At 32.8% G+C, this 144,179-nt stretch overlaps 1 protein-coding gene across 1 annotated transcript; it reads left to right on the forward strand.

Annotated features, from left to right (window-relative positions):
* Window positions 1–4,317: 4,317 nt before the first annotated feature.
* LOC135124895 (homeobox protein B-H1-like) lies at window positions 4,318–73,562 on the forward strand. The gene is made up of 3 exons (XM_064050112.1): window positions 4,318–4,680; window positions 36,707–36,926; window positions 72,862–73,562. The coding sequence occupies exons 1-3, from the start codon at window positions 4,458–4,460 to the stop codon at window positions 73,301–73,303; spliced, it is 885 nt and encodes a 294-aa protein (XP_063906182.1). The 5' UTR covers window positions 4,318–4,457; the 3' UTR covers window positions 73,304–73,562.
* Window positions 73,563–144,179: the final 70,617 nt, after the last annotated feature.

The raw sequence follows: 144,179 nt of genomic DNA on the forward strand, positions 1-144,179 counted from the left end.
ACAAAACTCGAAAATGGTGCAAACTGTGAACGTTTAAACCCTAGAAAATCAAAAAATTTTAGAAAAGTCTGAAGGCTTTAATCGCAAGAAACTGTAGAAAGACTGGAATCTGGGAAAACTTAGCCTGGAAAGTTCTAAAATCTGAAGGATTTCTAAAATCTTTGTGAAAACTCTCTAGAACTAAATATTAGAAAATTAAAAATTTTGCAAAGTTTTTTAATTTTGGATTGTCTGGAAACTGATTGTCCTTCGAACTTTAAAAATTCGAGAAGGTCGGGACATTTAAAATAGTCCAAAATCCCTGGAAGTTCTGAATATTTTACTAACAATAGCAATTCTAGGAGGTTGGGAAATTCTAGAAATTTTGTAAACTGTAAAAATAAAAAATGTTAGAAATTTTCCAATAAAAAATACGTAGTAGTAGTATTTTTGATAATTCCTTGTATCTCCGAAAACTTTGAAAAATTGCGAACTCTAAAAACGTTAAAACTCTCGAAACTCTGCAAATTCTGAAAATTTTGGGAGTTTCTGAAAGTCTAGAAAGTGAAAGAATTCCGAAATCTCTGAGAAATTAAGGAACTGAGGAAGCTCTAAAATCTTAAAAAAAAATCATAATTCTAGAAACTCAAAAAACTAGAACAGTGGAAATTTTTAAGATCGTGTCAGTTCTGGAAGTTAGGAAAACTCAGTTATTAGAAACTTTATAAAGTGTGAAAACTCTAGAAGTCTTAAATTGTGGAAACTGTAGAATGTCTAATATTTTGTAAACTTTTTTCATTTCTAGAATCTCTGGAAACTGTGTATCTTCTTAGAACTTTAAAAATTCTAATTAATTTAAAAATTGAAATTTTGTAATCTCTTGAAACGAAAAACTCTAGAATCTCTCCAAAAAAAGTATCAGGTTATAGTTGCTTACGTCTAAACAAAATTCTAGATGCTCCAAAAACTCTAGCAGCTCTAGTAAATCTAGAGACACTAATATAATAAGCTTAGAGTCTATAGAAACTCTAGAAAAGGTAAAAATTCTAGATAATCTGGATTCTACAGAAATTCTAAAAGATATGAAAACACGACAAATTAAAAAACTTTGGAAACTTTGAATATACTAGAGTTTCACTACTACTTCAGAAATTTTAAACTCAGGAAACTGTAGGAATAATTATAATCTCTCTGGACCCGGGATAACGCGAGAACTTTGAAAGCTTAGCATGGAAAATCTAAAACTGAAAGAATTGTGAACTTTAGGCACTTTGGAACCCTTAGAATCTTTAAAAATTTTTAGAACTCTAGAGACTCTCAAAAAGCTGGTAAACTGTATGAACTGTAAAAATTCTAGAACTTTTAAGTTCTGGAAACTTTAGAAAATCTAAAATTTTGTAATCTTTTTAAATTATAGAATCTTTAAAAACTGCGCAGTTTGTTTGAATTTTACACATTCTCTAATGTCGGGAAAGTCTAGAAATTCTTAATCCTCTAAAATAGTCAGAAAACAATTTTGTAAACTATAAGATAAAATACTCTAGAAACGCTCTAATAAAAAATATAGGGTCTGGTTTCATATAACAAACAAATCGAGAATTCCCGAAAATTTTGAAAAATTGTTAAAACTCGCGAACTTTGGAAACTTTCAAATTCTGCAATAACAAATTCTTGAAACGTTGGCCACTATGGAAACTTTGAAAACTTTGCAGTTTTTGAAAGTCTAGAACTTGTAGAAACTTCAGAAACTTGAAATTCGATGTACCTAGATCCTTCAGCAGCTGTTGTAAATCTAGAAACACTAAAAAGTTTAGACACCATAGAAACTGTAGAGGAGGTAGAAATTCTGGATATTCTAGATTCTATAGAAATTCTGAAGGTAGACAGATTTAAAAACTTTGGAAACTTCTAAAGTTTTTGATGATCTGGAGACTCTAAAAATCACTAGTACCTAGGTACTTTGCGACTATTAAATTTTGGAAACTCTTTATACCCTGGAGAACTTTAGGAACTTTGAAAACTGTAGAACTTTAAACATATTTAGACCTCTAGAGGCTCTGAAAAAACTAGAATTTTTGTGTCAGTTTTGGAAACTCTATACCTAAACTGTGAAAACTTTATCTACAACACTTAAATTCTGGAAACTTTAGCAAATCTGATATTTTTTAAACTTTTTAAATTATAGAGTCTCTATAAACTGCACTTTCTTCGAACTTTAAAATTTCTAGAAAGTCGGAAAAGTCTAGAAACTCTTAATGCTTTAAAACAGTCCAAAAATTCTGGAAGATACACTGCGAACACTAAAAATTCTAGGAAGTTGGGAAATTTGTAAACTCTAGAAATAAAAAGGTGTGGAAACTCCCTAATCAAAATTATTCCTATAGGTTTACAGTTCCTTACAAGTTTATAGAAAAATCTAGAATTTCTGGAGATTTCAGAAAATTTGCGAAATTTAAAAATATTAATGCTTTCAAAACTCTGGAAAGTTTCAAAATTATCAAGTGAGAAGTTGTAAAAGCTTCAAAATCCTTGAAATTCAGTAGGTACACAGATAGATACCTACTCTATAAACTTTAGCGGCTTTAGAAAATCTAGAGACACCAAAAAGTTTAGAAACTCCACAGAAATTCTAAAAGCTGGAAAACTCGAGAAAAAACTTTAAAAATTCTAGGACCCGATTTATAGAACGCGAAGTTAAAGTTAATTCGCGATTAACTTTTAACTGAGGTCCGTTGCTAGGAAACGTCCATGTTTCAACCAATCACGGTCTCATATTCCACATTTTAATTCTCTGTTAAACTAATCGAGGATTAAATATTTAACTCGCTGTTCTATAAACCGGCCCTAAAAGTTTTGAAAAGTCCAAAGGCTGTAAACTCAATTTTTGAAACTTCACTCAAGAAAAATTGGAAACCAGGAGAATTCTAACAACTAAATTAACTCGAAATTGTGTAGATAAATTATGGAATGAAGCTCTGGAAACTCAATTTTGGAAAATTTTAAAACTGAAAGAATCCTTCACTCTCTAAGATCTCTAGAAAATTTGGAAATTCTGGAAATCTTGCAAAACTAGTAAACTGCATACTCATTGTCATTTTTCTCGACTTAGACACTATTTGTCCAGTTTTTTCAAAAATTTCCAGATTTTTTTCAAAACATGACTTACAACAATAATTTCGAGAATTAAAATTACCTAAGTACTTATTACCTAAAACATATTTCGTTCTTAAACTGAGTTTTAGAAATTTTACCTATAGATACTTTTTTTAGATTCTTTTTCAGTTTTACAATAGTATAATTCCACTATTAAGATATTAATAATAAAATCAAAATTAGCCAATTCAGAAAAAAATTCGTAACTTTTTCCATTGTATGTGTTCTTCAAACGTTAAGGATTCTTTTGTTTTTAGTATACTCAGAATGAAGCGTCATTTAATAGGTAACATTTTGTAAGCAGAAATGATGCTGTGTTTAGCGTCACACTGTAAGTTGTATTTCTACCTATATTAAGATTAATATAAAAATTTGATGACATTTCAGAAACCTATAGCTTAATGAATTTTGTTGTTCGAGGAATTTTGCGTGGAATAAATAAAAATAAAAAATAAATCAATTTTGAAAAAAACTTTTGGCAGTTACTTTAAGTATTGGGTGATACGTGCTTCCGAGGTTTACGATGCGTAAGCATAGCAAGTATGATATAATTAATTAAAAGTATTTATGTCATTAATTATCTTGGTTTATTTCTAATTTGTATTAAATGTATTCTATGTTTTTAAGATTATCGTGACCGTAATGTTAATTGTTTGAAATAAATTCTCCCGTCACGCCAAAATCTGCACCGGTCTCCTCGAACTAACCCAGCAAAAGTCGCTTTATAAAAACTTTAGAGTCCATTCGCTTAAGTTTATTGACCAATCCATAAAGCAAGTCGAAAGCACTTCATTCCCCGGTCAATAAAACCCCCAACAATAGCAAAACAACGCCGTCATAATACCTGCAAAACTAATAGAACAGAACCGCACAATAAACACCGTCTATTTCATCCTATCCCATTATATAACCAATGAAAAGAGCTTAAAGCATAAAAGCATAAAACTGTTTTCCTAAATAGTCAATCTAATAAAATCTGTACCAAAGACCTGCCCATAAAATAAACACAAGACGACAACTCGCGCCCGCCTCGCGCTCCCCATTGGCCCGCCAATTATCGCCGCTCGCCCGCCATTGGTCCGCCCGACCTGGAGGGGATTCCTCCCGCGGTGGGGGGCGCAACATGGCTGATTTACTGCCGGCTGAGGCAGGATGTGCTTTGAGGTTAGTTTAGCAGCAAACGTCTTCGTGGAGGGTTAGCCCGAGTGCAGCGATTTTTCCGCGCCATCGACACAAAGGTGCAAAGTGGTTTGTGGCGAGTTCTCGGTGTTGGCCGGCTCAAGGTGTTGGGTGTAGGGGAAACAGTGTCGAGTACGGTGGCTGGCATGACCGTGCAAGACGAGGTTAGGACAATGCCTCAGACCGCAGCCACGCGATCGCGTTTTATGATCACGGACATACTGAGTGGGCCCGCCGACGGGGCGGCGATCATCAGGGGCCGCTCGCCCAGCCCGGGACCGAGGGACCTCTCACTACACTCCAACCCCATCCACGACAGTGATACGGACAGTTCGGGACACCCGGATAACTCCAGCGTATGCTCGAACGGTAAGTGGGGCAAGGGCGTGCTTACGGGAGGAGATAGCGATGGAGCACGTGACAACTTAAGCGACACAGTTTGAGCGGTATACAGGGTGTGCCAAAGGTCGTCCCGTGGAAACTACTAAATTACACACTTAATGGTTTCAAGGTGAACAATTCAAAAAGATATTTTCTGCAAGTACAACTGTAAAAAGTACCGGCGAAAATCCTGCTCGGGTTTTTGTAGCCGAGAATCTAAAAGCGGTTATTTGAAAAGTGAATGTTAATTTTCAAAAGAAACACCCTGTATAATGTAAAAAATTATATAAATTACACCCTGTATAGAGAGAAATAGCATTATATTAACTAAACTCATGGTAAAAGTAATTTTATTATTATTATTGTTATTATCAATTTAAATTAATTAAGCAATAAACTTTATGCGTCTCATAATTCTTAAAATGAATAAGATCTTAATCATCGATGCATAATAATACTGACAATGAAACTTTTTAATGTTAAATCCATGTTTTTGTTAGCATTTACACAATGACCAGAGACAAATAATGGTAATTAGAAGTTTTATGTTCTTTTATTTAAGACACTATGGATAATTAAATAATAAGTATTTTTTGACAAAAAAAAAAAATCAAGTGACGTTGTAATAGCCGACGCTGGTGCTGTTTTTGTTAATAAGAGCACGTGACTTGCAAAGCGACACACTTTATTGGTTATTCAAAGCTTTATTAGTTATATAGTGTGTCCCAAAAGTTGTTTCATGTATTACTAAAAAAATGTCGGACTTGATAGTTTTTCAAGGCGATCGTGTTTTTTTTAAATGTATCAAATTTTCAAAGGCTTGTCGCTTACATATTTTTTTCCTTTTTATTACAAAAATCTCAGTGTAAACAAATATTGGGTATTAATTCAAAAAACACCCTCTATAGTTTAAAATGTTTAAGAGTTGATATAAAGCAATGTATAATTTTATAGTGAAACTGTCATACCGCTTACATTCATACAGGGTATATAGGAAGTTACGATAGCTTATAAATGGATATTTAGTTTACAACAAATGGCCCATCCTTTATAGTAAATTTTTTGCTGGTGTTTATCCAATTTAGCTATAAGCAAATGCTTGAAAAATTTTAATTAATATAACTAATAATATTTAAGTAACAGATTTTATGCGTCTCATAATTTTGCAAATGATTAAAAACTTAATTATTGGTGGATAATAATAGTAATTAGAAGATTTAATTTCTCTTATTTATATTGTGACTAATTTAACCATTCTTTTTTTTTATATAAAATAAATTATGAAGCTGTGATTTAAATTTCTGTTTTCGTTTTATAAAGTGTGCCCTAAAATAACAGACAAATTCCGAGAACAAGATTTCTGTTGTAATAACTTATGTAATTACAAATTATAAAGCTTTATACAAATGAAGGTTATTAATTCAATGGAACAAAATAACAAATTAAATATACAGGATGATTAAAAAATTGCGCACTACTTCGATAACACGTTGTTAAGGACCGACTCTTTATTGAACAAAGAAAAAAATAATTATAAAAATCCTTGAATTGATGCGCCATTTTAGAATCACTCTGTATTTTGAAAACAGTTTGTATGGTGCTTTTCTCATTCTGTTTTTATTTTCATGGAAATCTTTTACCCAGAACTGTACTAAATATTCAATTTAATTAACTGATTATTTAGTAGTTTCAGATTATAAAAAGCAGATGTTTTATATAAATCATGTAAAACAAGTGTTTTAAAATTTTATAAAATTTCGTAAATTATTTTTCATCGAAACTACGATAATTGTATTTCTGCGGTTAAAACAATGAAGTTATATATATAATTTTGAGAGAATATACTTATAAAATAAAATTGAAAAATACTAAGTAAATTTAAACTCAGACAAAAACATAAAAAAGACTAAGTATAATACTTTTTTTTCTGAAATGATTTAACACAGATTGTTCGTTATCTATACTTAGGTTTTAACATCATTTGCATCATTAGGTACTTTTTTTGAGTTCTTTTGTTGTTAAGAGATTTTTACATTTTTGTTGTACTTTCATAGTTCTTTTTTTATTATTAGAACAAATTTAAAACATGAAAAGTTACAGAAAATTTTTAGTCATGTCGGTATTATGATTAAAGGTTTTTTTCAAAATATTAGAAGTAAACAAAGAAACTGAGTTCACTACGTTTCCGATTCTCTGAGCTCCGGAATGTTTCTCGTAATTTAAAAAATTTCAGATATACAGGGTGATTAAAGAATATTCACCCTATATATAATTTATTTAAAAAAATAGTTAAAAGAATTCCTGCACCAAACGTCATTTTTTACTGTCGACAGACGTAATTTTTCACAATTTTTGTGGAAATTTTAGACTGTTCATTAAATCTATATTGGAACATATCAAAAGTACGAAGCTAATTCTTCAACTTTTCATACAGTTTCAAACATTTTGTTCAGGGATTTTTCAAAATTTTTTTCTCGTTCTTCAGATCCTTCTTAACAACGTATCATCGAGCGTATCCGTCATTTTTTGATCACCCTGTATAGTGGTAACTAAGCAGGTGTTCATATTTCATTAATACGTACTTACTATTAGAGATGAAAAAAGTTTGAGAATAAATTTGTGCGGTATTCTTTGAACAAGACGATACTCACAAAGATGTTTTTAATGTCATGTAAAGAAATATGTATTTTCCATTTAAGCCCCGCCTCCTTGGGTTTACAGCGAATAAAAAAAAAATCCTCACAATTGAGACAGGGCGGGTGGGCGGGCTTACATTTTTCCTTTTTGTTTCAATATGTGTAGACTTCTTTTCATAACATGAAACTTAAAACATGTTTAAAATGGAAAATTTGTGTAAGGATATATCGATTTGGCAATTAGGCTCCGCCCCATAATTGCAAATCCATCATATTTCCTTGCAAAAATTTACCATTTTAACCATGTTCTAAGTTTCTTGTGGTGAAAAGATGGCTATGTATATTAAGAAAAAAAAGCAAAATATAAGCCGCGCGGAGCTTAATTGTAAAATATTTATTTTTCTACTTCCACACTTTTCGACAATCGTGTGTATTTTATCTTCTATCAAAGCTTATTTTATTCCATTGAATTAATAAACCTTGTTCTCGGAATTTGTTTGTTATTTTAGGACACACTTTATAAAAAGGAAACAGAAATCTAAATCACAGTCTCATAATTTATTTTTATATCAACATTATTTTCCACTATAGAGTGTTTTTTTAATAGAATATCCTGTATATTTTTACATATTATTATTAGTCTCCGTCTAGGCTTTATAATTATAGTCCATTTTCAAAATTCCGTTGCGACGTTGCCGCGTTATTCCAGTCACTACTCTGAGTGATTTTTCAATTGAACACCCGTTATATCAACTTTAAATACAGAGAAAAGACTTAACAAAAAAGAAAAAGAACAAAAGCACCAAGTGAGATGCAGCATTTAATAAAATACAGGTGTTCTATGTGACAAAAATAAAATATGGGTAACTGAAAATTGTTATAGGTACATAATTAATTTTTTAAAAACACTACGCAACCTTAACCTTACGCAATTTTTGTGAACCCTTTGTAATAGTAGAAAATAATTTCAGTAAATGGTCTCCAAATTACAATATTACTTTAATCTTACACTTTTTTCTGTCTACATCCTATATATATTCAGTTAGTTCCATATCTTTTAGCGACTATGTACCTATACCTACAGGATGGCAGAAGTGCGACATTTTTTTTTGGTATATAAAAAATGTGAAAAATGCTAAATTTAAGCTGCTTAAAAAATTATCTGGATTCTAGATTCGTAGAAATTTTCTCGTAAAAATAAAAAAAAATCAATTATTTTTTTTTTAATTATTTAACACAAATGGTTCACTACACAAAATTAACTTTTTTACTCATGAATAGAAAGTCGTCCAGTTCGCATCGATTGGCGTGTGAAAAGGAGCATTATATGGCACTAGTGTGAAAAGTAAAAAATACAAATGTACACAAAATTCTTACGATAGCATTCGTCCCTCAGTTAGAATAATTCTAAAACTCGAGAAAAAAACTTAGGCAATTTATATAAATTCATCTAGATATTATGGTTTAAACTTGAGATCTGACATTTATGTTTCTAAAAATATGTATATGTATTTTATTATTTAATTTTATTTAAAGAGTAGTTTGTTAATTGTTCCTAATGTGTTTGAATTTTTCAAACACGTTAATCAAGCAAGAATGTTGTAAGATAATATCATTAACATAATTTTAATTAATACATTGAATTAATTGCTACTGTGTTATTTAATTTAATTTCTTAATCTTATTGTAGTTTCTGTTGTGAATTTAACTCTCGTATTTTAAAAACATTTTATTATAAAAAATATTCGTCCTCGGGAAATTATTTCCATCTGTCTTTCATTTGTCTTGATTCCGTGTTACTGTGTTCTTGGTTTCTCTTAAAAATTTCCCAACACCAATCTCTACACACCTTTATTTATACTACAACCATTACCTCACTTTCGTCATTCAAAATCATCTAGTTTAATTCATTTTTAATTAACTCACTCAACGATGTTGAAACAGTAGATAGCCACTAACAATATCGAAAACTGAATCCATTATAATTATCCAGGAAACAAATCCATTACCACGTTACCTTGCAGCATTCCTGCCACCCAAAACCCACTTTTCCAAAATTCCTAGCCTCATCCTAAACCGGATACGCCTTACGTAAACCTCCACTTTACATATCTTAAAGATGTCACTCATGTCGCGTTTTTAATGTATCCGATAAGCAACACTTCTCTCGTGTTAACACGCCGTTATTACCAACTAAAGAAAATTTAAATTTGTTTCTTACACTCTTTTAATTAATAATCAATTTGTGTCGAAGGTCGCCTGTTCGAAAACCCATCAATGTCACATCTACACCGTTAAAAAAACTAATAACGTATGATTTTTCCACCCGACCGAAGTAATGACAGCAATCGTAGTAATAGTAAGTTCCATTCAAAGCTTTCCATTGATACGAAAACCCCATTCATGCCCACCGTGGTTTTGAAAAACGCAGCTTTCCCGCCGGTTAATTCGAATTAATCGGAATTAGTCGAACGAGACGGTTTTTGTGGAAATCGCATTCGTTTTCATAAATAAACGATTTCTGCTCGAAAATGTAATAAATAAAAGCGGCTTCCTACGTTTACGTAATCGTTACGTGTTTACGTGTGCGAGCGCACAATGCACAGGAAGTCGGAATCATGCGAGTTTCTGAATGTAATACAATCGGTGCAATTATTTTTTTATGGTGTTTGTGCGGGGGGGGAGATTAGGCAGATTGGGGTCTGGGGTATTGTTTGAGATAAGTGCCATGGGTTTACAGTTAGTTTACACAATTTTGTTGAACGTTTCGCAGCTTGTAGTACACAAAAATGTAGATTTCTGGCGAATAGTTGTAACACCCTGTAAAATCAGCTGCGCCTTAAGTAACATTTAATCTAAAACAACTTTCTTCTATTTAGCATTGTCTCGCCCATTCCCTGTCATCTGAAATCGTTCCTCCGCAATAAATTCCGCTTTTTACACCGTTGCTAGTTCAACCTTTTCATTGACGTTGTCTTCGCAACGCTCACACAAAAAGTATAGCCAGAGGCGTCCGGCCCGCACACGTACTAAATTAAAATTCGTTTTATTCAAATACGCGCAAAAATGAGTACTTGGAAATAATGGTTCCACATCATCTGGCACTTGCGGTAAAAAGCTGCTCGACTCAACCCCCTGTATATTCCTATTCATTGTTTTCTACGGGTCGGGTTGAAGATAAATCATTTTCTGCTTTATGAATCCTGCTGAATAATTTATAAATTGTATTCTGTTCCCGTTCATTATCTTCTTTATTGGTTGACATTTCGTTAGATGATTGTGTTAAATCTCTTTATAAGTCGCTTTGTACAAATATTGGTCATGCGAGTGGCGGCGACGGGAATAGGAAAACAACCACAAATCAAACGTTCATCACTTATTCAGGTTTCGATTAAGGCTGTTCACGATGATTTAGATCAACACGAGCAAAAGACTACTATTAGAAGGATAAATATTTGATTTGGTTATAATGGGATGTCATATCACGCGAAACTGACCTTAAACGCAACCCCACAATAAAGTTTTCATTTGTGATACTCGGAAATTATTGGAAATGTTTACGCAATCGACGATATTTCATTCACTCGACGATATATTGAAAATTAATCGGGGAAAGTGTGCACGCTTTATTTATTATTAGAGAGGGCTGGATTTTATGATTTATCGTAATAGGCATCGACGAAAACCAAAAATGGCATTTTTGCAACTTTTTTTTAAATTCGATTCATATTATTTTTTATTCCTATGTGGAACGGTTTTTTCAATTGGAACACTCTGTGTATTTTTTCATAAAATTAAACACTGTCCTGCAACATAAGTTATTTTAAGCGAGTGAAGTGAGTTCTGTGATTCTATTTCTAAATCTAAAACAGTAGTATGTTTTCGAAATTCCCTTATTTAATTGCTACTTCTAAAAACGACAGATATTTTGATACTAAATGATTTTTGAGTAAGCGAAATTAGCTGCTTTATATTGCTACTTCTAAAAACGAAATACATTTTGGTTTTCCACAGTTTTTCATTAAATTCAATCGAGAAATACGAGTTCCTAAGGTTCATACGTAGAGTAAATAGAGATCATCTTACTTCTAAAAATGAAACACTATTCGTCTCCAGAAAGAATTTATTATATTTCTGCTAAAACTAAACACTGTTGCCCCATATAAGGATCTTTAAGCGAGTGAAGCGAGTTCTGTGATTCTATTTCTAACTGTAAAACACTAGAATGTTTTCAAAATACCTTCATTATACATCTACTTCTAAAAACGAATTACAGTTTGATCCTAATTGATCATTGAGTAGCGAAATTATATTGTTACTTCTAAAAACGAAATACATTTTGATCTTTCTGTTCCAAATTCTTCCAGTTTTTTTTAGATGCTTCTAAATTTTCACAAGTTTCCTCAGATTCCTTCCAATTCTTTCCGGATCTCCCAATTTCTCTCGGATTCTCTCAAATTCCTCGAGATTCTTTCGTTTTCTTTCTGATTCTCTCTTTCAGATTCTTTTTATTTATTTTTTTTCTTTCGTATTATTCCGGGTGCTTTTCGATGCCTCCGCATTGTTTTAGATTTTTTCGAATTTTTGCAGATGCTTTCAAAGACAACCTCATAAATCGTCAAGATTTTTTTCAAATTTTTCAGTTCTATTCAGATCATTTCAGATCCTTAGGTACAGATCCTTTCAGATCCCTGCAAAGTCTTTAAAATCCTTCCAATTTTTTTAGATTTTCTTAGATTTCTCGAAATTCTTCGAAATTCCTTAAAATTCGCTCAGATTCTCACAAGTTCCCTCAGATGCTTTCAGATTCCTTCAGATTCATTTCGAATCTTCCAATTTCTCTCAGATTCTCCCAGATTCTCTCAGGCTTCCTCAAAATTTTTCAGATCCTATCAAATTTTTCCATTTACATCCTTTCAGATCCATGCAGACTGTTCCAGATTCTTCCATTTTTTTTTAGATTCTTCTAGTTTATCAAAAGTTTATCAGATTCCTTCCAATTATTTCCAGATCTCCCAATTTCTCTCAGATTCCCTCAGATTCTCTCAAATTCCTTTATATTCTTTCCGAATCTTCCAATTTTTCTCAAATTTTCTCAGATTCCCTCGAATTCCTCCAGATTCTTTCTATTTTTTTTTATTCTTTCGGATTATTCCGGGTGCTTTTCGATGTCTCCGGCTTGTTCCAGATTTTTTCGAATTTTTTCAGATGGTTTCAAAGACACCGTCAGGAATCCTCAAGATTTTTTCAAATTTTACAGTCCTATTCAGATCATTTCAGATCCTTTCAGATTCCTGCAAATTCTTCAAAATTCTTCCAAATTCTTCCAGTTTTTTTAGATTTTCTTAGATTTATCTAAATTCTTCGAAATTCCTTAAAAGTCGCTCAGATTGTCACAAGTTCCCTCAGATGCTTTCAGATTCCTTTAGATTCTTTTCGAATCTTCCAATTTCTCTCAGATTCTCCCAGATTCTCTCAGGCTTCCTCAAAATTTGTCAGATCCTATCAAATTTTTCCATTTACATCCTCTCAGATTCATGTAGACTGTTCCAGATTCTTCCAATTTTTTTTAGATTTTTCTAGTTTTTCACAAGTTCCTCAGATTCCTTCCAATTATTTCCGGATCTCCCAATTTCTCTCAGATTCCCTCAGATTCTCCCAGATTCTCTCAAATTCCTTCATATTCTTTCCGAATCTACCAATTTTTCTCAAATTTTCTCAGATTCCCTCAAATTCCTCCAGATTCTTTTTATTTTTTTTATTCTTTCGGATTATTCCGGGTGCTTTTCGATGTCTCCGGATTGTTCCAGACTGTTTCGAATTTTTTCAAATTTTACAGTTCTATTCAGATCATTTCAGATCCTTTCAGATTCCTGCAAATTCTTTCAGTTTTTTTAGATTCTCTTAGATTTATCTAAATTCTTCGAAATTCGTTAAAATTCGCTCAGATTCTCACAAATTCCCTCAGATGCTTCCAGATTCCTTCAGATTCTTTTCGAATCTTCCAATTTCTCTCAGATTCTCCCAGATTTCGTCAGACTTCTTCAAAATTTTTCAGATCCAATAAAATTTTTCAATTTACATTCTCTCAAATTCCTACAGACTGTTCCGGATTCTTCCAGTTTTTTTTAGATTCTTCTAGATTTTCATAAGTTCCTTCAGATTACTTCCAATTCTTTCTAGATCTCCCAATTTCTATCAGATTCACTCAAATTCCTTTATATTCTTTCCGATTCTCCCAATTTTCCTCAAATTCTCTCAGATTCCCTGAAATTCCTCCAGATTCTTTCATTTTTTTCTGATTCCCTCTTTCAGACTCTTTCTATTTTTTTATTCTTTCGGATTATTCCGGATGCTTTCGATACCTCTGGATTGTTCCAGATTTTTTCAGATGCTTTCAAGACACCGTCAGGAATCCTCAATATTTTTTCAAACTTTTTAGTTCTATTCAGATCAATTCAGATCCTTACAGATAGATCCTTTCAGATCCCTGCAGATTCTTCAAAGTTCTTCCAGCTTTTTTTTATTCTCTTAGATTTTTCTAAATTCTTCTAAATCCCTCAAAATTCGCTCAGATTGTCACAAGTTCTCTCAGATTCTCCCAGATTCCCTCAAATTTCTTTAGATTTTCTTAGATTCCCTCACATTCTCTCGATTTTCTCACATTCTCTCAGATTCTCAAGAATGTTTCACCTTTCAAATCGTTTCAGATGCTTCGAGATCCTTTCAAATTTTTCCACATCGCGTCAGATTCTTCCAAACTGGTTCAGATTCTTCCAGATTCCCTCGAATTCTTCCAGATACTTTCAAATTCTTTCATTTTCTCTAAGACACTTTAAAAATTTTTCAGTTCTGTTCAGATTGTTTGAGATCCTTACAAATCCTTTCAGATCCCTGCAGACTCTTCCAAATTCTTCCAAATTTTTCTAGATTCTTTTAGATTCTGCTAGATTCTTCGAGATTCTCTCAGATTCATTCAAATTTTTCCAGATCATTTCAGACCCCTGCAGACTCTTTCAGTTGCCGTCCCTGCCCAAGATTCTTTTCAAGTAGGTACTTTAAAAAATGATAGATCATGAGTCCTCAAGATTCTTTCAAATTCTTTAAAAAAACAGACACCAGGTGGCCCCGAGATTCTTTAAGATACTTTCAACGAAAAGACCACGAGAACTCCCGGAGATTCTTTCAAACTCTTTTAAAAAACAAGACACCAGTGGCTTTCGAAATTCTTTTAAATTCTTTCAAAATTAAGACACTAGAGGTCCCCCGAGATTCTTTCACATTTTTAACATTAAGGATTCCCGAGATTCTTCTAAATAATTTTACTAACAAAAAACAAGAATCTCCAAGGAAGGATTCCGAGATTCTTTCATATCGTTTCAAAATATGACATTGGGGATCCCCGAGATTCTTTCACACAATTTCACAAACAAAACATAAGTATGAACTAATGTAACTAAAATAAATATACTTCTTTATTAAGTATTTCAAACTTAATTTCCTCGAAATTCGTATTTAGAGGTAGTGTTATTATCAGCAAACAAAAAATATTATTTAGACACACTCTTTTTCAGAATTAACTGTTAAATTACTGGATGTGCCGCACACCTGCCACACGCTCTTGCTACGAAAGCAATAATTTTGCCTCTTCGTCGCAACAGTGTTCTTAACTGCTCGTGCAGTTTTGGCAACATTTAAATTTTGAACCACTTTGTGAATAAATTTGCAACAAAACCCTCCTGTATAAGCAGTTAAAGTCTCCAGTTAACGACGCGAAAAACCGTATTACGCTAATAACAAGATTTTTCGAGAAAATTGCGCTGAAAATTATAGGATGGGCGATTGTTCGTCAAGATAAACACGACAAAATTCCTACTTCTTCGAAATAAAATGGCAATTTAAATGTCATTAATGGGATAATATTCCGTGGAGGTTGTCTCCGGTAATATATTTTTAATTAAAGAGTAGCCATCGTTCGAAAAGAGAATTTCACCTTCGCGATGGCAAAAAATCCACTCGTCTAATCCATAAATTCATCGCGTTTAATCAGGGCCGTAAACGTCTTTTTGTCTCCGCTTAACAGTGTGGTAATTGGTAAACACTTAACCGTATAAATTTCTTGAGGTGAGCTAACGGCAACTCCGAACATGTCCGGCAACTTTTTAATAGGCAATTATCGATAAAGTATCTAAAATAAGTCATAATACATTAATAACTTTAAACATTATTAAAGCTAAACTGACAGGCACTTAAAGCTAATATTTATTCAGGATTCGATAAATTTGCATTAAGGCTCGGCGCGCTGAAAAACTCGACCGTAAGGATGCAATTAGCGATTTGCTATGTGAGGATTCCATTTGTTTTAATGTGAGAAGAGCGATAAAAATGAGCGAATATGACAGGGAATTTTCTTATCATCGTCTGATGAACGGATTAATTGCTCGAACCGTTTCTGGAAGAGTGCGATGGCAAATGTATGCTAAATCGGGACAAGCAAGCGTAACGTTCATGTGTAAAATAATTGTTCGGTTTATGAAACACTAATTTACATTAAATTCCGCTGGTATTGTTTAGCGGCGATGGTACGAAAATGGTAATTTTGGGATAATGGGGAATTTGTGGGGCGGAAGTGGAATGACTGGAATGGGAAATTTAGCTACGAAAGCGTGCAACCAGACCCTGAAACGCTTACGAAATCTAATATAAAAAATACTTCCCCTTCCGAAATTTGATGTCGAAACCTCAAACAATTAGTATTCATAATATTAATTTTAGAAGTATAGAAGCTCTGGAACCGCTAGAAATACTGGAAATTTTGAAAAATTCCAAAATCCTGGACATTCGGCAAACAGTGAAAACTCTGGATGTTTGGGAAGTTTAAAAATCTGGAAACTTAAATTTTTTTGGAAACTTTGAAAATTCTGTATTCTGGAAACAAAAGACTCGATCAGCTCGAAAAAATAGCTAGTCTTGAAATTTTTATTACAAGTAGAAAACTCTGGTAACTCTAAAAATTATACAAACCCTGAAAGCTCTGAATGTTTTCTATAATTTTCGAATGTTTAGAAACTTTGGAAACTTCCGAAACTTTAGAAATATGGAAGTTCTAGGGCATCTAGCAATTTTGAAATCTTTTTAAACTTTAGAAACTTTGGAAATTCTGTGTTCTGTAGAATAAGAATTTCTGTAAGACCAGGAAAGATTAGCACGTCTGGAAAGTTTGTAAATATTAGAAGTTGAAGCTCTGGTAACTCTGAAAACTCCACAAATCCGGAAAGCTCTGAAAGTTCTATATAATCCGAAAACTGACAATTTTGAAAACTGTCAACTTTGAAAAGTACGGAAATTTGGAAAATTTCGAATCTGGAAGCTTTGCAAACTTCCGAAACTTTCGAAATATGGAAATTCTAAGGCGTTTAGCAACTTTGAAACCTTTTAAAAACGTTAGAAACTTTGAAAACTCTGTATTCTGGAAAACAATACTATTTATAAGATCTGGAAAGATTAGCACATCTGGAAATTTTGTAAATACTTATTAAAAGCTTAAATACAAACTCTGAAAGCTCTGATGTTCTGTATAAATCGAAAACTGGCAATTTTAAAAACGGTCACCTTGGAAAAGATTGAAAATTTGGAAAATTCCGAATGTCTGGAAACTCTAAGATCGAGAAAGAGTAACATCTCTGGAAATTCTGGAATCATTAGAATTGAAAGCTCTGATAACTCTTAAAATTCTATAAACCCTGAAAGCTCTGAGTACTCTATAACGTCCGAAAACTATCAACTTCCCAAAAATTTGGAAAATAGTGAAATTCTGAATGTCTGGAAATTTGTGTAAAGTTCCGAAATATTCGAGAAATAAAAACCCTAGGGAGTCTAGGACCTTTTGACATATATTTAAACTTTAGAAACTTTGAAAATTCTATAAACGCTGAAAGCTCTGAATGCTCTATAAAATCCAAAAACTAGCAGTTTTGAAAACTGTCAAACTCGCAAAGTATAGAAAGTTGGAAAATTCCGAATGTCTGGAAACAGTGAAAACTTCCGAAACTTCTAAAACATGGTTTAGCAAGGTTTCAACCATTTTAAAAACTCTAGAAACTCTGAAAATTCTGTATTCTGGAAAACAAAAATCTCAGTATGATCTGGAAAGATTAGCACATCTGGAAATTTTGTAAATACCTATTAAAAGCTTAAAACTCTGGTAACTCTAAAAACTCTACAAACTTTGAAAGCTTTGAATGTTTTACATGAATTGAAAACTGGCAATTTTGAAAAGTGTCAGTTTGGAAAGGATTAGAAAGTTGGAAATTTCCGAGTGTCTGGAAACTTTACAAACTTCCGAAACTTTCGAAATATGGAATCTCTAGGGCGTCTAGCAATTTTGATATCTTTCTAAACTTTGGAAACTTCGAAAATTATATATTCCAGAAACAAAAAGCTCTATAAAATCGAGAAAGAGTAACATCTCTGGAAATTTTGGAAACATTGGAAATTAAAAACTCTAATAACTCTTCTATAAGTTCTATAAGAATAAAAGTTCTATAAATCCTTAAAGGTTAAAGTAATTTATAAAGTCCGAAGACTGTCAATTTCGAAAATTTGGAAAATAGTGAAATTCTGAATGTCTGGAAATTTTTGCAAAGGTTCGAAATATTCGAGATGTAGAAACCCTGGGGAGTCTAGGACCTTTGACATATAGTTAAACTTTAGAAAATTTGAAAATTCTGTCTTCTGCAAACAATAAACTCTATAAGATCGGGAAAGTGTAGCAAGTCTGGCAATTTTGAAAATATTAAAATTTGAAACTTTAGTAACTCCGAAAATTCTATAAACGCTGAAAGCTCTGAATGCTCTATAAAATCCAAAAACTAGCAGTTTTGAAAACTGTCAAACTCGCAAAGTATGGAAAGATGGAAAGTTCCGAATGTCTGGAAACAGTGAAAACTTCCGAAATTTCTAAAACATGGTTTAGCAAGGTTTCAACCATTTTAAAAACTCTAGAAACTCTGAAAACTCTGTATTCTGGAAAACAAAAATCTCTGTAAGATCTGGAAAGATTAGCACATCTGGAAATTTTGTAAATACCTATTAAAAGCTTAAAACTCTGGTAACTCTAAAAACTCTACAAACCTTGAAAGCTTTGAATGTTTTACATGAATTGAAAACTGGCAATTTTGAAAAGTGTCAGTTTGGAAAGGATTAGAAAGTTGGAAATTTCCGAGTGTCTGGAAACTTTACAAACTTCCGAAACTTTCGAAATATGGAATCTCTAGGGCGTCTAGCAATTTTGATATCTTTCTAAAAGTTCGAAACTTTGAAAATTATGTATTCAGAAAACAAAAAACTCTGTAAGATAGGGAAAGAGTGGAATCTCTGGAAATTTTGGAAACATTGGAAGTTAAAAACTCTTATAACTCTTAAAATTCTATAAATCCTCAAAGGTCTGAGTACTCTATAAAGTCCGAAAACTGTCAACTTCGAAAATTAGGAAAATAGTAAAGTTCTGAGTGTCTGGAAATTTTTGCAAAGTTTCGAAATATTCGAAATATAGAAACCATAGGAAGTCTAGGACCTTTGACATAAATTTAAACTTTAGAAACTTTGAAAATTATGTATTCTGGAAACAATAAACTCTATAAGATCGGGAAAATGTAGCAAGTCTGGCAATTTTGAAAATATTAGAATTTGAAACTTTGGTAACTCTGAAAACTCGATAAACGCTGAAAGCTCTGAATGCTCTATAAAATCCAAAAACTAGCATTTTGAAAACTGTCAACTCCGAAAACAATGAAAAGCTGGAAAATTCCGAATGTCTGGAAACTTTGCAAACACCTAAAACTTTCGGAATATGGAAGTTCTAGGGCATCTAGCAATTTTGAAACCTTTTTAAAAATCTTAGAAACTTTAAAAACTCCGTATTCTGGAAAATAAAAATCTCTATAAGATCTGGAAAGATTGGCACATCTGGAAATTTTGTAAATATTTATTAAAAGTTGAAAACTGTGGTAACTCTAAAACCTCTACAAACTCTGAAAGCTCTGAATGTTCTATATAAATCGAGAATTTACAATTTTGAAAACTATCAGCTTGGATAGATTGGAAAGTTGGAAAATTCTGGAAACTTTACAAACTTCCGAAACTTTCGAAATATGGAATCTCTAGGGTGTCTAGCAACTTTGATATCTTTCTAAAGTTTAGAAACTTTAAAAATTTTGTATTCAGAAAACAAAAAACTCTATAAGATCGGGAAAGAGCAGCATCTCTGGAAATTTTGGAAATATTAGAAGTTAAAAACTCTGATAACTCTTAAAATTCTACAAACCCTTAAAGCTCTGAGTACTTCATAAAGTCCGAAAACTGTCAACTTCGAAAATTTTGGAAAATAGTGAAACTCTGAATGTCTGGAAATTTTTGCAAAATTCCGAAACTTACGAGATATAAAAGCCCTAGGAAGTCTAGGAACTTTGATATATATATTTAAACTTTAGAAACTTTGAAAATTCTGTATTCTGGAAACAATAAACTCTACAAGATCGGCAAAGTGTACCAAATCTGGCAATTTTGAAAATATTAGAAGTTCAAACTTTGGTAACTCTGAAAACTCTATAAACGCTGAAAGCTCTGAATGCTCTATAAAATCCAAAAACTAGTATTTTGAAAAATCTCAACTTCGAAAATTATGGAAAGTTGGAAAATTCCGAATGTCTGGAAACTTTGCAAACTCCCAAAACTTTCGGAATATGGAAATTCTAGGGCATCTAGCAAGTTTGAAACCTTTTTAAAAATTTTAGAAACTTTAAAAACTCCGTATTCTGGAAAACAAAAATCTCTATAAGATCTAGAAAGATTAGCACATCTGGAAATTTTGTAAATATTCATTAAAAGTTGAAAACTCTGGTAATTCTAAAAACTATCAGCTTGGAAAGATTGGAAAGTTGGAAAATTCTGGAAACTTTACTAACTTCCGAAACTTTCCAAATATGGAATCTCTAGGCCGTCTAGCAACTTTGATATCTTTCTAAAGTTTGGAAAGTTTGAAAATTATGTATTCGGAAAACAAAAAACTCTATAAGATCGGGAAAGAGCAGCATCTCTGGAAATTTCGGAAATATTAGAAGTTAAAAACTCTAGTAACTCTTAAAATTCTACAAACCGTTAAAGCTCTGAGTAGGTACTTCATAAAGTCCGAAAACTGTCAACTTCGAAAAGTTTAGAAAATAGTGAAATTCTGAATGTCTGGAAATGTTTGCAAAGTTCTGAAACTGTCGAGATATAAAAGCCCTAGAAAGTCTAGGAACTTTGACATATATATTTAAACTTTAGAAACTTTGAAAATTCTGTATTCTGGAAAGAAAAACTCTATAAGGTCGGGAAAACTCGGGTAATTGTGAAAAAATGTGATATTTTGAATGTCTGGAAACGTTTCAAACTCCCAAGACATTGAAGATATGCAAGTTCTAGGGAGTCTAGGAACTTTGAAATCATTTAAACTTAAGACACTTTGAAAATTGTGTATTTTGGAAACAAAAGTCTGTAAGGAAAAAGTAGCCCCTCCTAAAATGCGGAAAATATCAAAAATTGAAAACTCTTGTAACTGTGAAAACTGTACAAACCCTGAATGCCCTGGATATTTTGTAAACTCTGGAAACTAGCAGTTCTGGAAACTCTTACTCCTACTTTTCTCCAAAGTTATCCAGGAAATTACAATTACATTTTGCTTTTTTAAAAATTTTGTAAAACATTAAATTAGCGATTACAAAATTGTATTTATTGATTTCCTACAAAAGTTAAAACGTCATTCCAAAATTGTCTTCAGTGTACATTCGTGCAGCAAATTTTTCTTCATTTAATGACAATAATAAATCACCTCGTGCTAGTTTTTTCCTCCTAAGTACCATCCAAGTACCCGCACGCTTTTTCCACCACATTTATTGCGGTCACGTGTTCTAATTGACTCTTGCAGATAACGGGTAGGTGGAAGAAACGTCTTGATTAGCGTCATCATTATCGTGTGTAAAAACCCAAAATGAACCGTTTCTAGTGGACGAAAGGTATTAACCGAGATTTATGTTCCCGAAGACACGAGTATAATTAACGAAAAATTGCGACACGGTATGACGCGATTAAGAAGAATTTGGAACTTGTACTTAAATCGATGGTTGGTTATGTAATCGTTGTCGAACAATGGTACCGAGTCCTAATGGTCACAACAATAAAAACAAACCATTAAACAATAATTTCCGGGAATTAGTTCACACTGGATTTTGAATCGGGTTTAATTAGATATGAACAATTTGATAATAACTTTAACAAGCTATGAAGCAATTAAGGAAGAATCCAATTCTTCACATAGCTCATATAATAAAAAATAATTGCTTGGCCGTTTTATAAAGGCTCGCATTTTTTCTTTCCTTTTATTGTTGCGGGTTTTGTTTTAATTAACTTAATTTCAGTTTGTTCACACACACTTGTTAAGTCTATTTGTTACAGCTTTTTACATTTTAACGATATATTGTTCGGGAATAATGAGACCGACAGAACTTAATTTGTCAGTTTAGGCGTTACAAGAACGTGGAAGCGATTTCTAAAAATAACGGGTCTATTAGTAGCAGAATAATTTTTGGTGAAATTGTTTGATAAAAAAAGTGTAGAAATGGGCGAAATTTAAATAGAAAAACAAAGCTAATGGAAGATTCTCTACAATTGCGAATTGCTGTATCTACCAGAAGGACTTGGAAATTTTCAAAAAGTGCCAAAATAGGTTTTATTTGAAAAGAAAAAGCTCTAGCCTATAAAAAATCTTTCGTGATAGTTAATTCAATTAAAAATAGGACATTGTGAATTAGAATACCAGAAAAAATATGTTGTGTGAAAGTTGAAGAATTCGGTTATTGAAGGAACACAGTGCAATCTAAACGTCACTTATCAGTTCCTTTCAGCGCCAACTTGCCCGTGCGAATCGATCCATCCGCTGATAAAAGCCCATTTCCCTCCATTGAAGCAACTCCGTGGCAGTCAACAAATAAAAGAAAACCCTTTGAAAGCTTTCCTATTTACACATATTAATTTAAAGGGTAAACGCAGGGGTGTTCGCACTTTGTAAAGACGCGCCTTTAATAGAATTTGTATTGAAAGTCAAACTCGCCGTCACTTGCCTACAAAAGACTTAAGCTCGACCATTCACACCAAATTGATTTCCACATTTATTGTCGATCTCCAAAATAAAATTCCGGATCGATAGAGGCACAAATTTAACTGTCAAAATGCAGACGACATCGTTGTTATCGTATTAAAACATCAAGAGCCGGCATTCTTCGGCCACAATAAGCGAGAAATCTGTTTTTCAAAACCGGTAGTGCTTGTCGATTGTCACAAAGGGCGCTACATTTAAACGTCAATTCTGATCGGATTAAAAGCTCGTTTTCGGAGCGGATTTAATCTTCTTAGCGCTTTTATTCGGTGATGACTTTAAAGGCGATTTCACACACTGGAAGCGGCAATTAAAATATTCACGACGGTTGGGGCTGGGGCAGGAAGGAAGAGGGAAGATGGCGCGGAGCCAAGCTTCCGCTTGAAACAAGTGCCGACGTGTCAACGCAACTCCGGAGTTTGAAATCCGCGCCGCGACTCTCGCGTGCGATTGGCCGTGACGTCAGCCCCATTGTCCACCTACAAATCACGTTTCCACAAAATTCAATATTCACGGCTCGCTAATCCCGTTTTAATGCGTGAAAAAGCCAAAATCCGTGCTAACGCGCTGCGAACACTCCATATTTACACGAAGCCGTTCTTAAAAAACAAAAACCCCCACCGATACGATCTTAATTCGGAGACTTTATTAATAAAAGCGTTCTTTGAAAATCGGGCGATCTTTCGTCGATTCGATGCAACAAAACGCTCGTTCTATTTATGTTTGATTCGCTTGATATTCAAATGATGGCGGCCAACACGCGAACAAACTGTTAACGACTCTTGTACGATTTGAATAGCGGAATTTATTAAATGCGCTTTTCAAACGGACCCAAGAATGGCCGCGCCTCGGGCGAAATGGGCTTTTACGTCGATTTTTATGTTTTCGTGTTTTTATCGAGCTCATTTGTCTGATTATAGAGCACGTGTTGGTTTTTTGCTGGGGTTTTGTGGGACATGGGCGACAAATAATGCGCGCTTTTGGCGAATTCGTTTAATTCTGGATTAGATCTCGCTGTTTTACTAATTAGTCGAAAATTTGTTTCTGGGAAAAAATCACGGTTTTATTTATTAAATTTATCTGATTGAAAGAAATTACCGGATTGCTTGTTGTTCTGGCTAAAATGTGCAAAATACTATGGGTCTACATATTTTCGAAATAATTGTTTTACTCGCAAATTGATGACGTGAAAATTTTGCTAGGTAAATCCTGTTCAAGTGGTTTATTACCGACTGTTGTACGAGTCTAGATTTTTGGAAAAAATTCAAAATTTTACAAAAAAGAGGTGACAATTTTCTTAGAAAATACAAAATCGGGAAAATTGTATCAGAAAATTTTTCAGTAATAACTGATAACTGGCGGAAAAGATTGTGGGTTCCTAGTATTTTCTTTAAAAATAAGTTGAAAGAATCTTGATATAGTTTAACAAATTCTAGAATTCCTGGCATTTTTTTTTATAATTTGCCAGAGTCCTGAAAGTCCTTGATGCTTCGTTTTAAAACAAATTTTGAAGCCTTTGCTATTCTTAAAAAAAAAAAATTGAATCCTAAGATTTTGCTAGGTAAATCCTATTTAAATGGTTTAGGTATTACTTACCTACTCTTGTAGAAGTCTAGATTTTTGGAAAAATTCAAAATTTTACAAAAAAAAGGAGAACATTTTCTTAGAAAATACAAAGTTGATAAAATTGTACCACAAAATTTTTCAGTTTATCTTAGAAACTGCTAACAGGATGTAGAATGGTAGTGACAGTGATATTTCATGCCATAGTGAATCTAGTAGAATAAATAAAATACTCTGTAATAACTAATAACTGATAATTGGCTGAAAAGATGGTGGGTCCTTGGTATTTTTTTAATAAGTTGAAAGAATCTTGTACCCCTTGGTATTCGTTTATCAAAACAATTAGAAAATCTTGGGCTCTCTAGTTTTTGGGTTTGGAAAAAATTAAAAGAAAATTAAGGCTCCTGCTGTTTTCATTAAAAATTTCCTGAAGGTCCTTGATGTTTGTTTGATTCGAAAATAATTAAAACAAAAATTAGGGACCCTTTGTGTTTCGTTTTTGAAAAAATTTAAAAGAATTTTGGGATCCTTGCTTTTTCATTAAAAAAATTGAAAAATTCTTAATGTCCTTGGTACCATTTTCTAAGAATTTAAAAGAATCTTGTGACTTTTGATGGTTAAATTTTGAAAAAAACAGAATCCCTCGACAGAAAAATATAATTAATCCGATCTGAATGAACAGCCAGAACAATCTCATACTGAACAGAAATAAAATTAGTCGTTGGAATGAGAAGCGGGCGGGTGGGCGGGGCTAGTACTTGCTAAGATAAGAATAATTTTGGCAAATGACATACCTTCCAAGTAAACAGAGGGTGGGTGGGCGGGGCTAGTATTTGATAAGATAAGACTGATTTTAGCACTTTTGACATTTTCAACCATATCCAAAAATTAGTTGAAGACATTTTCTTGTAGATTTCGATATCCAGAAGTCATTTTCGGTTTCGTTTCTTCGGAAATTTCTACAGTTTTTCTAAAATCGCTAATTGAAATTCAGCAATTTTTAGATTTTCGTCAAAATAGCTCCCTACAAAAATTTTATAGATAAAAAAGGAACTTGCATCCTCCCGACAAACTGAGGACGACATTCGAAAATTTTGCTGGGTAAATCCTATTTAAATGCTTTATAAGTTAGTCTTGTAGAAGTCTAGATTTTTGGAAAAAATTTAAAATTCTATTAAAAAAAAGGTGAACATTTTCTTAGAAAATACAAAATCGATAAAATTGTACCACAACTGATAACTGGCTGAAAAGATTGTGGGTTCCTAGTATTTTTTTTTTAATAAGCTGAAACAGTTTTACACCCCTTGGTATTCGTTTATCAAAACATTTTGCAGAAAATCTTGGGGTCTCTAGTTTTTGGTTTTTGAAAAAAAATAAAAAAATTGAGGGCCCCTGCTGTTTCCATTAACAAAAAATTGAAAAAATGTTATATTACTTACTGCTTTTTTTTTAAATTTAGGTAACAATTTGTGCAATTCCTGGCATTTTTTCGATAATTTGACAGATAATTTGTTTGTTTGTTTCGGAAACAATTAAAAAAAAACCTTAGAGACCCTTGGTGTTTCGTTTTTGAAAAAATTTTGGAATCTGCTATTTTTATTTTTAAACTGAAAAATTCTCAGTCCTTGGTGTCTTTTTCTAAGAATTTAAAAGAATCTTGCCACTTTTGGTGTCGAAAAAAATAGAATCTCTCGACAGAAGAACATAGTTAGTCCCGCCCACCCACCCTGTCTCCTTTTCAGTGATTGATTTTATCCGATCTTATACTGAACAGGAATAAAATTAGTCGTTAGATAAGAATGGTTTTGGCAAATGACACACCTTCCAAGAAAACAGAGGGTGGGTGGGTGGGGCTAGTATTTGATAAGAAAAGACTGATTTTAGCACTTTTGACATTTTCAACCATTTCCAAAAATTAGTTGAAGACATTTTCTTGTAGATTTCGATATCCAGAAGTCATTTTCGGCTTCGTTTTTTCGGAAATTTCTACAGTTATTCTAAAATAGCTAATTGAAATACAGCAATTTTTAGAGTTTCCGCAAAATAGTTCTCTATAAAAATTTTGTAGATAGAAAAGGAAATTATTATTAATTTTTGTTCCATTATTCCACTAAGTATTAGTTTGCACTCCGTTTCAACAGATGAACATAATGAGCCCCGCCCACCCACCCTGTCTCCTTTTCAAATAGAGGGCGGGTGGGCGGGCCTAGTACTTGCTAAGATAAGACTGATTTTCACAAATTACTTACCTTCCAAGAAAACAGAGGGTGGGTGAGCGGGGCTTGTTATTGACAAGATAACACTGATTTTGGCACTTTTGGCATTTTCGACCATTTTTCAACCATATCCAAAAATTAGTTGAGACATTTTCTTGTAGATTTCGATATCCAAAAGTCATTTTCGGCTTCGTTTCTTCGGAAATTTCTACAGTTTTTCTAAAATCGCTAATTGAATTACAGCAATTTTTAGATTTTCGTCAAAATAGATCCCTACAAAAATTTTGTAGATAAAAAAGGAACTTGCATTCTCCCGACAAATTGATGACGACATCCGAAAATTTTGCTGGGTATATCTGTTTAAATGCTTTATTAGTTACTCTTGTAGAAGTCCAGATTTTTGGAAAAAAATTAAAATTGTATAAAAAAAAGGTGAAAATTTTCTTAAAATTGTACCACAACTGATAACTAGCTGAAAAAATTGTGGGTTCCTAGTGTTTTTTTTTAATAAGCTGAACAGTTTTACATCCCTTGGTATTCGTTTATCAAAACATTTTGTAGAAAATCTTGGGCTCTCTAGTTTTTGGTTTTTTGAAAAAATAAAAAAATGAGGGCCCCTGCTGTGTCCATTAACAAAAAATTGAAAAAATGTTACATTACTTACTGCTTTTTTTTTAAATTTAACAATTTGTGGAATTCCTGGCATTTTTTCGATAATTTGACAGAGTCCTGAAGGTCTTTGATGTTGGTTTGATTCGAAAATAATAAAAAAAAAGTTAGGGACCTTCGGTGTTTCGTTTTTGAAAAAATTTAAAAGAATTTTGGGATTTTGCTATTTTTATAAAAAAAATTGAAACATTCTTAATGTCCTTGGTGTCTTTTTCTAAGAATTTAAAAGCATCTTGTGACTTTTGATGGTTAAATTTTGAAAAAAATAGAATCCCTCGACAGAAGAATATAATTAATCCGATCTGAATGAAATGATCACATTTTAGCCAGAACAATCTGAACAGAAAAAAAAATAGTCGTTAGAATGAGAAGAAGGCGAATCACATACTTTCCAAGAAAATAGAGGGTGGGTGGGCGGGGCTAGTACTTGCCAAGATGAGAATGAATTTGGCAAATGACATACCTTCCAAGAAAACGGAGGGTGGGTGGGCGGGGCTAGTATTTGATAAGAAAAGACTGATCTTAGCACTTTTGACATTTTCAACCATATCCAAAAATTAGTTGAAGACATTTTCATGTGCATTTCGACATCCAGAAGTCATTTTCGGCTTTGTTTCTTCGGAAATTTCTGCCGTTTTTCTAAAATCGCTTTTCGAAATACAGCAATTTTTAGAGTTTCGTCAAAATAGCTCTGTATAAAAATTTTCTAGACATAAAAGGAAATTATTTTTAATTTTTGTTCTATTATTCCATTAAGTATTAGTTTGCACTCCGTTTTGACAGATGAACATAACGAGCCCCGCCCTCCCACCCTGTCTCCTTTTCAAACAGAGGGCGGGTGGGCGGGCCTAGTACTTGCTAAGATAAGACTGATTTTGGCAGATGACATACCTTCCAAGAAAACAGAGGGTGGGTGGGTGGGGCTAGTTATTGACAAGATAAGACTGATTTGGCACTTTTGGCATTTTCGACAATTTTTCGACCATATCCAAAAATTAGTTGAGACATTTTCTTGTAGATTTCGATATCCAGAAGTCACTTTCGGCTTCGTTTCTTCGGAAATTCCTACCGTTTTTCCAAAATCGCTAGCAGTTTCCACAGTTTCGTCAAACTAACTCGGTATAAAAAAAGGAAATTATTATTAATTCTTGTTTCCCAAGATACAATTATTTTAAGAATGTACTTTGTGGTTTATATCGGAATATATAAGTATTTTCTCTCGTCCATAGAACCCGAACCGCCAGAACCGAATTTCGCCTTTCCCTCGTAAACCATCCGGTCCATAAAAACGCTAAATGCCAATTGTCTGTAACATTTATTTTATTACAAGCGACACCAACCCAACGGCTCCGTGGGCGTAAAGACATCGCAAAATACTTAATTGAAATAAACACTCCGATAAGACAACATTAAGATACGTAAAGTATACACAATTGTACACTCCTTATCTCAACACGGGTTTAATTTTAAATCGATTTGAGTGGAAACACGGACGACGGTTAGATAAGGGCAAGCAGTGAAGGTGTGGACATGGCTTTACGAAGAAGACCACCGGTTCGAAGAGTGTTCGCGCCTACGGTCCACATCATTTATTTATCCGTGGAGTGGAAACCATGATGCATCTGACAAAAATTCGTTTTGTCTCATTTATTTTCTCGTTGCTTTTCCGTGCGCGCTTTCACTTTAAATTATTTAGTGTGGTCGGGGATTTTGGGCTGAAAAATAGAAAAATAGACGCTTTAGGCAAGTTTTTGTAAAGTGTTTTGCAGTTTTTAAATGCCAGACTGACTTAAAGTAAGCCCAATTGTCTCTAGTCTAGTTACATGTGCTTGTTTTTAAGATGGTAAAATGGGTTTTTATATAAACCAAAAAGATATTAAAACAAAAAGGCAAAATGTAAGCCCGCCCACCCGCCCTGTCTTTAGTGTGATGATTTTTTTTATTCGCACATTATGTTCTTCTGTCGAAACGGAGTGCAAACTAATACTTAATGGAATAGTGAAACAAAAATTATGAATTATTCTTTTTATGTCTACAAAATTTTTATAGAGAGCTATTTTGACGAGAAACTAAAAATTTCTGTATTTCAATTAGCGATTTTAAAAAAACGGCAAAAATTTCCTAAGAAAAGAAGCCGAAAATGACGTCTGGATATCGAAATGTACATGAAAATGTCTTCAACTAATTTTTGGATATGGTTGAAAATGTCAAAAATGCTAAAATCAGTCTTATCTTATCAAATAATAACCCCGCCCACCCACCCTCTACTTTCTTGGAAAGTATGTCATTTGCCAAAATCATTCTCATCTTAGCAAGTACTAGCCCCGCCCACCCGCCCTCTTCTCATTCTAACGACTAATTTTATTTCTGTTCAGTATGAGATTGTTCTAGCTAAAATGTGATCATTTCATTCAGATCGGATAAAATAAATCACTGAAAAGGAGACAGGGTGGGTGGGCGGTACTAATTATATTCTTCTGTCGAGGGATTCTATTTTTTTCAAAATTTAACCATCAAAAGGGGGTGGAGCTTAACTGCAAAATACTTAGTTTTTTACAAGATATTAAAAACGGGTTTTAGAGTATCGTGTTGTTCAAAGAATACTAGGTATATTACGAAAAAAGGCAAAATATAAAACTCGCCCACCCACCCTATCTCAATTATTGTGATCATTTTTTTATTTTTAGAAACTTAAAACACGCTTAAAATGGTAAATTTTTGTAAGTAAATATGGATTTTGCAATTAGGCTCCGCCTCTAGATCTGCCAACGAATGAAAATTTTATTACTGTGTAGATTAGGGCAGGTATGGGTGGGGCTTAATCTTCGGCTTTCATTTTTTCTATAATATACATAGTATTTTTTAATAACACGATACTCAAAAACATTTCTTGTAGAGAAATAATACGTATTTTGCAGTTAAGCTCCGCCCGCTTGGTTCACGGCGAATAAAAAAAAATCATCACAATTGAGATCGGGCGGGTGGGCGGGGCTTATATTTTGCCTTTTTTCTTAACATACGTAGTCGTCTTTTCAGAACCTTTAAATATGATTTAAATGGTAAATTCTTGTAGACAAATATAGATCTTGCAATTAAGCCCCACCCCTCGATCTGACAACGAATGAAAAATTCATCACAATTGAGAATTGAGATTGGGGCGGTTATGGGTTGGGCCTAATCTTTGTCTTTATTTTTTTTTAATGAACATAGTATTCTTTGAATAACACGATACTCAAAACAATGTTTTTAATTTCTCGTAGAGAAATAGGGATTTTGCAGTTAAGCTCCGCCCTCTTGGCTCACGACGAATAAAAAAAATCATCACAATAGAGATAGGGTGGGTGGGTGGGGCTACATTTTGTCATTTTTTATTAATATATGTAGACTTATTTTGACAAAACTTTGTAACAAAGCAACGTCAAATTTGTACATCATTTGTGACTAATCTAATCGAAATCAGCGCCCCTTTCCCAGCCCACGCCGTTTAAACCTCGTAACAGAAGTACTAAAATCTGGCACAATTTATCAGCTAACACATCGCTCAATTGTAAAAGCCTTCGTAATGATCAAATGGCCACACTAGGTAGCAGCGCAGCACGCAAACACTCCATAATGTAATTGCCCCATTAAGATTCTAGCATGGGGGGGAAAAAGACGGATTGGACTCCTGTTATGCCACCACTTATTATTGCCGAAATGCTAATCCAACACTATTACGTACTCTCTCTGTTCTACATGCGAGAACACACCAATAAAATCACGACACGCAAACAAACAACCCAAATTCGAACAAATAAAATAGCATAAACGCGATTTTTATTAAGCCGTTGGATGGGCTATAAATCACGCTCGAAGCAGGGGTGGGTGGGTGGGGGCCGCTGTAATCCACGTCCGAAAGACAAATTAAAGAAATGTTAGGTGGTTGTGTCGTGGTCAGGGCCTGCGGTTTGGAGCGAGACAGGGGGCCAACTAGCGCCTGATCTATTTCGTAACTTTTACATTAAAGCGTGCGATTACGTGCTAGGCCTCGTTCGACACAGGTCGATTGTGTACGACAAAAGATATCAAACAGAGCCATAAATTAAACCAGCAATAGCTGCTAATGTTCTTCAAATATAACCACAGCCACCTACAGCATGGGCAGATTTATGGCTTTGAAGCACGAAAATTGGTATCGGTGGGTTCGGTTTTGGCTGGTTTATGATTTTGTTGTTGTGGCCATGAAGTGTTTTTGGTTATTAATTATTCATGTGATGGAGTAATTAGTGTGATGGTTGGTAATGGAGGAGTGGTGAGGACAAGAGCGAATGGTGTGGTGGTGATGGTTTTGGGTTGGTTTTGGTAATTTGTCGTGTTATTAGAGGGGGAGGTGGTTTTTTGATTAATTAAAGAGCTGTAGTTTGTGAATAGAAGTTAGTATGTCAAACAAGAACAAAATCAATTTACTAAAACAAAAAAAAATGGGTCTAAGGTTTTTTCGACAGAACTTCTGTCGGCCCTGAATGCAGTCCAATAAATGCCGCCGCTTTTTTGAAAAATTATAAACATTTTTCGTTTCGGTTATTTATATTCTTTATTATCTTCAATATTAGTTCGACTCGATTTTATGATTTTTTGCTTTTTCAATTTTTGGGTTTTGCAATTTTTCGATTGTTTAATTTTTCATTTCTTCAAATTATCGATTTGCATTTTTTTCGGTTATTTTTTCATTTTTACAACTTTTTGATTTTTCAGTGTTCCAATTTTATAATTTGTTGTTTTCTCAGTTTCAATTTTTTCAATTTTTAATTTTTTCATTTTTCATTTCTTCAATTTTTGATTTGCAATTTTTCTAGTTTTTATTGTAAATGCGTAATAATGATAATAATTTTAAATATTTGTGTCTATTTTTCAGTTATTCGATTTTAAAACTGTTTTAATTATACGACTTTTCAATTTTTCAGTTCTTCAATTTTGCATTTCTTTAAATTTTTCGCTTCCCTTTTTTATTTTAACAATTTTTCGATACAATATTTCAGGTTCTCAATTTTCCAGCTTTTAGTTTTTAGATTTTGCAATTTCTCGTTTCGGTTTTTTATTTTCCTAATTTTTTCAATTTTCCGATTTTTCAATGTTCTTATTAGGTATAATTTGTCTTTTTCAATGTCATATTTTTCAGTTTTTCAACTTTTAGATTTTTTAATTTTTTATTTTTTCAGTTTAGGATATTTCAGTTCCTCTATTTTTAAATTTGTCGTTGCTTCGATTTTTGATTTTCAGTTTTTCTAATTTTAATTTTAAATATATGTATAATAAAAACTTTAGTTTAAAAAAAATTACTTTTTCAATTTCACGATGTTAGAATTTTTCGATTTTTAATTGTTCTATTTTTCGACATTTAATTTTTTTTTAATTTTTCGGTTTTTCATTGTTATAGTTTTTGAGATTTCCAATTTTTTTAAGTCTTTTTAATCTGTCGAATCATTATTTTTTTTCGATTTTTAGTATTTCAATGTTTCGATTTTTCGTTTCTTCAGTTCTTCGGTTTGCATTTTCCGAATTTCCACTTTTTCGATTTTTCAGTTTTTCATTTATGTCCAGTTCTTTTGTTTTTCTATTCTTAATTTTTCGATTTTTCAATTTTTTAATTTTCGATGGGAAAATTGCAAAATTGTTAAACTGAAAAATTAAAAATGAGGAAATATAAAATCAAAAAACTGGAAATCGAGGATTTGAAAAAATGAAACATCGAAAGATTAAAAATTTAGAAACTTAAAAATCGAAAATGTGCAAAATCGAAAAAACGAACTATAGATTGCAAAATTGAAACATTTTAAAATTGGAAAATCGAAGAATTAAATAGAAAACAAACAAAAAATTATAAAAGAGAATTTTCAATTTCTCGATATTTAATTTTTCAATTTTTCGTTTTTTCAGTGTTACAGTTTCTTGATTTCAAAATTTTAACGATTCCATAATTTTTCCATTTTCCAAATTTTTGGGTTTTCCAATTTTTTTCGATTTTTCGTTGTTAATGTTTCAATTTTTGGTTTCTTCAGGTCTTTGATTTGGCATTTGTGATTTTCCATTTTTTGGTTTTGCAATTTTTCGATTTTTTAGTTTTTTCCTATTTTATTTGTTTTTCGGTTTTTAATTTCTCGATTTTTCAATTTTTCAACTTTTCGAATAAAAAATGGCACAATTGTAAAATTGAAAAACCGAAAATGAAAAAACAAAAAAGTATAAAATGAAAACTTTGGAAATCAAAAAACTGGAAATGAAGGACTTGAAAAATTGAAAAATCGAAAGATTACAAATTTAGAAACTTAAAAATCGAAAATGTGCAAAATCGAAAAAACGAAATATAGATTGTGAAATTAAAGATTAAAGAAATCGGAAAATCGGAAAAATTAAAAAATTCGAAAATCCAAGAAATGAAAAATCAAAGAGTGAAAATTTTGAAAAATTGAATGAACGAAAAATTAGAAAAGAAAATTTTTAATTTCTCGATATTTAATTTTTCAATTTTTTGATTTTTGACTTTACTATTTTGACGATGCTATAATTTTTCGATTTTTCAATTTTTGGGTTTTCCAGTTTTTCGATTCGATTCGTAATTTTTTCTTTTCAATTTTTCGATTTTTCGTTTTTCAATGCTTCATTTTTTCGTTTTTTCAGTTCTTCGATGATTTGCTAAATTGCGATTTTCCATTTTTTGGTTTTTCATTTTTCAATTTTTCAACTTTTCGAATCAAAAAAATGGAAAAACTGCTGTTTTGTAAAATTGAAAAATCAAAAAGACAAAACGAAAAAATATAAAATGAAAACTTTGGAAAATCAAAAAACTGGAAATCGAGAACTTGAAAAATTGGAGAAACGAAAAATTGAAAAATTCAAAAACCAAAAATTTAGAAACTTCGAAAATGTGCAAAATCGAAAAAACGAAATATAGAGTGTAAAATTGAAAATTAAAGAAATCGGAAAATCGGATCATTGAAAATCGAAAAATTTGCATAATTGAAAAATCAAAAATTGTATAAACGAAAACTTATGAAAGGAAATTTTCAATTTCTCGAAATTTAATTTTTCATTTTTCGATTTTTCAATGTTACAGTTTTTTGACTTTACAATTTTGACGACTCTATAATTTTTCAATTTAACGATTTTTGAGTTTCCAATCGTATTTTCTTTTTACAATTTTTAGTTTCATTCTCGATTTTTCGTTTTTCAATATTTCAGGTCTCCACTTCTTCAGTTCTTCGATTTGCCATTTTGTGATTTTCCATTTTTTGGTTTTGCAATTTTTCGATTTTTCAGTTTTTTCGTATTTTGTTCGTTTTTCAGTTTTTAATTTTTCGATTTTTGAATTTTTCAGTTTTTTAACTTTTCGAAAAACTGCAAAATTGTAAAACTGGAAAATCAAAATTAAAAACCGAAAAAATATAAAATGGAAACTTTGGAAAATCAAAAAACTGGAAATCAAGAACTTGAAAAATTGGAGAAATGAAAAATTGAAAAATCCAAAGATCAAAAATTTAGAAACTTCGAAAATGTGCAAAATCGACAAAACGAAATATGAGTGTAAAATTGAAAATTAAAGAAATCGGTAAATCGGATCATCGAAAATCGAAAAATTTGCATAATTGAAAAATCAAAAATTGAATGAACGAAAAATAATAAAAGAAAATTTTCAATTTCTCGATATTTAATTTTTCATTTTTTCGATTTTAAATGTTATAGTTTTCCGACTTTACAATTTTGACGACTCTATGATTTTTAAATTTTACGATTTTTGAGTTTTCCAATTTTTCGTTTCATTCTCGATTTTTCGTTTTTCAATGTTTCAGTTTTTCGCTTCTTGAGTTCTTCGATTTGCCATTTTGTGATTTTTCAATTTTTTCCTATTTTCAAGTTTTCGAATGGAAAAACTGCAAAATTATAAAATAAAAAATGAAAAAACGACATAGTATAAAATGAAAATTTTGGAAAATCTAAAAATTGGAATTTGAAAAATTGATGAAACGAAAAATTGAAAAATCGAAGTATTGTAAATTAGAGAAATCGGAAAATTCGCTAACAGGAAATCCGATTGAAAATTTTAAAACTGAGAAATCGAGGAAATGAAAAATCCAAAATGGGAAGTTTGAATATTTGAATAAACCAAAAATTATAAAATAGAAAGAAACATTGAAAAATTAAGGAAATGGAAATATATAAAATATGAATGTGATATAAAATCCAGAAAAATAGAACTCAAAAATCGGGAAATGAGAAATGAAAAAATTTTTATATCCGAAAAATTGCAAATTGAAAAATAGAAGAAGCGAAAAATTGAAAAAATTAAAGTTGAAAGGACAAAAAATTCACACGAAAAATGGAAAAATTGAAAAATTAATAAAAATGAGAAAATGAAAAAGTGTAATATTAAAATATTGTAAAATTGAAAAATTGTGGTATCAAAAATTGATCGAAGGTAAATAAGCTCAGATTTTTCGAAAAAGTATAAGATTTGATTTTGCGAATTTTATTTTTTATGATACTCCGTATAAGTTAAAAGAAACGAAATATTGAAAAACTTAGAAATAAAAAAAACGGAGTATTGTAAAACAGAGAAATCGGAAAATCCGATAATTGGAAATGCAATTGGAAATTTTAAAAATTGAGAAATTGAGGAAATGAAAAATCCAAAACGGAAAGTTTGAAAAATTGAATAAACCAAAAAAAATAAAATTTAAAGAAACATTGAAAAAATAAAAGAAATGAAAATAGATAAAATGTGAATGTGATATAAAATTGAGAAAATAAGAATTAAAAAACGGGAAATGAAAAATAAAAACCAGGAGCTTGAAAAATCGAGGAAACCAATCAAAAATTGATGAATCGAAAATTTTTATAATGATAATTTATAGAATTGAAAAACTGCAAATCGAAAAATGGAAAATTAGTGAAAATAAGAAAACGAAAAATTGGGAAATCAAAAAACCGACTAAAGGTAAATCAATCCAGATTTTTCAAAAAAGTATGATTTGGTTTTGCAAATTTTATTTTTTTATTATAACTCGTAGGTATAAGCTGAAATAAATTAAATGCAATAGAATAAACAAAAATCTGTATCTCTAGGGTGAAAAATCAACCCGGATTTATACATCACAAGTACCTACAGGAGTATCTTATTTTACAAGATTAAAAAAAAATATATTAGTTGACGCTCACGAAGTAAAAAACGCTTCAATCTCCCCAACGTCGACCGTCACATCTCACCCCCATCCACACCCCAGCCGTTAACCTTTCCCCGCCCCCGTTTTCCGTCCCATAAAGAAAAAAATCTGTAGAAACGCGAAATACATCTCGGGGTGAAATGTTTCATGCGACGGAAACGTGAGTCGCATTGAATTCCACAAAGTGGCTAAGTTTGTTGAGTTTGGGCGACCTTATGGCAGGGATCTCCTCGTTCCCGAGGACCTCACCTAAACATTCCCTCGCAGGCAGACGTTTCGCTCCTTTTAACACTCCAACGGCAATTCGGGCAAATTATCGTGGCGGGATTGGAAGCGGAGGCGTCGGATGCATCCGACGTCCCGACGCTTTTTCCTGATTGGTCGCCGCTTCCGGTGTCTCTTTTATCCCCCGCTTGGCTTGGCCCCCACTCCGGGCGGCGTCGCGACGCCTGAAACAATGGCCGGTGGCACATGCACGATTTGGGATCGATCTAGCTCTTAGAACCTAGCCGATTATTGAAAAAATCGCATTTTTTTCAGGCCAGGCCGGCGACGATTCGTTAAACTCCTCCAAGGGCTCGAACGGTGCAATAAACAAGAAACAGAGGAAAGCGCGGACGGCGTTCACGGACCTTCAACTGCAGACCTTGGAGAAGAGTTTCGAAAGACAGAAGTACCTCAGCGTCCAGGACAGGATGGAGCTGGCGGCGAAATTGAGCCTTACGGACACACAAGTCAAAACGTGGTACCAGAACAGGAGGTGAGTTTTCCGGCAAAAATGATTAATGAGCACGTGGGAAATATTCATTATCCGAAATTGCACACGGCGCAATGAAAAGCTGGCTATTAGTATAAATAATGCAATCTTTATAAGAAGCTGTCGTAGATTAATGGAATTGATGGTGGTTCTTTATGTAGTCATGCGAGAAATCTTGGATTTATACAGGAGTTGTTTTCGTTCGCTCGATCCGTACATTGTGCTCGGATGTTGGTGTGTAGTCATTATTTGTAATTAGATCGATCAATTTTAATTGCTAATGACGCCGAATTAATTAGGTTTATACGCAAATTGGCGAGTGGATGGCGGGCTTCTTATCGGCGCCCGGAGGCGGTGATCGGATTATAGATATGGATGTTAAATGCTGTTAAATGATCTGTCACAGCACTCACGGGATTAGGCCGTTTTTTACACTTTCTTTAATTTATTCCGTATTCTCTATTTTTGGCGTTGTTACACATTTTTACCTTGTGTTTCACATAATCCCTAGCGAAGTTTCTGTTTTATTTTTTGTTAACAAATACAATCAAATTTATAAATATAAAATAATAATAATAAATATTACATGCCTAACAGAACGATCTTATGTGTCAAATGTCAAAAATGTGGAAAACTATACGAGTGGTTTATTACTTTTCATTACATTTTTTTTATATAGACTGTGCGTTTTTAACAATCTCGGGATCCTTGGTGTTTTATTTTAAATAGAATTTAAAAAAAACTTTAAGAGTGTAGATTATTTTATTCGTAGACACTGCTACGAAATACGTGTAACAGTGTCTAATAAATAAAATAATAAGTATAATCTCGTTAAAGGGTTCTCCTTTACTGCTAAAGCTAAATCTTGGACACCTTTAATGTTTCGATTTTGAAAGATTTTGGAAAACTCAAAAACTAATGGTGTTTTTATTCTGAAAAATTAAAAAAAAATTATTTTGGGATCCTCTGGTGTTTTATTTTTGAAATAAGTTGAAAACACCTTCGGGTGAGAATGGCATTTTTTTTAAGAATTGAAAGGAATCTTGGGGGCCCCTGGTGTTCTCATCTTGACAAAATTTGCGAGAATCTAATGTCTGTTTTTGTTTGTAAAAAATTAAAAAAATTTGGGGCTCTATTATTTTTTTAACAATTTAAAAAGATATCAGAATGTCCGGTGCTTTAGAAAGAATTTGAAAAGATATTGGGGGCCGTTTCCCTTTTTCTTGAAAAAAAATTCTAAATGTTGGGATTCTTGGTGATTTTTTTTGAAATAATTTAACAAATGCTTTGTTTTTGAATGAAATTTTGGAAGTGTTTTGTTTTTGGAATGATTTGAAAAATCTTGAGGTCAGCGTTGCGTCTTTTTTTAAGAATTTAAAAGAATCTTGAGGACGCTGGTGAAAAAAATCGAAAGCATCGTCGAAACGTTAAATCCATCCGTTTCCTTTGTGAAAAAAACCTTGGAGTATGTTCTTAAGAATTTAAAACAATTTGGAAACCGTTGGTTTTTTAGAAAGAATTGAGAAGCCCTACAAAAAAATTCCAAAATCTTGGCATTCTTAGTAAGTTTTTTGTGAAAGAATTGAAAAGAATCTTAGAGTCCTAATAATTTTTTAAGAGTTAAAAAATGTATGGTCTCGTGATCTTTTATAAAAAATATTGAAAACATATTGGAGTTCTTTTTGACATTTTTTTGAAAGAATTTGAAAACCTTGGAGATCTCTGAGGTTTTGAAATGATTTGAAAAACCTTCGTAAAGTCCGGTGTTTTGTTTCTGAAGGCACTTGAAAAAATTTTGCGATCCTCTCGTGTTTTGTTCTTGAAAAAAGTTAAAAAAAAATATTTTTAAGAATTGAAAAGAATCTAGGAACCCTGGGTGTTTTAGGATTAGTAATTTTAGTAGCCCTTTGTTGTTTAAATTTGAAGGAATTTAAAACACTCTTCAAAATTCCCGATGGTTTGGTTTTGAGAAAATTTGAAAGAATCTTCGAATTCTTAGTGTTTGTTTATTTTTATGGAAGAAATTAAAAGAATCTTGTGATTCTAGTACTTTTTTTTAAGAATTTAAAAGAATCTGGGACCCTTGATCTTTTAGAAAGAATTTGAAAAAATATCGGAGTTTCTCTTCAACGTTTTTCAAAGAATTTCAAAAACCCCAGAAAAAAATTGGCAAAATCTTGCCCTTTTTGGTAAGTTTTCTTTAAAAGAATGTGAAAGAATCTTGGAGACCTTCGTTGTTTACATTTAACAGAATTTAAAACATTTTCCAAGATTTTGAAGACAATTTTGTGGGTTTTGGTTGTTCCATTTTGAGAAATTTTGAAACAATTTTCGGATTCCTACTGTCTGTTTATTTTTTATGAAAGACATTTTTTTCAAAAATTTGAAAAAATATTGGAATTCTTCTTGGCCTCTTTTAAACGAATTTGAAAAACCCTAGAAAAGCCCCGGTGTTTAGTTTCTGAATTTGTGTTTAGATGTGAAAGAGTTTAAAAAAAATTTCCGATGTTTTGGTTTTGAAGGAAATTTTGCAGGTTCCTGGTTTCATCTTGAAAAAATTTGAAAGATTTTTTGAGTCTCTAGTGCCAGTCTTTTTTTGTGAAAGAATTTAAAAGAAATTTAGAGTTCTAAGATGTTTTAAAAATTCAAAAAAATCTATGGACCGCCTTTTAGAAAAAAAAAAAAATGTCAAAAAATATTGAATTTCCTTGTGAACATTTTTGAAAGAATTTGAAAAAACTTTGAAGATATTTGAGGTTTTTAATTTTGAAATACTTTGAAAAGCCCTGGTGTTTTGTTTCTGAAAGCACTTGAAGAAATTTTGGGATTCCCTGGTGTTTTCATTTTGAAAAATTCAAACACATCTTCGGGTCCTAAAGTCCGTTTTTCTTTGTGAATGAAAGTGAAAAAAATTGGGGACTTATTATTTTTTTTAGAATTTAAAAAGTTCTCAGAAAAGCCGCTACATCGGTAAAAATTTTAGAAACACTTGTTGTTTTCCTTGAAAAACTAAAACACATAATCTTGGGATTCTTGATGAGTTTTTTTGAAATAATTTGAAAAAAAACATCGAAAAGCCTTTGTGTTTTCTTTCTGAAGGAATCTGAAAAAAAATGTGATCCTCTGGTGTTCTGTTTTTGAAAAAAATTGGAAAAATCTTGGGGTCAGTATTTTATTTAAGAGTTTAAAACAATTTTGAGGACCCGGTGTCTCTTCATCGGGTTCTTATGTCTGTTTTTCTTTTTTTGAGAAAACCTTGAAGACCTTCGCTGTTCAGATTTAAAAGAACTTAGAAAAAAAACTCTAGAAGACTGCCGATGTTTTTGTTTTGAAGGAAAATTCTGCGGACTCCTGGTAGTTTGAGTTTGAGAAAATTTGAAAGAATTGTCGGATCATTAGTTTCTTTTTTGTGAAAGAATCTTGAAGATTTTTGGATGTTTTGGTTTTGAAGAAAATTTTGCAAGACCCGACTTTTCGGGTTCTTAGTATCAGTGTTTTTTTTGTGAAAGATTTTAAAAGAATCTTAGAGTCCTAGACTTTTTTTGAGAATTAAAAAAAATGTAGTCTGTTAGAAAAAAATTGAAAATATATTGGAATTCCATTGACATTTTTTTTAAAGAATTTGAAAAAACTTTGTAGATTTCTGAGGTTACTATTTTGGAAAAATTTGAAAAGTACTGGTGTATTGTTTCTGAAGGCACTTGGGGTCAGGTCAGATCAGGTCAGGTCAGATCAGGTCAGGTCAGGTCAGGTCAGGTCAGGTCAGGTTTTTAAGAAGTTAAAAGAATCTTGGGACTCCTTGGTGTTTTCATTTTGAAATAATTCAAAAACATCTTTGGGTCTCTATGTTTGTTTTTCCTAGTGAAAGAATTGGAAAGAATTTTAGAGTCCTATTTTTTTTCGTGAGAGAATTGACAAAATTTTGGGACTCTTCTTCTTTTTAAGAATTTCAAAGCATCTTGGAGACCTTCGTTGTTTAGATTTGAAAGAATTTAAAACATTTTCCAAGATTTTGAAGGCAATTTTGTGGGTTTTGATTGTTCCATTTTGAGAAATTTTGAAACAATTTTCGGAATCCTAGTGTCTGTTTATTTTTTATGAAAGAAATTTTTTTCAAGAATTTGAAAAAATATTGGGGTTCTTGTTGGCCAATTTTAAAAGAATTTGAAAAACCCTAGATTCTCTTGAAAAAAGAAAAACAAAATCTTGGGATTCTTGGCGAGTTTTTCTTTTTTCATCTTAAAAAAAGAAATTGAGATATTTTTCGGGTCCCTAATTTCTCTGTTTTTTATTGTGAAAGAAATTAAAAGAATCTTGAAAAAAATTTGATAGAATCTGAAAAACCTTGCAGACCTCCGATTTTTTTTATTTTGAAAGAATTTGAAAAAGCCGTTGAAAAGCCCAGGAAGGCTGAAGCCTGAAGGAATCTGGAAAAAAAATCGGATTCCGTGATGTTTTATTTTTGAGAAATATTGAAAAATTTTGGGGTCAGTATGGTTTTTTTTAAGAATTAAAAAGAATCTTAAGGATCCCTTTTTTTGTAATCTTGAAAAAATTGTAAAACACCTTCGGGTCCTTATGCCTGTTTATCTTTGTGAAAGCATTTAAAAAATGTTGAGGTTCTTACTGGTTTTTTAGGAATTTACAAGGATCTCGGAACTCCGGGTGTTTTAGAAAGAATTTAAAAGCCACTGTTATTATTTCTCTCGAAAAAAGTCAATATTGAGATTCTTGGTGCGTTTTTTTGAAAGAATCTCGGAAATCTTCGCTGTTTAGATTTAAACGAATTAAAAAAATAACTCTCGATGTTTTGATTTTGAACCAAATTTTGCGGGCCCCTGGTGGTTTGAGTTTAAAAGAATCTATTGATCTTTTAGAAAGAATTTGAAAAAAATGGCCTTTTTTTAAAGAATTTGAAAAACCTTGGACACCTGCGATGTTTTTATTTTAGTATAATTTGAAATGCCCTTCTCAAGGAATTTGAAAAAGAATTATGATCCTCTGGAGTTTTGTTTTTGAAAAATGTTAAAAAATCCGGGATCCGTATTGTGTTTTTTCTTAAGAATTTAAAAGAATCTGGAGGACCTCTGCTGTATAGATTTGAAAGAAATTGAGGAACTTTCAGAATACTGTTTTTTTTTTTCGAAGCAAGATCAGTTTTGTGTCTTTTTTGTAGAAGAATTTAGTTTTTAACTTCCCCGATTCTCGATAAATGATTTTGAGACAAGTTTTCATTAAAAAAAAAAACTTATCTAATCTTGGGGTCCCTAGTGTCTGTTTTTATTTAAAATAACTAATAATATCATAACATAATATATCACGCGTTTCCATTTATGTTAAAAAAAATCAAAACTGTGCAATAAAAGTCTTCAATTTTTCTCAAAAACTGCCACACCAGTGGTTACTAGAGATTTACTACTTCAGATGCGACGGAAACGGAAATCTTGTCTAAATGTCACGTACATCAGAAATGTCAAATATCGTCATGTACAAAAATAAAACATTTGAAAAAAATACATCAGAAAATTCGTATTTTTTTTGAGCAAATTTTTCTGTTTTCAGTATTAAAACAATGAGCGACCAAAGAAAAAACATCTCTCGTTTCTTCTCGATGCGCAAATGTTTTCGAACGTATGGCGCAGCTGACGTCCCAGAATAATTTGAGGTTAGATCCACAAGTCGAATAATGGCAGATAATCTATAGAAGTGATAGAATGTCATTTATAAATAAAAAATCGTGTATTATACTTACGACACCAACACTAAGAAAACCGCACTTAACAGCTTGCAAGCTTTCAGTTGATTCCGTAAATAAATAACCCCCGTGCCTGTAAGTGCCACATTTTAAATAAAACCGTGTAAATACGGCTCTGCCGACGCGTGCTACCTCTTTCGTGCATAAATCAGCGCTCGCATGGTGTGGACGAACAGGTCCGAGGTTCTAGGAACAATTTGCCAGCACTTAAGGGTAGTTTAACATACATTATTTATCAGAGATAAGGCTGTTCTTAAACACTTCCGACGGCTGCTTTCAATTGCGCCACGCTGCGCCACAAAGCCGCTATAGCCCCCGAGCACGCCATCTCTCATTCCGTTTTTTATCCCTTAACCCTGGCGACATTAAATAATTAGTCATCGCTGTGCTTGCCGTAATTTTATCACTTCGAAAAACGCGAAAACGGCCGGGTCCGCGGACGGAGCCCTGCGGAAACTGAAATTCAGATTTTCGAATAGTGTGTGAGCCGGTCGTGCTTTCGTCGCCCGGAGAGTTCTTTCGGGTTTTTTCCTCTTACATTCTAATAGTGGCGATAAGTTCGTTTTTATGACTTTATTTTAATAACGGCACGTAATGGGTTAGGTTCAGTTCAAGCGAGTTTAATTTATGTGTTTCGTGGAAGTCTTCATCAACCGCAACTGTTTGAATCACGTTTAATAGCATCAATTTTTTTGGCTAATTGTAAGCGGAGGAAATGAAAAGCAGTTAATTTTGCGTAAAAAAAAAGCAGTAAAGTTTTGTTATCCTGTTAGAGATTGTTTTAATTAAAGCTGAAAGCGAATGCGTTTTTTGTAATTTAAATTGTTTTAATTAGAACTATAGTAGGTGATAATAGTGGTGATAGTACTAATGACAGCTTACATACAGTTGTTTTTTTCCTTTCATGGTCGTGTATTCATTAAAGTGTAAATTTAGTTTATTATATAATTATCTAGATTTATTAATTTTTGTAGTACAAACACAGTCGCACCCCTCCCCCAGCCACTTACCCTAAAAATTACAAAATCAATTCACCCTTCCCCCTCACGAAAAGTGCGTTAAAACACCCAGCAATTTATTACACACCAATGGCGCAAAACCCACACCCATCATTCTTTGTTATTCCCGTTGAGATATCCATCGAGAGATTAGCTAATTAAGGCTGTGGATTTGCATGAAGGCGTAATAATTCACAAACAAGTCCACCCCTCGAGACCGACACCTCTAATTCAAACAATAATTATCCCCGCAACGGCCATAATGTTTCGCAAATAATAGATTTTCGAGTCGCCGGCATAAATATCCAGAAAGTGGTGCGCGGTTTCATGTTGCATAAAGCTCCGCAAATTGGACGCCCGCTGATGTTTATATCGAGTTCGTTTCCGGCCGGATATTTCGACTGCAATGCGGCCCTTTTCAGAACGCGAGAGCAGTCGGCAAGAAAAAACAAAAGGAAAATTATTGGGATACTACGTACGCCCCCGAGTGAATATTTGTATATTTTGAATGCAGCGGGGGGCTTCGTGGCTTCGTGGCGTTATCCATAGAGGAAAAGGCGGAGATGTTAGGGGTATTACGTACACCCCCAAGTGAAATCTCGAATATTTCGAATGCAGGGGGCTTTTTCTTGTGCTATCGGGCCTTCTTTGAACGACATGAAGTAATTATGAAGGTAAAAACAAAAGGAGCGTACATGGATTGGAAATTATGACAAAGATTAGAACATTACGTACGCCCCCAAGTAACATTTTGAATATTTCGAATGCAGGAGACTTTTTCTTGTGGTACCAGGCCTTTTGGAAACGACGTGAAATAATTATGACGGAAAAAAACAAAATTAATGTACGTTGATTGGGAATTATGACAAAAATTGGAATATTGCGGACGCCCCCAAGTCTTGTTTCGTATATTTCAAGTGAAGTGCGAGGGTTTTTTTCGAGGTGAATCTTCGTCAGGAAAAAATGTCAAGAAAAGAATAAGAAAGTTGTCCGGAAATTTGAAAATGCGCCAATAACTGGGACATCACGGGCGCCCCCAAGTATGATTTCGAATATTTCAAATGTAGGGAGTTTTTTCTTGTAGTACTGGGCTTTCTTTGAATAACATGCAGTGATTATGAACGTATAAACTAAGCAGCTTTCATGTATTGAGAATTATGACAAAAATTGGAACATTACGAACGCCCCCAAGTCATGCCTCGTATATTTGGAGTACAGTGTACGGTTTTTGCATCAGTGGGTCTTCAAGGGGAAGAAAGGTCAAAAAAAAAATAAGAGGGTTGTCTGTAGATTGAAAATACGGTGATAACTGGAACATTACGTGCGCTTCCCACTGAAATATCGAATATTTCAAATGCAGGGGGCTTTTTCTTGTAGTTCCGGCCTTTGTTGGAACAACATGAAATAATTATGAAGTAAAAAAGAAAATGAACGTACGTTGTTGGGAATAATGACAAAAATTGGAATATTACGGACGCCACCAAGCCTTGTTTCGTACATTTTAAGTGAAGTGCGAGGGGTTTTTTTGTGGTGGATCTTCGTCAGGTCAAGAAAAGAATAAGAGCGTTGTTCGTAGATTGAAAATGCGCCAAGAACTGCGACATTACGGACACCCCCAAGTGTGATCTCGAATATTTCAAATGTAGGGAGCTTTTTCTTGTGATACTGGGCTTTGCTGGAATGACATGCAGTAATTATGAAGGTATAAACAAAGAAGCTTTCATTAATTGAGAATTAAGACAAAAATTCGAATATTACGGACGCCCCCAAGTCAAAATATCAAATATTTCGAATCCTGGAGGTTTTTTCTTGTAGTACGGGTCATTTTTGGAACGAGATGAAGTAATTATGAAGAAAAAACAAAAGGGGTGTATATGAATTGAGTATTATGAAAAATATGGATCACGTACACCCCCAAGATATTTTTCGTATGTTTCTGTGCAGTGCGGCCGTTTTTCCCTCTATGACTGTTCATCAAGGGGAAAAAAGATCAAGAAAAGAACAAGAGGTCTGTCCGGAGATTGAAAATGCGGCGATAATTGGAACATTACGTACACCCCCAAGTGACACTTGGAATATTTCGAACGTAGGGGCCTATTCTTGTGGTATGGGTCCTACTTGGAACGAGATAAAGTAATTATGAAGGAAAAAACAAAAGGGATGTACGTTGACTGAGAATTATGAGAAAAGTTAGAACATTACGTACGCCCCCAAGTAATGTATTGTTTATTTCGAACACAATGAGAGCTTTTTCGCAGCGGTGAGTCTTCATAGAGCAGTAAAGTCAAGAAAAGAACAAGACGACTGTGTGCAGACTGAAAATGAAGAGCTAATTGGGATATTACGTACACCCCCAAGTAAAATCTCGAGTATTTTGAATGCAGGGGGCTTTTTCTTGTGCTATCGAGCCTTCTTTGAACGACATGAAGTAATTATGAAGGTAAAAACAAAAGGAGCGTACATTGATTGGAAATTATAACAAAGATTAGAACATTAAGTACACCCCCAAGTAAAATTTTGAATATTTCGAATGCAGGGATATTTTTCTTGTGGTTCCGGGCCTTGTTGCAACGACATGAAGTAATTATGACGGAAAAAACAAAATGAATGTACGTTGATTGGGAATTATGACAAAAATTGGAATATTACGGACGCCCCCAAGTCTTGTTTCGTATATTTCAAGTGTAGTGCGAGGGTTTTTTTCGAGATGAATCTTCGTCAGGAAAAAATGTCAAGAAAAGAATAAGAACGTTGTCCGTAGATTGAAAATGCGCCAATAACTGCGACATTACGGACACCGCCAAGTGTGATTTCGAATATTTCAAATGTAGGGAGATTTTTCTTGTGGTACTGGGCTTTGTTGGAATGTCGTGCAGTAATTATGAAGATATAAACAAAGAAGCTTTCATTAATTGAGAATTAAGACAGAAATTGGAATATTACGGACGCCCCCAAGTCTTGTTTCGTATATTTTAAGAGAAGTACGAGGGTTTTTTCATGGTAGATCTTCGTCAGGAAAAAAGATCAAGAAAAAAATAACAGCATTGTCCGTAAATTGAAAATCCACCATTACAAGGGACATTACGTACACCCCCAAGTAACATTTTGAATATTTCGAATGCAGGAGACTTTTTCTTGTGGTACCAGGCCTTTTGGAACTACATGAAGTAATTATGAAGAAAAAACCAAAGGGGTGTATGTGAATTGAGAATTATGAGAAATATGTATCATGAACGCCCCCAAGACATTTTTCGTATATGTCTGTACAGTGCGGCTGTTTTGTTCATCTATGATTCTTCATCAAGGGGAAAAAACTTCAAGAAGAGAACAAGAGAGCTGTCTGAATATTGAAAATGCTGCGATAATCGGAACATTACGTACACCCCCGAGTGAAATTTTGAATATTTTGCGCATTCCTGGAACGAAGTGATGTAATTAAAAAGGAGAAAACAAAGGAAGTGTGTGTGAATTATGAGAAAAATTAGAACATTACGTACGCCCCCAAGTAATGTTTCGTTTCTTTCGAATACAATGCGGGTTTTTTGCCAGCGGTGAATATTCAGGGGGCGGAAATGTAGAAAAAAGAACAAGATGTCTGCGCGCATACTGAAACACGGAACTAATTGGAACATTACGTACGCCCCCAAGTTATATTTGGTTATTTCGAATGCAGTATGGACGTTTATTACACGGTGGATCTCCATATTGAAAAAATCTTAAGAAAATAAAAAGAGGGTTGTCCGTAAAGTGAAAATGCGGTGATAATTGGGACATTACGTACGCCCCTAACTGAAATATCGCATATTTCAAATACAGGGATATTTTTCTTGTGGTTCCGGGCCTTGTTGCAACGACATGAAATAATTATAAAGGAAAAAACAAAATGGACGTACGTTGATTGGGAATTATGACAAAAATTGGAATATTACGGACGCCCCCAAGTCTTGTTTCGTATATTTCAAGTGAAGTGCAAGGATTTTTTTCGAGGTGAATCTTCGTCAGGAAAAATGTCAAGGAAAGAATAAGAACGTTGTCCGTAGATTGAAAATGCGCCAATAACTGGGACTTCATGGGCGCCCACAAGTATGATTTCGAATATTTCAAATGTAGGGGGCTTTTTCTTGTAGTTCCGGCCTTTGTTGGAACAACATGAAATAATTATGAAGTAAAAAAGACAATGAATGTACGTTGTTGGTAATTATGACAAAAATCCGAATATTACGGACGCCCCCAAGCCTTGTTTCGTACATTTCAAGTGAAGTGCGAGGGTTTTTTTTTATGGTAGACCTTCGTCAGGTCAAGAAAAGAATAAGAGCGTTGTCCGTAGATTGAAAATGCGCCAAGAATTGGGACATTACGGACACCCCCAAGTGTGATTTCGAATATTTCAAATGTAGGGAGTTTTTTCTTGTGGTACTGGGTTTTGTTAGAATGACATGCAGTAATTATGAATGTATAAATAAAGAAGCTATCATTAGTTGAGAATTAAGACAAAAATTGGAATATTACGGACGCCCACAAGTCTTGTTTCGTATATTTTAAGTGAAGTACGAGGGTTTTTTCGTGGTACATCTTCGTCAGGAAAAAAGGTCAAGAAAAAATAACAGCGTTGTCTGTACATTGAAAATCCACCATTACTAGGGACATTACGGACACCCCCAAGTGAAATTTTAAATATATCGAATACTGAAGGTTTTTTCTTGTAGTACGGGGCATTCTTGGAACGACATGAAGTAATTATGAAGAAAAAACCAAAGGGGTGTATGTGAATTGAGAATTATCAAAAATATGTATCATGGACACCCCCAAGACATTTTTCGTATATGTCTGTACAGTGCGGCCGTTTTGTTCATCTATGATTCTTCATCGAGGGGGGAAAAGTTCAAGAAGGGAACAAGAGAGCTATCCGAATATTGAAAATGCTGCGATAATTGGAACATTACGTACACCCCCAAGTGAAATTTGGAATATTTCGGACATTCCTGGAAGTGATGTAATTAAAAAGGAGAAAACAAAGGGAGTGTGTGGATTGAGAACTATGAGAAAAATTAGAACATTACGTACGCCCCCAAGTAATGTTTCGTTTGTCTCGAATACAATGCGGGTTTTTTGTCAGCGGTGAATATTCAGGGGGCGGAAATATAAAAAAAAAACAAGATGTCTGCGCGCATACTGAAAACACTGAACTAATTGGGACATTACATACGCCCCCAAGTGAAATTTGAAAACTGGGATTTTTTTTTTAATTTTTTGCTGTTGTGTATATTTTGTTTCTGTAAACAAGTTAATTAATGGACTTAAGTGCGCCCGATATCGTAAACAGTGCGACTTTTCTATTTTATTTTGGTCATTAGTCCACAACCCGCCCGACTATAATTAATTAAGTTATTTACCTAACTGTGACTAATACTACATTACGCAAAATGAATAATGGAGAGTAATATGTCATTGTGTAAAGTATAATACCGCTATTATAAGCAGCGCATTGTCTCCAGTCAAAAGTGGTTCAAACGTAAACGTTAATGGCGAAATCCCAGCCGGATATGAGATTTTAGTTTTATAATAATTATCCAAAGCACTTCCGCTTTTCATTCTAAAACATACACCAATATAAAACGCAATTTAATGTAAAATCCACTAACTGGAACGATTATTTAACCAAGGGCGAACTGTTTTAACGAGTAAATTACGAAATTGATGTGTTTTATTAATTTGTTGCTAGACACTAATTAGGCAGATTTATAAATTACGGCTAATGGATATAGTTCACGCTTCAGTGCGGCTTTATTAAAATAAATATTTATTAGGGACGCGAATTGCACGCGCGATTGTTTTCATTTGTGTGGAAAATTCGGCGTCATTGTCGAGTCGCCGCCATCGAACGTCGGTTTCGCGTCTCGTTGCAACTTCTTGAATTGTATCGGTGTAGTTTTTCGGGGCGCCAATTCACCCTACGACACAGTTAATTACCATAACCCATAAATTGCCCTTTCGGTCGTTACCGCACTCGTAAAACTCGTACGAGCTCTCATTGTGGATTTCTCATAATAAATCTTAAACGCGTTGACAAATGACTATCGGCCGCCGCATATACCTGTACCGTTTAGGAAAGTAGTCGAGTGTAATAAATACGGGCCGACCCCACGACTACCAACAATACGCTAATATGCCGTAATGGGAGTCATTTCATACGATATTACCACATGCACATGTATTATAATCACATTAGAGCGGTGGTCTGGTTTTTCTTTTATTATTCGAGCGATCTTAATGTCGCCACGGAATGCCAAAAACGTTGTGTAAAGTTCAATGGTTCTGGATCGTTTAGTATCGCAATCATTCCACTATAACGGATGTAAATTTTTCTGAACATTAACGAAATAAAAACGGAATAGTGCTCGAAGAGCGATTTAACGCAACGCGGCAAAAACGAAATGCTATTCGATAATGCTAGAATAATTGGGAAGGGAATTTAGAATGTGGCGAGGTGCTGCAAGCACGAAACGTAATTACGCTGGATGGCGAAAAACTGGCACAGAATAATGTGGAGCGTTCTTTGCCCGATTTTGTTTACTTTTCCTAGCATCACTGTCATTTTTACTTCGTCGGGCGGCGGCGTTCTGTAAAATAACGTGCTCGTGTAGGTACTTGTGGTTTATTAATCCGTTTGACAATTTGAAAGAAAAATGACTAGAAAATTTACAATAGAATTAATGAATCATTATGAACATCACAGTTATTAGAAATACAATTAAATTAACCGCACATCAAAAATCGGAGATCTATCTAGAGGATATAAAATTAAATCTCTTCAAAAGACCTGAATGCTCTACACCATGTCGGGGTTAAACACCGACTTATAAGAAAGCAAAGAATTTTAAAAATTTTCTTTGTACAGCCTCAATCTCGTTGCAATGGATTGCGTAGATGGGGTAGCAAATAACTGCTCCGTACTCCAGTCTTGATCTCACCAAAGAACAAAATACTTAATATGATAAGAGTTCGCTGAGTTAAATTAAATATAATAACTACAAAGTGACTTCCATCAAAACCTATTGTGAAAGAATCCTAGGATTTTCTAAAATTTAACAGAACATCTTGCGGCATCCAGATCGTTGTTATAGATTTCTTCTTTAGGTAAGTTTTGCTGGTGCTCAAGTATACCAACTATCTGCACCTGAGCACGAAATATAAAAGAAATTTTAGAATAAAAACAGAAATACCCAAGATTTTTTAGATTCTTAAAAGACGATAGAAGTGACTCCAAGATGATTGATTGATTCGACTGTCTTTTTTTTTTAAGAATTTAAAAGAATCTCAACGGTTCCACTGTTTTATTTTTAACCAAATTGTTATGAACCACATCGGCTGTTGATGCTGTTTTGTTTTTGATAGAATACAAAAAAAATCTCAATTTTTTGGAGGATATGTCATTTGCCAAAATCAGTCTTACCTTATCAAATACTAGCCCCGCCCACCCACCCTGTGTTTTCTTGGATGGTATGTCATCTGCCAAAATCAGTCTTATCTTAGCCAGTACTAGGCCCGCCCACCAGACCTCCATTTCAAAAGGAGACAGGGTGGGTGGGCGGGGCTCATTATGTTCTTCTGTCGAAACGGAGTGCTAACTAATACTTAATGAAATAATGGAACAAAAATTAAAAATATTTTTTTATATCTACAAAATTTTTATAGAGAGTTATTTTGACGAAACTCCAAAAATTGCTGTATTGCAAAAAGCGATTTTAGAAAAACGCTAAAATTTCCGAAGAAACGAAGCCGAAAATGACTTCTGGATATCGAAATCTTAGAGAGTATGTCATTTACCAAAATCGGTCTTATCTTATCACATACTAGCCCCGCCCACCCGCCCTCTATTCCCTTAGAGGATGTCATTTGTCAAAATCAGTCTTATCTTATCAAATACTATCAAATTGGTGTGTTTGCTTTTGAAACAATCTGAAATAATCGCGGAAACCCCTGCTTTTTTTATTTTGGGAAAGTTTCAAGAAATTTTGGGGTCTCTAGTGACCTTTTACTTCATAAGTATAAGCTAAGGAAGTACTGTAATTGAGTCTATTGGACGACTGGTTACATTTCTGTTTTCTCGACGTTTCATGGCCTCCAGAGTACGATAAAATAGATCTTTCGCTTCTGTGTGTCCGGATTTTTATTAGACAGATCGTTGTTATAGGTTTCTTCTTTAGGTTAGTTCTGCTGGTGCCCAGGTATACCAACTATCTGCACCTGAGCACGAAACATAAATTAAATTTTAAAATAAAAACACCAGAAATACCCACGATTTTTTTTTTATTCTTAAAAGACGACAGTGACTCCAAGATTTTTTTTTGTTAAGAAAACACCAGGAGGTCACGCAGCTTTCAGAAATTCTGTCAAAACCAAAATATGAGTGTCCTCCAAGATTCTTTCACATTATTAAAAAAAAAAAAAATCGTATGACCACGATTTTTTTTAAATTCTCTTCAGTTCAGTCAAAATTCTTTTAAATTTTTTGAAAAAAAAAAAACAAAGGATTTCAAACTCTTTCAAACAAACACACCAATGGACACCGAGATTCTGGAAAATTCTTTCCAAAATCTTAAGGGGTTCTGCTGTTTTATTTTTGACCGAATTGAAAAGAATCTCAGAGTCTTCTAATGCTGTTTTGCTTGTGAAAGAATTTAAAAGAACTTCGGGAACCCCTTGTATTTGTTTTTGAAACAGTTTGAAGTAATCTTGGAAATAGTTACTGTTTTTATTTTGAAAATATGTACCTAGTTAAAAAAACCTTGTGATTTTTAAATTCTTAAAAATCCTCTTTTTTAAGGATTTAAAAGAATCTCAAGGCCAGTTTCTCGATTTTTCTATTAATCCAGTTCTTAATTTTTCGACTTTTTTATATTTCAACGTTTCGGTTTAACAAGTTTTTGATTATTAGTGTTCTGGTTTATCGATTTTTGAATTTATCTTTTTTCGATTTTGCAGGTTTTCAATGTTCCAATTTTTGAACATCCCGATTTTTCGATTTTTCAAATTTTCGATTTTTGTATTTTTCATCTTCGATTTTTAGATTTCAATCTTTCAATTATTCAAATAGTCATTTTCCAATTTTTAGATTTTTCACTTCTTCGATTCTCTAATTATTATTAGTTGTCTCGGTTTTTCCATTTCTCAGTTTTTTGATTACACAAATTTTCGATTTTTCAATTTTCATATCTTTCATTTTCCTGATTATTGAATTTTTTCGATTTATCTTTTTACTTCCCGAGCGTAAGCAAAGGAAGTATTGTAATCGAGTCCGTCGGCCGACTCTCTACTTTTACGTTTTCTCGATCTTTCATGACCCCTAGAAGACGAAGAAATAGGTCTCCCATTTCCGTTTGTCTGTCCGTCTGTCCGTCTGTCCGTCTGTCCGTCTGTCCGTCCGTCTGTCCGTCTGTTGTCCCGGATTTTTATTAGACAGATAATCTCCGAAAGTACTCGACCGATTGTTGTGAAATTTTGTACTTATATTAAGAATATCATGTAGATGGTAAAACGCTAACCAAAATTTGTCTAATCATCCCCACCACTAATGCGATGACGTCACTTCAAAATTGTACATAGTAAATGGGTTTTCAATTGTATAAAATAACATAGTCCTACACATGTAGTTTACAACTCTGAATCGACTTTTCACCAGAAACGTCCAGATTTTTGAAAAAAAAATCAAAATTATAAAACAACATTTTGAAATTTAATTTTTAATCTGCTAACCAGAATGCTTTGAAATGTTGCAGATGTTTTAAAGCTATAAAGAGCATCATAAATCTTTAGTCAAAAAATATTTGCTTATCCCCTCCAAAAACTTGATGACGTCAGCTCAAAAGTTTGTGGAATAAATCATATCTAAAATGTACAAAATATGATGAGTCTGTACTTGTGATCTATCACTCCATTCATATTTTTTGGATTTGCATATACAGGGTGACTCAAAAAAATTAATGAATGCGTAAATATATTTTATTGATTTAATCAGGAACTACAAAACCGAATGCTCTGAAATCTTGCAAATGTTTTAAGGTCATAAAGAGCATAATAAATGTTTAGTCAAAATATATTTGCTTATCCCCTCCAAAAACTTGATGACGTCAGCTCGAAAGTTTGCCGAATAAATCATATCTAAAATGTACAAAATATGATGAGCCTGTACTTGTCATTTATCACTCCATTCATATTTTTTGGATTTGCATATACAGAGTGACTCAAAAAAATTAATGAATGCGTAAATATATTTTATTGATTTAATCAGGAACTACAAAACGGAATGCTCTGACATCTTGCAGATGTTTTAAGGTTATAAAGAGCATAATAAATGTTTAGTCAAAATATATTTGCTTATCCCCTCCAAAAACTTGATGACGTCAGCTCGAAAATTTGCCGAATAAATCATATCTAAAATGTACAAAATATGATCAGTCTGTACTTGTGATCTATCACTCCATTCATATTTTTTGGATTTGCATATACAGGGTGATTCAAGAAAATAAATGGAAGCGTAAATTTATTTTACTGATTTACTCAGGAACTACAAAACCGAATGCTTCGAAATCTTGAAGATATTTTAAAATTATCATAAGCATGGTAAATTTTTGATCAAAACGCATTTGGTCGTCCCCCCTAAAAAATTTATGATGTCACCACAAAATTTTGCTGAAAAAATCCTATCTAAAATGTACAAAATATGGTGAGTCTCTTCTTGTGATTTATAATTCCATTCAAATTTTTTCGATTTGCATATACAGGGTGACTCAAAAAAATTAATGAATGCGTAAATTTATTTTATTGATTTAATCAGGAACTACAAAACCGAATGCTTTGAAATCTTGCAGATGTTTTAAGGTTATAAAGAGCATAATAAATTTTTAGTCAAAATATATTTGGTTATCTTCTACAAAAAACTGATGACGTCAGCTCAAAAGTTTGCCGAATAAATCGTATCTAAAATGTACAAAATATGATGAGTCTGTACTTGTGATTTATCATTCCATTCATATTTTTTAGATTTTCTTAAGAGGTGGTTCAAAAAAATTAATGAAGTCAATTTATTTTATTGATTAAATTAAAGGCAACACTTATTATTAGTATTACACCCCAACCAACCCAATTTGGTAGACACAAAATTTGTTAAAGGAAAAACTCGGTTGAAACATAAGGGTAGCACGCTTATTTACATCGACTTTAACATTACAGACCTGCATTTGTTCACTTGGTTCCGCGAATGTGAAATAGACATGTTTATAATCAACCAATTCTGAATTTCACCGTCAAGAATTAAAATAAAACCCGAATGTTTTATATAATAAGCGAAGCAATAAAACCGATGGTCGTTTTGTTTACAGTTTCTCTGTTTGGCTCTCACGTATGCTGTTACGCTTGTCATCTTAAATTAAGAATGTTTATACATAAACGATTTTCAGTTGCCGTATACGTGAGTAAATTGTTTCGTTATTTTATTGATTATAAAAAATCAATATTCAAAACGACCCAATTCATTTTCCCGAAAATTTGGGAATACAATAATTTTATTCTTAGTATTACACTACATCTATCCCAACTGATATCCGTGTCCTTGCAAAAATGTTGATGACGTCATCGCAATTTTAAATTCCCACTACAAAAGTGTAATGAAAAAAAACACAATAGCCATGCAGTCGTCAAGTTTCCGACAGCGAGGGAAGTACTGTCTAAACTCTTTAGACCAATTTTTTCAATTATTCAAATTTACGATTTCTCAATTTTTCGCTTTTTCGATTGTTCAATTTTTCCTTCGTTTTTTAATCTTTCCACTTCGAAAATTTACGATTTTACAAAATTTCGATTTTTCAATTTTCAAAACTTCCACTTTCTCCGATTTCTTAGTTTTCGGCAATTCAGTCTTCCAACTTTTCAGTTTTTCGATTTTTCAATTTCCAAATTTTCAGTTTCTTGATTTTGCGATTTCTCGATTTTTTCGATTTTTTCGATTTTTTGATTTCTGGTTCATTGATTTTTGAATTTTTTTTTCGATTTTTCAGTTTTTCGAATTTCCAGTTTTTGAGCTTTCCAATTTCTCCATTTTTGTCTTTTTCGTTTTCGATTTTTAGATTTCTCTATTTTTCAATTATTCAAATTGTCATTTTCCAATTTTTTCGATTCTTCAAGTGTTCGTTGTATAGGTTTTTTAATTTTTCCATTTTTCAGCTTTTCGATTATACAAATTTTTGATTTTTAAACTATCAAATCTTCGAATTTGCATTTTTTCACATCTTCGATTTTTCGACTTATCGATTTCTTAATTTTTCGACTTTTCGATCTTTCAAGTTTTCGATTTTTCGATTGCGTTTTCTTAATTTTTCGGAAACCCCTTGTATTTGTTTTTGAAACAATTTGAAGTAATCTTGGAAATCCTTACTGTTTTTATTTTGAAAATATGTAGGTAATTCAATAAATCTTGAGGTTCGACTTTCTTTTTTTTAAGAATTTAAAAGAATCTCAACGGTTTCGCTGGTTTATTTTTAACCAAATTGTTATGAACCACATGGGCTATTGATGCTGTTTTGTTTTTGATTGAATACAAAAAAATCTCAATTTTTTAGAGGATATGTCATTTGCCAAAATCAATTTTATCTTATCAAATACTTGCCCTGCCCACCCACCCTCTATTTTCTTAGAGGGTTTGTTATTTGCCAAAATCCGTTTTATCCTATCAAATACTAGCCCCGCCCACCCACCCTCTATTTTCTTAGAAAGTATTTCATTTGCCAAAATGAGTCTTATCTTGGCAAGTACTAGCACCGCCCATCTCCCCTATTTTCATTTTAACGACTAAGTTTATTTCCGTTTAGTATAAGATTATTCATTTCATTGAGATTGGATTAAATCAACCACTAAAAAGAGAAAAACTAAAAAAAGCACTAATCTCTAGAAATAGCTGTATTTTAATTCGCGATTTTGGAACAACGGTAGGAGTTTTCGAAGAAACGAAGCCGAAAATGACTTCTTGATATTGAAATCTACAGGAAAATGTGTTCAATTAATTTTCGGAAATAATTGAAAAATTGTCGAAAATGTCAAAAGTGCCAAAATCAGTCTTATCTTATCAAATACTAGCCCCGCCCACCCACCCTCTACTTTCTTAGAGAGTATTTCATTTGTCAAAGTCAGTCTTATCTTATCAAAGACTAGCCCCACCCACCCGCCGTCTGTTTTTTTTCGTGGATGTCATTTGCCAAAATCAGTCTTATCTTATCAAATACTATCAAATTGGTGTGTTTGCTTTTGAAAGAAACTGAAATAATGTAGGAAATCCTTGTTGTTTTTACTTTGGGAGAGTTTCAAGAATTTTTTTTACTTCCTGAGTACAAGGTAAGGAAGTATTGTAATTGAGTCCATTGAACGACTGGTTACTTTTCTTTTTCTCGACGTTTCATGGCCTCTAGAGTACGAAAAATTAGATCTTTCGCTATTAGACAGAAGATCTACGAAACTGCTGGACAGATTGTTGCTAAATTGTATATTTATGTTATTAACAACAAAATTGATGACGGCATCTCCAAAATTTATAATCGTAAATGTGATTTAAATTTTATAAAAAAACATACTGCTGCACTTGTGGTTTATGAATCCGTGTTAAGGGAAAACCCAATGGTTCGCGATGTCGTAAAAGTTTTAAGATTATCGTAAGCATGGTAAATAGTAATGAAACATAGGGTAAATGTGTACAAGAGTACGCACTTAGTGTAAAACTGTCAATAACTTTTTAATTTTTTTGGATAGACAAATTTTATGATATGGGTTCGTTATATACATGTTTGGAGATCAGATATATTTAATTGTACGTCTCAAGACCACTATATTTTAAAAGTAATTTCAATTTTTGTCAAGATGTGTAAATGCGCACTCTTAGACAGTTCATTGCACAAGAGTGCGCATTTGAATGCTTATGAGTGCGCATTACATTTTATAAAAAAATATTTCTTTATAAGGTGAAAATAAATGGGAATAAGTGACCACAGACTACACATAAAACGGGATACCTATTTCTACGTACTCTAGGGGTCTTAAAAAGTCGAGAAAACGTAAAAATAGAGAGTCGGTCGACAGACTCGATTACAACACGCTCAGGAAGTAAAAATTAAAAAAAATCACCATAACCACCACCACACAACTTCAGAAGCAGTACAAAGTAGTATAGTTAAATAATTCATTATCGTATGATATGTATCTCCAAGACTATTAGACTACGTAGTGCAAGCAGTGCGCACTCTTATACAATACCTCGCTGCGCACTCTTGTACATTTGTACATAACCTAATGTTTTCAAAGTTAAAAGCTTTTGATGGATAGAAAGTATAAAAGTGTTAGTGTATAACGAGACCTTAAAAGTTACAACTAATGAAAATTATTACTGTAAAATAAAAAAACTGGTACGTACTTTACAAAAAAACTAAAACTATGAGCGATAAAAATTACATCCACACAACGTGTGAACATAAAATCGTTAGTACGACCAAACTATAAACTATATTCAGGTCACTTTTGCACCTTTATCTCAGGTTTAGCATTAAATTCTGATTGGTATAACTTCATCTTACCCAGATGGCACTAATAAGCAGAAATCATGAGTGCGTACTCTTATACATATTCGCACTCTTGTACACATTTACCCTAATCTTCTCCGTTCCCCCAAATCGACAAAAAGTTCCGGGATATAGATTCCAACGTGCTGATTTGAAAAATATAGCGTTTTTATGGTCCCGGAGCAAAATGTTGGAAATATCCGGCTGGAACCTCCAACTTTTTAAAAAGTCCCATAATTTCCAACATTTCAATTGGCGATTCTGGAAAAGTGGTAGGATTTTTCTACGAAATGAAAAAAAAAAGAATTTAAAAGAATCTCGGGGACCTTTGGTGTGAAACGCAAGGCATCCCAAGATTTCTAGAAACATTTCCAAAATTTCAATTTTTTTTAGTGTAAACAGTCTGGATTTCCGAGATTATTTCTAATTTTTTCAAAAATGAACAGACCAAGGGACCTCGTTTCAATTCGGTAAAAAAAGACACAAAGGACCCAAAATACTTTTATATTTAACAAAAATCAAAGGATTTCCGATATTGTTTCAAATTATTTCAAAAACCAAACACCAGTCGGTTTTCGTTTTTAAGTTAAATCTACTTCTTTATGATAGTTTTTCTATGAAAGTTTTTAAATCCTTTTATCTTTTCGTAGATATAACATATTTTTATTTAGGTGTATATTCTGATTTCACTTTTAAGTGAAGACTATGAGATATAATTTTCATGGAAACTACTTGCCCATTTTTTTAATTTCAAAATAAAGAAGAGGTCCTTTTAAAATGTTCTCTGAAAATCTGTTCATATTATTTTAAAGTCCTCTTAATATTTTCAACTAATTCCTAAAAAGATGGGTTTGAAAAATACGTTTACACATTTTTTTAATGTTTTTGCTGATTCAGACAATAAGTTTCTAAAAAAATATGTACTTAGCTCGATATTCCGAAGTGGACAAGAAAGAGTGTCGGTCGAAGCTCTGTAAGAATTAGCGTTAAACGATGGCTCGTAGTGACTGGGTAAAAAGTTGATTGCTTTTTTATTTTAAATTGTTTCACAAACGACTTTAGCTACCTGGAGAAAAGAAGGATCAAACAACGTTTATCCAGCACGAATTTTTTCCCATGAATAAAATAATTTCGAAAATTAGTGTTAAATATACATCAATGTGGGACACTGCTTTAGACGTTTGTCGGCGGTCGAGTAACATACGTGTTTTGACCATGTCACCCAAAAATCGCGACCCTGCCACCACTCGACCATGCATCCTATGCTCTCCCACTAAAAACCTTCCTTTTACCCGGTCCATTGCCCATGATTCACCATCACCAATTCCGTGTAAGCCCCACAAAAAGGGCATCCTCGGAACGAATTTGCTTAGAGGTACATTGACATGGAAGAATGGAGTGCGGCGCTCAAAAACCCATCGCGTCCAATGGACGTTTACAAGCGTAGTGGTAGAAAATTGTTGTTTAAACAGTGCGCGCTTTTTCTCGACGTTCCGTGAGCGTTGATAAATTTTAATAGCATATCAATGAAAAGTGTAGCGTCACGAAAAAAGCCATATTTAAAATAAATAGATTTCTTGCTGCTGGCGTACGCTGTCCGCACTGACTGGCATTTTGTCCGGCCAACAAAAGCCGAATTCTCATGCCTGCTTAAAAGCTATTGGGTACATTAGTTATGCCGGTTCTTGCCCATCCACAAAGTAAATATTCGCCGAACTGTTTTACGCCGAAGAGGCTGAGGTTGTTGTTTTTAGGTGGAGCGGCTCGACTGTGTAAACATTTTAGGCCAAAACGCAAACATGACCACTGGAGGCCAAAAAAGGCCAAAATGGACGATAAAAACATAAATATAAAATTTGACAACAGTGGGTCCAGCTGCTTCGTAGACAATTTTGAATTTTTTCCCAACAATACGGATGTCTAGAGTAAAAACTCAACTCGGATTCATAACCCACATGTGTAGGAGTATCGTATTTTATAAAAATATATACAAAATCACTATAAAGTTCTTTAAGAATTTTTTTTCCTCCACCCTGAGATCTTCTCCCGCAACAGTTGTTTAAAACCATTTAGTCACCTAATTGTGGCCCAAAAGTGCTGACGTGGCATGCAGGCGCCGACAAACAATTACCAGCAGAAGACTGAGAGTCTCACAGCCGCCCGCGTCTGTTAATAACATTACATATTAGTGAGCCGCCGCCCGGATTACTCATTATCGGGCGATCGACAAGCCAAGTCATCCCACTTTCCGATAGCCGATAGGCGGCGGCAAATCTCGCCTAATCCGCCTCTGCGGCCATAATTGCCCTAATTGCGCTGTCCGCGGAGTCCTCGGTGCGCCATCGTGCACTCGCTGGAAATTAGGCCTAATTGCTTCGCGTTGCGTGGCATGCGATTACGGCCGGATTAGGCCGAAAGTGGCCCTTATCTCGGCGTGGATAAGGCCGAATTCGGTGGCGTAAATCGTGCATTTATGCAGACCAACGGAGCCTTGGTTTCAGCACGGATCACGAAACGTCGAGATGTTATCGACTGCTTCGTTTACTGAAATTTGTACTGTAGTCGAGTCGCATTAAGGGCGTCAAGTTATTAATGTGCCTTGACCGAAATCGCCGGCGACTGTTTTTCTTATCGAAAGCTGTAATTATTGCTTTGGTAAATGGACACGCGGGGTTGGTAGGGCTGGGGCGGATTATACTTTCAGATTTTCGCGGCGGGGGGATTAGGAGAAAGTGGTTTTGGGAGAGAGTGTGTTGACACCCGGGGGGCAGTTTGTTAACACGTCCTGAGCGTTAGCTAAACTACTGGACCTATTGTTGTCAAATTTTATAAGACCAATTTTTTCGTGATCATTGTGATGTCTTTGGACAGAAACGTTTCGTTCGAAAAGTGTGAGACCGAAAACACATATAAAAGCACCGTATTTTGAATCTGGCCGTCTAGTTGGCTTCTTACAAAATAAAGATCTCTATCTACGGATATGTTATTTTATAAAACTAAAATTATATTTACTACTGTAAATTTTGGAGATGCCGTCATCAATTTTATTATTCATAACATAATTATAAAATTTGGTAACAATCTGTCCAGCAGTTTCCTAGACTTTCTGTCTATTAAAAATCCGGACAGATGAAAGCCAGACATACAGACAAAAGCAAAGAACTACTTTTTTGTACTCTAGGGGCCATGAAACGTCGAGAAAACAGAAAATTAACCAGTCGTTCAATGGACTCAAATACAATACTTCCTTAGCTTATACTCAGGAAGTAAAAAGACACTAGGGACCTCAACATTTCTTGAAACTTTCCCAAAATAAAAGCAGCAAGGATTTCAGAAATTATTTCAAATTTTTTCAAAAGCAAACACACCAATTGACAGTATTTGACCAGATAAGACTGATTTTGGGAAATCACATACCTTCTAAGAAAATAGAGGGTGGGTGGGCGGGGCTAGTATTTGATAAGATAAAACTGATTTTGGCACTTTCATCATTTTCGAACATTTTTCAGCCATTTCCAAAAATTAACTGAAGACATTTTCTCGTAGATTTCAATATCTAGAAGTCATTTTCAGCTTCGTTTCTTCGAAAACTCCTATCCTTTGTTCAAAATCGCCAATTTAAATACAGCTATTTTTAGAGATTGGCGCTTTTTTTTTAGTTTTTTCACATCCTAGATTTGATAGATATTAATTTCCACTTCTACTCGACTGAAGAACATAATTAGCCCCGCCCACCCGCCCTGTCTTCTTTTCAGTGATTGATTTTATCCAATATCAATTAATACTATGCTAAACAAAAATCAAATTAGTCGTTAGAATGAAAATAGGGGAGGTGAGTATTACTTGTACTTGCTAAGATAAGACTGATTTTGGCAAATGACATACTCTTTAAGAAAATAGAGGGAGGGTGGGCGGGGCTAGTACTTGGTAATATAAGACAGTAAATAAAATAAATCAGTGAAATGGAGATAGGAGAGTGACTACTATTGATATTGTTCAGTCTTCTCTTAGCAAATACTAGCCCCACCCACCCGCCCTTTATTTTTTTAGAGGGTATATCATTGGCCAAAATCAGTCTTATCTTAGCCCCGCCCACCAGTCCTCTGTTTTCGTAAATGGTATATTATTGCGAAAATCAGTCTTATCTTAGCAAGTACAAGCCCCGCCCACCCGCCCTCTATTTTCTGAAAGGGTATATTATTTGCCAGAATCAATCTTAACAAATGCTAGCCCCACCCACCCGCCCTTTATTTTCTTAGAGGGTATGTCATTTGCTAAGATCAGTCGCATCTGAAGAAGTGCTAGTGGCTATGTTTTTTAAACTGTAAAATTGAAACGTCGAAAAACTGAAGAATTAAAAAAATCTAATACATATTTGAAAAATCGAAAAATTGCAAAATCGAAAAAGCAAGGATTTCCGAAATTATTTCAAATTCTTTCAAAAGCAAACACACCAATTGACAGTATTTGACCAGATAAGACTCATTTTGGCAAATGACATACCCTCTAAGAAAATAGAGGGTGGGTGGGCGGGGCTAGTATTTGATAAGATAAAACTGATTTTGGCACTTTCATCGTTTTCGACCATTTTTCAACTATTTCCAAATACAGCTATTTTTAGAGATTAGCGCTTTTTGTAGTTTTTCCACATCCTAGATTCTATCTATTATTAGTTTCCACTCCCACCCGACTGAAGAACATAATTAGCCCCGCCCACCCACCCTGTCTATTTTCAGTGATTGATTTTATCCAATCTCAATAAAATGAATGATCTTATTTATATTAAACGGAAATAAAATTAATCGTTAGAATGAGAGTAGAGGAGGTGGGCGGGGCTAATACTTGCTAAGATGAGACTGTTTTTGGCAAATAACATACCCTCTAAGAAAATAGAGGGTGGCTGGGCGGGGCTAGTATTTGATAAGATAAGACTGATTTTGGCAAATGAGATAAATTCCAAGAAAATAAAGGGTGGGTGGGCGGGGCTAGTATTTGATAGGATAAGACTAATTTTGGCAAATGACATCGTCTAAGAAAATGGAGGGTGGGTGGGCGGGGCTAGTACTTGATGAGATAAGACTAATTTGGCACTTTTGACATTTTTGACCATTTTTCAACTATTTCCGAAAATTAATTGAAGACATTTTCTTGTAGATTTGACTATCTAGAAGCCATTTTCGGCTTCGTTTCTTGGGTAATTCTTAATAATTTTTAAGAAAATAAAGTGCGGGGCTAGTATTTGATAGGATAAGACGGATTTTGGCAAATAATATCGCCTAAGAAAATTGATTGTGGGTGGGCGGGACTAGTACTTGATAAGATAACACGGATTTTGGCAAATGCCATGTCCTCTAAAAAAATAAAGAGTGAGTGGGCGGGACTAGTATTTGATAAGATAAGACTGATTTTAGCACTTTTGGCATTTTCGACCGTTTTTGAACTATTTCCGAAAATTAATGAAGACATTTTCTTGTAGATTTAAATATCTAGAAGTCATTTTCAGCTTCGTTTCTTCGAAAACTCCTATCGTTTGTTCAAAATCGCCAATTGAAATACAGCTATTTTTAGTGATTGGCGTTTTTTTTAGTTTTTTCACATCCAAGATTTGATAGATATTAATTTCCACTTCTACTCGACTGAAGAACATAATTAGCCCCGCCCACCCGCCCTGTCTTCTTTTCAGTGATTGATTTTATCCGATCTGAATGAAATGATCAGATTTTAGCCATACTGAACAGAAATAAAATTAGTCGTTAGGATGTAAAGAGGGCCGGTGGGCGGGACTAGTACTTGCTAAAATGAGAATGATTTTGACAAATGGCATACCTTCCAAGGAAATAGAGGGTGGGTGGGCGGGGCTAGTATTTGATAAGATAATACTGATTTTAACATTTTTGACGTTTTCAACCAAAAATTAGTTGAAGAGATTTTCATGTACATTTCGATACCTAGAAGTCATTTTCGGCTTCGTTTCTTTCGATTTTATCCAATATCAATGAATACAATACTAAACGAAAATCAAATTAGTCGTTAGAATGAAAATAGGGGAGGTGAGTATTGCTTGTACTTGCTAAGATAAGACTGATTTTGGCAAATGGCATACTCTTTAAGAAAATAGAGGGTGGGTGGGCGGGGCTCGTATTTGATAGGATAAAACGGATTTTGGCAAATGACATATCCTCTAAAAAATTGAGATTTTTCTGTATTCAATTTCAATTTCTCAATTTACCAATTTTTAAGTTTTGCAGTTTTTCGAATATTTGAAAAATACGAAAAATGATAAATCGAAAAAAATCGAAAAACTGGAAAATCTAAAAATCAAATTTTCCATTATCTTGATTTTTCGACTTTCTGAAAATTGAAAAATATGAAAATTGATAAATCTGAAAATCGAAAAACTGGAAAATCTAAAAATCAAAACAACGAAAAAATCAACCATAAAATCGAAAAGTCGAGAAACTGAAATATCAAAAAATTGAAAATTTGAGAAACTGTAAAGTTTGAAAACCAAAAAATCGAAACTTTGTATATAAAACCGAGACAACGAATAATTGAACAATCGAAAAGTTACATAACTGAAAGATGAAGAAAGCGAAAGACCGAGAAAGGCAGAAATCGAAAACACGAAAAATCGGTAAATCGGAACGTCGAAAAATTGGACAATTGAAAAACTGAAAAATCTAAAAAAAAAATCCAAAAAACGAAAAGCTCATCGAAAAATCGCAAAAACGAGAAGTTGAAAAACCCAATAGTCGAAAAATTAAGAAATCTATAAAAATCGAAAAATAAAAATTTCTAAAATCGTAAATTTAGAAAATGGAAAAATTATAAAACGCAGACAAGGAATAATTGAATAATCGAAAAAGTGAAGAATTGAAAATTTGAATAACTGAAAAACAGGAAAATCGAAAAATCAAAAAGTGAAAAATTGAGAACGAGAAAGACAATAATCGAAAAACCGAGAATTCGGAAAGTCGAAAAATTGAAAAATCGAGAAACTTAAAAACCGAAAAATCCAAAAATAGGTAAACTAAAAAATCGAATTTTGAAAATTTGAATGCTTAAAAAATAGAGAAATCGAAAACTCGAGGACGAGACAGATAAAAATCGAAAATTTGAAGGATCGAGAAATTGAAAAATCGAAAAACTGGAACATCGAAAAATTGGTAAACCAGAAATCTAATAATCGAAAAATCGACAAAACGAAAAGTAAAAAAGTCGAAAAGTCAAAAAATTAAGAATCAATGAAGCGAAAAGTGGCCGAAAATTAAAAATTCCACAAATTGTAAGCTTTAAAAATTGAAAAATCGAAAATTTGTATAATAGAAAAGTTGAGAAATGGGAAAATAAAAAAACCGAGACAACGAATAATCGAAGATAAAAATCAAATTTTGATATTTCGACATTTGGAATATTAAAAAATCTGAAAATTGAAAAACCGAAAAATCGAAGACGAAAAAACAAAAGCCGAAAATTTGAAAAATTGAGAATTCCAGAAATCGTAAAGCCAAAAAATAAAAATCCAAAAATCGATAAACTGAAAACTTGGAAGATTTAAAAGTCGAAAAATTAAGAAATCGATTAATCACAAAATCGATAAATTATTAAGAAATAGAAAAGCTGGAAAATGGGTAAATTAAAAAACAAAGACAAGGAATAATTAAAAATATAAAAATTGAAAAATCTAAACATCTAATAAATGATCGAAAAATCCAAAAACCGAAAAATCTAAAAATCAAAAATTCGAAAAAACAAATCAAAATCGAAAAGTGAAAAAACCGAAAATCCAATAGTCGAAAAATTAAGAGAACGCAATCGAAAAATCGAAGATCTGAAAAAATACAAATTCCAAGATTTGATAGTTTAAAAATCAAAAATTTGTATAATCGAAAAGCTGACAACGAACAATTGAAGAATCGAAAAAATTGAAAAATGACAATTTGAATAATTGAAAGATAGAGAAATCTAAAAATCGAAAACGAAAAAGACAAAAAAGGAGAAATTGGAAAGTTCAAAAACTGGAAATTCGAAAAACTGAAAAATCGAAAAAAAAATTCAAAAATCAATGAACCAGAAACCAAAAAATCGAAAAAATCGGGAAATCGCAATATCAAGAAACTGAAAATTTGGAAATTGAAAAATCGAAAAACTGAAAAGTTGGAAGATTGAATTGCCGAAAACTAAGAAATCAGAGAAATTGGAAGTTTTGAAAATTGAAAAATCGAAATTTTGTAAAATCGTTAATTTTCCAAGTGGAGAAATTAAAAAACGAAGGAAAAATTGAACAATCGAAAAAGCGAAAAATTGAGAAATCGTAAATTTGAATAATTGAAAAAAAGATAAATCGAAATCAGCTCATTTTTAACACTAATTCTGATATTTCTATTCCACTGTGCCAAATTACTGTTGAAGATGTTCTGATAAATTTAACCACTTTGAATATTTATTTTCTGTCTTTAGCAACCTCGTCAAATCGTAACTTTTTCCTAACAATTCAAGCACTCTTCTATGTTATGCCAAGACCTAGTTTTGCTCACCCTGTATATTACAGACGAGCTCCATAAATATTAATCGAATAGCCTAGTACCGGTTCTAAATTCGCGCATACCTCCATGTTAGCCGACTCCAGCAATTACATGTAAATTATCCCTAGAAATACAACTTGCAACACGCTTTTGTGATATTAAGAAATGTTACGTATTCCACCATCATTAAAAAACATTTAACATTTTTATTCGTGTTTATTACACGAATATATGAATGAAATTACCATTATTTAGCCGGATTTTCTACATTTCTCGAATACCTGCCTTTACTACACTATTAGGAGATAAAACTACACGAAACCGTCTCGCGAAATTAGTCGAAATAATTAATTTCGCATCTGAAAGGAATCACGATTAACATAATTTCGAGTCCTCAAATTGTCATCGGCCACCCCTCCATTCAAACGTACGACTAGGAGGGGTGCAACGGTCCCAGTTAATAATGCTTGCGTGCTCGCCCCGCTTCTGAATCGTATACACAAGATGTTCACATTGCGGTTTTACTGTAATTAACTGCAGGAGAAACTACAATAGGAACATACTCGAATTATACTGAACGTTTCTAGCAGTGATTTCGATAATTGGATGAGTTCTGCTTCAGTAGATTTCGACGGTTTTGTGTAATGCATATTTCGACCGATTGATGGGAATGAGCAGGTAGATGGATGATATTGCGAAATTACAGCATTGCGGAGCGTGCTATTATGCTTTGTTTTAGAGCTTAATGGCGGGTTCGGGGCACATTTTTTTTTTTTTTTTCGTTAAACTAGCAGTAGTAAATGCGGCGAAATTTGTCTTTTTGTGGAAATGCGTGCCGTCGTGTCTGCCTATAAATTACTTTGCTTCAAAATAGAGAAAAATGATAATGGTATAAAGTTAAACTAGCGTTATTTCCGCTCCAGTGCTGATGTAATCATGCTTCTTCTATCCAAACATGGTCACACTCTAATGACAGAAGTCGCTGCTTGTATGCGAGGTTACTTAATCTATTTAAAAGCGAGGATCATATAACGTGATGGTGGAGTTGGGTTACCGTTACATTAAAAAAATTGTAACGATCCACTTGTTTCTGAGAATGTGGAATTGTGTTCGCTTGTTACGGAATTATCAGCTGAGGGGGACTGAAACCTCGGCTGCGCCTCGTACATTGATTTTTCAAAAACCACTAAAAAAAAAAGAGTTGTGACAGTTTTACAAAATTTCCGTAAATAATGGAGGTATGGATTTTTAAAAATACGTCACGCAATCAAAAAGAAAAAGACTACTCTACAATTACTCCATTTACGCCATCATCGCCCCATCAAATTCCTCCGCTTCTCGGTAACCCACACCTCTCCGTTTTTGTGGCTCCGTAATAACTTCCACCGAACCCGAAGCCATGCTTAGTAATTCCTTCTTCAAACAATGATCAAGCATAAAGATTAGAATATTGGTTTTCAACAAGAACACCAATTTACCAAAGCGCTTTTTAATTTTCCTAAATCAATAATAACCCCGTAAAAAAAGCGACCGCAGCAAAAGTGCCGAATCACCGGCCCAAACTAGAGCGCCGGAACTGGCAAATTACTTGTTTTTAGCAAATCTGCCGCAAAACCGAACACAGTCATTTAGCTAATTATGGTTTTTTCGAGATTGATTTCGGGAACGTGTCGGCTACGACTCCGCTTTCCTCTTCGTCTTCGTTGTTCCTCCTCCACTCCCACGGAGAAGTTATTATAAGGAGATTAGCGTGGAAAGTGACAGTCATATCGTAATAGGGTGGGCGTAACGTGCTTGTATTTAATCAAGTTTGCCGCGAAGGGCTGGGGCTGGCAGCCCTCTGGAACCCTAATTGCCCGCTTCACACGACCGAAGAGATTAACGCCGCTGGAGGCGGTGCACGCCGCCGCCAATACAAAAACCACACTCACATTTTTTAATAACATGAACATCAAAAAATCCAAAAATTTTAAAAATCGAAAAACTGAAAAAGTAGAATCTAAGGGACTTCTAGAAAACTTAGAATCTCAAAAATCACAGGATGTCTGGAAGTTTTTGACCATCTTTATGATCTAAGTAACTTCTGGGATATATGGAATTCCTGGAATTTTGTGTATCTTTAGAATTTTTGACTTTTAGGAACTTCGGAATTTATGGAATCGTTGAGAAAATATTTAGAACTTTTGAAGTTTTTAATGTCAAACAAGTATAGAAAAATCTTCATAATTCGGAATATTCAAGCTCTTAAAGATCTTTAGAATCTACAAACTTTTCAGGATCTTCTATTGTCTAGATCATGTAGAAAATTGTAAACTTGGGTGTACAAATTTTTAGAGTTAGGAAAAATCTTCAACAGTTTTCAAAATTTTCAAAATATTCGAGATCTTCAGGGGTCTATAACCTCTGGAATTTTATGATTGCTATTTCTGCAATATTTATATCTCTGTACGCTTAATGTTGGTAACTTCAAACGTTTGTCGAAAATCTAGCATCTCAAGTATAACAAAAATCTTCAAGATCGTCAAAATTTTTTTAGAATGTCTATAACGTGTAGAATTTTTGGAATTCTTAGAAGCTTGTCCAATATTTCTTTGGTCTTTATCTACTACTAGCAATCGCTGAAATAATTGGTCGTTTTTAGAATTTCTGTACTGTTTATGATCTCTGGAAGCTCTACAACACTTTGAATGTGAGAATGTCTAAAACATGGAAGATATTCTAGAATTTCAGAGATTTATGTCTATATTATCTACCTTAACCACGTGCAGGTTTCAAGAATCTCTCAAATAATTCTATAAACTTTTAGAGTTCAACTATAGAGATTCCTGGAAATTTCGGAAGAACTTTCTAAATTTTAGAACCTGTTTAAGAATGTATAGAACATCTAGGATGCTCTCCAGGCTCTCTGACAAATGTATATTTGGAATTTCAATGGCCTCTATAATTTCGGAGATTTCTAGAAAATTTTGAGTGTTAAAAATCACAAAAATATCTACTTTAACAATCTTTATGTTCTAGAAACCTCTAAAATCACAGACATTTCTAGAAAATATAAGAATTCCAGGATTACAAGGATTTCCGGAAACTTTGAACGTTTAAAATGATCTCTAAGCACTCTTAAAAATGAATGGATGAAATGTCTAAAATCTTTGGAATTTCTGAAATCTTGTTCTAAATTCGTCGATGTTCTGGATATTTAGAACTCATAGCAAAGTCTAAAATAATTAGAATTTTAAATTTTCTAAGATAGTTGGTATCCCAGGAAACTCAATAAAGTGCGAAATTTCGTACCTTGGGAATTTTCAGAATTTCTATATTTTTTATGATCTCTAGGGTTTAGAATGCTACGGATTTCAAAATGCCCAAAATCTGAAGGACTTTAGAATTTTTGTAGTCACAGAATTTCTAAAATTTCTGAGATTCCCAGAAAACTTTGGATCTCAAAGATCACAAGGACATCTGGTCTTTAGAATTTCAGAGTACCATTTCTAATGTCTAAAACAGCTGATTTCTACGGAAAATCCGAAATCCCTGAAATTTGTTGTATCTTGATTTCTGGAATCTTTGAACTTGAATGTTCTTCTTCTCGTCTTCGTCATCTCTTCAAGATCTTCAAAATCTCAAGAGTCTTAGAATGTCTAGAACATCTAGAACGATCTCTAATGACGCTAACAAATCCGTGTAATTTTTAGAATCTTTAGAATTTTTGAAAACTGGTCTATGATTTCTATGACCTGAATCTGTGGGACCTTAGTAAATAATTAGGACCAAAATAGTTCCTACCTTGGCAATTTCTAGAATTTCTGTACTGTTTGTGATCTCTAGGAGCTTTAAAATATTTCGAATTTGAAAATTTTCAAAACACAAAAGATGTTTAGAAATTTGGAATCTCAAAAATCACTACGATTCTGGAATACTTCTGTATGTGAAAAAGTTTTCAGAATATCTACATTAACAACCTGTAGGTTTCAATAATCTCTAGAATCTCGGAGATTTCTATAAACCTTTAGAATTCAAAGAATACAAAGATTTCAGGAATCTTTGAAACTCTGGGAGCATCTTCTAAATAAATTTCATAATCTTTTCCAGGTTCTTGAAAATTTTCAGACTCTTAGAATGTATAGAATGTCTAGGATGATCTCTAGGCACTCTTACAAATGCCTGTAATTTTTAAAATCTTCGGAATTTTTTGGAACCTTATTCAAGGTTTTTATATTCTGGATCTATAGAATTGGAGCTGTGGTTAGAACCGAAATTTCTATAGCTGATATCTCTGGAAATTCAGAAATGCCTGAAATTTTTTGTACCTTGGAAAGTTTTAGAATATCTACGTTATTTATGATCTGTAGCAGCTCTAGAATATACTTCGAATTTGAGAATGTTCAAAATCTGAGGTATATTTTGAATCTTAAAAATCACAAGAATTCTGGAATTTTTCAGTATGTGAAAAAGTCTTCAGAATTTCTACTTTAACACTCTTTATGTTCTAAAAATCTCTACAATCTCAGACATTTGTAGAAAATCTAAAATCTTTGGAATTTGTGAAATCTTGTTCTAGATTTCTATGATCTGGATTAGACTAGATTTTTAAAAATTTTAGAGTCCTAAAATATCTAGAACTTCTAGAAACTTTATAATTCCTCAGAAATGCCTAGAATTTTTTGAAGGTTTAAAATTTTTGTAAGCTTGTCGAAGATTTGTAAGTTGAGGATCTTTCGAACTCGTAGTAAGGGCTGAAATAATTAGAACTTTAAAAAACTGCGAAATTTTCCTCTAGGAATTTAGAATGCTTCGGATTTCAGAATGTACAAAATCTGAAGGATATTTAGGATTTTTGCGGTAACGGAATTTCTAGAATTTCTAGAAAATTTCTATGGAATTTCCGAAATGTCTGAAATTTGTTGTATCTTGATTTCTAGAATTTTCTTCTGCTCATCTTCATCATTTCTTCAAGATCTTCAAAATTTTCAGAATCTTAGAATGTCTAGAGCATCTAGAATGATCTCGAGAACGTTAACAATGCGTGGAATTTTTAGAATCGTTAGAATTTTTGGAAGTTGGTCCATGATTTCTATAACCTGAATCTGTGGGACCTTAGGAAATAATTAGAACTAAAATCTTTCCTACCTTCGCAATTTCGAGAATTTCTGTACTTGAATTTGAAAATTTCCAAAACACAAAAGATATTTAATGTCTGTGATTATAGAATCTCTAAAATTTCAGACATTTTTACAAAATTTTAAATGTTAAAAATCACAGGTATTGTGGAATCTTTCTGGATATGAAAAAATCTTCAAAATATCTACCTTAACAGTCTTTATATGTCGAGACCCTCTAAAACCTTAGAAATTTCGAGAAACTATCACAATTCAAGGATTACAGGAATTTATGTAATCTTTGAATCTGTGGCAGCATATCCTAAATTTTAGAACCTTTTTCTCATCTTCGTTAGTTCTTCAAGATCATCAGAATCTTCAAAATTTTCAAAATTTTCATAGTCTTAGAATGTCCGGAGTGATATCTAAATACAAATATCTGGAATTTTTGGACGCCTGTGCATGATTTCTATTATCTGGATCTATGGGATCTTTGTAGTAATCTCTTAAATATTTAGAAGGATATTTAGGATTCCTACATTTCCAAAAATCACGGTCTAAGAATGTCTAGAATCGTCGGAATTTTTTGAAGTTCGTCCAACATTTGTATGATCTGGATTCATCAGACCTTAGAACTTGTCGAAATCTTTTTGAAATTTCTAAGATAACTGCTATCTGTGAAAATTTTGCGAAATTTTTTGTATTTGTGATCTCTAGGACTTCTAAAGTACTTCGGATTTGGGAATTTCCAGATTTTAAAGGAAATTTAGGATATTAGAATTTCTATGGTCGCAGTTTCTATAAAATTTCAGACATTTCTATCAAATTTATTTGGAAAAAGTCTTCAAAATTTCAGTCTTCCAAACATTCAAAGTTTTAGGAATGTAACGAAATCTTAAAACTTTTAAAATTCGTAAAATAAAAACTCAAAATACTTGCAATTGAGAATTTTTTGTTGTTGCAGGACGAAATGGAAGCGCCAGACCGCCGTCGGCCTCGAATTACTCGCAGAGGCGGGTAACTACGCCGCCTTCCAGCGCCTGTACGGCGCGCCCCCGTACGGCTGCTGGTACCCCCCACAGAGCGCCGGTCCCACGGCCGCCCCCAGCGCCGCCGACATCTACTACCGACAGGCGGCGGCCGCCGCCGCCGCCACCCTCCAGAAGCCCCTCCCTTACCGCCTCTACCCGCCCGGCATGGGCCTGGGCATCCCCGGGCCCAGCGCGCACCTCGGCTCGCTCGCCGCCAGCAGCTCGCTGAGCACGCTCTCCAGCTACTACTCCAGTCCCAGCGCGGAGGGCCCGTCCCCGCGCTCCCCCAGCCCCGACGCGCCGCTCGACCCCGGCTCGCCCGGATCCGGGGGGCGGCGGACGCCCTCCGAGGACGAGGACACCATCCACGTGTGAGGGCGGGGGACCACATTGTGATATAAAGTGTACTATAGCTATGGACCTGTTATTTATTTGCGCTTTTACGTGTCGTGTAGATTGTATAGACAGAGCTGGACGATTCTCTGGAGGGAGGAGTGACCGGGGGGTTCCAGGAGAGGATGTATGTGTACATGTACGGATTGCACTTTCGTTGTAATCGTTTTATTTTTGCTCGATGAGTATGTTTATTCATGTTATTATTAGAAAATATAGAATAAAGGATTTTAAGTTTTTATTACCAGAAGTTTCTTTTATTTAACCGGAAGAAAAAAAATATTCAGACACTGCAAGCAGCCGATGACGTCGTCACTGGATGACAAATAACCTTGGTGGAAATTGACACAAACAAGCACACTGCGTTTATGAGCAACGAAAGTGTAAAAAATCATGTTGCATGACTATCGAAACGTTTAAAGCTCCACTTATTACCATTAAAAAGTAAAACCTTGGCAAATTTACATTACACTTTTGATAAACGTGATGTAATAATTACACCCAAAATTATTACTTCCTCTAGCCGCTATAATTAAGTTATAATATTCTCGAAAATTATAAATATTTATTAGCAGCTTGCTTAACCACAATTACCTAAAAGAAATGCTCAATTTTACAATAATTAAACTCGTTACATCAAAGAATGCTATTCATTATAAGAATAGAGCGCTTCCTTATTCAAATTTGGGAGATTTATTAGCACGTAAGAGATACGGTAATTACAAGTGTTAGAAAGTAAACTTTCGTGACTTTTAAATAATTAAATATTAATTATACCGTAGTTTTTGTGTGAATGTCTTATTTATCTCTCGGCGCATCTTGCAGCTACACTCTGCATGAAATTCAAATTTCGTTATAAATAATTCGACCCGAAATGAAGATCCACATCAAAGTTATGATGCTAAGTTTGCAATTAAAATATTTATCAGTGTTTGTTTAATGCGCAGACGTCGACACAAACATTATCACATTATCAAGCTATCACTTTTAAGTCTGGATTTAGGATCTACGTCCTTCAAAGAAATGATGACGTCAGGTCACAATTTTGTTACCTAAATCCCACGTGGTTAGTAATTAGGTATGTTCACTAATAAGCAACCAATATTGCTCGGATTATTTCTTGGAATTGGTCAGTAGGAGATGCTGTTGCCAGGGGAGGGGGTGTAACAACTTGAAACCAGTTTTAATGAGGTCGCGAAAATGGAAGCATGTCGTCGGTTATTAATTGATTCAGTGGAGTTTAAATGGTTCTGAAATGGCTGAAAGTGGTTTCTTCGGTTCTGGGTGAACTGAGTGTGAGGTGGAGTTGAGGGTAGAACAGGGTGAGAGAAGTTCTGTTCGTGGTAAGTTTGTACTGCATTTTTTTTACACAGTTCCAGTTTTACGGATATTTTCAAACAATATTGTTTAATTCTCGGCTACGCCTCACGCTGTAAACTTTATGAAACGTATTTTTTCTTTTTTTTTTAGCTAACGTCAAAAATGTGGGAACAATTCTATGTTTTAAAATTAAACATAGGAATTAATTATGCAAAATGTAAGTTTCTGGAAAACTTACAATCGCCAGAATTCCTAAAATTTTTCTAACATTGTAAAATCTAGCAAGCTTTTTTAATCTTTAACTCTAGCTTTAGAATCCCAGGTGTTAAAAATCTGTACGTTTTCAAATTTTGTAAATAATTTAAAACTGTGACAACTTTCTAGAAACTCTAGAAGGAATTACAGGGATCTTGAAATCTCTGAATCCCTGGAAGAATCTTCAGCAATTTCCAAAATCTTCAAAATATTCAACATTTTCAGGATTTTCAGATTTTTCAGTCTTTAGAATGTCTAGAATTTCTGAAATTTTGTGATTGGTGAAATCGAACTTTGGAATTTTAGTCCCTCAAGCATTTCTAGAATTTCAAACATTACTAGAAAATCTGGGATCTTAAGAATACCAAATTTGTAGTTGAAACGTTTTCAGAATTTCAGAATCCTCAAATTCTTTAAGATTTTCAGGATCTACTAAATTTTTATGGTCTTAGAATGTCTAGAATAATCTTTATGATTTTGATTATTTAAAAGTTCTAAAATAGCTAAAACTTCAAAGTGCCTCTTTTGTACCTCGGGAATTTTAAGAATTTGTGCACTATTTTAGTATTTATGATCTTTATAACTCTAAAATATTTCAAATTTGAGAATGTCCAAAATCTGAAGGACATTTAGAATTTCAGAGGAATCTTAAAAATCACAGGTTTTCTGGATTCTTTCTGACAATTTGTATATTTCAAGAATCCCTAAAATCGCAGACATTGCTATAAGAATTCAAGGACTTTCTAGAATTTTTGAATCTGTAGAACCAACTCCTGAATTTTAGAACCTTCTTCTCGATCTCGTCAACTCTTCAAGATCTCCAGAATCTTCTAAATGTTTAGGGTCTTGGAATCTATAGACCTTCTAGAATGATTTTAAGATACGTTACTGGAATTTTTAGAATTTTTGGAACCTAGGTTATGATTTCTATGATCTGAATTTGTGGGACCTTGGTAGAAATCTCTGAAATAATTAGAACTAAAATTTTTCGTAACCCGGGAATTTTTTGCATTTTTGTACCATTTGTGATCTCCAGGTGTTAGAATAATTCAGATTTCAGAATGGTCAAAATCTTCTATGGTTGTAGATATTTCAGAGATGTCTAGAAAATTTTACATTTTAAAAATTACAGGAAAACTTCTTCAAGATATCTAACTTAAAAATCTGTATGTTTCAAAAATCTCCAAAACCTCAGAAATTTCTAGAAAATATAAGATTTCAAGGATTGCACGGGATTTCTGAGATCTTTGAAACTTTAAATTTTTCGCAGTCTTAGAATGTCTAGAATGATCTTACAAACACCTGGAATTTTTAGAATCTTTGGAATTTCTGGAAGCTAGGTCTTGATTTTTATGATCAGAATCTATGAGTTCTTAGTCTCTGAAATAATTAGAACGAAAATTTTTCCTACCTCGGAAATTTTCTGTACGATTTCTGGTCTATCTCTAAGGGTTTAAAATACTTCAAATTTCAGAATGTTCAATGTCTGAAGAATATTTAGAATTTCTATGGTCGCAGATAGATTCTCTACAATTTCAGAGATGTCTAGAAAATTTTAGGTCTTAAAAATCACAGGAATTCTGGAATCTTTCTACATGGAAAACATTTTTCAATATATCTACCTTAAAAAATTTTTATGTTTCAACAATCTCCAAAACCTGAGAAATTTCTAGAAAATATAAGAATTCAAGATTTCTGGGATCTTTTAAACTGTGTGAGCATCTCATTCTAGAATGATCTCTAGACATGTCTAGAATTTTTTGAATCTTTGGGATTTTTGGGAGCATATCTGTACGATTCGTCATATATATTTAAGGGTTTAGAATACTTCAAATTTCTTAAAATTTGAAGAATGCTGAAAGTCTAAAAAATATTCAGAATTTCTGTGTTCATAGATAGATTCTGTACAATTTCAGAGATGTCTAGAAAATTTTAGATTTTAAAAATCACAGGGATTCTGGAACCTTTCTGTATGTGAAAAGTTTTTCAAGACATCTACCTTAAAAATCTGTATGTTTCAAGAATCTCTAAATCTTCAGATTTCTAGAAAATATAAGAATTCAAGGAAGGATTGGATAGGGATTTCTGGGATCTATTTCTATAAGAATTCAAGGACTATAGGGGTTTCTAGAATTTTTGAATCTGTAGAACCAACTCCTGAATTTTAGAACCTTCTCGATCTCGTCAACTCTTCAAGATCTTCAGAATCTTCTAAATTTTTAGGGTCTTGGAATTTATAGACCTTCTAGAATGATTTGAAGACACGTTTATAAATACCTGGAATTTTTAGAATTTTTGGAAGCTAGGTTATAATTTCTATGATCTGAATCTGTGGGACCTTAGTAGAAATCTCTGAAATAATTAGAACTAAAATTTTTCGTAACCCGGGAATTTTTTACATTTCTGTACCAGAGCTAGAATAATTCAGGTTTCAGAATGGTCAAAGTCTGAAGAATAATTAGAATGCCTATGGTCGTAGATATTTCAGAGATGTCTAGAAAATTTTACATTTTAAAAATTACAGGAAAACTTCTTCAAGATATCTACCTTAAAAATCTTTATGTTTCACGAATCTCTAAAACCTCAGAAATTTCTAGAAAATATAAGATTTCAAGGATTGCACAGGGATTTCTGAGATCTTTGAAACTTTAAAACTTTCACAGTCTTAGAATGTCTACAATGATCTTACAAACGCCTGGAATTTTTAGAATCTTTGGAATTTCTGGAAGCTAGGTCTTGATTTTTATGATCTGAATCTATGTGATCTTAGTCTCTGATAATCAGAACGAAAATTTTTCCTACCTCGGTAATTTTTTGCATTTCTGTACGATTTGTGATCTATCTCTAAGGGTTTAGAATACCTACTTCAAATTTCAGAATGTTCAAATTCTGAAGAATATTCTTCAAGATATCTCCCATAAAAATCTTTTGTTTCAAGAATCTCCAAAGAGAAATTTCTAGAAAATATAAGAATTCAAGGGATTTTTGGGACCTTTGAAACTGTGTAAGCATCTTTTAAATCTTAGAACTTTTTTCTCGTCTTCATTGGCTCTTCAAGATCTTCAGAATCTTTAAAATTTTCACAGTCCTAGAATGTTTAGAAAGATCTCTAGGCACGCTTACAAACGCCTGGAATTTTTAGAATCTTTGGAATTTTTGAAAGCTAGATCTTGATTTTTATGATCTGAATCTACCTTAGTAGAAATTTCCGAAAAATAATTAGAGCCAAAATTTTTCATACCTCGGGAATTTTTATCATTTCTGTACTATTTGTAATCTCTAAGAGTTATTTAGAATTTCTGTGGTCATAGATAGATTCTCTACAATTATAAGAGATGTCTAGGAAATTTTAGATCTTAAAAATCACAGGGATTGTGGAATTTTTCTGCATGGGAAAAATTCTTCAAGATATCTACTACCTTAAAAATCTTTATGTTTCAAGAATCTCCGAAGAGAAATTTCTAGAAAATATAAGAATTCAAGGATTTCTGGGATCTTTGAAAATGCATCTTAGAACTTTCTTCTCATCTTCGTCAGCTTTTCAAGATCTTCAGAATCTTTAAAATTTTCACAGTTTTAGAATGTCTAGAAAGATCTTTAGGCACGCTCTCAAAAACGCCTGGAATTTTTAGAATCTTTGTAATTTTTGGAAACTAGGTCTTCATTCTTATGATCTGAATCTATGGGACCTTAGTAAAACTGTCGGATATAATTAGAACTAAAATTTTTTCTACCTGGGGAATTTTTTGTATTTCTGTACGATTTGTGATCAATCTCTAAGGGTTTAGAATACTTCAAATTTCAGAATGTTCAAAGTCTGAAGAATATTTAGAATTTCTATGGTCGTAGATAGATTCTCTACAATTTCAGAGACGTCTTGAAAATTTTAGATCTTAAAAATCACAGGAATTCTGGACTCTTTCTGCATGGGAAAAATTCTTCAATATATCTACCTTAAAAATCTTCATGTTTCAAGAATCTCCAAAACCTGAGAAATTTCTAGAAAATATGCGAATTCAAGGGATTTCTGGGATCTTTTAAACTGTGTAAGCGTCTCTTGAATATTGTAAGTTTCTTGTTGTCTTCGTGAGCCCTTCAAGATCTTCAGAATCTTTAAAATTATCACAGTCCTGGAGTGAATCTCTAGGCATGCCTAGAATGTTTAGAATTTTTGGGATTTTTGAAAGCTGGATCTTGCTTTCTATGATCTGAATCTATGGGAGCTTAGCAAATTTCTTAAAATTTGAAGAATGTTCAAAGTCTGAAAAATATTCTGAATTTCTGTGTTCATAGATAGATTCTCTACAATTTCAGAGATGTCTAGAAAATTTTAGATCTTTAAAAACACAGGGATTTTTTCAAGATATCTACCTTAAAAATCTTTATGTTTCAAGAATCTCTAAAGCTTCAGATTTCTAGAAAATATAAGAATTCAAGGATTGCATAGGGATTTTTGGGATCTTTAAAACTGTGTAAGCATCTTTTAAATCTCAGAATTTTTCATTCTCGTTTTCGTCAGGTCTTCAAGATCTTCAGAATCTTTAAAATTTTCACAGTCTTAGAATATCTAGAATCTAGGCACGCTTACAAACGCCTGGAATTTTTACAATCTTTGGAATTTTTGAAAGCTAAATCTTGATTTTTATGATCTAAATCTACCTTAGTAGAAATTTCTGAAAAATAATTAGAGCTAAAATTTTTCATACCTCGGGAATTTTTATCATTTCTGTACGATTTGTAATCTCTAAGAATTAGAATACTTCAGATTCAGATTTCAGAATGTTCAATATTCAGAGAATATTTAGAATTTCTGTGGTCATAGATAGATTCTCTACAATTTTAGAGATGTCTAGGAAATTTTAGATCTTATAAATCACAGGAATCTTTCTGTATGGGAATAATTCTTCAAAGAAAAGAAAATATAAAAATTTAAGGATTGCAGAACTTTCTTCTCGTCTTCGTCAGCTCTTCAAGATTTTCAGAATCTTTAAAATTTTCATAGTTTTAGAATGTCTAGAATCTCAATTTCAAGGCACGCTTACAAATGCCTGGAATTTTTAGAATCTTTGGAATTTTTGGAAGCTAGGTCTTGATTTTTATGAATATGGATCTTTTTTATTTTTATATGATCTGGATCTATGGGACCTTAGTAGCAATATCTGAAATAATTAAAACTCAATGCTTTCCTTTCTTGGGAATTATTACCATTTCTGCACGATCTGTTATCTTTATAAGTTTAGAATACATTGGATTTGAGAATGTCCAAAACCTGAAAACATTTAGAATTTCTATGGTCCTAGAATATCTATAATTTCAGAGATTTCTAGAAAATTTTAAGGCTTAAACATCCTGAAATTTTGGAATCGTTTTGTGTTTGAAAAAGTCTTCAGGATCTCTACCCAAACAATCTTTATGTGTCAGGAATCTTTAAGACCGCAGAGATTTCTAAATCCTACAAGAATTTAAGGATTACATAGGGATTTCTGGGATTTTTGAATTTGTGAAAAGATCTCCTGAATTTTGGAACTTTCTTATCATCGTCATTGCTTCAAGATCTTGAGAATTCTCTTCTAGAATGTCTAGAACGTCTAGATTGATTTCTAAGCACGCTATTTGGGGAATTTTTGGCATTTCTGCAAGATTTGTGATTTCTAGGAGTTTCTATGGTCACAAAATGACAAGGATATTTGAAATATTTCTATCTGGCTATCTATCTTTTGAACTCCATAAAATTTGTATTTATATTTGGAATTTTTGGAAACGCTTCCACGTTTTTTAAGGTCTTCTCAATTTCTGGAATCTTAGGAATGTAAGAAAAACTTTAGAAGATCTGATATTTTTAAAATAGGAAATCACGAAATACCTGCAATAGAATGTCTGTTGATAATATTTGGAAGATTTTTAGGGTTTCAGTAATCTCCAAACCTCAAAGCTCTGGAAATTATAGAATTTTAAGTAATATTATAATCTGGAATCTCTGAATCTACGGAGTATCTTTCGAATTTCAAGATCTTCTTCTTCCACAAGATAAAATCAGTTTGTTGCAGCGGTTTTTCTAAGGAAATTTAGCAAACTTTTGGAAACCACCATCATCCACTACATGCCGCTGAAATCCTCCACAAAAACAAACCTAAACCGCTTTTTTAGCAACCAGGTCACAAAACATAGTAAATCCGCACCAGCACCAGAATTAGCATACAAAAAGCCGACAACCGTTGGCTAAATTCACGCAGTGCCGGTCAATTATCACAGCACACCGCGATCCTCGCACTCGTAAACACAGTTTGCATAACGTAAACGTAACCGGCGACGAGTTTTTTATCATAAAAACCACAAATTAGGGGCAACTAATTGGGACTTCCGGCGGAAGAGCGGACATCCTCGCACCTCCACCACAACCGGCGCGAATTATATTGTATTTAGCGAAGCTCGGACACCTTTTGTCGCACTTTTCGGCGAGTCATGGCGGAGGTGTCAGCGACGCCGAGTCCAGCTTTTGTCACCCATTAAACCGTTAAATTACCGGCGATGGGCGCGGAGGCGGGAAGGCTCCGGGACGGGGGCTAGCCGAAAAAAAGGAATCGTGGGCGATGAGCCGGCATATGGTGGTCGATGGACGAAGGATGTGAGGCGATGGGGTGGTAAATGAGGGTTGGAATTTCTGGTGAATTAAAGGCAAATTTGGGTTACTTAGTTTCTCTTGACTTGACTTATGATGGGTGTATCTAAATTATCGTTCATCATGGGAAAAGAATTCAAGTCGAGAAATATTAGAATTCAAAATTAAATTTTCAAATTCTGGAGAAATTGAATCAATTTTCTAAAAAATGGAATTAGAGGATCTCTGGAATTTATTGAACTTGTAGAATTTTTATGACCTGTGGTTTTTAAAGTCAACTCAAGATATTTGGCAGTTTTTGAGTACCTGCTTAGAATTTTTAGGAAAATCTGGGAAACTTTTGGAATTTTGATGTGTCAAGAATTTAAAACATTTTTGGAATTCCTAGAACCTCAAGCCTTGAAGCAAATCTTCAGAATTTCAGAATCCTCAAGGTCTTGAAGATCTTCAGGATCTTCAAAATTTTCAGAATGTTAGAAATCTAGAACTTCTAGAATTTTTATGATCTCTTACAAACGTTTGGAATTTTTAGTATTTTTAAATTTTTTGAAGGTTGTCCAAGATTTCTACGCTCTGGATCTGTGGGATCTTCCGTAACTTTGGAATTTTTAGCATTTCTGTACTATTTGTGGTCAAAATTCAAAATATTATAACATCTGGAATTTTTATGAACTCTTACAACTGCTTCTAAATATTTTAAAACTTTAAAGGTTTGATATGTAAAACTTCAGAGATTTCTAGAAAGTCTAGAATCACAGGATTTACACTCATCTTTAAAATTCGTGAATCCTTGGAAGAATCGTCCGCATTTCGAGCTTTCAGAATTTTCAAAATATTTATATCTCCAAGATGCTTTATGTTCGTACATATCATCTAGGATTTTTGTGACATCTAGGATTACTAGAATCAATTATCAAGTATCTCGAGAATTTATAGAATTTCAGAAATCTGTAGAAAGTTAAATCTTTTTAGAAAATCTAGAACCTCAATTTAACAAAAATGTTAATGTCTAAAACGTCTTGAATCTTTATGATTTCTTACCAATGTCTGGAAATTTGAGAATCTTTAAAATTTTTGCAAGCTTGCTCAAGATTTTCAGAAATTCAAAGATTTCTAGAAAGTTCAGGAATTTCAGAACCCTTAAGCTCTTCGAGCTTTTTATGATCTTGAAATTATTCAAAATATTATATTGTCTAGAACGTCTGGAATTTTTATGAACTCTTGAAGCTTTGATTTTTAAAATTGCAGAGATTTCTAGAAAGTCTAGAATCACAGGATTTACACGGATCTTTAAAATCTTTGAATTCTTGGAAGAATCTTCAGCATTTCGAATTTTCACAATTTTTCAAAATGTTTATATGTTCAAGATGCTTAGTATTAGTACATATCATCTAGAATTTTTATAATATCTAGGCTTTCTATAATCTTTAAATACCGGAAAACTTATGGAATCAATTATCAAGTATCTGGAGAATTTATAGAATTTCAGAAATCTGTAGAAATTCAAATCTTTGTAGAAAGAAAATTTGGGACCTGAATTATAAGAAAACATTTTGAAGCACATAGTATCAAGCTTTTCAAGATCTTCAGGCTCTTCAAAAATTTTAGAGTTTTCGAACGTCTAAAATGTGTTGAATTTTTATTATTTCTTACCAATATCTGGAAATATCAAAATATTTAAAATTTTTGGAAGCCTGGCCAAGATTTCTATGTTCTAGATCCATGGGACTTTATAACTGATAGCAATTTTTCAAATAATTAACTCTAGCATCTGAAGCTTTTTTTAGAACTTCAGAGCTCTAGGAACTACAAAATTTTCAGAAATTCAAAGATTTCTAGAAAGTCCAGGAATTTCAGAATCCCTAAGCTCTTTAAGATCTATATGATCTTCAAAATATTTAAAGTATTATATGGTCTAGAACGTCTGGAATTTTTATGAACTCTTGTAACTAAATAAATAAATCAGTAAATATTTTAAAACTTTGAAACTTCGATGTTTAAAATTTCAGAGATTTCTAGAAAGTCTAGAATCATAGGATTTATACGGATTCTTAAAATCTTTGGGCTCTTGATCTTTAGCATTTCGAGTTTTCAGAATTTTTAAAATAGTTATATCTCCAAGATGCTTAATGTTAGTACATATCTTATCATCTAGGATCTTTAAATACTAGAAAACTTATGGAGTCAATTACCAAGTGTCTAAAGAATTTACAGAATTTCAGAAATTTGTTGAAATTCAAATCTTTTTTTATAAAAAAAAAATTTGAAGCACATAGTAGAACAAGCTTTTCAAGATCTTCTAAAATGTCTTGAATTTATGATTTATTACCAATGCCTGGAAATTTGAGAATCTTTAAAATTTTTCCAAGCTTGCTCAAGATTTTCAGAAATTCAAAGATTTCTAGAAAGTTCAGGAATTTATATATTATATTATCGAGAACGTCTGGAATTTTTATGAACTCTTGAAGCTTTGATTTTTAAAATTGCAGAGATTTCTAGAAAGTCTAGAATCACAGGATTTACACGGATCTTTAAAATCTTTGAATTCTTGGAAGAATCTTCAGCATTTCGAATTTTCAGAATGTCTATATCTCCAAGATGCTTAATGTTAGTACATATCATCTAGGATCTTTAAATACTAGAAAACTTATGGAATCAGTTACCAAGTACCTCAAGCATTTATAGAATTTCAGAATTCTGTTGAAATTCAAATCTTTTTTTATAACAAAAAATTTTAAAGCATATAGTAGAAGAAGCTTTTCAAGATCTTCAGGTTCTTCAAAATTTTCAGAGTATTCGAATGTCTAAACCGTCTTGAATCTTTATGATTTCTTACCAATTTCTGGAAATTTTAAAACCTTTACAATTTTTGGAAGTTTGCTCTAGATCCATGGAACTTTATAAGTGTTAGCAATCTTTGAAATAATTAACTCTAGCATCTGAAGCCTTTTTTAGAACTTCAGGAATCTCTAGAAATTCAGAGATCTAGAAACCAAAAATATTTTCAGAAATTCAAAGAAGTCCAGGAATTTCAGAATCCCTAAGATCTTTAAGATCTGTATCATAACCTTCAAAATATTTCACTATTATATTGTCTAGAACGTCTGAAACTTTTATGAACACTTACAACTGCCTCAAGAATCACAAATTCTTGGAAGAATATTCAATAGTTTGAGTTTTAAGAATTTTAAAAATATTCGAGCTATTGAGGGATCTTCAGAATGGCTACAACATCTGGAATTTTATGTTTGCTATTTCTGCAATTTCTGGAAATCTAGTTTTTCAAGAATTTAAATAGAATTTCTGAAATCTTTCTAGAAAATTTGGGACCTCAATTATAATAAAAATTTTTGAAGAACCTAGTAGACAAATCTTCACAATTATAATATTATCATACTTTTCAAGATCTTCACGATCTTCAAAAATTTCAGTCTTCGAATGTCTAAACGTCTAGAAACTTTATAATCCCTTACAAATTTCTAGAATTTTTAGAATTTTTGGAAGCAGATTCAAGATTTCAATACTCTGGATCTATTGAACCCCTGAAACTTGCATCAATAATTAGAATGTTTAAAATTTCCACAATATCTGATATTTCTGGGAATTATGAATTCTGGAAATCTTTCATAACTTGGGAATTCTTAGAATTTTTGCACTAATTGCGGTCTCTAAGAATTCAAAACACTTAGGAATTTCCAAAATCTGATATTTAGAATTTATATGGTAGCAGAATGTCTAGAATCTAGAAAATTTAGGATTTTAAAAGTCACAAAATCACCAAATCTATAAGGTTTCTATCAGACAAAATGTTTTCAGAATTTGACAGTTTTTATAATCTGTAAGTATTTTTTGGAATTTCTGGAAATTTGTTGTATCTTTGTAATTTTTGGAAACGTTTCCAAAAGTTTTAGGATCTTTGTAAAATCTGGAATCTTAAGGATTTTTTTATATTTTTAAAATAACTTCTATCTCTGGAAACTCTGAAATACTTTAAATAGAATATCTGGTACTTACGATTTCTACAATTTCTAGCCTCTGAAAGGTTTTTAGAACTTCAAGAATCTTTAGAAATAACAAAATTTTCAGAATTGTAATTCGTTGGAATTTTTGAAAGCTTGTGGAAGACTTGTACGACCTGGATTGATGACACTTTAGAACTAGTACAAATCTCTGTAATAATTAGAATATTTAAAATGTCTAAGAAATCTGATTAACTATGGGAACTCAGAAATTCTCGAAAATTTTTGTAGGTATCTCAATAAGTTTTTAGAATTTCTGCACTATTTATGACCTCTAGGAGTTCTAAGTATTCTAGATTTGAGAATGTCTCAAACCCGACAGAAATTTAGGATTTCTATGATTATAGAACCCATAGAATTTCCGAAAATTCTATAAAATCTAGGAATTCAAAAGATCACAGGGCTATCTGGAATTTTTCTGTCTGTCAAAGTCTTCAAAATTTGACTTCTCAGGATTTGCAAATATACCACCTTTTAATAATCTTTATGATCTGTAAGTATTTTTGAAATCCCTGGAATTCTTGGATTTTTTTGTATCTTCGGAAAAATTTTCAAAACTTTTAGGATCTTCGCAATTTCTTCAGGAAAATTTTTGAAATTTTGGAATTTTTAAAACAGCTTACATCCCCGTGTTATATGGGATTTATAGGATCTCTAGCATCTGAAGGGTTTTTAGAATTCCAAGAATTTCTACAAGCCCAGATCTCTTTAGAACTGGTAGAAATCTCTCTGAAAATTCCGAAATGTCAGAAATTTTTTGGATCTATAAAATATTCCCAATTTCTGCACTGTTTTTGATCTCTTGGAGTTCGAGAGTAGTTCAGATTTGAGAATTACTAAAATTAGAAATTCCATAGTCACAAATTCTATAGAATTTCAGAGATTTCTGTATAATTTAGAATCTCGAAGATCACAGATAATCTGGAATTTTTCCATTTCTCAAAAAGCCTTCAGAATTTCAGTGTGATGATCTCTAAGAATTTTTTTTTCTCTGGAAATTTTAGAAACTTTTTCAAACATTTTAGGTTTTTTGCAATTTCTGGAATCTTAGGAATAAGAGGAGTTTTTTGGAACTTTTGAAATTTTTAAAACAACTTGCATCTTCAGAAACTCCGAAATACCTGGAATACAGTATCTGTTTCATAGGAATCGTAAGATCGTTAACATGTTTTTAGAATATCTGGAATTTCTAGAATCTCAGAGCTCTAGAAACTACAACTGTTTCCCTAAGACCTTAAAACCCATAGAAATCTCCAAAATAATTAGAATTTTATAAATTTCTAAGATTGTTGTTATCTCTGGAAACTCCTAAATGTTCGAATTTTTTGTATTTAGGGATCTATTATTGATCTCTAGAAGTTCTAGAGTACTTTGAATTTAAGAATATCCAAAAAAACCTGAAGGATATTTAGAATTTCTACTCCCATAGAATCTATAGAATTTGAGAAATTTCTATAAAATTTAGAGTATGAAAAATCACCGAGATATCTGCAATCTTTTCACACGTGAAGTAGTTTCTAGAATTTCAAAAAATGTATACAATTAAAAGTCAGTATTGTCTTTAATAATTTTTTGGAATGTGCGGAAATTATACGATCCTTAGAATTTTTGAAATTTTGGAAAATGTTGCATCTGTGGAATGTGAAAATGGGGTTGTAAAAAGTTTCAGGTGATCTAAATTAACTTGAAAACTATTTTTAAAATATGTCAAAAACTGTAGTATTTTATATTGGCGATTTTAGAAAATTATTTAGTAGCAGTTGAAGTCGTACAAAATTTCTGGAGATTAAAAACAACAAAAAATTCTCTTTAGCTACAAATTATGAAAAGTTGGATAAAAATCCACGTAAATACAAACAAATATAACGCAAACCAAAAGCGACAATTTAAAGTAAAAAAGCAAAATGCTAAAATATACAAAACCCAACCTACAAAAACCGGTGTTTTTGCTTAGTGTCGCAAATTACAGCTTATTGCAGCCTTGGAGCTCTCTTTATAAACCTGACTCCTCGTGCACCGTAATTTGTCGATGACGCGTTATTGCGCTAAATTAATTTTGCAAGAATTTCCTCCTTATTGCTGCGCTCATGATGGATGCACATGTTGCTGCGTTAAATGCATTCAGAAGCTAATGGCTAAATTATTATTTATTCTGTCGAGGTGAATGCAAGCTACTGAAAGCAAATTGAGGAAGCAAACAAACTCTTTCACAGCTACGTGAAGAAACAATCCGGCCTCCTTTAAAAAAGCGTATATACATAAATTTCGAGCTAAACCCTAGTATTAACGCCGACCAGAACGCCGATTAATAAATATTGATATACGAAGAGATAAACAGTGAAACATCCGTTGCTAAAATGACGTCGATTCGTTACGGCTACTTTACATATTGATTCTTTCTTTTAACACTGAAAATTCCGGCGACCGATCCGAATTAAGATAAGCCAACTAATTAATTTAATACTCGAAGATGATAGATAATTACCTCGGTAATTAATTTCTTAGTATGGGCTATGTCTGCAATTAACTGGACGCCCTTTTTTAAAATATTCCGAGATAAAGAACTTGAATAATTGTCTACCTCTTCATTTAAATAATTGCTTATTACTGTACTCGTTATATTTGCATTTATATGCCTCTAATTACACAGCGAAAATTAACTAAATTGGACATTTCGATAAGTGACTGATTATTTTTTGGTTGATTTTAAATGGGGTAACTCGAAGTGACTCTAGTTTTTGCGACTTGCACAAAAATAACAAAAATCAAACAGAAATTTTAATTGCGTAACAGTACCCAGCTACTTATTGTGTCTTTACATAATTAAAAAACTCATGGTGGTAGCAATTAAGATCGAGATTATATTAAAAAAGAGGATCGTGAATTATAACAATCGAGTGTGACTCATTAAAAATAATCTGAACAACACAATGCCTTTTATCGGATAGAAAACACAAATAACAGTTTGCATAATCTAGAACAACGAACAAATTTGTATACAATTACGCTATGAGTCCGTGTTGAATTTTTAAACCGGCGTTTGTCCCTCTGTCCTTATTATTGTTACATTAAAACTGTATTAAACATATTACTTTTACTTTCGGAAAACGGCCCTCGACCGCCGCCTCGGTCTTTGTCACTCGCCGGCGCTGTTTTGATTGAAGATATTGTGTCTATTCCGCGGTCACGGTGATTGGATTTGAGGCGTTGCGGCGGATTCTTGTTAACTGCCTTAGTATAATAGAAACAATTTAGTTTGTGTTTGAAAATAGTAGCCGGTCATAGCAGATAATGGGCCGAGAGTGGCCTAAGAAAGTCATGTGCTTGATGAATTGAGCGTGCGTGATGAGTTGCAACCAGAACACAAACACTAATTAGTTAATACACAAAGATGGCGACGAGGATGCTGCGTGAGAACGTGCACTGACATCGATTTAATGGAAATTGCAAGTAATCAGCGGGTTAGAGATTGTTTGGAGAAGAAGAGCTATTAGGACACATTGCGGAGATTAATCTTGGGTTGTGTGCGGAGGCGTGGGGGCGGCAGGAGGGTGGAATTGTGGGCGAAGAGATGGAACCTTGAGTGGGCGTGAAGGTACAAATGGGTTTGTTGAAGAAGGAGAGTTTTATCGGCTGGGGTTTGTTTCCACGGTGTACGTCAGGCGAGAACATTAGTGGACTTTATGTTGCCTATTTGTCTGGCTTCGTATACTGTGGAATTTTAAATTAGTGATCATATTTATAAGGTTTCAAAATTTTCAAATATTCTTGTACAATAAATTATATCATAAACTTTTTAAGGTTGTAGATATTTTGAACATGTTGAAGGTTATGGAGGTCTAAATATTTGTATCCTGCATCTTTTTACAAACCTTAAATTTTCTATAAATCTATGAGACTCTAGATATTCTCAAATCCGAAGTATTCTGGAGATCCTAGAAATCACAGATAATAAAAAAAATCTACAAGTTCGGTCGTGAGGTTCCAGAAATTCTAGATAACCTACAAACTAAACATGTCCAAGATTCCAGGCACTTTGGAAAGTATCAACAGATAATAAGAGTTCTAGACGTTCTAAACATCCTGAAGAGTTTTGCACTAGCTCAAAGTTTCAAGAGATTTTTGTTACACTTGAGAAATTCTAGAGCTTTCCAAAATTATAGTCTTGATATAGATCGTAGATATACCATAAACTTTAGGAGTCATAGAAATCATAAATACTCCAGAAATTCAATCAATTCCAGGGATGCGAATGATTCCAGAGATTTTCACGATAATGAAGACTCTGAAGACCTTGAAGATCCTCAAATTCTGAAACTGAAAGATTTTCAAAGTCCCTGTAACTTTTGAGATTGTACTTACAGATTTTAAAGATTCTAGAAATCCTAGGTATGTCTGAAATCCTAGATACACTAGTTATAGGCCTTAAGGATCGTAAAAATTCTAAACACTGCAGAAATTCAATAAATTGCAGAATGCGAAAGATTCTAAAGATTTTTACGATTTTGAAGATCTTGAAGATGCTAAAAGCCTGAAGATTCCTGCAATGATTGAAGGATTTTTAAAGTACTTGCAAATTTGAGATTGTATAGATTTTTGAGATTCTAGAAATGCTAGATGTTGCAAAAATCCTGGATGTACTATGAACTTTAAGAGTCCTAGAAATCATAAATACTGCAGAAATTCAATAAATTCCAGAAGTGTGAGTGATTCCAGCGATTCTCACGATTCTGAAGACTGAAGATCTTGAAGATCCTCAAATTGTAAATATTGAAAGATTTTCGAAGTCCCTGTAACTTTTGAGATTGTACTTATAGATTTTAAAGATTCCAGAAATCTTAGATATGTCTGAAATCTTAGATGTACTTATTGTAGGCTTTAAGGATCCTAGAAATCTTAAATACTGCAGAAATTCAATAAATTCCAGAAATGCGAAAGATCCCTAAAATTTTTACGATTTTGAAGATCTTGGAGATGCTAAAATTCTGAAGATTCCTGCAATGAATGAAAGATTTTTTAAGTACTTGCAACATTGGGATTGTACAGATTTTTGGGATTCTAGAAATCCTAGATGTTGCAAAAATCCTGGATATAGGTACTATGAACTCTAAGAGTCCTAGAAATCATAAATACTGCCGAAATTCAATAAATTCCAGGGATGCGAATGATTCCAGATATTCTCACGATTCTGAAGACTCTGAAGATCTTGAAGATCCTCAAATTATGAATATTGAAAGATTTTAAAAGTCCCTGTAACTTTTGAGATTGTACTTACAGATTTTAAAGATTCTAGAAATCCTAGATATGCCTGAAATCCCAGATATACTAGTTATAGGCCTTAAGGATCCTAGAAATCCTAAATACTGCAGAAATTTAATAAATTCCTGAAATGCGAAAGATCCTAAAGATTTTTACGATTTTGAAGATCTTGAAGCTGCTAAAATTCTAAAGATTCCTGCAATGATTGAAATTTTTTTAAAGTACTTGAAACTTTGAGATTGTTCAGATTTTTGAGATTCTAGAAATCTTAGATGTTGCAAAAATCCTAGATATACTATAAACTTTAAGAGTCCTAGAAATCATAAATACTCCAGAAATTTAATGAATTCCAGGGATGCGAATGATTTCAGAGATTCTCACAATAATGAAGACTCTGAAGATCTTGAAGATCCTCAAATTATGAATATTGAAAGATTTTCAAAATCCCTGTAACTTTTGAGATTGTATTTACAGATTTTAAAGATTCTAGAAATCCTAGATAGGTACGTCTGAAATCCAGGATATACTAGTTATAGCCCTTAAAGATCCTAGAAATCCTAAATACTGCAGAAATTCAATAAATTGCAGAAACGCGAAAAATCTTAAAGATTTTTACGATTTTGAAGATTTTGAACATGCTATAATTCTGAAGATTCCTGCAATGATTGAAGGATTTTTAAAGTACTTGCAACTTCGAGATTTTACAGATTTTTGAGATCTTAGAAATCCTAGATGTTGCAAAAATCCTGGATACACTATAAACTTTAAGAGTCCTAGAAATCATAAATACTCCAGAAATTCAATAAATTCCAGGGATGCGAATGATTCCAGAGATTCTCACGATTCTGAAGACTCTGAAGATCTTGAAGATCCTCAAATTCTAAATATTGAAAGATTTTCGAAGGCCCTGTAACTTTTGAGATTGTACTTACAGATTTTAAAGATTCCAGAAATCCTAGATATGTCTGAAATCTTAGATGTACTTATTGTAGGCTTTAAGGATCCTAGAAATCTTAAATACTGCAGAAATTCAATAAATTCCAGAAATGCGAAAGATCCTAAAGATTTTTACGATTTTGAGGATCTTGAAGATGCTCAAATTCTGAAGATTCCTGCAATGATTGAACGATTTTTAAAGTACTTGCAACTTTGAGATTGTACAGATTTTTGAGATTCTAGAAATCCTAGATGTTGCAAAAATCCTAAATATACTATAAACTTTAAGAGTCCTAGAAATCATAAATACTCCAGAAATTCAATAAATTCCAGGGATGCGAATGATTCCAGAGATTCTCACGATTCTGAAGGCTCTGAAGATCTTGAAAATGCTCAAATTCTGAATATTGAAAGATTTTCGAAGTCCCTGTAACTTTTGAGATTGTACTTACAGATTTTAAAGATTATAGAAATCCGAGGTATGCCTGAAATCCCAGATATACTAGTTGTAGGCCTTAAGAATCCTGGAAATTCTAAATACTGCAGAAATTTAATAAATTGCAGAAATGCGAAAGATCCTAGAGATTTTTACGATTTTGAAAATCTTGAAGACCCTAAAATTGTAAAGATTCCTCCAACGATTGAGAGATTTTCAAAGTCCTTGTAACTTCGAGATTTTCAAGATTTTTGAGATTGTAGAAATCCTAGATGTTCCAAAAATCCTAAAAAAATTATAGACTTTAAAGATTCTAGAAATCGTAAATATAGCAGAAATTCATTAAATCTCAAAAATGCCAATTTTCCAGTGAAGAGCTCACGGCCTTGAAAATCCTGAAATTCTGAAGAGTTTTCCATTGATTCAAAGATTTCCAAAATTGCTATAGCTTTTGAGATTTAGCAGATTTTAAACATTCTAGAAATCCCACATCTGCCTGAAATCTTAGATAAACTAGTTATAGGCCTTAAGAAATCTAGAAATCCTAAATACTGCAGAAATTCAATAAATTCTAGAAATGCTAAAGATTCCAGAGATTTTCACGATTACGAAGATTTTGAAGATCTTGAAAATGCTCAAATTCTGAATATTGAAAGATTTTCGAAGTCCCTGTAACTTTTGAGATTGTACTTACAGATTTTAAAGATTATAGAAATCCGAGGTATGCCTGAAATCCCAGATATACTAGTTGTAGGCCTTAAGAATCCTGGAAATTCTAAATACTGCAGAAATTTAATAAATTGCAGAAATGCGAAAGATCCTAGAGATTTTTACGATTTTGAAAATCTTGAAGACCCTAAAATTGTAAAGATTCCTCCAACGATTGAGAGATTTTCAAAGTCCCTGTAACTTCGAGATTTTACAGATTTTTGAGATTCTAGAAATCTTAGATATCCAGAAATTCTAGAAATATTATATAGATTTAAATGTTCTCGAAATCATGAATACTGCAAAAATTCAAAGAATGCGAAAGATTGCTGAAATTCTTACCATTCTGAAAACCTTGATGAATCTGAAGATCCTGAAAGTCTGAAGATTCTGAGATTTCCAAAGTTTCTGTATGTTTTGGGATTTTATAGATTTAAGAGATTTTAGAAATCCTAGATATTCTAGAATCCGAAACCTTAAGGGTCCTCGAAATCATAAACACAAATTCAATAAATTCCAAGATTTCCAAATTTTCCAGAGATTTCATTATCTTGAAGAACTTGAAGAGATTGAAATTGTGAAGATTTTTCCAATGATTAAAAGAATTTTAATCCTCTGCTCTTTTGAGATTTTAAAGATTTTGAAAATTCTAAAAATCATTAATATTTGGAAATTCAAGAAGCTCCAAAGATGAAAACAGTCTGACAGTTTCCCGATTTTGAAGATCTTGAAGATCTTGGGAGTTTCTAAAATTCTGAAAATTCTTCCAAGCATTTAAAGATTTGGAAGATTCTTGTAACTCTTCAATTTTTTACAGATTTTAAGGGTCTCAGAAATTCGAAGTATTCTAGAACTTGATCTTGTAGACAAATATTCCAGTAATTCAATAAATTCTACAGAGATACGAAAGATTCCAGATATTTGGGGTTGTCAGAGATGTCGAAACAATGGGGCGTTAAAGGTTTCAAGGGCTTTAGGGTTTTTTAGAATTTTAGGAACTCTCAGGACTTTCAAAAAGGCTTCAAATTTGCATAGAAGTTTAGAAACTTCACAGACTTTAGAAGACTTTGAAAACGTCAACGAATTTAAAAATTTTAAAATTTTAGATAGAATTGGGATCCTAGAGGCTTTCGACGCCTTAAGATTTTCAACCGCTTGAGCCACTTCAGAGACCTCAGAAACTTTAGAGGTTTTAGGATTTTTACTAACTATGGTAATTTAGTTTTTAAATAAATTTGAAATTTTACAGACTTTACAACTTTTGGGACTTAGAGACTTTAGTGAGTTTAAACAATTCAGAGACTTTGGGGATCCTAATAGCTTTAGAATTTTTAGTTAATTTAGATATTTTAGATAGATACTTCATAATGTTGGAGACTTTAAAAGAATCTTTAAGTAGTCTTGAAATTTTTGAGACTTTTGGGATTTAGAGCCTTTAGACAATTTAAAGACTATAGAGTTTATACACACTTTAGAAGTTTTAAAGACATTAAAGACTTTGGAAACTTCAGAGACTTGAGAGGCTCCAGAGATTCCAGACTTCAGAGGTTTCAGAGATTTTAGACACTTCAGAGATTTCAGACACTCTAGAGACTCTGGAGACCTTAGAGACTCTAAAGACTCCAGAGACTTTAGAGATTTTAACTGTCCTAGAGGCTATAGAAGCTTTAAGGTTTAATTTCAGGGACCTGAGAAACGTTTAATGTCTTAGGGTTTTAAGAATTTTAGTATTTTAAAGATTTTATAAGCACTGGAACTTTTGGGGCTTCAAGGGCTTTGGAAATTTTAACGACTTTAGGGTCGTTTTTGAGGCTTTATAAGAGACACTCTCTTGAAAGTTTAGAGATTTTGGAAACTTAGTAATTTTATGATTCTAGAAGAAGTTTTGGAAACTTTAAATATTTTAAGGAAGGTGACACTTTTAAGATTTTAGAGACTTAAGCACTTTAGAGAATTAAGAAATTTTATAAATTTCAGAGAGTTTAGTTAATCTAGCGGTTTTAAAGTTTTTTTAGAGGGCTCTAGGGTTTTAAAAGATCCTTTAAAACTAAACCATTCGGTTTAGTTTTAAAGGATCTTTTCAAATTTTTGTCACTTTCAACACTTTAGAACAGACTTTCTAGGTGATTTTAGGAAGATTTTTTAAAAACTTTAGAAGCCCTAGGCTTTAGGGGCCTTAGCAACTTCAGAGGCTTTAGGGTTTTTAGTAACTTTAGATATTGGAGAATTTAGAAGAGATTTTGGGACCTTCAACAACTGTAAGATCTTTCGACATGTTAAGTAGAAGGGGTTTTAAATACGCTTGAGATTTTGGAGGCCTTAGAGACTTTAGAGACTTCAGAATAAATTAGACTCTAGAAGAAGCTTTAGAGACTGTAGAAGAAGCTTTAGAGACTTTAGGGGCTCAGAAGAGATTTTATTGACTTTACAGAAATTAGAAGTTTTAAAAATTTTACAGTCTTTCGTGTCCTAGAGGTTTTAGAGGGTTTAAAGTTTTTAGGCACTTTGGGAACTTCGGGAATGTTAGTTAAAGGCATTGGACGGTTAAAAACTTCAGAGGCTTTAGAAGTTTTAGGGACTTTTGAAACTTTACAAGAGACTTCAACTATTCTTGATATTTTAGAGTCTTTTTGGAATTTCTGAGATTTGAAAAGAAGTTTTAGAAGCTTTAGAAGAGGTTTAGAGAATTTAGAGACTTCAGAAACTTTACAGGTTTCAGAATCTTTAAGAATTTTAGGAGCTTTTGAGGCTTTAGAAGAGGGCTTAAATATTCTTGAGGTTTGGAACTTGGGAATTTTTTAAACTCTAGCTTTTAGAGACTTTAACTACTTCAGAATTAGAAAATTTAAAAACTAGGATTTTCAGGTACTTTAGGTATTTTAGGGACTTTATGAGACTTTAGCAACTTGAGAGACTTTAGTCTCTATATTAACCTGTGAGACCTCTACAAAGGATTAAGGGACAGGTTATCACACAAACGAAACGAAATCAAGCGAAATGAACACATCCCTATCACCGGAAGAACCTAAAAAAGACCAACAGTTTTATTTTAGCATATTAAGTCGAGAAACTATTCCAGCGTCGGTGTAGGTATTCTTTCGTGCCCACCACCTCTTTAATAGCATTTGTATCAATTCGACCCCGGATTATTTAACGAGCCAGTTAACAAGCGACAAACAATGGTCAGGAAACTTTTCAACGTCGACCGCAGGCATGTATCGAACAGTTAAAAAGGGCTTCAAACCACATCCTCGCTTGCTTAGCGCAATACCCGTTTCGTTGAACCTTCCAATCGTAATTATCGTACCTACCACAATGCGAATTAATAATACAAGTGCAACGAGGGCCGAATGAGCGTACGGCCTGTACAAATACAACAACGCGTGCAACCGGCTGTGAAAGCAGCGCACCTGCCGTACGATGTTTTAATTAGAGAATTGCCAACAGACACACGACGACCAAGGACTGGGCTTGTTCACACTGTTTTGTCCTGGATATGGGCGACGGCTCGCTGATAAGAGGCGTGTGAAGAGGTAATTAAAATGCGGGTGATAAGAAGTTGTTTCTAATAGGAGTGGACGTGAGCTGACAAGCGTCAAGATAATTTTTAGGATGAAGTCTAAGGTGATAAGAGAAGGTGGAATGTAACGGGGTCCGGTGTAGGAATCATGCGTGCGGAGCACTTCAAGGGTCCGTCGTAGCGTATGCGACTTTTCCGATTGTTGCTAACGACTTTCATTCTGATTCTTAAACTCGTTCTAGAAATGTCATAGGTGCCTTTGCCATTCATTATTGCTACAAATAAGCGATCTCCGACTTTCGCCTCAAACAGAAATTAACTTTTTCCAAAATTGCTTCTAATTGCGAATCCACCATTCCCACGATCCGCATCGCTTCTTCAGTTCACATCCTCCGACCACCAAAGAAAAGCCAATTAACCGAGAGCTTAAATCGAGCACAATGTTTATTAACAAAATATTGTTTCAGAGTGACAGTTTTGCCATTGATATTATTAATGATTGTGGGCTTTTTCATTAAATTACCGAGCCTAGAGAGCGGAGCGCCCTCTCGCATTGGCAGCAGATATTCATTAATTAATGTCACCTCTCGCTCTTAATTACCTCCTATCGTTTATTCTCACTTTAGGCGGGACTTAACTGAAATGTTCCCTAATTAACTTGAATGGATCGTATGAAATCTTTACGGGAGCTTTAATTAAATCATTAAGGCGGGGAAATAGAAAATATAGATGCCGCTGAATGACTTACATCACTCATGCTGGGCCGAAATCGCGGTTGTGGAGGTTAATTAAACCGAAGAATGGAGGCCTGAAAAAAATTTTGATTTTTTCATAAGTCGCTTCTGGACTGTTCTCGTGTCAGTAAAGTACCTCTTTATGATTTGTTCGTTTAATAATAATCAACACACTGCCAAATCTACATCTAATTCAGAAAGAATCTAAAAATTGAGGACTAAATTTGCTCAAAACTCTGCTTATGGAATTTTGGGAACTCCATATATTTCGAAGGTGTCCAAAACCTCAAAAATTTTAGAATCTCGCCAATCTTGGAATAATCGAAATTTCTTAAATTTGTGGTATTTTTAGAATTTTTTGACACTTTTTGGCAATTTTGATTGTGTCAGTTCTGTAGTAATAAATAAATATACTTTGAACGATTCATAAAAAGTACCCATTTACAATTTACAATCACACTAGTGGTAAAATTGACTATACAACGACAATGTACTCATCAAGGAATTTGATCAAACCAAAACACTAAAAAAATCTTCACAGCAAGACAGTAGCTCCTAACCTCTCTACCGAGGACTCTTTCTATCATTCATCAAACGTCATCCTGATTACCCGCCGCCTTAATTACCCCCAGATTCCCTAAAAAAATCGAACATCATTAATGGCCCGATTATTCTCTAAGCGTCGATCCGTAATGAAATTTCCAAAATCGTAGGAAATAGCATCGGGATTGATTAGAGTTTATTGTCGAATGCTGCCTCCTGCGGTTCTCCACAACAACGCTTGATTACAATTGCCTGCAGGAAGCGGCGTCACGATTAGGCTACCTGTACCTGCACTGGTTCTTACTACCACACCCGCTGCTCGGCCATAAATTAATAACGCCGAGATTCGTTTGCCAGACGTGTGAGAGAATGAGATTTTATTTTACTTGGGGTACAATGGGAAAAATTAACGGTAGTTTTCAATTATTGTCAATTATTCTTGTTGGATTTTTTAGTAAACACTCGAACGAACGTAGCTGTGAAATTTTTACGTTTGTAAATTGTGTCATGTGTGGTGGGTGTGGTAAACGACGTATACGCGTTTGAGAGACATTTGAAATTTTTTTTAACGTTTTATGTGGACTATTCGTCTTCGTTTTATCAATTGGTATGAAAAATAAAGTTTTTTTTATTTGTGTTCTAAGTGTAAGTCTGTAAAATCTCAAGAGTATTTTAAACCAAGTGTCGAAAGTTCCTCAAGTTGTTAAAGACCCTAAAGCTTTTAGTGCCTTCAATGGCTATAAAATCTCTAAAATACCAAGAGTTCTTAAAAACCCTTAAAGTTCCTAAATTCTCTAGTTTTTTAAAGTTCCTAAATTTTTACAGTCAAGTTTCTAAAGTCTCTAAATTTCTAAAATCTAGAGTCTCTATAACGTCTCTAAAGTTTCAAAGTTTCTGAAGTCTCTAAAGTTCTGAAATTACTAAAAACCCTAAAGCTTTTATAGTTTCTAAGGTCCTTGAAGTTCCTAAAGTGCCCAAAAACTTTAAAGCTTCTAGAGCTTCTAGGGCCGCTAAAGTCTATAAAGTTTTTAGAGTGCCTAAATTCTCTAGTTTTTAAAGTTTCTAAATTTTTAGAATCGAACGTCTCTGAAGTTTCTGAAGTTTATGAAGACTCTGAAGTCTCTAAAGTGTCTGAAATCTCTGAACTCTCTGGAGTCTCGAATGTCTCTAAAGTTTCTAAAGTCTCTAAAATCTCCAAAGTCTCCACAGTTTCTAAAGCCTCAAAAATTTTCAAAGTCTTCAAAGTCTCTAAAGACTCTAAAACATCTAAAGTCTAAAATCTTTAAAGTCTTTCGAAGTCTCTAAACTTCAAAGACGAGAATAATAAAGAAGCAAGATGAAATGGTTGAATTTTTCAGATTTCGCGCGTGTGCGTCTGTTCTTTCAGCGTAATTTAAAATTAAATAATGCTCTCTAGCACGAAACGAACATCGCGTAATAGACCAAAATTGCCGACAATTAAACAATTTTGTCGTCACAAATCCAACAATGGAAGAAGAAATCTCGTAACACTTTTCATGAATTACAACAAATGGAATAACCGTCTAGGAAATTCGTTCGAGCGTCATGATTCGCTTAGACATAACGTTACATCTGTTGAACACGAGTAATTTACAAAACCATTTAGCACCTACCATCGTATTTTATTAAATCCTTTAGAATTTATTGAAGCAATTAATAGGCAACACAGAAACCGCTTTTTGGGAGCTGCCAATAAGTTCCTCGCTGAGCGTGAATAATCGCTAATTGTAACAATTCAAGTTTAAATTCTTGACGACACAACACCACTTTTTCAGGCTTTGCAGTGAAAGATTAATAATAGCCTGCATTATGTTCTTGAAATATTACGTGTCTTTCATATTTCGTAATTGGATTTTTAATAAATTGCCAGTAATCGTTGCTGGGTTCTTTGGACAATTGTCGCGTCATGTTATGCTGGAAATTGATATTCGGAGAGATAATTATGGCATAATGGCGGGACGAAAATGTGACAAGGTCTGTGTTCGTGTCACTTTTTTATTGTCGGTTTAATTCAATGGAAATTTGAAATGTTTCTAATTTTTTAGAGTTCAGTCGTGCCGTCCAAATAGGTATAATGGAAGCAGCCACTTTGAAAACTGAAAGTTTAGCCACCAATTAACTGCACTGAACAAGGTATTAAACCTATTGTAAATTATAAACTCGGGAATTGTGAAGCACTGATCGAAATCATAACTGTTTCGAAATTCTAAAATAACAAACATCTAAAATTATTTAGGTGAATTAACAATTCTTGACTTACCACAAATTTTTCTTGTTCTGAGAATTTAAGGTTTTATTTCTTTTTTTGAGAAATTTCAAAAATTCTAAAAACCAGAATATTCTTTTCTAAAGAAACGGTTATAATTACACAAATCAATAGCGTCATCTCCCCATTCATGAAAATGTAGTGAAAAGTTTAGAATCCTGGAGTCCCTAAAACTCCTGAGACTTTCTAATGCTTAAAGATTAATTAATTATGACTATAATATAGATCGTTTGTGATACCATATGTCGTAGCTGAAAGTTCACAATTTTTTGTTACCACTATTATTAATAAAATTCTGCTTAATAAAACTATGGTTCTTGTAACTACAACATTTTTATCTTTTCTCGTCTACATAAAAAATAACAATAAACTCATAATATATGGGTGCATCCAATATATAATCATTATCCTAGATGTGACCACAAAAAATTGTAGGAATTATCAAAATGGTTGTCCATATAACCATTGTATAACGGGAATGAGTTTGCTACCTTCACCAATTGAGTAATCCCCAAGAGTTTTAAAATCATGTATCCTTTGATAGTGTGTAAAGCTTGTAAAGTCTATATAATTTGTAAAGTATGTAACATCTGTAAAGTTTGGAAAGTCTCTACAGTCTCTGAAGTCTACAAAGACTCTAAGGGTCTCCAAGGTCTCTAAAGACTTTAAGGTCATTAAGATCTCTAAGGTTTCTAAAATATCTAAAGCCTCTACAGCCCCTAAATATTCCAAAATTTAAAAAGTTCTAAAATCTCTAAAGTTTAAAAAGTTTTTAAAGACTTTTCTAAAGTCCACAAAGTCTGTAAAGCCCCTAAAGTCTCTAGAATCTCTAAAGTCTCTAAAGTTTCCAAAGTCCCTAAAGTCTTATAATCTCTAAAGTATATGAAGTCTACAAAATCTCCAAAGTCTGAAAAATTTGCAAAGTGTCCATAGTGTCCAAAACCTCTGCAGTCTCTAAAGTCCCGAAAGTCTCTAGAGTCTCTAATGCCTTTAAAGAATCTAAAGTTTCTAAAGTCTTACAGTTTCTAAAATCTCTAAAGACTTTAAACATTTTGGAAATTTTAGTTAAGGTCGGTCTCTAAAATTTCCAGATTTTTAAAATCTCTAGGGTTTCTAAAATCTCCAACGTCTCTACAGTCCCTAAAGTTTGTACAATTTCAAAGTTTTAAAATCTCCAAAGTTTCAAGAGTTTTTAAAGCCTTTTCTAAAGTCTCCAACGTCTTTAAAGTGTCTAAAGTCTCTAAAGTGTCCAAAGCGCCTAAAGTCTCTAAAGTTATGAAGTTACTAAAAACCCTAAAACTTTTATAGTTTCTAAGGTCCCTTAAGTTCCTAAAGTACCTAAAAACTCTAAAGCCTTTGGAGTCTGTAGGGGTTTAAAGTCTGCAAATTTTTTAAAATGTCTAAATTTTCCAAAATCCCCATAGTCTCTGCAATTAATTCTGAAGCCTCTAAAAACTTTAAGAGTAATTAAAACCAAGTGTCGAAAGTTCCTAAAGTTGTTAAGGACACTACAGTCTCTAAAATTTGTAAAGCCTCTAAAGCTTCTAGTGCCTTCAATGTCTATAAAATCTCTAAAATATCAAAAGTTCGTAAAAACTCTAAAACCCTTAGAGTTTCTCACCCCCTGAGGTTCTTATGTGCCCAAAAACTTTAAAGTTTCTATAGCTTCTAGGGCCTCTAAAGTCCCTAAAATTTTTAAAGTTCCTAAATTCTCTAGTTTTTAAAGCTACTAAATTTTAAAAGTAGGACGTCTCTGAAGTCTCTGATGTTTATGAAGACTCTGAAGTCTCCAAAGTGTCTAAACTCTCTGAACTCTCTGGAGTCCCTAATTTTCAAAGTCTTCAAAGTCCCTAAAGTCTATAAAGTTTCTAGTGTTTCAAAAGTTGTAACATGTCCTAAGTTTCAAGAGTTTTTAAAACCTTTTCTAAAACCCCAAAGTCTCTAAAATCTCTAGAGTCTCTACAGTTTCCAAGGTTTCTAAAAACTCCAAGTCCTAGAATCTCTAATGTTTCAAGAGTTTTTAAAGCCTTTTCTAAAGTCTTTAACGTCTTCGATGTCCTTAAAACATCCAACGGTACAAAAAACCGTAATTTTTTTTGTTTAAACAAAGAATATTGGGACAACTTTTGTTTTGAATTAAAAATGTATAATCTGAAAATATGTAAACTTTCCAAAGGGTATTTAAAACATCATCGAAAGTTTTACTTGTTTCTAAGGTTCTTAAAGACTCTACAGCTTTTGAACCTCTGAAACCTCCAGGGCGTCCAAACTCTCCAAAGGCTCTAAAGCCTCTTCCAAGGTCTCTAATGCTTATAAAGACTGTAAAATACCTAAATTTAGAGAAACTAAAAATAAACTTCTAAAGATCCTAAAGCCTCCAAAATCTGGAAAGATTTTAAAATTTCGAGTTTCCAAGAACACTGAAGTTCCTTAAGTGCTTAAAAACCAACTTCCAAAGTTTATAAAATTTCTAAAACCTAAAGCCCCCAATATCTCAAGGTTCTTAAAGTCTGTGAATTCTCCAAAATTTCGAAAGTCGTTAATTCTTCTTCGAAAACTCCAATTTCAAATAACGTTGTAAAGTTTGAAGAATTCGATGTAATAAAAACAGCAAAACTTATGTTGTATTTTTATATTCTGCAATATTTTCAGTTAGAACCAAATTCCACGCCTGGGTACAAGTTGTTATTACATTATACTTCGTTGGCTAAGAGTTCGGAACCTTCGCCAATTTCGTAATATCCAAGGGTTTTTCCTCTATTTAAATGCTCACCTTTATACGTCAAAAACAGTAATTGCTCGTCTTGTTTAAATGTATCGGCAACTTTTTGTCTCAGTATTGGAACTTTTGTTTCCGATGTCATATCATCAATCTTGAAACTTTGTTTTTTTCCGTCCTCATCGTAATACATAATGTTTACGGAGAAAGCGCCAATTTCAGCTAGAAAAAATATACATCACATACCTAATGTTTATGTACTCGTAATATATATTTATATGTTTTGATAATTACTTCGCTGTTGTGACAGAAATTTTATAAGTACGACAACACCAACCCGAAAATTTGCTTAACAAAAAACAATTGACTTTAAGAAAATTAAAAAGCCTATTTTTATAGTGCATCGTGGCAAAATTTTTAGGGGTTTTACTGGTTAACTTCTGTTTATATTTTACTTAGGTGGAGTCTGTTGTACTCAAAAACACAACAATATACTCACCGGCGATGAAAACAACAGCGAAAACCAGTAGCAACTTCATGTTTCTTAGTGAAGACTTGAACACTGAAGTTTTCAGGCCCAAAATACAGTCTTTTATACTAATTTTTATCAGATAGACTTGTTCGATTTTCCATAATTATAGTAAAAATAGTGTACTGTCGCACACAATTTCTGACTTGTGGCTTAAAAACAACAATTAAATGAACTGTTACCGTATTTATGTGATAACCAAAACGCACTGTCATGTTATTAACGTTAATTTTCTAGGAATGATATGTTAATAATATTTGTGTAAGTAACTATTAAGTTCTACGCACTTTTTAAACACGAAATTTTCGTCCAGCATGCGGTCATGTTTTTGTTTTCTGCGGATAAGCGTAAAATCTTAAAGCTTCTAAAGTCCCCAATATTTCCAAACTCCCTAAAGCTTCTGTTGACGTCTTAAAAGTCTCAAAAATCCTCCAAGTTCCTAGAGACCATAATGCTTCTAACGCCTCTAAAATCCCAAAAGTTTAAAAGAATGAATATTTTTTTTAAGAATTTGAAAAGAGTTTGATATTGAAAGTATGCAAAGTCTGCAGATTTTTTAAAGTGGCAAACTTTATAAAGTTCATAAAGACTAAAGTTTTTGATCCCCTGAAATCTAAAACCTCTGGCGCCTTCAAAATCTTAAAAGTTTCTAAAACCTCGGCCAACGTGTTCAACGTCTCCAAAGTCTGTTAAACAGCTGAATTAAAAACAAAGCTAAAACCTCTAAGGTTTCAAAGGCTCCTGAATTTCGCGAAGTACCTAAAAACTCTAAAGTTCCTAAACCTTCTTCTGAAGTGTCAAATGTCTCAAATATCGCTTAAGTTTCTTAAAATCCAAAACCAAAAGTTCTGATGGTCATCTTTTGATCTTGAAGGAATTTTTCTAAAGTCTCTAAAGTCTTTAAAGACTCTAGGGTCTCTAAAGGGACTCCAAGTTTTAAAGATCTCTAAGGTTTCTAAAATCTCTGAAGTCTCTACAATCTCTAAAATTTCTTTAAAATAACTAAAATCTCTTACGCCCCCAAAGTCTGTAAAGTCTCTGATGTTTCTAAAGTCTTTAATGTCTCTAACTAAAATTTCTAATGTCTAAGTTTCTGAAGTCTTACAGTCTCTAAATTCTCCAAAAACTAAAAATTTTGGAAATTTTAGTCTTTAAAATCTTCCAAGTCTTTACAATCTCTAAACCTTCTATAATCTCAAAGTCCTAAAGTCTCCGAAGTTTCAATAGATTTTAAAGTCTTTTCTAAAGTCTCTAAAGTTTTTAATACCTCTAAAGTCTCTAAAGTCTCTAACCTCTAAAGATTCGAAAGTCTCTAAGGTTTCTAAAATCTCCAAAGTGCCTACAGTTCTTAAAGTTTCTGGAGTTTCAAAAGTTCTAAGATTTCCTAAGTTTGAAGAATTTTTAAAACCTTTTCTAAAATCCCCAAGTCTCTAAAATTTCTAGTCTCCATAGTTGACAAGATTTCTAAAGCCTTTTCTAAAGTCTTTAACGTCTTCAACGTTTTACATGTTTCTAAAGTTCTTAAAGACTGAAGATTTCGAACCTGTGAAACCTCTAGGATGTCCAAAACCTCTTCTGAAGTCTTTAATGCTTATAAAGTCTGTAAAATACCTAAGATTCTAAGGCTTTAAAATCTCCAACGATTTTAAAATTTCAATTTTCCAAGACCCCTGAAGTTCCTGATCCAATTCAATCTCTAAAGTTCTAGTCTCCAAATTCTCCAAAAGTTCGAAAGTCGCTAATTCTTCATATAAAGTCTTAAAAGTCCCGAGCATTCTTAATTCTAAAGTTCGAAAACTTTTGAGTCCTTTGGCTCTTTATTTAAAGAATTTGAAAAAATCTTGCTACCTACGGTAATTCGTTTTTGAAAAAATTTGAAGGAATCCTTGAGTCCGTATCGTCTAATTTTTTGAAAGATTTTAAAAAAATCCTAAAGACTCTTCGTGTTTTAATTTTGAAAAAATTGGAAAGAATCTAGAAGTCTCTTCTAAAGAATTTTAAGTTCCTAAACTTCTTAACAAATTTGACCTTCTGCCTTAGCGATTGTCGTGAAAAGTAATGTTTTTGTCTGCATCGTCTATTTGGAAGTTATTGGTGTTTTGATTTTGAAAGAATTTCAAGAATCTAAAGTGTCAAGAGTATGTTAAACCTATGGAAGAGTCTCAAAACTCTCCAAAATTCTCAAAGATTCTAAGCCTCCAATGTCTCTGAAATTTCTAAAATACCGTAAGTTTCTAAAATATGTAAAATTACTAAAAACGGTAAAATGTTTTAATTTTTCTAGAAAATTGAAAAAATCTTGGAGTCCGTAGCGTCTATTTTTTAAATAATTTAAAAGAATTTGATATTGAAGGTATCCAAGTCTCCAAAATCTCAAGAGTCTGTCAAAGTTTGAAGAGTTTCTTAAAGACTAAAACTTCTGAGCCTCTCTAATGCTTAAAGAATAAAGGAGGCTCTTAGTGCCTCTAGGCCTTTTCAAGTGCCAAACTTTATAAAGTTCTTAAACACTTTTTTATGAGCTTCCAAAGTCTAAATCCGCTAAGGCCTTCAAGATCCTAAAAGTGTCCAAAACCTCTTCAAAGTCCGTTGAATACCTGGATTAAAAAAAACCTAAAGCCTCTCTAGTTTCTAAGACTTCTGATTTTCCTGAAGTGCCTAAAATCTCTAAACACTAAACGTTCTGAATTTCTTAAAGTTTCCTCTAAAGTTTCAAATGTCTCGAAAATGGCTGGTGTAATGAGTAGGTTAATTAATTAATGACGATGTTTGGGTGTAAGCAACTATAATAATAATCATTGTATTATATGTAACCACAAAATATTGTAGGAATTATCAAAATGATTGTCCATGGAGCCACTCAATCGCGGCAATGAGTGTGCTACCTTCGCCAATTGAGTAATCCCCAAGAGTTTTATCATCATGTATCCTTTGATGAAGGTCCATGAAATGAGTGTCATCTTTACGCACGTTTAATCTCCGAGCAACTAGTCCTCTCAGTTCGTCAGTTGTTGTTTCCGATGTCAAATTATCAAACTTGTAAAATGTATTCTTTCCATTATAATCTTCATGCGCAACTCGTATAGAAAAAGCACCAACTTCGGCTAAAAATTATACAAAACTAGTATTAATTTTCGGCTAACGTGGAAAAATACCACCTTTATTATTGGTGTTAAAACGAAACAAAAAATAGATGGACGTACTTGTAATTATATGCCTTGATGTTAAAAATAATTGTTTGCATTTGTAGCGGAAATTTAGTACATCAACTTGAAAATTCGCTAACCAAAAACACATGGCAGCATAATGGTTGTCTACAGTATTTGAATATATGTCTATATTCAGATTTTTCTTAGAATTGAAGAGATAGTTAGAACTGTGTTAGGTTGCTATGCTTATCACTATCATTATTTTGTGTTTAATGTGATTATAATTTTTGGAAATTGGTGTTAGGGCCACATTATTCGTCTCCCGAATGGGTTCAGAAGTTAATTGAGCTTCTTGTTCATCTTTTTAACGATATTGTGTGCCTTTTGTTCCAGTAAATATTTTTGTTATTGTTTGAGGACTCACGAAGTTGCCGCCGCGCGGCGCTCAGATTATTGAAATCTGTTCATCAGGTGGGTTCACTGTTGTGTTTGTTTACTTTTCAGCTTTATTTTTATATTCTATTTTCTTTGTATATGAATTGCTAATACTTACCGTAATACTTTCTGTTGACACGTATACAGGATGTCGAATAGTAAAGACGCTTACATGGCCCTGCCTTGTAAGAAATGCAAAATTCTACCGAATTCAGGTTTAACTTGCCTGAAATGTAATTCTTTGAGCCACCCAAGTTGTATAAAACTTCTAAGAAATATAAAATACATAAGTGATAAAGAAATAATTTGTTGTGATCGATCTGAGGACCAGGATGAAGTAAGTCCCAGAGACATGTGGATCCGTACGTTTGTGATAGAGACAATTTCCCCATTGCTGGAAGAAATAAAGTTGTTGAGACAGGAAGTAATGAGTTTGAAGAAAAATAATGATACCGTTGATGCAGCTGTTGCTCCATTACGCTTAGAAATTAAAACTTTGTCAGATGAGGTGAAGTGCCTTCGTGATAGTAATCTGGATCTTGTGAAGCTTTTCTTCAATAGTCCAAACACTAATATTAATAGTAAAGTGTTTTCAAAGTCTTTTAAGTTATCATCTTCAGTTTCTCAGCAACCGAAACATGATAATATATATGATAAGCAGTTGATGAAAGGTCATCCTCCATCGGCAAATAAATCAGCCTTAGAATCTGATATGAACGTGTATAACAACATTGACGATACTAATGTTGTGTCTGGGCATAGCAAATCGTTCCCGGCAAATGTAGATGACAAAACAAATGATATATTGTCTGTGCATAAAAAGCAGGTCCCTGCAAATGTAGTCGACAAATCAAATGATGATCAAGGACCGTGGTTAACTCAGCGCAGACGTAGATTTAAAAAAAGAGCTACTATAACAGGTACATCTACAGATGACAACAATAGTAGTTTTACTTCATCCTATGTAAAAAGAGCATGGTTTTATATAGGCAAGGTTGATAAAGATGCAGAAATTGATGCAATTAAGACATATATAGGAAAACGTTTAAAGAATTCTGACGTAGAATTAATAATTGAGAAACTTCCAGCAAAAGGTAACTTCCAAGCTTTTAAATTAGGGGTGCCTTTTATTCACAAAGAGGTCCTTCAGGATACAGAATTTTGGCCGAAGGGTTACTGAGGCGTTTTAATTTTCCTAAGACTAATTTTTTATTAATACCAAAAACCATTGTGTGAGTTTGGGAACAAATCTTAAAATACTTAAATAGCTTTTCTTTATGCTATCAAAACGTACGTGGCCTGAATTGTAAAACACATCTACTACTAAAAAATTGTTCTGATCAGTCCTTTGATATGATTGCGCTTACAGAAACGTGGCTTAACGACTCGGTCTATGATTCGGAATTATTTACTTCGGAATTTAATGTAGTACGATGCGACCGGAAATTTGCAAGGGTAGGTCGAACTAAGGGTGGTGGAGTCTTGCTTGCTATCTCTAGTGCTGTCCACTTCTCTATAGTTGATACAATGTTTCTTACCGACCTCGTTCCAATTATTGATATTGTTTTATGCAGATGTATTCTTTCTAATATACGTTATCTTATTGCCGTTGTTTACATTCCACCTGATGTCAGCTGTCAAGATCTTGAAACTTTTCTCAATGCGTTGGAAGTTCTTTTAATAAATGAGAATGTTATACTTATTGGCGACTTCAATGTACCCCAATTTTCCAAACAGGGCGGTGCTTTCTGTCCTAAAAGTTCAGTCCTTACAGGCTTCTGCTATGTTGTAAAGCTCACCCAATGCAATTCGATTAGCAACTTTTATGGCAACATATTAGATTTACTGTGTGTCAATAACAGTGGTCAGTTCAACATTGATCATCTCATTCCAGCTCTGGTGCCGGAAGACAAGCATCATCCAGCTCTCTTTATAACTGTTACCATTCCGTTGACCACTAAGAATTCTTCATTTCCATCTTCTAATAACTGCCGATACAACTTTCGTAGAGCTAATTTTTGTAGACTTTATGAAGATCTTTGTAATATTAACTGGTCATTTCTTGATTCAATTGATGATGTGAATCTTGCCCTTGATAAATTTTATGATTCATTGTATCTAATTATTTTATTATTAACCTACATGTTCCTCTAACAAAGCCGAATAAGTCTAATTTTCCGCCCTGGATATCATCCGATATTAAACAGATTATAAAAACAAAAAATTATCACAGACATCTATGGATGAGAACCCGTTGCCTTCATCATTATCAAGAATTTAAAAAATTGAGAGCTGTGCTGAAACGTCAAATAATCGAATCTTATAATTTTTACCTTGCTAAAATTCAAGAGGATGTTAAGTCCAATCCTGCTGCGCTTTGGAGATTCTTACACCAAAAGAAAGGTACTTCCAGAATACCTAATCAACTTGTTGATGATGACAACACTGAATATGCCGAACCACAGAAAATTGTTGATGCGTTTGCAAGTACATTTGAAAGAGCATTTTCCCCGGTTGATTTGTCTCCTCCTCAGTTCTCCTCTTGCTCATTGTCATCATTTTCATTATCTCAAGTCAGGGAGGAAGATCTAATCCCTATAATGTCAAAGTGCTCAAACAATCTAACTGCTGGAGATGATTCAATCCCTAGCTTCATGGTTCGTGACTGTAGGTTTTTGCTAGCGAAGCCTTTAGCCATAATAATAAACTTGGCGCTACGTTCAGGTTCGTTTCCGGGTCGTTGGAAAAGAAATAGAATTATCCCAGTTTTAAAAAAGGATAATCCACATATGTTAAGTAATTATAGACCGATCTCCATCCTTCCCAATTTTGCAAAAGTTTTTGAACAAGTTCTCTATCGGTGTATAGATGGTAACGTTCATAGCTACATTTCTGAGAACCAACATGGATTTATGACGGGGGGATCCACTGTTAGAAATTTAGCTGTTTTAACCCAAGGTTTATGTGAGTCACTTGATAGAAGGGGTCAGGTAGATGTTATCTATACGGATTTTTCTCGTGCCTTTGACACTATATCGCACAACATCTTGCTCGTTAAATTGCATCGCTTTGGCTGCTCTGATACTTTATTGAAATTATTATCATCCTATTTAACGGGTCGGGTAAATTATATATTTTACAATGGGTACACATCGTCTGAATTTATATCTACATCAGGAGTCCCGCAGGGCTCCAATCTTGGTCCATTACTTTTTAACATTTACCTGAATGATCTCTTCTCCTCGCTAAGATGCTCCTGCCTCGCGTATGCCGATGATGTCAAGATCTACAATAATATTTCGTCGATAGTAGATACTGCACTACTTCAGACGGACCTTGACAATATAGTGCAATACTCATCCGAAAATAAACTGTTTTTGAACACAAAAAAGTGTTATTATGTCACATTTACACGTAAATTACAGCCAATTGTCACCTCATATGGCATCGGTTTAGAATCATTGGAACGAAAGACATCTGTTAAGGACTTAGGAGTGATATTTGACTCGGAACTTACTATCAATGATCACATAAAATGCGTCAGCAGTTCTGCTAGTAAATCACTTGGCTTCATAATGCGTGTCTCTAAATATTTCAATGACATCGATCTGCTTAAGTCTCTTTTCTTTTCATTTGTGATGAGCAAGTTGGAGTATGCGTCAATTATATGGCACCCAATTTATTTGTGCCAACATATGCCACTAGATAGAATCCACAGGAAGTTCCTTAAATATCTGTCTTATAAACTGGAGGGATTTTATCCTAGTAGAGGTTGTGATATGGTGATCCTGCTCCGGCGTCATGGATTGATGTCCCTCTCATCTCGGCGTGATGGGCAGTGTGCGAACTTTATTGTAAAATTAATTAATAATAGGATTGATTGTGCGTCCTTACTATCGAAAGTTGAATTTAATGTGCCGCAATTCTCTTCACGACATGTAGTTACCTTTTATGTGCCGTCTCCACGCACGAACGTCTTATGCCGTTTACCGATTTCAGTGACGTGCAAATGTGCTAATAATAAGCTCGTGAGTGATGTTTTCTTGGGTTAGTCCTGTTTGTATTGTGGTCGATAGTGCCGTTTTTTCTTTTCTTTTATTTAGTTATTTGTATATTTATTATTATGTATTTTTTTATATTTTGTCCTGTAATTAGGGAAACCTGTGGGACAATAAACTTATTATTATTATTATTATTATTATTATATATATCTCGCTAATGCGATTACTTAACTTCAGTAATAAAATATTACTGACGATCAACTTTAAGAACACGGCAAAGCCTCTGATTGTATTGCATTGTGAATTCGTGGCTAATTTTTGATTAATATACTCACTGGCGATGAAAACAGCAGCGAAAACCAGTAGCCACTTCATGTTTCTTGGTGAAGACTTCAAGACTGAAGTTTTTAAGCCCAGAATACAGTCTTTTATAGCAATTTTTATCAGTTACTTCGTTGCATTTTCATATAATTACAGTTAAATACACTGTACCTGTCATACACATTTTTTCAGTTATGAGTTGAAAATAACACTTAATTGAAGGGTTGCATATCGTAAAAAAGTAACGTTAGCTTTGTGGCGATAAAATTTTCTATAAACGATATTATGGGCAATAATTGGTGTAGATAAGTCATACCTATTGCACTACTACCTCTTTTCACCAATTTCAATACACAAAATTTGAATATATGTATATTTTATAAAATATAAAATCCACAAAAATTTCCTAAAAGGTACAGCTAGCTCAATTTAACTGTGTTCCAGGTTATAGAATGAGTGGAATCACAGCTGTTTTTAAAGTCCCAAAAGTCTCTAAAGTTTCTACAGTTACAAAAGTTTTAAAATCTCTAAAATTCTTAGAATGTATAGTTTTCAAAGCCTGGAAAGAATCCAAGGTCTCTAAAAGTTTCTAAAGTTATAAAATTTTTAAGTGTTAAGTGTCTAAATTATCTCAAGATACTAAAAATGGTAATTTTTTAAAACAAAAAATATTGGTAATCATTTGGTGTTTTGAATTTGAAAATTTTCTAAGATTCAAATTCTCCGAAGAGTATTTAAAACCTCATTTAAAGTTGCAAATGTTTCTAAAGCCTCTAGGGCTTCCAAAATCTCCCAAAGTCTCTATATCCTCTTCTAAATCTCCAACCTAGTCTAAAGTCCCAAAACCTCTAAAGCTTCTAAAGTCTCTACAGTTTTTGAAGCCTACAAAGACTCTAAGGTCTTCAAGGTCTCTAAGGTTTCTAAAATCTCTAAACTTTTTAAAGCCTTTTCTAAAGTCTCTAAAATCTCAAATGTCTCGAAAGTCTGTAAAATCTCCAAAGTCTCTAAAATCTTTAAAGTATATGGGTAACAGTCTCTAAAAACCCTAAAGTTTCTCATAGTTTCTAAAGTTACAAAACTTCTAAAATATCCAACATTTTAAGAGCTTTTAAAGCCTTTTCTAAAATGTTCAACCTCTTTAAAGTCGCTAAATTATCTAAAGATATTAGAAACGGTAATTTTTTTGAAAAGAAAGGATATTGGAAGTCACTTGTGTTTTGAATTTGAAAAAAACTGTAAGAATTTAAAGTCTCCAAATAGTATTTAAAACTTCATCTAAAGTCTCAAAAGTTTCTAAAGTTCTTAAAGATTCTGACCCTAAAGCTTCTGATGCCTCTAAAGCTTCTAGACCCTCTTCTAAAGTCTCTAACATACCTAAAGTTCCAAAAAACTTAAAGCTTCTAAAGTCTCTAGAGTCGCTAAAGTATCTGAAGTCTCTAAATCATTTTCGAACATCTTTCAAAAATCTTCTAAAACCGTAAAATATCACAGACAATTAAACGTTTATCAATATCACCATCGTTCTTTGGAAAGCATTAACGACTCCGTATGATGATCTTTCTTGACATCGTGAGTGTAATGAAAAGTTTGAAAAAATCGTGCGACAATTTTTATTCTGTTTTTGAAAAAAACTGATAGGTACTCTTTACCTTCCTGAAATATCTAAAAGTCCTAAACCCTCTAGAATCTTCAAAGTCTCTAAAGCTAGTTAAGATTAACGCAAATATATCACGACAATTCTTTAGTGAGTCATTAAATCTTCAAAAGTTTTGTTGAGATCGGAGATCTTTGGAAAAATAAGGTTAAGGCAAATTAAAGTTTGTGGCAGCTGATATGTGACACTTTTTGATTAAAACAAAGTGAAACAATTTTTTGAAACGTTGTAAAGTTTCAAGAATTTAATGTAATAAAAACAGCAAAACTTGTGTTGTATTTATATATTCTGTAATTTTTTCACTTAGCACCAAATTCCACACATGGGTGCAAGTGTTTTTCATGACTTATTATTATTATTACTTTACTCTAATTCGGTTTCAATTTTGGCACCATCCCCAATTTTGTAATATCCAAGAGTATTTTTATCTTGTAACTCTTGATTTTTATACTGCAAAACCACGTCATCCTTATTTTCTTTCAATATGTCGGCAATTTGTTGTCTCAGTGTTTTAACTTTTGTTTCTGATGTCATTTCATCAATCTTGAAACTTTCGTCTCTTCCGCCATCATTTATATACGATATTTGTACGGTGAAAGCACCAACTTCAGCTAGAAAAATTATACATAACATAATGTTCATTTTCGGTTAACATAGAAAAATACCACCTACATTATTAGTGTTAAAACTAGAAAAAAAAATACATAGATGTACCTACTTAATTTGAATTTGTATAAAATGACATTTAGGATGCCACATCTCAAAAGCCCGACTATAACACGATTACCTTCGGTAACAAAATATTACTGATGATCAACTTTAACAAAACGAAAATTTCTATGCTTGTATTGTGTCGTGACTATTTTTTTGAGAGGGACTTTACTTGTTATCTTGTAGCTGTTTATATACTCACTGGCGATGAAGACAACAGCGAAAACCAGTAGCAACTTCATGTTTGTTAGTGAAGACTTCAAGACTGAAACTTTCAGACCCAGAATATAGCCGATTTTATAGTAACGCTTATCAGTTAGACTTTTTCCATTTTCAAATAACTATGTGCTTATCACACACATTTTTTCAGTTGCTACTTAAATGAACTGTTATCGAATATAATATGTAACTAAAATGCACCATTAACCAAAGGCATTGGCGTCAGCTTTTGGCGATAAAGTTTTCCAGGAACGCCATTATGTGTAATAATTTTTTGTACAAATGGGTATAATATCTACTGTTTTAAAAAAGAATCAAAATTGTATAACAACATTTTGCAATTCAACCTTGAAACTACAAAACCGTTATCGTAAGCATGACGAATCGTTAGTCAAATTGTATCCGTTTATCCCCTCTCAAAAAATTGATGATGTAATCTCAAACTTATGCCGACTTTTGTCTAAATGAATTTAAACCCATTTTTCTGCTTGTCGCATAATTATATATTTTTTAAGTACTCAGCGCTATACAATTTGGTTCAATTTGCTTAAAAGAGTACAAATTTACAACTAAGATTTTTAGTGAACCATTAAACTTTAACAAAACTTGTAAAACCCTGGTGAAAAATTATGCGACGCTTGGTGTTTCGTTTTCGAAAAAAAATGAAGGAACCTTGGAAGCCACTTGTGTTTTCATTTATTCTAAAATTTCTGAAGATCCAAAACCAAAAGAATGTTGTATTTTGACGTTATCATCAGTTAGATACATCAATAACCAAATTCTCAAAGACCCTAAAGCCTCTAAGGCCTCTAATGTCCCTAAAACTTCTAAAATTCCATAAATCGCCAAAGTCTCTAAAATTATTAAAAACGGTAAGTCTTTGAAAAATTGTGCGACGCTTGGTGTTTCGTTCTCGAAAATAATTGAAACAAACTTGGAAGCCACTGGTGTCTTCATTTATTCTAAAGTTTCTTAAGCTCCAAAACAAAAAGGATGTTCATTCTTTGGAGGGGAAGTACGGGCATGTATCATGATGGTGACAGTGATCTTAACCACTGACTTAACCATAATGACTCTAACACCTCTAAGGTCTACACAGTTTAAAAAGTTCAGAAGCTTTTAAAGACTTTTCTAAAATCTCCAAGTCTCTAAAATTTCCAGAGTCTCTGTAGCTTCCAAGGTTTCTATAAACACTAAGGTCTTTAAAGTTTCTAAAATTACAAAAGTTCTAAAATCTCTAACGTTTCAAGAGTTTTCAAAACCTTTTTTAAATCTCTAAAGTCTCCACAGTCCCAAAAGTTTCCAAAGCTTTTTTTTTATAATACAAACGTTCTAAAATCTGTAAAGTTTTAAAAGTTTTTAAAGCCTTTTCTAAAGTCTTTAACCTCTGTAAACTCTCTAAAATATCTAAATATGCTAAAAACGGTAAATTTTTTGAAAACAAAGAATATTGAAAGTCACTTGTGTTTTGAATTGAAAGAATTTGGAAGAATATGAAGTCTCCAAAGGGTTTCAAATAGCCTCTGGAGACTTTATATTCTTCCAAATTCTATCTAAATCTCAAAAGTCTCAAAAGTTCTTAAAGACGCTAAAGCTTCTAAAGCCTCTAGGGTTTCTAAAATCGCAATATTATGCCTAATATTTGTATAAATAAGTAATGTCTATTGCACTACTATCTCTTTTTACACAATTCTGCAAGTTTTTTTAAGACAAAATTTTCAAAAATTCCTAACGCCTCTGAAGTTCTTGAAATGCCCAAAAACTCTAAAGTCTCTAGATTCTTCTAACATCTCAAAAGTTCCAAATATCCTAAGCTCTAAACCTTCTAACGTCTCTAAATCCTCTAAAATCTCTCAGCTAGGTCAATGTTTATCACCATCATTCTTTGTAGGGGATGTACGAACATGTAAAGTGTACAATGATAGAGACAATGATCTTTATAGCAATAATGAATATACTGAAAGGTTTAAAAGAATTTTGTGGTTCTTGTGTTTCATTTTTGGAAAAATATTAAAGAATTATAGCCTCTGAAAGATAATTAAAGCCTCTAAAGTCTCAAAAATTTCCAAAGACCCTAGACTCTAAAGCTGCCAGAGCGTCCAAAATCTCTAAAATTGCTAAAATCCATAAATTACCAAAAAACTCAAGCTTTTACATTTTATGAGGCCCTTGAAGTTCCTGAAGTGCCTGAAAATCCTCTAGGATTTTTAGAGCTTCTATAGTATCCACGGTTTCTAAAATCTCTAAGGTCTTTAAAGTTTTAAAAGTTTTTACAGCTTTTCTAAAGTCTTTAACTTCTGTAAAGTCTCTAAAATATCTAAAGATGCTAAAAACGGCAATTTTTTTGAAAACAAAGAATATTTTAGGTCGCTTGTCTTTTGAAATTGAAAGAATTTGGAAGAATATAAAGTTTCCAAAGGGTTTCAAATACAGTTTGGAAACTTTATATTCTTCCAAATTCTATCTAAATCTAAAGTCTCAAGAGTTTCTAAAGTTCTTAATGACGCAAAAGCTTCTGAAGCCTCGAGAACCTCTAGGGCTTCCAAATCCTCTTTTCACAAAATTCTGCAATTTTTTTTACACGAAATTTTCAAAAATCTTTAATGTTTCAAAAAACCCTAAATTTTCAAAAATCTCTGATAAAATTGCTAAAATACATAAATTGCCAAAAAAATCTAAAGATTTTAAATTTGATGAGGCCCTTGCAGTTCCTCTAGGATCCCAAAAGTCTCTAAACTTTCTAAAGCTTCTACTACGGTCTCAAAAGTCTCAAAAATTCTCAAAATAAAGCTTCTAAAGCTTCTAAGGCCTCTAGAATGCCACAGATACTTAAACGCTTATCAATAGCACAACCATTCTTTGAAGGAGTTGTACAATAATAGTGACAGTGATTTTTTCTGTCATAGTGAAAGTTGTAAAAAGTTTGAAAGACTTTTGTAGTTGTACAAAGTCTGCAGAATCTCAACAGTATCTAAAGCCGTTTCTATAGTCTCCAACATTTCTAAAGTTTTTGAAGATTTTAAAGGTTTTGAGCTTTTAAACTTCTAGGGCGCTGAAAATCTTTAAAGTTTCTAAAGTCTTTTCCAAAGTGACTAACGTTTTTAAAGTCTGTAAAATACCTAAATTTCAAAAAAACTCTAAAGCCTTTAAGGTTTCTAAGCTTTCTGAAGTGAAATCTAAAATCTCTAAAGTCTGTAAGTCCCTAAAGACTCTTCTAAAATCTTAAAAATCCATAGAATTCATAAAGATCCTAAGCCAAGCATGTACGACGATCGGACAGGCAAGAGTGACCAAAGTTTTGTTGAGATCTGGAATTTTTGGAGAAAAATGAAGGAATGTTATAACTTGATTAAAACAAGGTGAAACGTTTTAAGTTTTTCTGTATTTAGATTTTCACTTAGAACAAAAATACACACATGGGTGGAGCTGTTTTTAACGACTTGTATAATAAGTAGGTATATTACGTCAAACATTCGGCATGGATTTTGGAACCATTGCGAATTTTATAATTTCCAAGAGTGTAATTATTATCTTGCAACTCATTATTTTTGCATCATTGTGTCCCCCGGACTTTGTTTCATTTTGTCGACGACTTGTTGCCTCAAGGTTTTAACTTTTGTGTCCGATGTCATACAATCAATCTTGAAACTTCCTTCGTCTCCGTCATCATTTTCATACGATATTTGTACGGTGTACAAAAATAGAAAAATATTTCATGGATGTAACTTCGATAACAAAATATTACTGATTGGTGTGGTGTAACACAACAATATACTTACCCGTGATGAAGACAGCAGCGAAAAGAAGTTACAACTGAAGACTTCAAGAGTGAAATTGTCAAACCCCCAGAATTCAGTCGTGACTTACAGACAGTGGCGACAAAATTTTGTGTCAAAGAATTGTACTCAACTTTTGTGTAACTAAAAGCAATAATTACCATTAATTGCAGCCAGAGAGGAATATATAAATAACAAAATGATAAAACAAAACGAAGTGAACATTAACTAGTAGATATACAAAAAAATTAAAATAAATGTAAATATTTAAAAGAAAAACCGCTACAAAAAGTTTGAATAGGAATAATTGAATAGAAATTTTGTTATAAATAATTTGGAACCAGACATATCTTCCTTAAACTCAGTTCTTATTTTGCGATTTTTGTATTATTGAAATCGAATTCGTTTGAGGAATGACTAATTTTCTATTCTCCACACTTTCCGGCTTATACAATACGAAAGAGTTGGTCCTCCGTTTCCGTCTGTCTGTCATCTGTTTTCTGTCCGTAGCATAGTAATATTTATCACTTGATTTTTTTCATTTTTACGTAATCAGACTAAAAATACTGTGGGTATGACGTTCTGTTTTTGCGTTGTGGCTTCAAAATAATTCTTAAATGCACGCTTATCGTATGTGATAAACAAAGTACAGCGTCTATTACGCAAGCAACCTTGCGACAATAGTTTTTATTAAACGAAATTATGGCATATATTTGTGTAAAGGATATTTACTACACTACCACTAACTTTTGATAAAATTCTACACAAAAAAAAATTGTCCATTTACCCTGACCACAAATGTATGACGTCAACACAAAAATTACTAAGAAAATAGTAATTTTGTGTTGACATTTTGTATGAATTTTTAGATACTTTTAGTCACAATTTTGGTAGTTACTTATTTTCCAAACATTGTAGGAAATTAACATTGGAAAAAGATTTCAGTGATCCAAAAACCGAAAAATTGAAAAATTGAAATATCGAAGAATCAAAAATTTGAAAAACCGGAAAGTTAAAAAAACAGGAATTGAAAAATTCCCAAAAACTGATGATGTTGAAAAAATTGAGAAATCGAAAACTTAATAAATCGAAAAATTGTAAAATAGAAAAAACTTGAAGAACTGAAAAATCGGGAAATCAAAAAATTGAAATATCGAAAAACTGTAAAATATACAATTTAAAAATCGGACAATTGAAAAATCGAAACATCGAAAAATTGGAAAATTGAAAAGTAAAAGAATTGGTAAAATCGAAAAGTAAAAAAAATTGGAAAATCAAAATTGAAAAATTGGAATACCTAAAAACTCGAGAAATCGAAAAACCTGAAATTTTAAAAATTGAAAAGCCAAAATATCGAAAAGTTTAAAAATTGAGAAATGACGTTTAAAACAGTCAATCGAAAAATTTTAAGTTTAAAGAACGAAAAACTGAGAATCCAAAAAGTAAAAAGTCGACAAATCTAAACATCCAGAAGAATCGAAAAGTCGAAATGCTTGCTGAAGAATCCGAAAACTGAAATATCGAAAAATTGAAAAACTCAAGAATCGGAAAACTGAAAAATCGCAAAATTTAAGGAAAAAAATTGAAAAATTGAGAAATCGAAAAGTCAGAAAGCAATGATCTTTATAGCAATATACTGAAAGGTTAAAAAGAATTTTGTGGTTCTTGTGTTTCATTTTTGGAAAAATATTAAAGAATCTAAAGCCTCTGAAAGATAATTAAAGCTTCTAAAGTCTCAAAAATTTCCAAAGACTCTAGACTCTAAAGCTGCCAGAGCCTCCAAAATCTCTAAAATTGCTAAAATCCATAAATTGCCAAAAAACTCAGCTTTTACATTTTATGAGGCCCTTGAAGTTCCTGAAGTGCCTGAAAATCCTCTAGGATTTTTAGAGCTTCTATAGTTTCCAAGGTTTCTAAAATCTCTAAGGTCTTTAAAGTTTTAAAAGTTTTTAAAGCTTTTCTAAAGTCTTTAACTTCTGTAAAGTCTCTAAAATATCTAAAGGTGCTAAAAACGGCAATTTTTTTGAAAACAAAGAATATTTTAGGTCGCTTGTCTTTTGAAATTGAAAGAATTTGGAAGAATATAAAGTCTCCAAAGGGTTTCAAATACAGTTTGGAAACTTTATATTCTTCCAAATTCTATCTAAATCTAAAGTCTCAAGAGTTTCTAAAGTTCTTAATGACGCCAAAGCTTCTGAAGCCTCAAGAATCGGAAAACTGAAAAATCGCAAAATTTAAGGAAATATTCAAAAATAACAAACTTAAAAAATCGAAAAATCAAGAACCTGAAAAATCGAAAAGTTGAACTGAAATCGAAACTTTAGGAAGTCGAGAAATGGGAAAGTCAAAAAATAGATCAATTACATAATTGAGAAATCGGAAAACTGGAAATGCAGAAACTTCAAAATCTGAAAAATTAAAACTGGTAAAATTGAAAAATGGAGAAATCTAAACATCAAAAAATCAAAAAAATAAAAACTCGAAATTTTAAAATTTAAAAATCGAAAAACTGAAAAATTAACAAATCAGGAAATCGAAACTCGAAAACTTAAAAAATTGAAAAATTGAAAAATCAAGAACCTGAAAAATCGAAAAGTTGAACTGAAGAACTGAAAAATCGAAACTTTAGAAAGTCGAGAAATGGGAAAGTCAAAAAATAGATTAATTACATAATTGAGAAATCGGAAAACTGGAAATGCAGAAACTTCAAGACATCAAAAAATCAAAAAAATAAAAACTCGAAATTTTAAAATTTAAAAATCGAAAAACTGAAAAAATAACAAATCAGGAAATCGAAACTCCAAAATTTAAAAAATTGAAAAATTGAAAAATTAAGAACCTGAAAAATCGAAAAGTTGAACTGAAGAACTGAAAAATCGAAACTTTAGGAAGTCGAGAAATGGGAAAGTCAAAAAATAGATTAATTACATAATTGAGAAATCGGAAAACTGGAAATGCAGAAACTTCAAAATTTCAAAAATTAAAACTGGTAAAATTGAAAAATGAAGAAATCCAAACATCAAAAAATCAAAACAATAAAAACTCGAAATTTTAAAATTTAAAAATCGAAAAACTGAAAAATTAACAAATCAGGAAATCGAAACTCGAAAATTTAAAAAATTGGAAAATTGAAAAATCGAAAATTTGAAACTCGGAAAAATTGAAAAATTAAAATATAGAAGAACTCGAGAAAGCGAAAAATCTAGTATTTTAAAAATTGAAAAATTAAAATATCGAAAAGTTGAAAAATTGAGAAATTGAAATATAAAAAAAGTCGAAAAACTAAAAATGGAAGAACTACAAAACTGAAAAATCGAAACTTGAGAAGTCGAGAAATGGGAAAATCAAAAATAGATTAATTGAGAACCGGAAAACTGACAATGTAGCAACGTCAAAATTTGAAAAATTGAAAAATAGAAATACTGAAGAAATGAAAAATCAAAAAATTGAAAAATCAAAAATTTAAAACACTGAACAATTAAAATATTGCCAAATTGAAAAATCGAGAAATACAAACAATAAAAAATCAAAAAATAAATATTCGAAAATTTAAAATTTCAAAATCGATAAACTGAAAAATCGGAAAACCGGGAAATCCAAGAATCGAAACATCGAGAAATTTAGAAACTGAGACATCGAAAATCAAAAAATCAGAGAATCGAGAAATCGAAGAGTGGAAAGCGAGAAATTGAAGAATCAGAAATAGGTCTCCCGTTTCCGTCTGTCTGTCTGTCTGTCCGTCTGTCAATCTAATTTTTACTAGACAGATAATCTCCGAAAATACTAGGCCAATTGTTGTCAAATTTTGTATTTATATTAGGCATATCATGTAGATGGTAAAACGTTAACCAAAACTTGTCTAATCATCGCCACCAATAATGTGATAACGTCACTTCAAAATTGCACGTACATGTAGTTTATGACTCCGAACCCGATACGTCCAGATGTTTGTAAAAATTTTGCAATCATCTCTCTATATCTTACTAATACGATTACCTAATTCGGTAACAAAATATTACCGAACCATTAAAATATTACTTATATTGTTTATAGCTCTTCTGTATTTAGATTTTCACTTAGAACAAAACTATACACATGAGTGGAAGTGTTTTTATTGAATTAAATATGTTAAGTACATTAGGTCAAGTAGAACATTTTCGCTCCTCAACAGACTTTACATTACTTCGGCTGCGATTTTGGAACCATCGCCAATTTTGTAATATTCAAGAGTCCTTGCATCTTGTAACTCTTGATTTTTATACGTCAAAATCATGTCTCCCGGATTTTCTTTCAATTTGTAGGCAACTTGTTGTCTCAGTGCCTTAATTTTTGTTTCCGATGTCTTATCATCAATCATGAAATTTTCATTGTCCCCGCCTTCGTTTTGATAAGTTATCTCAACGCTGAAAGCGCCAACTTCAGCTAGAAGATTATTAGTGTTAAAATAATAAAAAGAAGTATTTTTCAAATCTGTCTAGTTTTTCTTTATTCATAAGATATTTGATAAACTATTACTAAACTTCGATGACAAAATGTCTGTTGTATTCAAAAACACAACTATAGCCTTACCGGCGATGAAGACAGCAGCGAAAAGCAGTTGCAACTTCATGTTTCTTATGAGACTTCAAGATCGAAATTTTCAGACCCAAAACTCAGCCGCGAAATGTAGTTAGAAACAGGTAGTGGCACTTTATAAGAATAAAAACGTAGGCAACATTTGCGTAAAAAATAGTGATAATGTATTTAACTGCAGGCAGACAGGAATACATAAGTAAATAAACGACGCAAACGAAATAAAATAAACATTAACTTTTAAACATACAATACATGTACGAGTATGTATGGCTTGTTTTTTCATTTTAACATAATTACAGTTAAAATAGTGTGGCTATCACATTTTGTTTTTCTAATGTGATTTTAAAACAATATTCAAATGAATTGTTATCGATCTCTAGATCTGTTCTGAAGCCTTTATATTTTATGAGGCCCTTGAAGTTCCTGAAGTACCTAAAAATCCTAAACCCTCTAGGTTCAAAGCTTCTAAACTCCCTAAAGCTTCTGCTAACATCCCAAAAATGTCAAAAATCCCAAAAATTCTAACGCTTCTAAAATCCGACAGACAGTTCAATGCTTATCAATAATTCTTTAGAGGAGATGTAAGAACACGTGCTGAAAAATGTGAAAGAATGTTGTCGTGCTCCAAACTCTACAAAATTTCAACAGTATTTAAAGCTTCTTGAACAGTCTCAAACGTTTTAAAGTTCATAGAGGCAGTGAAGCTTGTGAGCTTCAAAATGTCCAACTTATCTGAAGTCTCTAAAATACCTAAAAGCTTTTAAGCTTTCCAAGGCTCCTGAAGTGCCTAAAAACTCTAAATTCTCTAAATCCTCTACAGTCTCAAAAATTCCAAAAATCTCTAAATTTCCTTAAGATCTTACGATATACGAACATGTAGTGAATGCAGTGAAAAATATAAAAGAATCTTGGGTTTTGTGGTTTCTATGTTTTTGATTTTGAAGGAATGTGAAAGAATCTTAGAGCCTCCTAGTGTCTTGTTTTAGAATTAGTTGTATTAATATTAATAATATGTTTCTACAACGTCAGTTGATAAACCTCAGTTATATTCTCAAAGACCCTAAAGCCTCTAGGGCCTCTAATATCACTAAAATTCTATAAGTAGCTAAAGACTCTAAAATTATAAAAAACGGTAAGTCCTTTGAAAAATATTTATTCTAAAGTTTCTTAAGATCCAAAGCCAAAAGGATGTTCATTCTTTGGAGGAGATGTACGGGCATGTATCATGATGGTGACAGTGATCTTTTGATCTTGAAGGAATTTTTCTAAAGTCTCTAAAGCCTCTAAAATCTACAAAGTCCCTAAAGTCTTTAAAGCCTCCAAAGTCTCTAATGACTCTAACACCTCTAAGATCTCTACAGGTTAAAAAGTTCAGAAGCTTTTAAAGACTTTTATAAAATCTCCAAGTCTCTAAAATTTCAAGAGTCTCTGTAGCTTCCAAGGTTTCGATAAACTCTAAGTTTCTAAATTTACAAAAGTTCTAAACTCTCTACACGTTTCAAGAATTTTTAAAACCTTTCCTTAAATCTCTAAAGTCTACACAGTTCCTAAAGTTTTAAAAGTTTTAAAGCCTTTTCTAAAGTCTTCAACCTCTTTAAAGCCTCTAAAATACCTAAAGATTCTAAAAACGGTAAATTTTTTTGATAACAAAGAATATTGAAAGTCACTTGTATTTTGAATTGAAACAACTTGGAAGAGTATGAAGTCTCCAAAGGGTTTCAAATGGCCTCTGGAGACTTTATATTCTTCCAAATTCTATCTAAATCTAAAGTCTAAAAAGTTCTTAAAGACGCTAAAGCTTCTAAAGCCCTAAAATCTCGATATTATGCCTAATATTTGTATAAATATGTAATACCTATTGCACTACCATGTCTTTTTACACAACTCTGCAATTTTTTTAACACGAAATTTTCAAAAATCTTTAAAGTTCCTAAAACTTCTGAAGTTCTTGAAATATCTAAAAACTCTAAAGTCTCTAGATTCTTCTAACATCTCAAAAGTTCCAAATATCCTATAGTTTAAAAAGGCCCTAAACCTTCTAAAGTCTCTAAATCTACTAAAATCTCTCAGGTAGGTCAGTGTTTATCACTCTCCTTCTTTGTAGGGGATGTAAGAACATGTAAAGTGTACAATGATAGAAACAGTGATCTTTCTTGCAATACTGAATATACTGAAAAGTTTAAAAGAATTTTGTGGTCTCTTGTGTTTCATTTTTGGAAAAATATTAAAGAATCTAAAGTCTCTGAAAGATAATTAAAGCTTCTAAAGTCTCAAAAGTTTCCAAAGACTCTAGACTCTAAAGCTTCCAGAGCCTCCAAAATCTCTAAAATTGCTAAAATACATAAATTGCCAAAAAACTCAAGCTTTTACATTTTATGAGGCCCTTGAAGTTCCTAAAGTGCCTAAAAATCCTCTAGGATTTTTAGAGCCTCTATAGCTTCCAACGTTTCTAAATACTCTAAGGTCTCTAAAGTTTCTAACGTTACAAAAATTCTAAAATCTCTAAAGTTTAAAAAGTTCGTAATGTTTCCAAAAGTTTCGAAAGTTCTAAGCCTTTTTAAAGTCTGTAACCCCTAAAATCTCTAGAGTCTCTATAGTTTTAAACATCTGTAAAGATTCTAAGGTCTCTAAAAGTTTTTTAAATTACAAAAGTTCTAAAATCTCTAAAGTTTTAAAAGTTTTTAAAGCCTTTTCTAAAGTCTTTAATCTCTGTAAAGATGCTAAAAACGGCAATTTTTTTGAAAACAAAGAATATTGGAGGTCGCTTGTCTTTTGAATTTGAAAGAATTTGGAAGATTATAAAGTCTCTAAAGGGTTTCAAATACCCTTTGGAGACTTTATATTCTTCCAAATTCTATCTAAATCTAAAGTCTCAAGAGTTTCTAAAGTTCCTAATGACGCCAAAGCTTCTGAAGCCTCCAGAGCCTCTAGGGCTTCCAAATCCTGTTTTCACAAAATTCTGCAATTTTCTTAAGACGAAATTTTCAAAAATCTTTAACGTTTCAAAAAACCCTAAATTTTCTAAAATCTCTGATAAAATTTTAAATTTTATGAGGCCCTTGCAGTTCCTCTAGGATCCCTAAAAGTCTCTAAACTCTCTAAAGCTTCCACTACCGTCTCAAAAGTTTCAAAAATTCTCAAAATTCCTGCAGACCATAAAGCTTCTAAAGCTTCTAACGCCTCTAGAATGCCACAGATACTTAAATACTTATCAATAGCACAACCATTCTTTGAAGGATTTGTACAGTGATAGTGACAGTGATTTTTTCTGTCATAGTGAAAGTGGTGAAAGGTTTGAAAGACTTTTGTGGTTGTACAAAGTCTGCAGAATCTCAACAGTATCTAAAGCCGTTTCTATAATCTCCAACATTTCTAAAGTTTTTGAAGATTGTAAAGGTCTTGAGCTTCTAGGGCGTTGAAAATCTTTAAAATTTCTAAAGTCTCTTCCAAAGTGTCTAACGTCTTTAAAGTCTGTAAAATACCTAAATTTCAAAAAAACTCTAAATCCTTTAAGGTTTCTAAGCTTTCTGAAGTGCCTGAAGTTCCCAAAATGTCTAAAGTCTGTAAGTCCCTAAAGCCTGTTCTAAAATCTCAAAAATACATAGAATTCCTAAAGATCCTAGGCCAATCATGTGCGACGATCGGGACAGACAAAATGACCACTATACAATCAAGAATAAACAAAGTTTTTTGAGAGAAAATGAAGGAATGTTAAATTTTGATTAGCACTTTCGAGTCAAAATAAGGTGAAACGTTTTAGGTTTTGATTTCATTTAGAACAAAACTACATACATGGGTAGAAAAGTTTTTAATGAATTACGTACGTACATTAGGTCAAACAGAACGTTTTCGCTCTTCGACAGACTTTACTCTACTTGAGCTGTGATTTTGGAACCATCACCAATTTTGTAATATTCAAGAGTCCTTGCATCTTGTAACTCTTGCTGTTTGTACACCAAAATTGTGTCTTCCTTATTTTCTTTCAATTTGACGGCAACTTGTTGTCTCAGTGTCTTAACTTTTGTTTCTGATGTCATATCATCAATTTTGAAATTATCAGCGTTCCCGTCATCCTTTTCATAATTTATTTCTAGGCTAAAAGCGCTAACTTCAGCTAGAAGATTATTAGTGTGATAAAATGTCTGTAGTATTCAAAAACACAACAATATACTTACCGGCGATGAAGAGAGCAGCGAAAAGCAGTTGCAACTTCATGTTTCTTATGACTGTGAGATTTCAAGATCAAAATTTTCAGACCCAAAACTCAGCCAGAAAATACATTTAGACACCGGCGGTGCAGCTTTATAAGAATAAAAATTTACATAACATTTGCGTCAATAATAGTGACAATACATTTATGTAACCAGACAGGAATACATAAATAAATAAATCAATGAAGAAAAGAAAAGAGAATAAACATTAACTATTAAATATACAATACATGTATATATGGTTTCTTTTTTCATTTTAACATAATTAGCTAATGTGATTTTAAAACAATACTTAATTGAATAGTTATAGTATCTCATTGATAGGCAAAATACACCTACGTCTGGTGTCACTTTTTGCTTTCTGAAGGTGAATTTTAATGTAGGAATTTAGTTTTCTGAGGTGTTTGAGACTATTTTTGTTTGTTTATAAATCCATCTTATATATTCTTTATTCTTGGAATAATATACAGTACGGTCTAGAAAAAGCGCGCCTGGAAAACACATTCTCATGTGTCTGTCTTATTTCTTCCCACTGGATTTCGAGATAAGGGTGAAAATCTAAAAAAAATGCTGATGTATTGAAATTAAAAAATTATCCATCACTATCTGAGAAACTAATGCACTGAATCGGAATTTAAATCCTCCAGATATATAATTACAGGCTCCATTTGGTTTTCCATTCCAAAACAAAATAAAAGTCTTCAAAAAGACTGATTTTCAGAAAATATCAGGTACCTATAATTTGTTGAGCTAAAGATCACGTGAAGATCACACATTTTAACAACTCCATCTGTTCGGTAAACGAATGATCAAGTGCATCCGAACTACCGAAAACTTAGTTTCTCTCTAACGCTAGCGACAACGTTTGGAAACATTTTTGGTGATAAAGGTTTAGTTTTGGTTTAATGTCTAACAAAATAGTATTTAGTTATGTAAGTGTACAGTTGCGAACACGGAATCTCAGGGTTTTGCTGTCACTTGAAAAAACTTGATGTGTCAAAAATTTAAAATGACAAGTCGACAAGCATGCCTAAAATTACAAGTAAGGGTGGAGTCTAAAGAGAGTTTCACAAATTATGTCAATGAAATGACATTAGTGCCCGAGATTGCGCGCTCGCAACTGTACTTACGGGCGATAAAGACAGCAACGAAAAGCAATAATAACTTCCCGTTTTCTGTGGAAGATTTCAAGACAACATTTTACATTTTTATGTGTTTTAATAGTTCTACAGATCATTCAATAACACTCTTGTTCAAGACAACTAAGACTGGGTGAACATTGTATTTCTTCATCTGCGCTGGGGTTCTCAATAATATCTGAAAAATATTCGTTATATTTCCTTTTTCGTCAACATATTCTATACTGGCACAAGAGATACAGACGTTATACGACTTTGGCTTATTGACTTGTCTACAAATAATGCAATTTATTTGATCTAAATTTATGACATCATCCCAAGCTTAAATAGAGCGAGCTGGAAAAGTCAAAGTAACAAAATTACTATATCTCTTGTGCCAGTATATGCACGTCAAAAGCGGTAATTCCAGAGTTATTTAATTGATTCATCCTGTATTAACATGACTAAACAATGTTTCAAATCCTGGGTAAACTTTATACTTCTTGAGAGGCTTTAAGAAATTACCTTCCACAATTTTAGTCACTTTGTCAAGAATATCTGTTTCTCCTGAAACAGACAGATTTAAGGTCTGTCCATTCGTTATGTCGGGCGTCATATTAACAACTGAAAAAATTCATTCATTTAATTAAATGCTGCCTTAAAAAGTAGTGACTTCAACATCAGCGGAAATCAAAAGTTTGAACTCACCAAAAATTCCGAGAGTAGCAAGGAACCACACTGCTAACTGCATCTTGCTGATGAATTCACAAACTGATGTTTTTAGACTTGAAGAGCTGCCTTTTAAAGACCTCTTATCTTTGCTTTTTGGTTAAACGGGTAATTTTAACAACACATTTTTCATCAAACATTGTCATTTTTCTTTACGTAAGTAGTATTTAGAGGATGTTAACGTTATCGTACACATAACGAAGAAACTTTGTCATAGTATTACGACTTTCAACGACCATTATTTAAGGGTGGAATGTGAGTTAATTGTAGTTCCGTTTGATTGATGTACTACACCAAATGTATGTAATTTTCTGCAATATTTTAGAAACTGAGTGTGAATCATAAATAACATGTGTTTTTGGTTATTCTTAATTTTTTAGAATGTGAATGAATATAGAGGATATAGGGAAATTTTATCAGCGTACAAAAATAGTGTACAAGTAGCTCAATTTTTTCTCGTTAAACCGTGATTACCGATTTTTTGAACTGAGACTGATTGCATCGTTTATGGCGTTTTGTAGCTTCTAGAATTAGGAAAAATGGATCTTCCGTTTCCGTCCTTTATCCACGTTGGCGACTTTCCGACTTTGTGCATACAATTTAGTTCAATCTTTTTAAGACAAGAATAAACAAGGTTCAAAAAGACGTTATGTTTATTTTAATGTTTAACTGAAAACTACAATTTTTAGAAGGATATCATGTCAGTTAAAACATGTGTTGCCAGGTTTGGGATTTGGTATTTAATAGCGAAGTGTACAACGTATACCTAGTTGAAAAAAAAGTATATGGGTAGAGATGTGTTCAAATTAAAATCTCCTTTCCAATTCCTAACAAACCAGAACGTGTCGTAGCATTGATTGTGGTACCATCGCCAATACCGTAACTTTCAAGGGTACGTCTATCTCGTAACCTCTTATGGTTGTACAACAAAACCGTATCTGGGACATCTATCTTAATTTTTTTGGCAACTTTTTCTCTCAGGAGTTTAATTTTTGTATCCAAGTTCAAGCCATTAAACTTGTAGGTTTCGAACTCTCCCTCTTCATTTTCATACTTTACGTGCACGGTAAAGGCAACAACTTCAGCTAGAAAGAAAATGTCAGTTTTGTAGTGTCCATTAAGACAACTTAACCTAGAAATTTAGTAATTTATGGGATGTTATTTTTATTGCTGGTACTAGTTACAACTTAATTGTTCCTGCTTTCATTATTTATTTTGGTTACTATAACTATGTTCATGTGTAAGTAGCAAACTTTTTGGGGACCACATCTTACAGTTTCAGAACCAAAAATAACTATGAAAAGTACGACAATGTGCTCACCAATAATAAACCCAGCAATGACAAGCAGTAGCAACTTCATGTTTCTTGGGACTTGAAGACTGAAGCTTCCAAATCCAAAACAGCTTTTTATAGTCATTTTTATCGTTTTATTACCTACATAAAACAGTAAAAATTCAATTCGTATCATATATTATACTATTGTTTTGTTTGCAAACGGTATTTCAATGAATTGTTATCACAATTGGTAAACAAAATGGATTCTTAACAATAAGTGCCACCGATAATGTATTATATACTTTAAATTTTAATATTCTTTTCATAATAAAATAATAATAATAATAATAATAAATTTCTTAACAAGGCGGAATCTTTGGATAAAACTCGATTCAATACCTTTATTTGACTCAAAAGGACTCATAATAGTGCAAGGTATTGTATTTACTATTAAAACCACCCATTTAACTCGATATTTGCACTTAATTTCCTTTTTTCATAATCAACTGTCAACGCTGACATTTCCAACTAAAAAATGAGTCTAAACCAAATTGTTTCGCCTACAACGGAGAATGTTCAACTCGAAATCCGACGAACACCTATTACTGCAGTCTCCGAAGAGGTCGATGGAGCAAGTGGCATCACCTCGGGAAATACTACCACAAGGACAATTAACAACGTATTAGTCTCTAATGTTTCTCAGACAAATCAGCCTCAGACCATTAGAAGACGAGAAGAACCGAAAAAGCGTAAAAAATGGTCTCTAGACATGAATTTACATATTATGCGCTTATATTATAAAATTACAAACAATGAAACTGATGTAAGTAATTATCGTACAGCTCTACACGAAGCCTTCAGCCGTGAGTACCCAAATTTTCCAGTTACCATTCAAAATTTAGCAGATCAACGTAGAGCAATAGTTAAAAATAACTACATACCTCAACTTACTCTAGAACAATTAAAAAATGAACTTTCTAAAACCATTAATCCACTTCCTGAAGATATCAACAACACAGTACCAAATACATTACTGACTGACACATCTGTCACCAATTTGTCAAAAACAACATCTCAAAATAAGATCCCAATTATACCACAAAATAGTAACAGTAGTATATCAAATACACCAGAGACACGAACTGACAGATTTACTAAACATTTATTAAACAAAACACCTCAAAATAAGATCACAACCATAACACAAATTACCAACACATTAACTGACAAATCACTTAACAATTTATCAAGAACAATCCAAAACCAAATTAACATCACAGATAATCTACAAAACACGTACTACAACACAGAAGACACATTAATCAAAACTGTAAACAAAAATTTTAAATTTCACATTAATTTCCAAAATGAAATTGAAGACCAATTTAAATTAACTTTCGAAACATGTTCTAAATTAAAACCAAATGATAGACAATCACTTCCCCGCCAGTGTTATTCTAAAAAGTTTCTGGCAATTGTAGAAATAATGAACTCCTTCATTTTACCAAAATATCTCACAAACTCGATCTCTTTTGAAAAACTTCATACAATTATCTACTGTGCAGCTTTAACTTGTATTCAAATTAACACATGTAAAGATAACATAATAAATACAAACAACAATCGTATACCCTCCACCCCTCATTGGGAAACACGGTTAAATTATAAAATTAATAACATTAGAAAACAACTGGGTCAAATAACACAGTACCTTAGAGGAGTTAAAACACCACACATCATGACATGTATGCATTCGATACTGACCAACAATAATTTTCATCAAACTGATTACAATGAGTACAACACAACACTATCCGAAATTAAAGATACACTATTACAAAAGCTTTCCTTATATAGCAAAAGACTTAAAAGATACAAACAATCACATCTCAGAAAAATTCATAACACAAAATTTTTAAACAACGAAAAACTATTCTATCAACATTTAACTAATTCAAGCAAAACTCAATTATCCGGTGAACTACCAAGTTCACAAGATGTAACAACATTTTGGTCAAAACTTTGGTCTCAAGAATTTGAATTTAACCAATCTGCCAAATGGATTCCTCATATACATAATAAACTATCCACAATTACACCAATGAATGATCATCAGATAACACTTGCCGAATTAATAAATACTATCAATAAGACACACAACTGGAAATCACCAGGACCAGACAAAATTCATAATTTTTGGATAAAAAAATTAAATTGTGTACATATTCATTTACTACATCACTTAAATCAGTTCCTTCTTGACCCATCCTCCTTTCCAACATTCTTATGTCATGGTGTAACACACCTAAAACCTAAAGATAACGACACAAAAAATCCATCAAAATACAGACCTATCACATGTTTACCGACAATCTATAAAATATTAACCTCATGCATTACACAAAAAATTTATCAACACTGTTTTAACTCTGACATCATTAATGAAGAACAGAAAGGATGTATTAAAGGATCCTTTGGCTGCAAAGAGCAATTAATCATAGATTCCATCATCTGTGAACAAGCTAGAAAAGAAAACCGAAACATATATACTGCTTTTATTGATTATAAGAAAGCTTACGATTCTGTCCCTCATTCCTGGCTATGCAAAATTCTGGAATTATACAAGATTGATACTAAAATCTGCACTTTTCTCAAATGTTCCATGGAATTTTGGAAGACCACACTCCAAATAACCTTAAATGAACAAACAATTCAGTCAGACCCAATAATGATCCGAAGAGGAATTTTTCAAGGCGATTCTCTTAGCCCGTTATGGTTCTGCTTAGCAATAAATCCCCTCTCCGATATCCTGAACAGCTGCAATTATGGGTTCAATATAAGAATTAACAAACAAAGAGAAAACAGAATAAGTCACTTGCTGTATATGGATGACATAAAAATATATGCAAGTACACAAAATCAGTTAACAAACCTATTAAATCTGACTGAACAATTTTCCGGTGATATTGGTATGTCCTTTGGTATTGAGAAATGTAAGACCCAAGCAATCAGAAAAGGCGTGTTTCACCAAGTACCACATATAACACAGAATAAGGAAATAATTGAAGCCCAAGAACGAAACGATACATACAAATATCTGGGTTTCTGTCAATCCTCCCACATCAATCATACCAAAACGAAAACACAGTTGAAAGATCAATACGTAGCAAGATTAAAATTAATATTGAAGACACAGTTAAATGGAAAAAATTTAATGAAAGCAGTAAATACATTCTGCGTTCCACTGCTAACATATTCTTTTGGAGTCATTAAATGGTCCAAAACTGATCTTGAAAATTTAAACATCGCAACAAGGAAAATCTTCACACAGTATAGAAGGCATCACCCAAAATCGTCGATTGAAAGATTCTCATTACCAAGACAGAATGGAGGAAGGGGTTTCCAGAACTTAGAAAACTTATATCAGATACAAATTTCAGATTTGAAGAAGTATTTCTTGAAACGAGCGGAAAGAAATGAAATGTTTCGCACCATCACAAGAGCAGATTTGAACCACACACCCTTAAATCTGTCGAACACCGAAGAAATCCACACCCCCCACACAATAGATAAAATAATAAGTGGGCTAAAACAAAAACAACTACATGGAAAATTCTACAAAGACTTAGAAGAAAATCATGTCAATAAGAAGATGTCATTGATTTGGTTAAAAAAATCAAGTTTGTATGCCGAAACAGAAGGATTTGTGTTTGCTATTCAAGACCAAGTAATCAATACCAAGAATTATAGAAAATACATCATCAAAGATCCGAACATAAAAAACGACTGCTGTCGCCTATGCAAAGCAAAACCTGAAACGATCCAGCACATAATCTCTTCTTGCAGCATCCTAGCACAAACTGATTACAAAGCTAGACACGACAACGCAGCCAAAATCATTCACAAAGAATTAGCAACACTTATGAACTTAATCGAAGATACGACACCCTATTACACTTATATTCCGTCTCCATTCCTTGAAAATAACAAATACAAATTATACTGGGATCGCACAATACTTACAGACTTAAACATTACAGCTAACAGACCAGACATCATACTTATCAAAAAACACACGAACGAAGCCATTCTTATTGACATTGCTATTCCTAACACAAACAATATTATTCAAACATACGACACCAAGATTTCAAAATATCTACAATTATCGATAGAAATGAAATCCATGTTGAATCTTAAAAAAATTTCAATTCTACCCCTAGTTATCTCTAATGTAGGTGTAGTTCCAAATAGCTTAGTTGAGAATTTAAAGTCTTTGCATTTGAATGATTCAATAATTGTCAAAATTCAAAAAGCTGTTTTGTTAGGAACATGTCATATTGTTCGTAAGTTTCTTGAACAGTCTGATCATGTCAGTCAGATTAGATTAGCACCAGTAGGTCAGAGTAGTGTAGGTCACTTTTCATGTGATGCGCGGATAAATGGTCGGTAGTTACGCTGGACTTTTGGGGATGGGGTGAGATTAGAGAATAATAGCAGACTAATTTGTATGCTGTAATTCTAGAATCTCGAAAGTTGTTCTGTTAATCTAATCAATTCATATCATTACTTGGTCTTAGTACCCGTAATGATAGAAGTCTTGCCTGAATGCCGGTCATTTCCGGGTCAGTGGTGGGTCTTAATAATAAAAAAAAAAAAAAAAAAAAAAAAAAAAAAAAAAAAAAAAAAAAAGTGACCTTTGGTTGTTCGTAAATTTCTTAAGAAGGCGGAATCTTTGGATAAAACTAGATTCAATACCTTTATTTGACTCAAAAGGACTCATAATAGTGCAAGGTACTGTATTTACTATTAAAACCACCTATTTAACTCGATATTTGCACTTAATTTCCTTTTTTCATAATCAACTGTCAACGCTGACATTTCCAACTAAAAAATGAGTCTAAACCAAATTGTTTCGCCTACAACGGAGAATGTTCAACTCGAAATCCGACGAACACCTATTACTGCAGTCTCCGAAGAGGTCGATGGAGCAAGTGGCATCACCTCGGGAAACACTACCACAAGGACAATTAACAACGTATTAGTCTCTAATGTTTCTCAGACAAATCAGCCTCAGACCATTAGAAGACGAGAAGAACCAAAAAAGCGTAAAAAATGGTCTCTAGACATGAATTTACATATTATGCGCTTATATTATAAAATTACAAACAATGAAACTGATGTAAGTAATTATCGTACAGCTCTACACGAAGCCTTCAGCCGTGAGTACCCAAATTTTCCAGTTACAATTCAAAATTTAGCAGATCAACGTAGAGCTATAGTTAAAAATAACTACATACCTCAACTTACTCTAGAACAATTAAAAAATGAACTTTCTAAAACCATTAATCCACTACCTGAAGATATCAACAACACAGTACCAAATACATTACTGACTGACACATCTGTCACCAATTTGTCAAAAACAACATCTCAAAATAAGATCCCAATTATACCACAAAATAGTAATAGTAGTATATTAAATACACCAGAGACACGAACTGACAGATTTACTAAAGATTTATTAAACAAAACACCTCATAATAAGATCACAACCGTAACACAAATTACCAACACATTAACTGACAAATCACTTAACAATTCATCAAAAACAATCCAAAACCAAATTAACATCACAGATAATCTACAAAACACGTACTACAACACAGAAGACACATTAATCAAAACTGTAAACAAAAATTTTAAATTTCACATTAATTTCCAAAATGAAATTGAAGACCAATTTAAATTAACTTTCGAAACATGTTCTAAATTAAAACCAAATGATAGACAATCACTTCCCCGCCAGTTTTATTCTAAAAAGTTTCTGGCAATTGTAGAAATAATGAACTCCTTCATTTTACCAAAATATCTCACAAACTCGATCTCTTTTGAAAAACTTCATACAATTATCTACTGTGCAGCTTTAACTTGTATTCAAATTAACACATGTAAAAATAACATAATAAATACAAACAACAATCGCATACCCTCCACCCCTCATTGGGAAACACGGTTAAATTATAAAATTAATAACATTAGAAAACAACTGGGTCAAATAACACAGTACCTTAGAGGAGTTAAAACACCACACATCATGACATGTATGCATTCGATACTGACCAACAATAATTTTCATCAAACTGATTACGATGAGTACAACACAACACTATCCGAAATTAAAGATACACTATTACAAAAGCTTTCCTTATATAGCAAAAGACTTAAAAGATACAAACAATCACATCTCAGAAAAATTCATAACACTAAATTTTTAAACAACGAAAAACTATTCTATCAACATTTAACTAATTCAAGCAAAACTCAATTATCCGGTGAACTACCAAGTTCACAAGATGTAACAACATTTTGGTCAAAACTTTGGTCTCAAGAATTTGAATTTAACCAATCTGCCAAATGGATTCCTCATATATATAATAAACTATCCACAGTTACACCAATGAATGATCATCAGATAACACTTGCCGAATTAATAAATACCATCAATAAGACACACAACTGGAAATCACCAGGACCAGACAAAATCCATAATTTTTGGATAAAAAAATTAAATTGTGTACATATTCATTTACTACATCACTTAAATCAGTTCCTTCTTGACCCATCCTCTTTTCCAACATTCTTATGTCATGGTGTAACATACTTAAAACCTAAAGATAACGACACAAAAAATCCATCAAAATACAGACCTATCACATGTTTACCGACAATCTATAAAATATTAACCTCATGCATTACACAAAAAATATATCAACACTGTTTTAACTCTGACATCATTAATGAAGAACAGAAAGGATGTATTAAAGGATCCTTTGGCTGCAAAGAGCAATTAATCATAGATTCCATCATCTGTGAACAAGCTAGAAAAGAAAACCGAAACATATATACTGGTTTTATTGATTATAAGAAAGCTTACGATTCTGTCCCTCATTCCTGGCTATGCAAAATTCTGGAATTATACAAGATTGATACTAAAATCTGCACTTTTCTCAAATGTTCCATGGAATTTTGGAAGACCACCCTCCAAATAACCTTAAATGAACAAACAATTCAGTCAGACCCAATAATGATCCGAAGAGGAATTTTTCAAGGCGATTCTCTTAGCCCGTTATGGTTCTGCTTAGCAATAAATCCCCTCTCCGATATCCTGAACAGCTGCAATTATGGGTTCAATATAAGAATTAACAAACAAAGAGAAAACAGAATAAGTCACTTGCTGTATATGGATGACATAAAAATATATGCAAGTACACAAAATCAGTTAACAAACCTATTAAATCTGACTGAACAATTTTCCGGTGATATTGGTATGTCCTTTGGTATTGAGAAATGTAAGACCCAAGCAATCAGAAAAGGCGTGTTTCACCAAGTACCACATATAACACAGAATAAGGAAATAATTGAAGCCCAAGAACGAAACGATACATACAAATATCTGGGTTTCTGTCAATCCTCCCACATCAATCATACCAAAACGAAAACACAGTTGAAAGATCAATACGTAGCGAGATTAAAATTAATATTGAAGACACAGTTAAATGGAAAAAATTTAATGAAAGCAGTAAATACATTCTGCGTTCCACTGCTAACATATTCTTTTGGAGTCATTAAATGGTCCAAAACTGATCTTGAAAATTTAAACATCGCAACAAGGAAAATCTTCACACAGTATAGAAGGCATCACCCAAAATCGTCGATTGAAAGATTCTCATTACCAAGACAGAATGGAGGAAGGGGTTTCCAGAACTTAGAAAACTTATATCAGAGACAAATTTCAGATTTGAAGAAGTATTTCTTGAAACGAGCGGAAAGAAATGAAATGTTTCACACCATCACAAGAGCAGATTTGAACCACACACCCTTAAATCTGTCGAACACCGAAGAAATCCACACCCCCCACACAATAGATAAAATAATAAGTGGGCTAAAACAAAAACAACTACATGGAAAATTCTACAAAGACTTAGAAGAAAATCATGTCAATAAGAAGATGTCATTGATTTGGTTAAAAAAATCAAGTTTGTATGCCGAAACAGAAGGATTTGTGTTTGCTATTCAAGACCAAGTAATCAATACCAAGAATTATAGAAAATACATCATCAAAGATCCGAACATAAAAAACGACTGCTGTCGTCTATGCAAAGCAAAACCTGAAACGATCCAGCACATAATCTCTTCTTGCAGCATCCTAGCACAAACTGATTACAAAGCTAGACATGACAACGCAGCCAAAATCATTCACAAAGAATTAGCAACACTTATGAACTTAATCGAAGATACGACACCCTATTACACTTACATTCCGTCTCCATTCCTTGAAAATAACAAATACAAATTATACTGGGATCGCACAATACTTACAGACTTAAACATTACAGCTAACAGACCAGACATCATACTTATCAAAAAACACACGAAGGAAGCCATTCTTATTGACATTGCTATTCCTAACACAAACAACATTATTCAAACATACGACACCAAGATTTCAAAATATCTACAATTATCGATAGAAATGAAATCCATGTTGAATCTTAAAAAAATTTCAATTCTACCCCTAGTTATCTCTAATGTAGGTGTAGTTCCAAATAGCTTAGTTGAGAATTTAAAGTCTTTGCATTTGAATGATTCAATAATTGTCAAAATTCAAAAAGCTGTTTTGTTAGGAACATGTCATATTGTTCGTAAGTTTCTTGAACAGTCTGATCATGTCAGTCAGATTAGATTAGCACCAGTAGGTCAGAGTAGTGTAGGTCACTTTTCATGTGATGCGCGGATAAATGGTCGGTAGTTACGCTGGACTTTTGGGGATGGGGTGAGATTAGAGAATAATAGCAGACTAATTTGTATGCTGTAATTCTAGAATCTCGAAAGTTGTTCTGTTAATCTAATCAATGCATATCATTACTTGGTCTTAGTACCCGTAATGATAGAAGTCTTGCCTGAATGCCGGTCATTTCCGGGTCAGTGGTGGGTCTTAATAATAATAGGACTTTATTAAATAATAATAGGCGAAGTCTAGCCATAGGCTATTCCACTTAACCTTAGATTTACAAGAAAATAAAACTAACCAAACAGTTTGTACAGAAAAACGGATTAAATATCTAGACAGGAGTCAGCTAGGTAATGATCAAATTAAACAATTTAAACTAATTAAATCTAAATTAAATTAAAATTAAATTAAATTAAATTAAATTAAATAATCCATAATTAGAAACTAAATTTATACAAATAATAATAATAATAATAATAATAACAAAAAGTTAACAACAAGCAAGAGAACCACAATAATAAAAAAATTTTTAGAATTAGAAAAAATTAAAATACTTAAAACATGTCCAAAATGATAAATTTTTTAGAGAAATATCGATTTTTGATCCTTTTTTCCTTAGAATATATAATTTTCTTTTATTAATAAAATACACTTAAAATATCAAATGTGAATTTGAGGTTAGAATTATGTGCAACATTTTGTATTTTTACTGTTTTATTTCATTATTATTTTCACATATGATGACGTCAAAATTAACTTAACAACTCTTACTATCACACGAGATTATCATAATCGAATTCTTCCTCATAAATGTTGTGCCACAAACTTTCAGTGATCTAAAAAACAGGTATATTTTAAATAACACCTGAACGTGCTCGCTGCGCTCGCATTCTGATTGTTTTTATAATTAATTTAATGTTAAAATTGTTATAATAAATGAATTTGAAAAAATGAATCTTTAAACCTACTTTTATAGACAACAATAAAACATTTCTAGGTTTTTACGATTCACCTTTTTAGAGATTTTTTTAATTTACTAATTTAGTAGATTTTTTTATAACGTGTTAAAAAAATTATGAGTTAATTTTGTTGATTTATTTGTGATAAACATTTCTTGAAATAAATCTCACTCCTGGCTGACGTGAGGTGACGTCATCAATTATTTGGGAGGAATAAACAGATATTTCGATTAACAATTTACCATGTTTACTATAACTGTAAAACCTCTGCAAGATTTCAAACTATTCCGTTTTGCAATTATTGATTTATTCAATAAAATAAATCGACTCAGTCATATTTTGCTTTTTTTTTCTTAATTTACGTTCTTTTTTCATAACAAAATACTTAAAACATATTTAAAATAAATGGTAAATTTCTATAGAGAAATATCGATTTTTCAGTTAAGCTCCTCCCCCGCTTTGGTAACGAATGAAAAATTCATCACAAGTGAGATCGGAGCTGATGGGTGGGGATTAATCTTTGGGTTTTTTTTCATAAGATATACCGGGTGTCTGAAAAATGGCGGGTAAATGATAGAAAAATTCTTTATGACGCAGATTACGAAAAAAAGAAGAGAAGATGTTCAAAATTCCTGCTTTGTGCATATAAGTAAGCTCGTGATGTTTCCAAATTCTGATCATTTTTTGTAAGAGTTAGTCATCAGTAAGCTAAGATAAAAGTGATTTTGGCAATCACATACCCTCTAAGAAAAGAGAGGGTGGGTGGGCGGGGCTAGTACCTGCTAAGATAAAACTGATTTTGGCAGATGAGACACCCTCTAAGAAAAGAGAGGGTGGATGGGCAGGGCTAATATAGTACTACAACTTTCAACGACCATTATTTAAGGGTGGAATGTGAGTTAATTGTAGTTTCGTTTGATTTATAAACTACACCAAATGTATGTAATTTTCTGTACTTACATATTTTAAAAACCGAATGTGAATCACAAATGAAATGCTTAAATATTTCTTCTACTTTCTTCAAGCTTCCACAGATGTACTTTATGGTCTTTAAAACATTCTGGCTGTACAATTATCATTGTCATGATAATCCACATATATTATCCGTTCAAGATCTTTATATAGTAGGGTTGGCCATGAAAATCTAGTGAGTTTGTTCAATGCAGAAGAATAAAAATTCCTTGAACTTTTTTCGTTATTAGGTTAAGTTTTATTAAATTAAAGATTAAAAAATATGCCAGAAATATAAACATTGTTGCCGATACTTTCAGTTTTCAGTAGCAATGACCAAGTTAACGGTATCCATTTCTTAGAAAGCATAAAACTTTACGCTATTTAAAGCAGTTATTATTACCTACGTAAAACAGTAAAAAATTCGTTTCATATTTAGTATTAGGTATTGTTTTGTCTGCAAACAGTATTTAAATGAATTGCTATCAAATTTGGTAAACAAAATGATTTATTACCGCCAATAATAATTACATACTTTAAATTTTCGTATATGTTATTTCTTTAAAAGCAGTATATATGTTTCTTTTTCTTAGATGATGGAATCTATAATTAATTGATCTTTGCAACCAAAAGATCCTTTAACCTTTAACACATACTTTTTGTAAAAATATGTTTAAAGAAATTGGTCGAAACTTACTTCGACAGAACTTCCATCGTTTCTAAAGTACAGTCCAACATATCCTGCTTCTTTAAAAAATGATAAAATTTTTAATTTTATGGAAATTTACTTTTTAGTGATAACCCCTATGGAGTAAAAACAATATAGAAGGTGTTAGTCACAGTGTAATAGAAAAAAAGAAGGCTTCACCTTCTTAAAAAAGACAATTGGGACCCTCGAGAAGGTTTCACATTCTAAAAAAAAATTTGGCGCCCCCAAGAAGGTTTTACATTTTTAAAAACAGACAGTTGGACGCCCGAGAAGGTTTCACATTAAAAAAAGACATTTGGGGCCCCCGAGAAGGTTTTACATTTTAAAAAAGACAGGTGGGATCCCCGAGAAGGTTTCACATTTTCAAAAAATTGGTCTAAAGAGTTTAGACAGTACTTCCCTCGCTGTCGGAAACGTGACGACTGCATGTCTATTATGTTTTTTTTTCGCAGTAGATTTCATTTTTTTTTTGAGTCACCCGGTATATGCAAATTCAAAAAATATGAATGGAATGATAAATTACAAGTACAGACTAATCATATTTTATATATTCTAGATAGGATTTATTCGGCAAACTTTTGAGCTGACGTCATCAGTTTTCTGTAGAAGATAACCAAATATATTTTGACTAAAAATTTATTATGCTCTTTGTAACCTTAAAACATTTGCAAGATTTCAAAACATTCGGTTCTGGAGTTCCTGATTAAATCAATAAAATACATTTACCCATTCATTATGTATTTTACTGATTTAATCAGGAACTACAAAACCGAATGCTTTGAAATCTTAAAGATGTTTTAAATTTATCATAAGCATGGTAAATTTTTGATCAAAATGTATTTGGTCGTCCCTCCTAAAAAAATTTATGACGTCACCACAAAATTTTGTTGAAAAATTCTGTCGAAAATGTACAAAATATGATGAGTCTGTACTTGTAATTTATCATTCCATTCATATTTTTTGAATTTGCATATACCGGGTGACTCAAAAAAATAATGAATGCGTAAATTTATTTTATTGATTTAATCAGGAACTACAAAACCGAATGCTTTGAAATCTACTGCGAAAAAAAAACATAATAGACATGCAGTCGTCACGTTTCCGACAGCGAGAGAAGTACTGTCTAAACTCTTTAGACCAATTTTTTGGAAGGTATAAGCAAATATATTTTGATTAAAAACTTATCATGCTTACCACAACTTTATATTTTGCTTTTTCTTTTTTTAATAAGTCTAGTAGCTTTCCTTTCACAACAAAAAACTGAAAAATATGTTTAAAATGGCTATTTTGCAATTATGGTCCGTCACTTAGTGACAACGAATGAAAAAATCATCAGAATTGAGATAGGGCGGGTGGGTGGGGCTAATAATTTGCTTTTTTTTTCTTAATTTACGTTCTTCTTTTCATAACAAGAAATTTAAAACATGTCTAAAATGGTAAATTTCTGTAGAGAAATATCGATTTTTCAGTTAAGCTCCTGCCCCGCTTTGGTAACGAATGAAAAATTCATCACATGTGAGATCGGAGCGGATGGGTGGGACTTAATCTTTGGGTTTTTTTTTCATAAGATATACCGGGTGTCTGAAAAATGGCGGGTAAATGATAAAAAAATTCTTTATGACGTAGATTACGAAAAAATGAAGAGAAGATGTTCAAAATTCCTGCTTTGTGCATATAAGTAAGCTCGTGATGTTTCCAAATTCTGATCATTTTTTGTAAGAGTTAGTCATCAGTAAGCTAAGATAAAAGTGATTTTGGCAATGACATACCCTCTAAGAAAAGAGAGGGTGGGTGGGCGGGGCTAGTACCTGCTAAGATAAAACTGATTTTGGCAGATGAGACACCCTCTAAGAAAAGAGAGGGTGGGTGGGTGGGCGGGACTAGTACCTGGTAAGATAATACTGAGTCTCAGAGGGTGTCTCATTTGCAAAATCAGTTTTATCTTAGCAGGTACTAACTAGCCCACCCACCCTCTCTTTTCTTAGAGGATATATCATTTGCCAAAAACAGCCTTATCTAAACAGGTACTAGCCCCGCCCACCCACCCGCTCTTTCTCAGAGGGTGTTTCATCTGCCAAAATCAGTCTTATTTTAGCAGCTAATAGAAATACACAACGAAATTATGAACAGCAATAAACGAACTTTTTTGTATCGTCAAAATGATCGCAAATATATTTTCCGGTTTGGTCCATGAACCCCATCTTGTCAGAACAGGTTCTGGAGGCAAAGGGCAATCCGGTAAGGCTTCCCGAAAGCCACTTTGAGGTGCTTTTTTTTAATTAGTCTGATCACTTCACAAAATATATGTAATTTAATTTTTATTTCACAATAAATAAAATAAACCAATGAAATACAAAATTGAAGGTGGATGTGGTTAGTTTGGCAGTTTTTGTTCACATTCGACTGAAATCAAATTTTTGTCAGTTAAAATGAGCCAATAAAATTCAAAAGCGAAAGTAAATGGGGTTAGTTTTACTTTATTTTCTACGTTCTACTGTATATCAACATAAAATATACTTTTCGTCCAATAAAATGAGTGATTAATAAAAAAACAGGGTAGGTGGAAGGGACTAGCCACTCTGCTAAGATAAGACTAATTTTGGCAGATGGAACACCTTCTGACAAAAGAAAGGGTGGGTGGGCGGGGTTACTTGCCGCTAAGATAAGAGTGGTTTTGGCATATGAGGCACCGTCTAAGAAAAGAGAGAGGGTGGGTGGGCGGGGCTAGCACCTGCTAAAATAAGACTGATTTTCGCAAATGACATATACTCTAAGAAAATGAAAAGTAGAGCGTATATCATTTGGCAAAATCAGTCTTATCTTTCGCAAATACTAACCCCACCCACCCGCCCTTTATTTTCTTAGAGCGTATGTTATTTTATTTTGCCAAATGACATTCCCTCTAAGAAAAGAAAAGTAGAGCGTATATCATTTGCCAAAATCAGTCTTATCTTGGCAAGTATTGGCCCCGCCCACCCACCTTTATTTTTTTCGAAGCTATACCATTTGTTAAAATCAGTCTTATTTTGGCAAATACTAGCCCCACCCACCCGCCCCCTCTTTATTTTCTTAGAGAATATGTTATTTGGCAATATCAGCCCTATCTTTTGACCACATCTTTGTACACTCTAAATGAAATGGTAATTAAACATGGTCATGTGCGAGAGAAATATTAACTAAAAACTTTATTATTAGTTATTGTAAGAATGAATATGTTGTTTATTTGTTAAACGTAGCAAAAGAACCAATTTTAAAATCATAATAACGCCATCAAAGTATGAAAAGGAATTTTTTTACTATTTTTCCTAGACTCACCAGTCGATTGTTAATTTTCCAGACACCCGGTATAGTTTTCTTTCATCAGCAGAATACTTAAAATATCAAATGGT

The sequence above is a fragment of the Zophobas morio genome, unplaced genomic scaffold (assembly GCF_036711695.1).
Source record: "Zophobas morio isolate AGI-343-1 ecotype UQ-CSIRO unplaced genomic scaffold, CSIRO_AGI_Zmor_V1 ptg000008l, whole genome shotgun sequence".
NCBI lineage: Eukaryota > Metazoa > Arthropoda > Insecta > Coleoptera > Tenebrionidae > Zophobas > Zophobas morio.

Coding starts and splice junctions, on each gene's coding strand:
- LOC135124895 (XM_064050112.1), top strand. CDS start 4,458: ATGACCGTGCAAGACGAGGTTAGGACAATGCCTCAGACCGCAGCCACG. Junction 4,681..36,706: donor CTCCAGCGTATGCTCGAACG/GTAAGTGGGGCA, acceptor CATTTTTTTCAG/GCCAGGCCGGCGACGATTCG. Junction 36,927..72,861: donor ACGTGGTACCAGAACAGGAG/GTGAGTTTTCCG, acceptor TTGTTGTTGCAG/GACGAAATGGAAGCGCCAGA.